Raw genomic sequence first — 144,179 nt, forward strand, 5'->3', positions numbered from 1 at the left:
AACGCCACCAATATTGTTAGAGCATTACAGCGGGGGGAAATTCCATCACATTTCCTGTTTTGCTCACACAATCAACTTGGTGGTACCAAACTTTTTAAAAAATGACAATGACATGCAGGAGATGCTGTCTGTGACCCGAAATATTTAGGGTCATTTTCGGGATTGTGCAACAGCATGTAGGAGAATGCAGCAGCTGCAAGAAGAATAGAATTTGAGGGGGAATGTACTTTATTCCAGCGAAGTAGTCACCTGTGCAGAGAGTGCAGACACTGTTAGCTTGAGTCAAGTGATTGCCCTAATTAGACTTTTTGAGAAGCAGCTAGAGAAATTGAAGGAGGAACTGAAATGAAGCAAATCCGCTAACTATATTGTAATTGTAGATTAAGTACTTAACTTGCTTCGCCAGGATCCAAGAGTTATCAACATCTTGAAATCGGATCACTACATTTTGCCATGAGCTATGTCTTTATTTCCCACTGTCCCAGGTCACAAGAGATGCAATGAGCTACTGGTCAGCAGGCTGACAGCTCAAGTGGTACATGACACAACAACGTCTCCTCCAGTTTCTCTGCCAACTGCTTCTATGAAAAAACTAAGCTTTTCCAAAACACCCAGTGGTGATGCAGATAAGTCAGCACAACATTTTGACATTTGGGGTGGTCTAAAAGAATTGCCCAAAAATCATGACGGCTCTAGCATAAAATTAACTACAAATTCCATGAGGAAGGCCATTATCGGCAATTACATCAAAGCTTCTGTGATGGTGGATTCCAGCGGGGATGAATTAGTATTGTTTGAGGAAGATGTACACAATGATGAGGGTGAATATGATGACAGCTAGATTTCGGCCCCTGCAATCTACACTAAGAGAAGGGAGCTACCTGATGCTGGTATGCTTAGTAATATTTTGGGTAGAATGGCATCTTGGCAATTTTATATTTTTCTACAGTAAACTTTAACATTTATTAGAGAGGGGTTTTGTTCTTTAAAAAGGTATAAGCTTTTTATTTACATTTTTGTTTCCCTGACTTAAAACCACTATGCACTTGAACATAGGCTTTAGCACATTAAGTAGAGGTATTGGTATCATCATGACTGAGAATGGAGAGTGACAACAACAATGTCACCCCTCCTGTTTCTGTATGAGGTATGGCACAGTAGAATGTCACTGGAGACTTTTAAGAACACTGACAGTCATATTATTACAATTTCTGTTTCAGCACTGAACCCTGCCATCTCTCCTGTTTCTGAGTGAGCTAGGACTATGGTACAGTAAAATGTAACTGCAGATTTTGACCAAGCCAGCCAGCCCTATTATTTCTATTTCAGCAATGACAATTAGCAATTTTGCAATGGAGCTCTCTTCTTTGTGTGTAACCTATATAACACCGTACAAAAGTCAGAAGAAAAGCCTGCCAGCCCTAGTGTTTGTATTTCAGCAATGACAATTAGCAATGGAGCTCTCCTCTGTGTGTTACCTATATAACAGAATGTCACTGCAGATTTACAGTTTTACACCAAGCCTGCCAGCCCAAGTATTTGTATTTCAGCAATGATAATTAGCAATGGAGCTCTCAGAAATGTCACTGTAGATTTTGTTGAACAATGCTACCCCCTCCTCTTTCAATTCTATCTAGCTTGCTGCTGAACTGCTCTACAGACTGTGCTACCCCTTCTGTGTCCCTCTGAGAAATGGCGCTAGATCGCCGTGGCACTTATAGAATTCAAAACTCCCGAGATCCAACGACATTAATCGATGACTTTTTGCCTCGTTTTCGATTCCGAAAAAGTGTGACAGTACAGAGCTGGCTCGGTACTCAGATATACTAAGTTCAGTTCTTGGGGAACCGAGACTGAGCATCTCTAATACTGAGGTATGTGCATGGGATCTCTTATTCGTAAGTCTTGCCTTGAAAAAGCATTCCACAGCGAAACACTCAATAGCTTCCTGACACTACCACATTATCCTGGAAAATATGGGGACTATAACAGATGTATAAATATCTCTTTCATATTCCTTTTACTAGAAGTTTGTTAGTAAAACAGATGAATTCTACATGTATGTGTGAGAAAGCCGAGGTGATGAATTTCAAACAGTTTACTGTGCAACTTCAATATATGTTACATTTGGACAAGTCAATAGATCCACAATATCACCTATAATTGAATTGCTCATACTTGCGAGGATAAATGATGACTAATAATTTTGTGTAGTAAAACAATATCATCTAGACAGTTCTTGGTATACAGTTCTTTTAAATCACTTACACTTTAAAAATTACTATTAGCTATCAAAAATATTAAAATTTGTAACTAGTTTATAATAAAGAAATGTTTTTAACATAAGGGATTCATAACGGAACTGAATCAGCAATAATTATATTGAATCTATTAGCTTGTGGCTCTTCAGTCTCCTGGTTAATCGATTCAAGTTAAGTAGTGGCACCTCCCTGATTAGTTTACACATTTCCAATCACCACAGGATTATATAAAATGTCACTTGGGAGTGAATAGTCGTATTTCACCTTTTTAAAGGGACCTGGTGCGGTGGCAAATCTATATCTCTGAGTACTCATAGGTTTGTAAGCACACTGGTGTTAAGTACATGGTATGCTGCTGGCAACAGTTCGCACACATTATTGCAGGATAAAGAAATTGAAAAAAAATGGAAAGGAAAAGTTTGTTTATTTGGAGACTCCATATATAGCAGATGGGTTTGTACAGGAAGGGTGTACACAGGTATTGTTATATTAAACAATAAAGGTTAGTCCTTTGCTTCGTCCGGAGGGGATTTAGCATTAAACTTGTTTTTAAGTCTCTCCCACATTCCTCTTTTCATCTCATCCATCTGTTTCAGGTTGTCTGTCAGTAGAAAGGATATTTTATTCACTTTACGATCATCAATAGATAATACAAATGAAAAGCGTATTGCTTACAAACGCAAAACACCACAAATCTACACACACATATATATATATATATATATATATATATGCCATGTTCACATTTACAGTTAAATTATATATTGCCACTATGGGGCTGGGGTGATTTAGAGAGAAACAGAGCATCACATTGCAAGCAATAATTAAAGGGGGGCTTGGGTTCTCTATACATTGGAACACTTTCCCACAATGCAGAGCAATCAATTTCCTTAAATTCACCTTGATTTCAGCCTAACGATTATGAAAAATATGCTGTTTGCAACTTAATAGGTGACAATACAATACAAGGTTGCAACAATGATATTCTAAGGATCTGATTCATCAAGGCACGCATACTGAGTGCAATGTCTGTTTCAAAACGTAATTTGGGTCTGCACACGCCCAAAGTCAACAAGAAACGTGAAGATCCGTTCGCTGATGAATTCTGGTGTAGGTCTACTCTGCTCTACTAAACAAGACACTGCAGGATTCATCCAATACCTAAGTGGTATATAAATTCTCAAAAGAACGCACAGAAAAAATCAAAATCAATGCCACCTGTTCATAATAAAGGCATTAATGATAAAAAAGCTTACATTTTAATTATCTTTATTTCCCCCCCATGAAATACATTTATTAAGATGTTGTTAATGTCTACTGAACATACAATACATTTTTACAGTTGCTCTTGATTGCAAACACACGCTATACACAGTCGTTGCTACATGACTGTCATCACTAGTAAATCAGGACTTAAGACCAGCCCTGTAACTGGAGCAAGAGATACGGCAAAAAAACAAGTAGCTGAGAGATGCCCAGAGCTTGAATTGGACACTGCTACATGTCCTCGTGATTAGCATACCCTTACTGTACATTGACTACAGCCAAATGGCCCTTCCCCGCCCTGTTCCCTCCCTGAAATCATAGGCTGTAGTAAGTGTCTTTTGCGTTTGAAGTCGAATTGAACATGGCGTATGGTCTGGTTCTGGCCATGCGTATAGTGATTTTGAGGATGATACACACAAAATCACTGTTGACGTCCCTGGATGAATCGGGTCCTAAATGTACACCTAAAAAAGAAAATTCACACTAGCAGATTTGCTATAAATAGGTAAACAAATGATAGACTTACCAGTTGCAAGCACCATTCGATACTCATCTGCAGTGATCTCTGTAAAACTTGTATTTTGAAGTCGTGGATACTTAGAGAGAAACAAAAGTGATTTATTTTTTTAATTTGTTAAAAGCCGAGCATTGCCTGCCAGATGCTGAAAACATCTTTACAGCAAATAAAAGGCTAAATTCCTTAAATATACTTTGCAAATTTACTATGTGATTGTGACCCCCCTGGTGGTCACTGCTGTGAAAATGTTTTCTGTTACTTAAAATTAGGTTAATTATCTAGTAAGTAGCGAGAGTAATATATAGTCATACTAGAAAAATGGTACTTGTATTGAGCTTCATTTATGAGCACAGAGGCTATAAAACATTCTATTTCCAGATGTATTTTCTTGGATGTACAATGCAGATATAAGTATGTGGCCTCCTATTATCTAATCCAGGGCTTGTTAATATGGGAAAATGTCAGCTCCCTACAAGAACAGATAAATAGCAGAGTTGGTCCCCACAAGCTATATGACAGAATGATCAATCCAAAGCAGGCAGAGAAATGGCAGCATGCTGCATGTGGGCTTATGATATGGAGCAATATGATACAGTGCAGTCTCAATACCTTATTCATACGCTCATATCAGGCAACAGACTAGGCACTACTAGACTACTTTAACAGCAAGTTAGAGTTGCAAGCCAGTACATAAAGTATTGGAGTCAATACTTGGTCACCACTGTAAATACTATATTGCAAGGCAGCTTTTACTGTTGGCAAACTCTGTGGGTTCATCTAGGCTTGCATTCTGAGTGCAACATGCATTTGTTTGAAAATGCACATAAATCGGCTCGGCATGCTCCAGAATTCAACAAGTAGCAGATATAAAGATATGTGCACTGATGAATTTGGATGTAGGTCTGCTCTGCTCTACTGCACAAGACATTAAGGGGGGTATTCAATTGACGGCGTGATCGCCGAAAATCGAGCGCTCGAAAAATATTACCTTTAATACGGTAATTACTCGCTGAATTTCAGCTCGCAGCTGCGAGCTGAAATCCAGCGAGTAAATTACCGTATTAACGGTTTTTACGCGCAGATTACCGGATCAACAGTAAAATTCTTCGAGCGCTCGATTTTCGGCGATCATGCCGTCAATTGAATACCCCCCTTAATGTCTAATGAACATAAAATAAATTTTACAGTGGCTCTGGATTGCAAACACGTTATAGCATGCATACGAGACGGTCATCACGAATTATCAGGACGTAGACTAGCACTGTAGCTGAAGCAAGAGATACAGCAGAAAAATAAGTAATTATGGATGCCCAAAGCTCGAATTCAGACATGACTGTGTGCACTCGAGTTTGGTATGCCCTTACTGCACATTGATTACAGGCGATTGCCCTTTCCCCGCCCCGTTCACTCCCAGAAATCGTAGGCTGTAATAAGTGTCCTTTGCATACGTAGATGCAGGGAGCACCGCTGTGCTCACGGACGTATGTCCCGGTTCCGGCCATGCGCAGAGTGATTTTGCGTATAAAACCCACAAAATTGGCAGATACGTGACTTGATGAATCAGGCCCTGTGTGTTTAGGTACCCCAGTTATTTGTATAAGGTGATTTAAAATGGATACTTAAAATTGTATTTTCTTTTTACAATTCATCAAAGTAAGTTGAAATAACTGCTTTCCACTGACATTTAACGAGAGCATAGACCGTAATACCTTTTCTCTGTAATAATTGCTGTTCATCCTGCTCAGGCTATCATACATTTGGTCACATGCATCTGGATCTTGAACCTATGGAATTTAAGAAAACAGAATAATTGCAAAACCATAAATACTGTTCAAAACATGTCAGTAGATACACTGCCTCTATTATATAAAGTGACAGGCAATTCCATTATAACCCATTCATTACAAGGATCAAAAACAAAGTACAGTGTGGCATAATTTCCCACACATGCTATATTACATATATTATTTTGAGAGAGATGTTGATGTAAACTTATTACATACACACATTATATATATATATATATACATATAAATTCAAACAAAAAGGGGCGCTTCCATGGTGTATTATCCAAGTAAAAAGGTTTATTCAGCTCAGTCGAGGTAGCATACATCAGCATAGATCCAAGCACACCTTGGATCTATGCTGATGTATGCTACCTCAACTCTGATGTCCGTGTATGGAGATTAGAAGTGAGCTGTATTGTAACATATGCCTGAAACCTTTTATCCTGTGGTACGTGCAATTTATTCCTTTGAATAAACCTTTTTACTTGGATAATACACCATGGAAGCGCCCCTTTTTGTTTGAATTTATAGGAGTTTGCTGTTTCCCCTGTGGAGATCGGGTGGTGAAAAAGGGAAGGACGCGCAGAATACAATCTGCTGGTGTTGGATTTCTGGTGGAACATTCACTTATGATGAACTGGCACGATATCTACATTTATTGTTATTAGATTTGATGCTGTGCGCAGTTTATTTTATCTGTATATATCTGTATATATCTGTATATATATATATATATATATATATATATATATATATATATATATATATATATATATATAATATTACAGGTAGAACACAAAATACACAATTCCCCCCCCCCCTCCCAGCGAAAAGGAGTGCCACTTCTGTGGCTGAAGTGCTTGGTTTGTTTGAGCCCCCACAAGACACACTACCAACAGCTGAGCTGCCTTAAGCTCAACAGTGCTGTTAATGAACTCTACAGTGGCAAAATGTTGTCATCATCCTCAGCCTCTTCCTCATCAGTGTGTACATCATCCTCACACAATATTAATTAATCCCCGCTGGAATCCACCATTGCAGAAGTGTCTGTACTTTGATGTAATCGGGGATAAAGGCCTTCCTCGTGGAATTTGTGGTTCATTTTGATGAACATCTTTTCCACATTTTTAGGAAGTAGCCTCCTACGCCGATCGCTGACAAGGTTCCCTGCTGTGCTAAAAAAACACTTAACCCCGCAGGTTAAGTGTTTAAAGACTTAAACTGTAGCCTCCAGACATTGCCGCATTAAATTAACATCCATCTAACTCGTCCTCTGACGTGAAATTGAAGTGCGGGAGACCTGTGTCTTCGGAATCACTGCACTGCATGTCAGCATGCCGCTTGCATCGGAAATATGGAACTTCAGTTTTCACGCAAGTCTCTTTTTATTGTATTAGTTTTTGTGAGAATTTGTTGTTTTTTATGTAGGAGTGAAGGCTGTCGCAATTGTCATTATCGTTTATACGTACCCAACCCGCATGCACTTGTGGAATAAATAATACAGAGCATGAGGATAGGTGGTTTGTTAAAAATGATATGTAGGAGGTTATGAGCTGTCCGTGTCACCAACAATCAGTGTAATAAGATAATCCTCCTTGGAAGTATTTAGGAGGTCTGCATACATATTTTAGCACTTCAGCACAACCCTATCATTCCCCATAATATACTTTATATCTGTCAATTAGTGCATCCAGTTATATATTTTTTATTTCACATAGTTTTTATAGAGGATATTCTAGCATATCTCGCTGCTTTTAAAATTACTAAATAAAAGTTACATTTTAATTAGGTTCTATACCACTCTTTATAGATCTGTAGTGAGAGCTTCAGTGCACCTTATTATCTCTTCTCTGCTTTTTGGTTTTGATAGATTAGCCCATTGTGTCAGCCTAGGAAAAAGGATTATTGTCCACCAGTCCTGTATGAATGTACATTACACCAGGGGGTCTCTTGTCTTTGTTTAGCTGTGGGTCTGTGTGTGCCAGCATAGGGAAAGGCCCACAGACAGAGCTCTATGTTTAATTACAGAGGACTGCATTGAGTATTTAATTGTTAATGTGTCTGGATTGTGATCTCTACTGTTTAAACAAACTCTGCGTTATAGCCACAGAACAATACCTGTCCCTGATTAAATCAGAAGTGACTCATCTGCTATCCCTTTGTCTGTATGTTTACCTGTGAAAAGGTAAACACAGAAAAGGACCAATCAGGCAGGTCCTTAAATTCCTAAGGAGGTAATGTTTGCCTTTAAAAAACCAGCTGCAGAGAGCAGCTAACTGGCATTCACTACCAAGTGATAGCTTGGGCTGGCGTTGAGATATAGATCTCTGCCTCTGACAGGAAAGGGACAATCGGTCCCTGGAGTACTGCCGTTGCCCTGATCTACCTCTCCAGATCTTAGGGAGCTGTGTGTCCGCTGAAAGTGGAGTGACAGTGACTCAAGGCCACTACCTTTACTGGTAGCCTTGACAACGATACTGGTGAGGTGTTTTCATTATACCCCCGTATGTTGACTGTAGTGTTATTTGTTGCAAGTTATTATTTAAATATGTTTATTGCTGTTTTGTACTACCATAATGTTAAATACACTTATTTGTATTATTTTGGATATTTGCCTGGGTGATTTTGAATGTTGGGTAGGTATCAGATAGGCCAGCTGTGCGGTGCAGAAGTTTACGATAAACCTGGTATCTTCACACATGGGTCTTCAAATTGCCATTTTTTGTTCTCAGTATGTAAAGGGACGGAATGCCTGACAGGTCTATTTATATGCTGTCATTAAAATAATCCTACACCATTGTTTGGATGTTGATAGTAGGATCATGTGGAGTTACGGCAGAGGTGTCATGGTTTTTGCTCAATTCTTTTAGACCAGACCAGATGTCAAAATGTTGTGCTGAGTCATCTGGATCATCCTTGGGTCTCATGGGAAAGCTAAGTATTTTCCTAGCAGCAGCTGCCTGAGAAACTGAAGGAGGAGACGCAGTTGTGTCACGTACCACTTCAGCTGTCAACTTGCTCACCAGGAGCTATTTGCAGCTCTTGAGAACTGGGTCAGTTAGAAACAAAGAGAAGACACAGCTACTAAACCTAGGAGCAAGCACAGTCGCCAAAATGTTCTGATCCGATTTCAAGATTTTGATAACTCTTGGATCCTGGCAAAGGGAAGAAAGTACTTGATCTACAAATCCAACATACTTAGCGTAATTGCTTTTTTTCATCTCCTCCTTCAGTTTCTCAAGCTGCTTTTCCAAAAGTCTAAGGGAATCACTTGGCTCAAGCTAGCAGTGTCTGAAATCACTTCACAGGTGACTACTTTGAATGGTTTCAGCACCTTGCGAAACACGGAAAGTATTCTCCACTACGCTGAACTAAAATACATTCCCCCTCCTTTTCCAATATAATGGCTTGTGCAGTAAGCATGGATGGCTTTTCGCTGTTCCTCCATCCTCAGAAGCATATAAAGGGTTGAATTCCACCTTGTCACCACCCCTTACTTCAGTTGGTGGCAGGGCAAATTAAATTGTTCTTGTAGCTGCTACAATCTCCTACATTGTGTTGCAGAATGCCAGAAATGTCCCAACATTTTGCGGCCACAGACAGCATCTCCTGCATGTCCCTGTCATTTTTAAAAAAGTTCTGCACCACCAAGTTGATTGTGTGAGCAAAACAGGTAACATGATGGAATTCACCCAGCTGTAATGCTCTCACAAAATTGCTGGCGTAATCAGAAATTACATATCCTGAGGAGAGACCAAGTGGGATAAGCCAACTTTCAATGACATCCCTTAGATTGTCAGTGGTATGCCACTTAGTGAAACCGGTGATACACAGAGTAGCTTGCCTCTGAAATATGTGACATAGGTGGGTACATGCTGCTGCTGTTCCTGCTGCTGAAGGCGATTCACCAACCCAGTGAGCTGTCACAGTCATATAATCTTTAGTTCCGCTTGTCCACATATTTGAGGTTAAGTGTACAGTGGGTAGAATGGCAATGTGTTGTCCAATAATTACATTTTTACGAACCTTCCGGTAGAGGTGGAGAATTGCTTTTATAGAAAATAGGGTCGTGATGGAATTTGGTAACGTGGACACAAGACCTCAATTAACTGTCTAAAACCAGCTGCATTAATAGTGGATATTGGACACAGATCTAATAGTAGCATAGTGACCATGGCATCTGTGATCCGCTTTGTGACTGGGTGACAGGTCTTATATTTGCTTCCTCTTGCAAAGGATTGTTTAACAGTCAGTTGTTGCAAACTACTAGTAGTCTTCCTCTTGGTCTACTTCTGGGTTGAAGATCCACCCCCAGCAGCAGCGGGACTAACGCTTAAGAATTCTTCAAAGGAATCCTGGATAGTGGAGGAGTTATCTAGCCTTAGCCCCTTGGATGCAGGACTAACTCCGATCGCTACTGAGGATATTGATGATAACGGTGTTGTGGGTTTAGATTGCAGGTGCAGGAATCTAGCTGAGAGAAGGGAGCTAGCTGATGCTGGACTGCTTGTTATTTTTGTTAGCATAAAAGTTTGATTTTCCAAAAGCTTCCCATGAGAACTCTCTTCAAATGACGTAACATGGATGAGGTTCCTAGCTGGTTTAGGTCCCTACCTCTACTGACTGTGGCTTTACAAACGCTACAAATGGCTAAACAACTGTAGTCAGGATTTGGGTAAAAATAATTCCACACATAAGAACTGGAATTTTTGGTCTTATGTCCAGGCATGACAATTGCCTTCTTCTTATCACGTGGAAGAACTGCTTTCACTCGTGCAGGACTTACACAAACAACATCATCGTCAACAACATCCTCATTAGCGCAGTTGTCAGCTTCGCAAACATCCCCCTCATCCTGTTGCAAATTCAAAGTGGCATCCTCCGTTTGTATATCACCAGCTACACTTGGGCTGCTCATTCACACATCTAAAGAAATGCTGAAAGGAGGCTTCTTTAAGAGTACAGTATCAGAAAGGTCAGGCTAACATAGCATAGTGGATAGACTCTCCTCAGTGTCATTTCTGATTTTGAACATAGTTTCTTCTACTGTCTTACTGTATTTTTCCAGCTCAGCTTTTACACTTGCACTTTTGGGCACCTCTTTTTATTCAGAATGACAAGGTCTTGCATCTTCATGACTGACCTCACAAGAAGATGCCTCAGAACTATCACTCATACAGAAAGCCGAAGGTCTGATTATTTCGTTACCACTGCGTGTGTAGAATGGCATGTTGGCAATTTTATGTTTTTCTACAGTTAACTCTCCCGTGATTAGAGGATTTTTTTTCTTTACCAAGGTAAAACCATTTTTTTTTAAATTTCTGATTCCTTGACTTAAAACCACTATGCACATGAACATAGGATTTAGCAGATGACGTAGAGGGATTAGTATCATCATGACTGTTACCAGCAGCTGCTTGGTGCTCCTGGTCTTCTGTGGACTTCTCTGAATCCATATCGATGGCACAGTGCAATGGCACGGACACTGTAGACTGCCAAGAACACTGCCAACCCTCCTGTTCCTGTGTGAGCTATGGCACAGAGCAATGTCAATGGAGACTGCCGAGAACACTGCCAACCCTCCTGTTCCTGTGTGAGCTATGGCACAGAGCAATGTCAATGGAGACTGCAGAAAACACTGCCCACCCCTCCTGTTTCTGTTTGAGCAATGACGCTGGCCAACTGCACTGGAGACCCCCAGGAACTATCCTACCGCTTCTGTGTCTGTTTGAAATGGCACACAGTGGAGGCGGGTACTTATAGAATCCAAAACTTGTGAGAGTCCATGACGCAGCAATGACGTTAGTTCAGAGGATGTGCAAAAATACCGAGCCAGCTCGGATCGGCAATGTTCGGGTGGGCTTAGTTTTCAGAAAATCAAGCCCGAGCTTTTCTAGTTAGATATTAGATGTATGATGGGTGTGGAAATATCAACAAACATCTTAACATGACCATCATCATCAACATTTATTTATATAGCACCAGCAGATCTGTAGTGTTTTACAATTGGGAACAAACAGTAATAAAACAATACTGGGTATTACCTACAGAGAGGTAAGAGGGCCTTTTTATTTTTATATATTTACATTGCTACAGACATTCTTGCAATTGCTATATATTATATATAAACAAAATGAACGCCCTTCTTAATATGAGAAATGGGGAAGATTTACTAAAATAGGGAGAGGCAACCTGATACACTTCAGGGGCCGTATGGTATGCAGGTGTACATACTATTTACATCCATAGTTAACAGTAGACAGTCCTCATGTGGAAATATAAAATCTTTAATTAAGTTAATGAATTGAGTAGTGTCATGTATTAACCTGGGTAGGTCAACTAAACATGGTTGTCAGTAATAATATACAAATTGGGCCAGGGGCTGTGTCACCGTGCCTTGAACAGAGTTTATAAGTCTGCCCAGAGGATGTGTATTTTGGGTACAATGTAAAGTACCGTTCTAATGAGAAAATGCTTTGTAAGCAAAGCTTTTATTATTGGCATCAACCAAGCCATTTTCTCGTGTCAGGTTGATCACGTCATCTAACACAACAAAAAACAGCGCTGATAACTGATGTACACAAAAATTGGAAAGATCAATCCGTGAGGGTTATACAAACACTTTATTAAAAATGTTAATACAAATAAACCATAAAATAAACAAGATAAAATCAACACTGGCCAGCGGATAAGGATAGTGCATCAAATAGAACCAATGGAATAGCTATATCATATACTGGAGGTGGAAAAAATATATATACGTAACAATAACTCTCTAATTGATTGCAAATATGGGATCCCACAATGGAGAGTTGTTACTGTCCAGTAACTCAGTCACAATGCATAAAGTGGAGCCGGATTGATGGTACGAGTGTGGCCACACTGCTGGAACAAGATTAGTTGGTATCGATGATATAAGGAGCACCACTTATAAATTTCTGGCCCGTGAATCCCGGAGATAATGATGTCATAAATTCCACAAGTTAGATGGAAACTCTGTTAAGTGGGGACGTGCCCCTAAACTGCTGTGGCAGAAATTAATGTAATATATTCCCCAAGTGAGATGTATACTCTGTTGAACGGGAGCCTGACCTTAGACTGCCGTGGCAGAAGTCGCGCTACAGACCTGATCCCGATCTCAGTCCCGTATGGAAAGCTGTACGTATGGTCTTCTCACAGCACGTAGCTCCGTAGAGTAGAGAACTGGATCTCCCCAGTGCAGAGTCCAGGCGTGAACTTGGATGGATCAGTAAGACACAGGCCAGTGTTCCGGCGTTCCAGGCTGTCAGCCTCACAATGCTGGATACTGGGCTGCAATGGGTGTTTCCTGTGTCTGCTGTAATCCAATACTAGACTTAGTGATGTCACCCATCCACTTACTCAGCCTCCTCCGTGCAGGCCGCACAAAAAAAAAAATCAAGTCATCTATTTTGGCTCTACAAAAGTCATAGTTGCATCATGGTCAAGAAGCTGGTATAATTCCTGATTACCAAATTGACCTAAAATTCCTTTCTGGAAGAATAACTCAAGGATAACTATAGTACCCGCCCTCCTTGTTAGCAGGGTGTATGACCTTCATCATTGGTCAAATCTGATATACTATGGCTTAATTAATTGTGGCATGACTCTAGGAGCTAATCTGCATCTTCACTCATGCAGGAAACTGTGAACTCAGGATGTATACTTGACAGGGTGTATACTTGGAGATGTTGCCTATAGCAACCAATCAGATTAGAGCAGTCATTTTATAGAATGTACTAAATAAATAACTAGAATCTGATTGGTTGCTATAGGCAACATCTCCACTTTTTCAAACCTACTGTTTAGTAAATATACCCCTAGGGAGTAGCTTTATCAAACCCTCTAAAAAACAAGTGTGGAGGTGTTGCACATATCAACCAAGCAGGTTCAAGCTATAATATTCTAGAACGGGGGTGGGCAATAGGGGTCTGCGGCACACTGAGCCTTCATCTACTGCCCCCATCTCATTTTCTGCTAACAGACAATGAGACAGAACGAGGGCAGCTGACTACCAAGTAAGAGTAGGCAGTGCTGTGTGCTCTCACCTCCATCCTCTGTCCCGCTGTTTGAAGGCTGGAGGGCCACACAAGGTAATCCAAATTGCCCATTACCATTCTAGAATGTACTAAATAAAGGATAGCTAGAATCTGATTGAGTGCAATGGGCAACACTTCCACCTTATTAGAAGGTTTGATAACTCTACCCACCTGATGTTGCCTATTTCGCATATGGCGATTAGGGAAGAAATGGTTGTGGTCACAGTTCCACTTTGTATGCCCTTGTTTTTTCATAACCAATATGGAGAGCACTGTCCATTTTGTTTATGTATTTCTGTTCCCATCTGAAGGAATTGAATGAGCACTGTAAATGTTGATTCTGGAAGCAGTGAGCAACAATACACACATATACATATGGATGGATGCTTACTGTAAGAGGTTACACAGGATTTCAGCACACACCTATCACACAGGTTACAGATTATGCTGAATCACTCCCAGAACAGTGTCTCACATCCATACACACTTATCTGTTACCACCTATAGAATCAAGCAATAGAACTCTAAGGGGGGTATTCAATTGATGGCGGGATCGCCGCAAAGCCTGCGCTCGAAAAATATTACCGTTAATACGGTAATATCTCGCTGGATTTCAGCTCGCAGCTCCCTGAGCTGCGAGCTGAAATACAGCGAGTAAATTGATGTACTGGTAGACATACTGGCTCCTCGTTAGTTAACAGTTCACACACCAGCATTGAAAGGGTTAACATGGTCAAGCCATATTCTTAAAAGGCTTATGGATTCATTAGGGTATCAAGGACAAAACTTGTTAAATTTTAGAATAAATATAAAAAAAAAAAAAAGTACACGGACTGTGGATATAATAAAATCAAACATCCATGGCATTCAAGAATGCAATACAATTGCAAAATAAGGGAATAAAAAGACAGAGAAAACACTTATATATACAAGGCATAATAAGATGATCAGTCCGCAAATAGATTGGGGAACAAAGACTAACAATTTGCTCTCTCATACGCAGAGTATTTTAACAGCTTTTACTGGGAGGCACTCAGAGGGGCAGTGTATATGTTATTGTGGGTGCGGAAATGTGTCTTGGGTGTAAATTATAGTTTGTCCAAAAACAGTCCAAAATCTTTTACCTGCTATATCTTTTCTGGAGCATATCACAGAGATATAACTCCCCTTTCAATAAATCATCCGTAACTTAGCACATTTGCATTTATTATGACATCATGAAGACTCATTCAGGAAGATATGCAATTTCTGTGCAGGGCCCGATTAAGGGTTCTGGCCGCCCTAGGCTAATACGGCCGCAGCTTCCCCCCCCCCCTCCTCCCCCCTCCTCCGAATATATAGGTGTATAGGAACACTCCTGAATATGAATGTTCAGGTGTATTCTCCAGCATTCAAATTTAGACAGATTGTGCCATTGTCTCTTACCTGTCCTTGCTCTTCTCTCTTGCAACTTTGTTATCCTCTCGCTGGCTTCTGGAAAGTTGGCGTCCTGTTTTGAAAATGCAAAAATGTATCAAAATGCAAAATGTTAACAAACCCTGAATGATTAGGCCCTTTAGTTAAAACAAAACACTCCATTATGGCCAGCTAAAAGTACCCCATTGGACAGGCACATATAATCAATATCTGAATATTTGTTGTCAATCAAATACAAACCTCTACCAGCCCCACCTCACTAATATTTAGTATTCTAGTGATTGCTGAGACCACCCATGTGACCACCACACAATCATGAGATTCTGCCGCCCAAAGCTGCTCTATTTTTTAAATACCCCCTGTAGCCATTTTCCTTAACCACAACCCCCCCACAGCCATTTTCCTTAACCCCTGCTGCAGCCATTTTCTTTACCTCCCACCCTGCATCCATCCCCCTTGCAGCTATTTTCCTTACCTCCACTCTGTAGCTATCCCCCCCCGTCACATTAAAACTCCCCCAGTCACATATATCAGCCCCCCTCCTCTGCTCTCCTTCATACATATCAACCTCTCTCCCTCCCTATATATTTTCATGGCAGCCCCCCCCCTCCCACCCTATAGATTTGTATAAAACAGTCCCCCTCTCCCTCCCTATACATATGCATGACAGTCCCCCCTCTCCCTCCCTATAGATATGCAGGGTAGTTCCCCCCCCTCCCTATAGATATGCAGTGTAGTTCCCCCCCTCCCTATAGATATGCAGGGTAGTTCCCCCCCTTCCTATAGATATGCAGGGTAGTTCCCCCCTCTTCCTATAGATATGCAGGGCAGTTCTCCCCCTCCCTATAGATATGCAGGGCAGTTCCCCCCCTCCTTATAGATATGCGGGGAAGTTCCCCCCCTTCCCTATAGATATGCGGGGCAGTTCCCCCCCCCTCCCTATAGATATGCAGGACAGTTCCCCCCTCCCTATAGATATGCAGGGCAGTTCCCCCCCCTCCCTATAGATATGCAGGGCAGTTCCCCCCCCTTCCTATAGATATGCAGGGCAGTTCCCCCCCCCTCCCTATAGATATGCAGGGCAATTCCCCCCCTCCCTATAGATATTCAGGGCAATTCCCCCCCTCCCTATAGATATTCAGGGCAGTTCCCCTCCCTCCCTATAGATATGCAGGGCAGTTCCCCCCCCCTCCCTATAGATATGCAGGACAGTTCCCCCCCCCTCCCTATACCTGTAGTTGTGCCAGCGTCGCTCCTCTCCTCAGATCAGCAGATAGGAAGTGAAGACGTCCTGCTTCCTGTCTGCTGCACAGCAACAGGCAGCCTGGTGATTGGCTGTGTGTTGCTAACCACTGACCACCAATGCTTTTGATCGTCGACCCCCCCCCCCCCTCCCCCACCCCGAAAAAAAAAATGAATGAAGAAAAAAAAAAAAAGAATGAAAAAAATAAATAAATACCCGCAGCGCCGCGCCCCCCGGGACCCAGCGCCCCAGGCTGCAGCCTGGTCAGCCTAGTGGTTGATCAGGCCCTGTTTCTGTGGGTTCTCCATATATCAGTTATTTGTAATTCGCACACCCTATGCTTTTTCTACCCCTTGGTATAAAGTGGCGCAACAAATTCTCAAAACATGAAATATGAAGAAAAGTGCTTTGTTGTATTAGACATCTATCTATCTATATCTATATCTATATCTATATATATATATATATATATATATATATATATCTATCTATCTATATCACATATACACACACACACACACACACACACACACACACACACACTTTGACCTGTTAGGTGACTTTATCTATGCTACTGCCATTCCCGCTGTTGTCACCACTGAGAAATTTGGAGACAAAGGTGTTATTGGCAATGTAGTATTGTCAGTTAACAGAGACACCCTGACCCTTAACATCCTGTACTTTTCACTTTAGACAGATGGCAGGGATGGAAGTGTATCATGCATACTAAGTTGGCTTCCTGGAAACATCTGTGGGCTATTTGATAAGTTTAGCCTAACTACCTCCCATTGAGCTGACGCACTTTTAAAAATACTTTTGTCTGATGGCTAATAGTTAAGGAAATGTTTGGAGATAAAGAATTATAGATTGTGAGAAAAGTCTAGAAAAAATATAATGTCACATTCATTGCATACAAGTCGAATTTATTGAGGATCAATACAAATGTCACGGGAATTTGACAGCATGGCTATTTAAGATTGGTAATGTGCATTATGTGACTTATTTAGAGTTGAAAGGAAATCCAGCTAAAGGGCAAAAGTTTGCACCTAGACAAGCCATGTTGCAATTCAAGGAATTGAAATACATTTATTTTATTATTTATAGTTTTGCATGCAGAGAAAATACTGCATGTTTTTGTATATAGCACACAAATACTGGACAGGCTATAGTTTGCATTCCTCTCACAAGTCTCTCCCCTCACCCTACATGTAACTCCCTGCAACTTCTAGCTGGATTTGCAACTACCTCTAAAAGAAGCCCTATATACACAAAAATTGCAGCACAAATAAATATTTATGGTATGTACAGTAAAGAATAAGAGGAATACGCTGGTCTATATGATAACTCTGGCAACAATCTGGATTTTATTTTTTGTGTAGCACAAAGGTAAAGAAATTTATAATCACTAAGGGCAAGTGTACATGAGTTTTATTATTACATGAAAATATGGACTTCCTCAAAGAGTATTAATGAATATTAAAAAATCATGTTCTGTGCACACTGGATTTTAGCAATATCAGATATTTGAACTTCATCTAATATAGAAATGTGTTTTACAAGGACATCTTGTTTCAGTCCTCTATGACAGTTAGCTTTGGCAAAATAAAATATAACTTGCCTATTATACATATAGACTAATAATATTTACATATATATGTAAAAAGCTTCAATAACTTTGTCAGTTTAAAAGTTAGTGGTTTTTTTATAGCACTCGAAATACACCAAGAAAAAAAAGGCTTATCTGCATACAGTGCGTGGGGAAGATCAAAAGGGTTCCATTAAGGGTACATTCTTGGAATTGTTGCCCTATTGGTGCAGACGCTCAAGTGCTGCGCTCCATTGGGACCTTGCTATATTTTACTTGAGGCGATTATAAAAGATAAGGAATCAGGGAATTATTCAGATACAGTCTGCAGCAAGACATGGTCACTCAAGTCAAAATGGCACCAAAATCTAATCTCTAACCCTTGCCTCTCCCCTCTTCTACAATGCTAACCCCTTTCTTGGACACTGATTACGTATTTACTTGCTAATAACACATTTCTGATTGAGGTTAAAGAAGTACTGTACACATTTGCCAATGCATATGCCCCAAAAACAAGTAACCTGTGGTATTCATTATCAAGATTCATATAGACCGATTCAATTCTGCCACGAATAACCCGGTGTTAACAGTATTACCGTTATTACGGTAAAACTGCACATACTTACCCTTAATGCGGTAATTTTAACGCTGGATTTGTCCAGGTTACCCTAATAATGGTAATACTGCTAACGCCGCGCTATTCCTGGCAGAATTGAATCGTTGATGGCCGAGCTGCGGGTATCCACCCATTCCATGCTGGGGAATTCAATTTCTCTTGCCGAGTTATTCCCATGGGGCGGGATTTTTGTCGGAAGCTGAAGTGGTCAACAGGAGGACGTATGCGCCCTCAATGTCGAAACGCTCTGTCCGCCAAAATCTGAACAGATTTGGCAGTTTGGGATCGATTTCTGCAAGACTTTAATGAAGTGCGTTTGTGGCCCGGTGTCCAATAGGAAGTTGGAGTTATATTCGGAAGTGGCATGGGCAGTCGGCTTTGTGGCCTATTTCGCTGGGGATTGTTGCTCTGCACCGTTAAAATTGAGTGGGTGCGGTCCGGCTGGACTGCTAACCTGGAACTTTTAGAATTTTTTCCGATTGTTGTAGCAGTAGAGTTATGGGCTTCCAGGTTTGCGGGGTAACAAATTGTTTTCTGGTGCGATAACCTGGGAGTGGTGCAAACAAATAATCAGCAGCGTGCGACATCCCCACCAGTGATTACCCTTGTTGTGTAGGCTGACATTACGATGCTTGTTCTGTGTTATTTGCTTCCGGGCACAGCATGTTCCTGATGTGAAGAATTCGCTGGTGGATCGCATGGGCAGTGGGATAGGTTTAGAGCTTTGGCACCTGGGGGTTCTCTAACGGGTTCCCCTTGTCCTACATATGCCTGGCAGATAGTCCATCCGCATTGAGAGTCTGGTCGAATCACCCCTAGCACCAGCAATGCGAGAAAATATCACCGGAACACCGGTGCTTATGGAGACGGGCATAAGCGCATGCTTGCCTTTATTTGGGCTTGGTTCAAGGCCGGTAAATCTAGAGACACAATGTCGGTGTCATTGGCCGGAATATCATTCTTCAACAGTCTGCTCCAGGGTATTAAAGGGTTTTGACGAGACAACGCTCGATCCTTCCTGATCATAACAGACCGATTAGTGATGCTATCTTGATTGGACTGCTAGATGCTGTCTCAGGGATTGCACGCAACGCCTAAGAAATTGTTCTTTCATGCTGCTTTTGTGATATTGTATTTCGGGGCATTTAAGGTGAGGGACGTAATTGCCTCTACTAGGTCCGCCCCCACTTCTGGGATGCTTGCGCAGCATGTGGTGATTTCTGCTTTCTCTGTTTGCTGTAAGGTCAAGAGGTTGCCTGGTGGAAATTGTACTCACTGCTCTTTCTCCACCACCATGTTAGAATAAAGTTCTTTAATTTGCCACACTCAGGTCTTGTGTCAATTATTATAAGTAGTTAAAGGTATAGAAGAGGTTAAGTGACGTAAAACATATCAGCTATTAATCATTTTTTAAGAACTGAAGGCTGAATAAAGCAAGAAGGATAATAAAAGCTGTAGGCTATGTCACAAGGCTTTAGTTAGTCTGCTGGGGTGAAAAGTTTAACTGAAGGGAGTACGCCCATCTGATGTAACAGGGCAGGGGAGATAGAAGGATGGGCGGATAGAAAAAAATCACTCTCTGAAGTTCGTAATGTTGCACACCCACCCTTTCTGGTTGACTGATATATAGTGCCTGCGGTCAGAGGCAGGCTGTTCAGGAACAATGTACAATACCTGGTATTCATGGACAAGCAGGTGGAAATAGTGGATGGAGAGTTGCCGGTATCGAAGTCAGCAAATTGGATAAAGTCATTTCAATTAATATCGAACAAACTTTATTGTCTTTGTCTGAAATTATGCGTAGAGCACGCTACGGCGTGGAAGGGCGTATCCAGCCGCAACACGTGGCAATAACAGTTTTTACACTTTTTTATACATTCGCACCAACACACACATTTGTAAATAGTACACATTAATCGTAGTTGCAACACATAGTTATTTATGTCGAAATATAGTAGTGTTTATGTGTAATATTATAAGCTATATGCATATTACTGATACATATGGTTCAGGTTAAAGGAAATGTGTCATGTCTGATATCATATTAATCCCCTTTACATCAGCAGCTGTCCGGTGCATCAGGCGAAGAGATCACACATTGCATACTCTAGTTATTGATGTTAGGGAATAAACCTTTAATATGATGCTGACTGTAAAATGCTAATGGACTGGTTGTAATTGGAGTTTTGGCGGGAAGAACAGAGCACATCCCCTGGAGAGATGACCACCACCTTTGGATTCCTTAGATTGAACCAGCCTATGATCTGCCACCCCCTGGACCTTCCTGAACCCTGGACCATTAGAAGCAAGCCATACCATCTGCATTGTTTCATTGTATTTCTGTTTGCATATAAGCAGCAGCTCTCATCTAGTGTTCAGTCACATTGACCACAGACTTTAGACCTGAATAACTGTTCACTGGATCCAGAGCGCCTGCGATAAGTAACGGCTGTACTTATTATTATTTCGCTTGAATTATTCTGCTACTTTTTAAGAATAAATATTTGTGCGTTGGAAACACAAATCGAGATTCGACAATCGTTATTGGATAGCGACAAAACGTGCATAACACCGGAAAAAGCAGTACAGACGACGCCCAGTCGTCAGGTGCACAGTACAGTAGTGGGCACAGTGAACCCACCTCAGAGCAGTCGGTTAGTCTCGCCCCAAGTACCGCCCCGATGAGTAGACTTTGTGGATGCTTTCCTTTAACCCAGAGGGGTTGCAGTTTCAGTAGTGTCCAGGACAGATGTCCCGGAGGTAGATATGTGCGCTTGGGGTGAGAATCCCCATTTTTTGGCGGTTGTTCCTTGGTTGATGCTGGGACTTCCTGGTTGCCTGGTGGAAGTCGTACTCACTGCTCTTTCTCCACCACCATATTAGAATAAAGTTCTTTAATTTGCCACACTCAGGTCTTGTGTCAATTATTATAAGTAGTTAAAGGTATAGAAGAGGTTAAGTGAAGTAAGAGATATCAGCCATTATGAATTGTTTCCTATAGTTCATTTCGACTGAATTGAAGTCATCAGAATTATATAAATTTATTTAAAGACTGAGACATTCTGAAATATAGAGAGAACACCACTTCTCAGTGATAGTCGGCACACTGTCAACATTGCTGAAGAAAGATCATCGAGATTATTGAGCTGCTACAACGGTAATTAACAGGGGAATGTCAGGACAACATGAAGAAAGACATGAGTAATTCATCCCCTTCGCTAATTTTAACTTTTTTATTTTGATTTAGCATAATTTAGGTTTTAAGTTGATCATGAGGACATAAGGATTGTCTCGTTTAAGTGTCACTTTTGTGTGTTTGAAGTTTTTTTTATTTATTTTGATTAGATTAAATTTCTACCGATATCCTTAATGATTTTACCAACAATTAAAAAAAAATCCCAATCAGCATGCCGATTTATGTGTACACATTAAACACAATTTACCTTCAGATCTGTGCTCTTCATCTGTCATAACCATTAGCTGAAATTATTGTGGCTCTGCACACTCCATATAGACCTATGGACACTGCCGGTCATAAGTGCATACACACTGCAGAATTGGAAAAACATTGCTCCATCGTTGAACGAGATTTTTAGCCTGGTTTAAAAATCAAATGAATTGATATGATATGCATTAGAACGATAATCCTTTATCGTTGGAGCATACACACTAAAGCGATATCGGGCTGAACAGTCCTTTATCATTTGATTAGCCCAATAATTGGCTGAAAACACTGTAATGTGTACCCAGCCTAAGCGATCTGCCCAATACAATGTAACACAACTTTTACATACTCTACCAAAATTCCTACAGACAAAAAAGCCCACTAGAAGGACCAGGTCTGCAAAAAGCCTCCCTTGAGCTGGCTGCTACGAGGGGTACTGTCAAGAGCCGTTGCAGTACTCACAGCCGCCACGACTCGCTTCCTGGGCTCCCCTGCGTCTCGGCCGGGACATCACGACCGGGACATCACTTCCGGGCATAAACCGATGTTGCCAATGCAAAGGTCGGACGCTTGTTCCTCAGTGCCGCGTCCCGGCAATGAAAGGAAGCCGGGCGCATGCGCAAAGCCTCCTCACTAGCCTGCGGGCTAAATAATATAATCTAAATAATCATATGCAGGGGCATTGGATACTTCAGAGCTAGGCTCTGATTGGCTGCCTTTAGTATTTAAGGCAGGGAGGGCTTAGACTGATTACCAGCCATATTCTGGACACATTGATAAAACATGCATGCACACAAACATACCGGGCAAGTCACAGTATTTAATGTTAATTTTAATCATAATTTCACACCTTGCAATGAGAATTGATTATTATAACCTATTTATTGTGAACAAGATAACTGATCTAACCTCACCAATGGGTCACATTAAACAAAGTGGAACTGGCTAAAACCACAGTTCCAGCCAGGGTTGTTGTCATCAATTTATAAAGCACCACTAATTCTGCAGCGCTGTACAGAGAACTCACTCACATCTGTCCATGCTCTATTGGAGCTTACGGTCTAAATTTCATAATACACACACAGACAGAGAAACTAAGGTCAATTTGATAGCAGCCAATTAACTTACTAGTATGCTTTTGGAGTGTCGGAGGAAACCCACGCAAACACGGGAAGAACATACAAACTCCACACAGGAGGCCATAGTTGGGAATCAAACTCATGACCCCAGTGCTGTGAGGCAGAAGTGCTAATCACTAAACCACCATGCTGCCCACGGAGGCAAGAGGTAATTTTGGGTAGAGTCAGAATCGGAAAAAAATGTACTAACTCCAGCTACAAAATAAAAGTGCCAGGCAGGAGGAGAAAGCTAAGCATAAACAAAGACAAGCACAGTAGCAAGGAAGATGTGACTGATGATATTCTTTTCCCAAGGACAAATTCTTCATAGATGTATGAAAAATACTAAGTGTCCACTGAGTAACAGTATTGTATATTTTCATTTCACATAATTTTTTGCTCAGGTTTTTTGCTCAAGTAAATATATTTTGTGGTCTAATAGTACTATTTATATAATGTTGATTAAAGAGATAACCTATTTTTCTGTAATTATTCAATTATTTTATTAGATTTACCATACATAGCACAGTGGAAGCTAAATTTATAGGAAAGCATTTGGTAATATAATTGTGATGATTTTGTAGTAGATCGAATGACTGATTGTTATTATCATGAATTCATGTATGACAACGTGAATATTTTATGTAACCTTGTAATGTAATCTCAACGTGTGTTTTGCTACATGACATGAGTTTGAACTTATGCAAGTGTCAATAATCTGTTGAAAGTAGGCATCTAAGGAGTTTGAAGCCCCAAAGTTGTAAACCATCTAGCCAAGCAGAATGAGCAAAGGTGGGAAATCAGGTCCTGTGAACATTCCAGAGCTCAGGACATCACTAGCTCACTTCAAAAGCCCTGTGACATTTGGGAGATCAATCTTTCCTTATTGACAGCTAAACTCTAAAGGTGGAGGATGAGAGCTATGTGGAAAAAGGGTTTAAAATCTTTTGACTTAGACAATGTGCGCATTTTCATGAGGGGGATCTATCAAGACTGAAATGTCTCATTTTCCTCAATTGTGTTCTCTCACACATCAGGTCTTAACTAGTAAGTAGTGACTTTTTTTTTTAAATCCAGTATTTTTATTGAAATTTTTTAAGATATAAACATACCAAACAACAAAAAGAAAAGAAAAACAATCGCATACATATCAGAATTAAATGACGTAATTTACAAGATTACAATAAAGCATAATAATAATAATAACTGTGCTATATTCATTCAGGATCATACATCGTAAATGCTTATACATAAGTATGTTACACATGCAGGGTTTATTACATGGACTCAGATACTTATTATAAGAACAGTGGGAGCCATACATTTAAGTAAATAGAGCATCTGTATTAGATGACACAGGAAAGAATGGAGACTCTAACCATCTGTACCATATATTCTCAAATTTCTTCAGAGCCTGTCTGCTAGTATAAACAAATCTCTCGTGCCTTATGGTGGTATTAACCAGTGCCTTTCAATTTTTAACCGTGGGACTCGTCGGGGCCAACCACAGCCTTGCTATACAGGCCAACATCAATAACTGTGAAATGTACATTTTCGTCAGTTTATTAACTTTTCCCTTCAATCAGAGCCCAAAGAGACAAGTGGCCGGTGAACTAAGAGACACTTCAATGCCAGTAACCTGAATACATCTCCTGATCCTTCGCCAGAAGATTCGTATACATGAACACTCCCACAGAAGGTGGCAAAAGTTAGCATTGATCGAATTGCATTTCGGACAGTTAGGGGTAACATCTGGGTGAAATTTTGCCAATCTAATAGGGGTAAAGTAGGCCCTGTGTAAGATAAACACCTGTATTTGTTGAAATTTTAATGATGAATTATAACCTTTAGGACTGTTTGTAACCATTCCCCACTCCTTGTCTGATAAAGGGCCAATATCTATTTCCCACTGATTCCTCAAACCATCCAAATCATCTGCAGTGGATTCATACAGAAGACATGAATACATTCGAGAGATCAGACCTCTATAACCCAAGGCCTGTAATTGTTTTCCCAGTGGATCCACCCCAAACACCAATGTCTCCCCTTTAAATTGTGTGTTTAGGGCGTGTTGTAATTGAAGGTAAGAATAAAACATTGTTCTGGCTACAGAGAATTCCCCAACCAACGGTTCGAAGGATTTAAGAACATCTGTGTCATAAAGTTGACCTACCGACACCACACCCAACCGAGACCACTCCCTGGCCCTCTTCACTGTATTCAACTTCTCAAATTTCTTTGCCCCCCAGATAGGAGTACATGGATCAATGTCAGTTTGTTTCATTATTTTATTACAGATTGTCCAAATCTTAACTGCCTGAATCAGGAGCGGAGAAGCCCGCATACCAAGCCGCCCCGCCAGCAGTAACTGTAAGGGAGTGTGATTAGAATTAAATTGGTGTACCAACACCCAATGTAGATCATGGTAATCAGGGTCTGAAACCCATGCCCAAAGGTGGACCAACTGAGAGGCAAAATAATATAGTTACAAGTTAGGAAGTGCAAATCCACCAGAAGATCTGGATCTATACAGCGAGCTGAGCTTGACCTTAGCCCTTCCCCCTCCCCAAACCAATGAAATCAAATAGCTTTCAATGCATCGGAAAATGGAGGGTGGAATATATACAGGTGACTGCTGTAGTATATACAAAAACGTTGGCTGCACCATCATCTTAATTAAATTTATCCTACCGGAGACAGAAAGTGGGAGCTTCTTCCATACATGAGTTTTTTCTTTAATGTATTTGATCTGGGGCCGCAAATTAAGTTCTACATATTCAGCAGGGGTATTAGAGATCCATATTCCCAAGTATTTGAATTTCGATGCCCATTTTAACTGCAAGCCTTCTAGCATTGTCACGGGACACTCCCATCCCAGAGGGAACACGCTAGATTTATCCCAATTAATTTTTAGGCCGAAAAAAAAACCCAAATCCATCAACCACCCGCAGCAAATGTTTTAGGGAAGTGTCGTGATCTGAAAGGAACAGCAGCATATCATCTGCATATAATGCCACCTTATCCTCTCTGTGCTCTGATCTAAGTCCCACAATTTCTCAATCATGCCGGATCTTACAGGCCAGCGGCTCTATTGCTAATGCAAACAGGGCCGGAGACAACGGGCATCCCTGTCTAGTACCCCGCTCTAATTGAAATTGTTGAGAAAGATGCCCATTGACACAGACCCGCGCCACTGGATGTGAATACAAAAGTTTAACCCATTTTATAAATTCCAGGCCCACTCCAAATCGGGACAGTACCTCCCACAGGTATGGCCACTCCACCGAGTCAAACGCCTTGGCTGCGTCCAAGGACACCACAACTTCGCTCTCAGAAGATGGTGACCGCACCTGCAGGAGAGTATACAGCCTTCGAAGATTGATAAACGTGGACTTGCCCCGCATAAATCCCGTCTGATCCGGATGAATTAATTCCAGCACCACTCTACTTAACCTCAAAGCCAGTAATTTTGCCAGAATCTTAACATCATTTGACAAAAGTGAAATCGGGCGGTAGGACTCAGGGTACAACAAATCTTTCCCTGACTTAGGCAGCACCACCACTATTGCCTCTGCCATTGAAGGGGAAAGAGCGCCAGTCTCACCCAGCTCGCTGAATGTATCCAACAACCTAGACACAAAAAAGGGCCAGTGTTTTTTATATATTTCAATTGGGATTCCACCTACTCCAGGGGCTTTACCATTAGGGAATGACATAATAGCTATATCAATCTCTTCAAGAGTAAAGGGTGAGTCCAAAAACTCCCTACTATCATCGGAGAGGACAGGAAGGGAGATACCATTCAAATACCGCTGTAACGTATCCATGTCATATCTGACCTGTGACTTATATGTATTAGTGTAATATTTATGAAATACCTCAACAATATCAGGCATCAGATACCTCTTAACCCCACTGTCATCACAGATAACCGGTACTGCCGCATCCGCCCTCTCCGCCCTTGTCAGATAAGCCAGGAAGCTACCATTTCTATCGCCCTCTGCATATCGTACATGCTTAGAAAACAGAAATTTACGTTTGGATTTCTCAAATACATACTCTACCCACTCTCTCTGGGCCAACTGTCATGTTCCCCTTGCAACCTCAGTTTTGTCCGCAATGTATTGTGCTTCTAAGGATTTACACTTTTTCTCTAATATCTGTTCTTTTTGTCTGGACGACTTTTTAACTTCAGCTATGCCAGCAATTAATGTCCCCCTTAGGAAAGCCTTAAAAGCGTCCCAAACTATAGGTGGCCTTGCTGTTACCAGATTATCTACAAAGAAGCCTTCCCACTGTGTCACCAAGGTCGCTCCTGTACCCATCAAGGAGAGCCAGAAGGGATTTAATTTCCAAAAGGACTGGCCTCTATCAATTGCAAAATCAATAGATAGGCAGAGGGGCGAGTGGTCAGAAATTCCCCTAGCCCTATATTCCACGCTCCTTACCAGCGGTACCAGAGAGTGTGACAGCAGAGCCAGATCAATTCTTGAAAATACATTATGTGATGTAGAAAAGCAGAAGAATTGGACATCTTCTGAGTGCCTCAAACGCCATACATCTACTAACCCTATTTCCTCAACCAGAGCAGAAAAAGCCGACTTACGAGTTGCCAACTACAGCATTTTTCTCTCGCCATCTGTCCACCTCTCCATTTATCACATTATTAAAATCCCCTATACAAATGGCTGGAACCTCTGGGAACAATGCCATGAATTCTCCACATTTCCTTAACACCTCACCATTATACGATGGGGGTATATATACAGCTAACAGAATCACCGGAACCCAATTAATGACAGCCTTCATCAGTACAAACCTTCCCCCTGCATCCATTTGAATTTTTTCCAAGGAGAAGCAGAGAATTTTATGTACCAATATAGAGACCCCTCGAGAATTAGTCATGTACATAGAGTGGTATGCCCTACCTACCCATGCTTTTTTAAGGGCGAGTATTCTATCACCGTGTAAGTGAGTCTCCAATAGACAAACAATATCAGGATCATTTTTTCTAATTTGTCTTAGTACAAGAGAACGTTTCACAGCATTATTTAGGCCCCGCACATTCCAGGAGAGAATTTTCAGCTCCTTATCAGATGTACCAGAATACATATAATAGTAGTCCCTCTTATCCCACTACCCCGCATCCCACACCCCTGCGGAGCATACATTGATATACTTATAAGCACATATAATCCTTGTCTATATATTTGCGATAACATTAAAACTACCCACAACTTAAAACCCTTTAATACTGAACCCACACCCGCACCCTGTATACTCCACCCAACTTAAGTATACCTTAAACCCTAACTAAAGTTACCTTAAGATATTCAGCAGGCCAGCACACTACCAAAAGAGGTCACCCGCCAACCCGCAAAATACCAGAAGATAGAGGAAGGAAAAGGAAGGAAGGAAAAGGGGCGAATTGAGACAAGAGAGGAAAAGAACGGCCTTAAAGCCATGGGCTCTCCAGCCCATTACATTTTTTTTTTATTTTTTTTACACTGGACCTTTCAACATTAGTTTGAAAATCACAGGCCCCATCTGAGCGAAATACATTTTTATTTTTTTTGTACCACAGAAGAGAAATTACATTATGTATAGCAAATACCATGTATAATATCAATGACAAATCAGCAATGTCCAAAGGACTATGAGGAGAGACATAGAAAAGTACTCATCCAGCATCAGCATCCAGCAGCAGCTAGGCAGTCCAACCAAATTGCAGCCTCTGGGGGAGTATCAAAAAAGGATGTACGGCCCTCCGAAACCACCCTCAACCGGACAGGGAAGAACATGGCATACAGGATCTGTAAATCTCTCAATCTTCTTTTCACCGGAATGCATTGAGCCCTGTTCTTTTGTACATCCAGAGCGAAGTCAGGATACATTGCTACTCGCTGACCATTATATTCCACTGAACATTTCTGCCTAGCCAAGCGTAGAATGGTATCTCGGTCACGATAGTGCAACAATTTGGCTATGAAGGTGCGTGGGGGGGCTCCAGGAGGGGGTGCTTGAGTTGGAATACGGTGGGCCCGCTCCACCGCGAATTGGGCTGCAAATTAATCTGTACCAAACAGTTGGATTAACCACTTTTCCAGGAAGGATTCTGGGGAGACACCTTCTGCCTTCTCGGGCAATCCAACCAACCGAATGTTGCTGCGACGCAAACGCCCCTCCATATCCGTAAGCTTTTGTTTAAACAGGGAGGCTTGCGACTCCAGACTCTCCAACCGGCCCGCAACTGGTGCAGAAGTGTCCTCCAATGTAGACACACGGGTCTCCACTTCACCCACTCTCTCCCTGATTTTTTGCACATCTTGCCGGAGAAGAGAGAGGTCCACCTGCACCTCTCCTATTTTATCCGTAACACGCTTTTCAGATGCCCCAATGGCCTGCAGGACCTGCTGTAATGTAACTTCAGGGTCCGCCAGTGGAGCCGACAAAGGGGGGGGGTAACAGGATGTGATGCATCTCCTGAACTAGAGGCCGCAGTGGAGGAGCGAGCAAAGTGGTCCAATTTCCCGCTGCAGTGGACTGGTTATGTTTGCCCATAATTTCACAGGAAAGATGGGATGATATTTATCCTATAAGCTTGTATGCAACCCTGTAGCCTGTACACTTTTTAATTTGCTAGCAGTGCAGTGCAGCCAGTTATCTTCACAGAGAAAGGTATATCTCTCCTCCAACAACACTGATAATGATAATCAAATAAGTCCAGAGCCCAATTCAGTTACTCCTCACTTGTACAAGGATATAAATGTACCTGTATCGGATGGCTATCACAGGCTGTGTTCACCTGTACACAGGCCAGTATGTGGCATTGCAGAGGCGCTATGTCCCAGCAGTCATCAACTGTCACAAACTGCCTGCAGTATTCCTCCACCCAGAGGCTCAGCACTTTCTCTTCCAGTCCTGGGTAAAATGGCGTCAGAGCAGATTGGCGGTAAAATGGAGACTATACCCCGCAGGAGACCATCGGGGAGAACAACAGCCACTAAAGAATCACCTCCGCACCAGCCAGACAGGAACCGAGAGCACCAGCTATTCACCTCTCCGCCGATACAGTCTCCCTCGGCTTTCACCTCCGCACCAGTCAGGCCCTGCCGATCACACGGAACTCCTCTCTCTCTCTGGAGGACAAGAGCACTATCAAAACAGGTACACTTGTACAGCAACTATTCGGATGCACAGTTTTGGGTCCAAAAGTTTCTTTATTCCACTATAACGGAGATCAACAGGATATCTGGGATGGAGATCTTGCAACGGTGCTTGCTACTCCATGCTCGTCCAGGCCACGCCCCCAGTAAGTAGTGACTTTTAGTGATTTTATTTCCCATTTTATTTTCTGAAACTTATTTGTACAAACATATTGTATGTGGTTATTAATTTTTGTAATTAAACCTTGGAAACATTTTCAGATTAAATAAATTTAATCTAGTGTGTTCTCCGTGATTCTTTGTGAACATATGAAGTCCAAGGAGGCTCAAGCTACATGTTTATATGATTTAAGTGTGAAACATTAATAAGTGGTTCTGGTGAACGTAAGGACACTGTAATAAATCCTTAGTGATGGCAGAAAAGGTGCATTCATTTCTATGTGACTAAGGTGACGGCAGTCACGGCCAGCTGTTCAGATTGCTGTATCTGGGACAGGCTGGGTGTTTGTGACAATAATTCTTAAACGTTTCTAAGCAGAGGACAGTTTATTATGATCCTGTTCTGTTAGTCTTACATTTTATATATTCTTTAGTTTTAAGGCATATCCTATTTTTCTGTTAAAAACCTTTTTAACTTATAAAATGCATAGACTGTTACATATTTACTTCCATATGAATTTAGCACAGTTTTCTTGTTCAGCAATTTTCATAATATATATTTTATGTTCATTTAATCCAAGTAGCCTGATGATTTATGGTGTGTAGTAGAATTGAAGCACAAGGAAATTGCTTATTACAGATTAATAGACATTTTCCCTTTATGAAGAAGTTGGTCAGTGGTAAAATAGAGGAGTCAGAGTCATTGGTTCGGCATACAGACTCCACGACCCTGGTTCCAACACAGCATTTTATGGATTTCCTGGATAAACAAAGGTAAGGATCTGACTAAAATGGTCCCTGGGCAATATACTGCCAGGTTTCAGTGTATGTACAGTTCACAAGTTGGTTTCATTGCTGGAGATGGGCTTTTGAGGCATCAATTAACCAGAGAATAAATCTATTTGACTTACCACTCAGCAATATAAATGTGGTGGGTGGTAAGGAACAGTTATTTAGCCCTGTGTATTCCTTTGAGCACCAGAGGTTCTAGGGAAAATTGTCACTAACATGGCCCTATCACTTTTGGATGCACATTAGTTATATATTGTTCCTCATAACATTACTCTTGATCGTTATACATGACGACAGAACAAATTCTACTTCCATTCTTATCTTGCATAAAGCGAGACTAATAAATTGGCAAACATATTTGCTTACCACTTTAAAATGGCTGCAGAATAAGGGGTGTGAGCAAGAGGACCAATCATGAGCAGCATTATCCATGACTAAGGATCTTTAGCGGTCCTCCAAAACCCCTCCTGTTTCGCCCCCCCCTTAACAGCATCACACAGTCCATGTTTTAAGACTAACCATGGAGCACTGGGAAAATCAGATGCATATAGCAATTAATCCAATGGGACAGGGACTGATGTGAATGAGTTCTCTGTACAGCACTGCGGAATTAGTGGTGCTATATAAATAAATGATGATGATGATGATGAATGATGCAAAAACAGCCTCTATCCACTTCATTAGAGGAAGCACGGGGCATATATTATTCAAACTTTCCTCTTGTTCCTGATACCCTCCCACATTTTTCTATTTCTCAATACAATAATTGTTCAAACAGCTCAACATTCTCTTCTATGTATAAATTTTCCAGTGGTTCACCCAGTGCTGGTACTTCACTATCTGCCATGAGAACTGATAGCAAAAACAAAGAGCACATTATTTTTAAGGACCAAATTGTCTCCTCTGTTTTTGCATAAACAGCACTCACTCTTTAACTAAGGCTGGGAACACACTGGGGCATTTTCGTCCAATAATCGGGCAAATCAGCCGACATACGGTCAGAGACCTGGTTAGTGTGTATAGTGACACAATGGTTGAAAGTCGTTCCAAAGTATTGATTGTCAGCTCATTTGGTTGGTCGTACCGTTTATATTTTTCGACCAATCCATCTAACGATCACATATTGTGTACAAGTTTCCCATCGATCAACGAGCAACTGCCGATAGTTCCTTGAGCTGCGACTCCTTTGGGGGCGTGTGTATTTTAATTTCTGATGCCTGTACCATCATCCAGAACGGGTGTCCTCCTTCTGGATGATGGGGGTGACTAATTGGAGCAGTTTCTTGAATGTGGGTTCATTCATTCTCAGGAAATTCCTGAAGTCATCGGGGTTGTTGTCCTGTATCTCCTGCAGCAGGGAGATATGAGAGAATGAGTCTCTAGTCTCTGGTCCAACTAGATCTATTCTTTCTCCTTCTTTCCCTTAGGGTCTGTACTTGCAGTCTTCTTGCCACAGTAAGCAGAAAAAGAGCAGTTGCTTGTTGCTCTTCAACAGTATCCATATTCTATGTGCAGTTGCGAACGAACGTACACTGTAGACGTGCTAACGAATGTATGAAGAAACCATGTTACCTTTTAGGTTTGGGGTGGGTACTATTGAACATGCTCTGTCCTTTATTTACATTCCTTGGGGATATGGTTACATGCACCTCATAAGTCTTTATCAGTGTGTACAAAATTCTAATCTTTGCTCACGACAATATGGCTGTGAAAAGTCGCTGTCTGGACAGTCAGTCTTTCGTTAAACGCCTAAAACGTGACTAGTGTGTACGCATTAATTGTCCGAGTGATCGGACCCTTCAGTGAAAGGTAAAGTAGCTGCAGATAACATGTCGGTCAAAAAATTCTTCAGTATGTACCTAACCTAAGAGCACTACTACTTCTAATTCAGACCCTATTAATCGGCTTTTGCTTTTTTAAAACATTTAAAACAGGCTGCAGGAGAGGTAAGCATTTCTCTGTCAAAAAGAGATGGCTTAATTATCAGTTAATGGGTATGGGCATTTTAATCTGCCAACTTTAACTCAAAACAAGTCTCATTTCAATTCTCTCTAAAGGATTAACAATGTGCCCTCACTAAAAGTTGTGATAAATTTGAAAGCTTTATTAATTTGAATCTATTCATCTGTAAGTAGATAACGTTTGCTAGGAGTTCATAGACTTTTTATAAAGCTAACTTGCAGGATCTAACTAAATTGAAAAAAATCAAATCAATAAAGAAAGGCATAATTTAAACCCCCTACAATGAATGTACCTTTAAACATTAAAATGAATCACAATGAATGGACAATTAAGGGTTCTTTTATAAAAGGGCCTCAAATGAAGGCATAATCACCCAAACTGGGTTTGATTTGTTATATATTAAAAGACTAAAAATGTCAGCCTTTTACAAACTCTCTAAAATTCAGAAATGGTCAATGGAATCCACAGGGAAAAAGATTATTTCAGGAGTCTAATCCTTTACATCCATTATACTAAATATTTAGAATAAATTTAAATCCTTCTTACAAACGGGAATATATTTTCAGTCATTGGGCTCGAGTCATTAAGTAGAGCAAAGCAAAAAAAAAATGGAGCAAATTGAAAACATGTTACAATGTAAGGGATGCAAATCAGTTTAATAGTTTGCACGTAAGGAAAACACTGGCTGCTTTTTCATATAGCAAACAATACTTGATAGCTTTATTTTTACACTGAAATTTAAAGTTGATCTAGTACATGCCCTATCCAAACTATAAATCTGTCCCCATATTTTAAAATTTACCTCCCCCTCCAATTACATAGTTTTGCTGAGGTGCAAATTTACTCCTTTCTTACTCTCCTTAATGACTCAGAACCATTGTTTCCAAAAGGATTCTATATCAATTATCAGATACCGTAATTTGAATGTGTTTCATGGAAATCACAATACATTTTGGTAACATGCAATATTAAATCTCTATATTCAGTCATGTATAGTTTTATAGTTCCTATCTTCCAGAGCAAAATACCTCCTTGTTAATGGGCATCAGTGTATGCCTCTGCAGTGGGACTTGTAGTAACTAACGTGCACAGATTCCTAATTGGGTAGTGTTTCAGCGTTATTTAAAACATGAGAGAGCGTAAGGATAAGAGAAAGAAAATATAAGTGCTACATATTAGAAGATATTCCATAAATTGAATTAAGCTTAAAGCTACATTACCATCTAGGAAAACGTTTTCCTAAAGGTGGCCCCTTCCCCTGCTCCATTTCTTGTGATGTTGGCGGTCACAACAGAGAGCTCTTAAAACTCTCTGCAGTGACAGGGACAGCCATTCTTCCCAAGCACTGTCACAACAAGCGGGGAAAAGGGAGCAAACATCAGTTCTGCACATACAGTTAATACAGTAATTTGTAGCTGGATTTCAGCTCGCGGCTCAGGGAGCTGCGAGCTGAAATCCAGCGAGTAAATTACCGTATATTAACTGTTTTTCCGCGCACGATTACCGTAATAACGGTAATTGTGCATGGACGCGGAACTTTTGGCATTTCCGCCAACAATTGAATATGCCCCTATAGGTTTCCAACAAGTTAAAAAATATAAAATAAAATGGCAGCAAACCAAATACTCACAGTATTTCACAATTGTGAGATCAGAATCTGTGGAAGCACTGGTGAGGTCAAAAGGTTTGCAAGGTCAATAACAAGTAATGAGATAGACATTAAGTACTAGCGCACTACTCTCAGGAAACCAGTTTGCTTTGACACCAAGTATATGAACAATTAGGTTTCAATAAGGCAAACTTTTAAAGTCACCAGACAAGTACCTAAATGCAAGCACTACAACTACAAAATGCTTCTTTAATAGACTCACTAGACTAGGCACAAGTCATGCATGTGTACAGAGAAGGGCAAGCGGTAGCAACTGAGACACCATGTCCTGAGAGAAAGAGTAAGGTATTTTACAAATAAACAGCAAGTCCCTCCACACAAATCTCACTTTACTTTTTGTGAAGCGCATACATGCACAATTGATTTTAAAGATAAATCAGTCTAGTCAATGGCCATAAATGCCCTTATTCCAATCTTAGACTGACAAGTGGCTCCACATCGCCCCTGGTTTCCTTGCTAAACGTTCTTCTATTGCTGCTCAACATTGTCAACCCAAACATCTGTTGCCTGTATTTTACCAAATCAGATCTAAAATACTTCCATTAAACACACAAAACCATTAACAAAACTGCAAATTAAGTTCATAAAATTACAGAGCCATCTTCTTAAACTACTCAGGCTATTCTATCGGATTACCACTTCTGTCTACCCAGCCTTGTTTTATTATCGTTTGTATTCAATTGTAATGTATGCTAACATTGTAACAACAACAACAACATCTCTTTGTTAACGGACAATGCCACAAGTTTGAGTTGCTGCCCTCCCTTCCACACAGGGGTAGTGTTTATATTTTTGTCTACTAATGTAATATTGTAAAATTCCCACAGTTGGTGAGATATAATTATATCATATCAGGTTTACTTTAGAGAGTTACAAAAGAAGCGTATAGATGGTGATTACCACATTTTTAGAGTAATGTTTTATTTCATGCACAGTAATAATGGCTCTGGATTCTTTACCCAGGTATAAATATGGTAGTATATAGATATACCATACTTGCCTACTCTCCCGGAATTTCCAGGAGGCTCCCGAATTTCGGAGAGTCCTCCCTGACTCCCAGAACTGTAGACAAACCATAGTTCCGCCCCCACTATAAAATGCACACCATTGACTATCGGGGGTGGGGCTTAATCACATCATTAAGCCCCGTCCCCACTATACAATTTTGTGAATTTTGGCATTTTATAGTGGAGGTGGAGCTATGGGGACGCAAAGACGTTACCACACCCCCTTCTACCCCTGTCACATGACCTGTCCTCTAGGATCTCCGGCAGGACAGAGTCACAATGTTGGCAAGTATGAGATATACAACTCATGTACATATCACGCTACTTACAGAAAATGCACCAATAACAAGCAGGGAAGCGCAAACATATACAATGCCTAATCAAAGCACACATATATGGTGCCCAATCAAACACTGCTCAGCCACCAAGTGCTCAATTGTAGTGAATCTGTCAAAAGCTTAGAAGAAGAATTGAGTAGCTGGGTATATCAGATAAAGAAGGAGTTGCGTGTTTATAAAAAAAAAAATAGTAGGAAAAGGAGAATATAAAGAAGTATTCCATATTACATACTGTATTTTAACAATGCAATCATATATTCTGATTTGGAGATTATTAGCAGTGAGGAAAAACCCCTAGTGACTAAGCAACTGCTGAAAGTACAGCTAAGCCTAGTGTAGGCTTCAAGTGAATTGTGTTTACAAGTAAAATATTGCTTAACAAGCACAAAAAAACACCCACAATGAATAATAAATGGAGAAGCTATGTTTTATATAATATATCCATATAAATGCAGATATGTAATTCACCTCTGCAGATGTGTTTTACCTTCATTCACTATAAAATAATGCACTTGCAGTGTACTTTATTTTGCTATAAATTATACCAACATATGCACCTTTTAGAGTAGACTGTTAATGTATGATAATGGAGATCATCATAATAAGAAAAGGGTAAAACCCCCAAACTGCCCATTTAACAAATAAACCAAAACAAAAAAGTGAGTAACAATGGAGTAAATCAACACAAAATTGCACTTTAAATAGTGTTGTTTTTTTTTCCATAAAAGCACTTTTGTGGACATCAAAATACAATAGATCTGTCATCAGAGACAATCAGTGTATTTAAGCAGTATGGTTCCAAACCACTTGCTGTGTACTAGCTGTAAGAAAATGCAGTCAGCAATTGTGTGTACTACCAAATGCTATTGACTACGAGGACTGGTCTGACAAATAAGATCACTGCATTGAGAGGTTTGCCGTCAAACTACCTTGGGAGATTGCATACACAATATTTTGCTTGCATATATTTAGGGTTCTGTGTTTTTATTGGCTAATGCAAGGCTTTAAAATGTGCAATATTAGCATATATTCATGACATATATACACCATACTTGCCAACATTTGGCAAGTCGTATCCGGGAGAGGGGTGTGTCTAGAGGGTGGGAGGGGGCGCAGCGCGGGCAATTGCGTCATTTTGGCCCCGCCTCTCGCACCAAATATGGCATTTTGACGCTTGGGCCGGGGCCAAAATGACGTGATTCGCCACAAATCACATTTTAGCCCCGCAATTACGGGATGCGAGAGATTTGCCAGCTGTCCCGGGAGTCCGTGAGACCGACCCGAATTTCGGGAGTCTTCTGGACATTCCAGGAGAGTTGGCAAGTATGATATACACTGATGAACAGTGTTCTTGCGTCCTATTCTATCCATTATTATCATAGATTTGTAATGTGTCACAGTGCTCTGCAGTGTAGTACAGTAGGGAAAACAGGGACATAAATACAGACATGAAAGCAAAGGGTAAATCGGGGCACGCTTACTAGACAGTCTACATTCTAAGTGGAAAAGGGCACAGCTGAAACAAGAGAAGCGAGTGTGGCTCAAATTGGGACAGTTGTAAGGCAGCATTAGTGCAAGTAAGATCATACCTCTTAATTTTTTATAAAAAAAGATTTTGTTTAATTTATTTTACAAAATGTCTACTGAAGGATGAAGAGAGCATTACAGTGAAATCAGATAGAAAAGGGAACTGGTGCAATCATAGAGTATAGTTATACATTATACATTGTAAGCAGTAACATGCAAAGACTATATAACCAAGCTGTACATTGCCAAACTCTTCAGATCCTAATTTGGTAATAAAAAAAAAAAAAAAAGGGAGGTACGTACATCGGATGGAATTCATGACCAGCATACTTAACTCCTCTAAATCCATCAACAAGGTATGGAACCTATGGTTGTCCTTTTTTTCAATTTTGCTCTCCTTTCACTTAAATGTTCCCTCTATGATCCCTTTCACTTCCCCCCTTCCTATTACTCTCTCCCAGTATTGCCCTTCCTCTTAATCTGTTTCTCCTCTTTGACAGTCCTAGCCACGCCATTTCTTTCAATTTCTCCCCTCTCCTGTCCTCTTCCCATTACATTCCCTAAAAAACCTAGTTGATCAGTACTAATATTGCAATTAAAACTTGCTACAGACTATTTTTTGTTCTCTGTATTGATATTCACGTGGTTTTCAAGCTGTTTTGCATTGTGATTCAATAACCCATTGTACTGCACCGACCTTTCAAAAAAACATTTAAAAAAAAAAAAAAGAATATGGCTTATTAGGGATTGGAAGAAAGTATAATCTAACATTATTGAACACAGTGCAAAGATTTATTAAAGGAGTAATTTTGATGTGAAAATAAAGGTGGAGGGGAGGAGAGGAGAGTAAAGTGAGAAAGGGTAGCAGCGTATAACACATATTGAACTGCAGATTGCATTGTCCCTTATCGTTGCCCATGCCTCATCGTCCAGTGTCTCTGCCAGGTTCTCCTCCCATTTCAATTCATGGGGGTCTTTTGTTGCGGAGCTCGGCACAGACAATTCTTTGTGTAACATTGAGATTAAGTGCGTGGAGGAGGCCCGTTAAAGACAGAGAGACTCCAGCATGGTGAAGGACCTGTTGTCTAAAACGGTTTTAGCTATTTGAGGAAAGTGCTTAATCTGAAGGTATTGATAAAAATTCCTAGTGGGAAAGTTAACTATAATCCTGTATCTTGGAAAGGGGAGATAAAGTGAACAAAGATCAAAGGTCATTAAGAAATCTGATGCCACCTGCCATCCCGAAGGGAAGTCGTGATGTGGATTATGGTATTATCACACGCCGAGCCTTCAGTTTCTATAACCAAGGCCAAGCACACTTACCTGCTCCTCACTGACCGCCGCACTCCGTCCGGCATCTTCTTCTCGGGTCTACGCATGTGCAGACTCAATCCTCTCATTCCTTCTGCCTCTCTCCCATTGGGTACTCAATTTTGGCTCCAAAGTTTACAAGGCACTTCCTCCTGCAGCTCAGTGCCTGCTTATCAAGTTACCTGCTAGGTACTAGACGTGGCTCCATTTCTCCTGCTGTATTCCAGTTGTCCGCAGAGCTGACGCTTCATCGTGTACTTCGCCACTATCCCTGTGGTAAACCTGTGGTCCGCAGAGCTGACACTTCACTACTCCTGTTGTAACCTTTCATCTGCAGAGTTTCTCCTATCTACATTCCCCTATAGGTCTCGCCTGACACTTCCAGTAAGGGCCACGACCTGCGGTGCAGACGCAGCTAAGACCAAACCACCTTGCAGTGGTCCCTGGTGAATACTGCCCGCCAGTTAGACTCCACGTCTTGCTGGAAGCATCCAGCATCCTCAGACTCCGCCAGGGTTCTCAATCAGTGGCTCAGTATGTTATCAATTTTACCATCAGAGTTGCGTTGGAACAATGATGCCTTAGTGGCTACATTCTGGAAAGGACTTTCTGATAAAATCAAAGATTCTTTAGCCTCTCGGGAACTGCCCACTACCTTGGATGCCCTTATCTCTTTATGCAATCGTGTGGACCTTCATTTCCGTGAAAGGGCTGCTGAGAGGGACAACTCCCGTCGTCCTATGATTAAGATAGCACCACGTTTTCATCCCCCTGCTCCTGAGGGTGAGCCTATGCAAATTGGACGGTCTCGCTTGACTTCAGAGGAGCGCAACCGGAGATTTAAACACAAGCTGTACATCTACTGTGCCAATCCTGGCCATATGCTCAACACCTGCCCCAAGAGGTCAGGAAACGCCAGGTCCTAACTTGCTACGGAGAGGTCAGACTGGGTAACTTCAAAGCCTCTTCTCCTCTCAAAATTCTCCAAGTTTGTTCCTTCGGGTCCCATCCATTCTTTGGCCTTATTAGACTCAGGGGCAGCCAGGAATTTAATCTCTTTCTCTTTAATGTCACAGGGATCTCTGCCCGTCCTACCTTTGCAATCCCCTGTCTCCATCACCGCTATTGATGGGTCCCGCATTTCTAACAGAGTTATCAAATTCTGTACCAAACCTATTACCCTCCAGGTTGGAGCGTTACATCGGGAGAAGATTTCTTTTCATGTTCTACCTTCTTCTACTAGCCCAGTAATCCTAGGGTTACTGTGGCTCCAACAACATTCTCCTCAAATGGATTGGATCACTTGCCAAATTATGTCTTGGAGTCCAACTTGCTTCCAGAATGGTCTCACTCAGGTTCGGCCCCTGGCCTCTACTATCATCTCTCCCGAGTCCAAGTCCAAGCTGCCGCCTGAACAGTACTCTTCCTTTCTAGATGTCCTTGATAAAACTAGATCGGAACATCTCCCCCTCACCAACCCTGGGACTGCCCCATCGACCTCCAGCATGGCAAGATTCCTCCTCAAGGACTCGTATATCCTCTATCCTTGCCAGAGACTTTAGCCATGTCTGAATATGTACAAAACAATCTCCAACGTGGGATCATCAGACCCTCCCTCTTCTCCTACTGGAGCAGACTTTTTTTGTCAAAAACAAAAAAAAACGGGTCCTTACGACAATGTATTGATTATCGTGGTCTTGATGCGATAACTATCAAGAACCGATACCCCATTCTGCTCATCACTGAACTCTTCGACCGCATTAAAGGTGCCAAGGTCTTTTCTAAACTAGACCTTCGGGGAGCCTACAACCTTATTAGAATCAGATCTGGAGACAAATAGAAAATGGCCTTTAACACCAGAGATGGCCACTATAAATATGTGGTGATGCCCTTCGGTCTGAGCAACGCTCCTGCAGTGTTTCAGAGCTTCGTCAATGAAATATTCAGAGACCTCCTCTATGACTGTGTTGTAGTCTACCTGGATGATATTTAATCTTTTCTCAAGATACTCATTCTCATCGCATCCTCAAGGCAGAGGTCCTCAAGATTACGCAAAAACAACTCTTTTGTAAGGTTGAAAAATGCTTCTTTGAAGGGGGGAGGTACGGTCACACGCCAGACCTTCGGTATCTATAACGAAGGCCCGTCACACTTACCTGCTCCTCGCTGACCGCCGCGCTCCATCTGGCCGCCCGGCATCTTCTTCTCGGGTCTGTGCATGCACAGACTCAATCCTCTTATGTCTTCTGCCTCTCTCCCATTGGCTACTCAAGTTTTAAAGGCACTTCCCCCTGCAGCTCAGTGCCTGCTTATCAAGTTACCTGCTAGGTACTAGATGCGATTCCATTTCTCCTGCTGTATTCCAGTTGTCCGCAGAACTGACACTTCACTACTCCTGTTGTAACCTTTCATCTGCAGAGTTTCTCCTATCTACATTCCCCTATAGGTCACGCCTGACACTTCCAGTAAGGGCCGCGACCTGCGGTGCGGACGCAGCTAAGATCAAACCACCTTGCGACAGTCCCTGGTGAATACCGCCCACCCGTTAGACTCCGTGTCTTGCTGGAAGTAGTGCTAAATTATGCAGATCTAGGATCCGATCCTTCTGAACCGTGACAGTTATTTGTAAATTTGGTATAAACCACAGCCTGGGACAAAGCAGACTTGATCTGGGTGAACTCATTAGGGAAGGATGTGGTTAAGGCTGGTAGCTAGTTTTTTGCAAAGATGTCTAAATTTACATTTAGTAGTAAAATGGGCCAACAGTCACTGCACAAGTATTGCAACCAGGTTTTGGGATTACCACTATTTTGACCTGTGTAGTGGCCAAGTTAAAGGGTGCCCTTCCAGAGCATTCATCAACAGCTCCATTAGCTTTAGAGGTGAGAGGTCGTTGGGGCCTGGTTTCAGTGATTTGATGGCTGCGCAGCTTCTTCTATCAAGATCTCCTCATAAAGTATTGCTATACATTCTACAGAGATTTTTGGTAGGAGTTTTTGGGAGAGAGATGCCTCTATGATGCAGTCCATAACTGGAGGGGTCATAGGAGTTGGGGAGATTATATAATAGCAATTTTATTGGGGTCATAGTTAACAGAACCACTTTATTTTCTGATTGTGTTTGAGACACCAATATATTTTTTGCAGGAGCTTATTGGCCAACATAGAATTATATTTGTATGCTTTGTCAAAAACGTATTGGTGCAGCTTCTTAAAAAGTAGAGGCTGCTTTTCGCCCCACTACACATATTGTAACAGACATTCTGTTTGTTTCCTCCACTCTCACACGAAAACTCTTGAATAAGGTAAAAAACCTGGACAGACCATACCAGATATCTATCTGCTCTCTGATCTCTTTAAGCTTGCAACACAGGTCCCCCATGGCTCCCTTTTTTTGAAGAAGCTTTGTGGCAGGTCTAACAAAATAACTGCTGAAACCCCATTTTGACATCTGTACTTTCATGTGTGTATTACTTTATATGTTTATATAACAAACTGATTTCGCAATGCTTATATAATCAAGGACACATACCACATATCTAACCAGGGTGGTGTCTCTGTGCCTACTGCTGCTGCAAACTTCTTATCAGTATTATATCAATAGAATGTCTTAAAAATCATGTTTTTACCTTATATGCAAATGATTCCAGGGACCCTTGTTTCCTAGTCAACAAAAGTTAGGCTATCTCTACATAACCCAGCTTCAGTTTGGACCACAGCAGGGATGGCAAGTATTCTGTTTGTTTGTTTCCAGTTTGGTCATTCCTAACTTTCGGACATGGAGGGAAAGGGCCTTAGGCTCAGTGATCGAACATACGTTTACTAGAAAATGAATTGGCTAAGAGTCATCTTTTTATTTACTATTTGTTATGTATTGATGTCAAAATGTCTTTTGCATAGTATTGGTGCTTACAAATCAACCACAAGGTAGTCTACATCACCATATGGAGAGAAATAAGATAGATACAATAAATTAAGTGAAAACAAAGGGTAGGAAGGGTCATAGGAGGAAAACGGTGTCTGTATTTTCCTAATGGCAGTACCTGCTACTTGGTGAAGATTTTGATGTAGTCTTTTTCAGATTCTCCAACCTCATTGTGAGAGATTGAGCCCACCCACACGCCAACTTTGTCATTTTTTTATTGAAAAAAGAGAAGAAACTGCTGAAAGGCAGAGGACACTTTCGAAAGAACAACTTCAACAACTCCTATCATTAGTGAAAGACTTTCAATTGCCAATACAGGCCGTAGACAAAAATAGAAACACCTAGTTACATGAGAGACAACAAGCATATTAAAAGTAATTATTTCCAAAAAGCTGTGACTCATGTGTTAATTAAGGAAATAACATCCCAGCAAGCTCAGTATCATGTCTAAAAATGTTGGATTGCCCTGGCTGCCTATAATTATAATTAATGTTGCTACAAGAGGTCATTTTGAAAGAGGGGGGGGGGGTTGTTGCTGCACATTTGGCACTGGGGAGCCTTGTGCCAAAGACAGCTCAACGAATGTTTTATAAAGAATGGTTTCTAAGATGTCGTCAGTATTAAACTCCAAAAGGGACAAACATCACCAGAAAAGGGTAATAGTGAAGAGAAGTGCATACTCCTGGTACAGGATATCCATGTAATAATTTTAAAAGGCAAGACAGGGGAACAATTGCAAATCAATTGACTGCAAATTTAATCTTGTGGTGTGACCATCCAGTTTTATCGAAAACAAGTTACAGTGAATAAACCACTCAACACACTTGGCAATGCACATTTGTGAATTCAGTGATGCAAACTGAGCAGGCAATGGACTACCGAGTGGAAGGTGATTGATTAATCATTCTTCCATGTTCTCAACAAATGAAATACTGCACATGTGAGACCAACTTAATAAATGCGACAGCACCGATTGCTTGTTTTTAATATAGAATGGTTCAGGTGATTACGTAATTCTGTGAGGTGCATTGTCCTAGCATGTTTGGATACAGGAATTTCTTTAGAAGATCAGATCATTTCTAATTGCTCCTTAATGGGTGTCTTCCAGGAAGACATTGCTGCTATCCACATAGCATCTGTAGTCATCTAATGATGAGCATGATACTGGTTTTATACATTTAAGAGTCTTTATAGATACCAGATCTCAACCCAATCAAGCATCTATGAAAAATTCTGGAAGGTTTCTAGTGAAGCTTATTGTACAGAAGAACAACTCACGCATGTCATCGGTACTCCTGAAGAGGGGATCCAGCTGTTAAAAGAATGGGATATCATCTATACCTCTAGTTTCACCCAACCGCAGCCTCGGATCCAGCTGGATCGGTCGACAGTGGATCATGCCTGAACTAGAACTGGAGCAGATTTGTCTTTGTATTCTTCTGTTTTCTTACAGGTATAGACTGTCCATTTTGGAGAGATCCCCTCCTGTGAATCCCAGTTGACCCACATCCTGCATCACTGCCTATCTGGGTATTGTGAACATTGGAACCTATACTTACAGTGCGAGAATAGCAGATGCATCAGCCAGACTGTTTATTTCATTTAGGTATAAGCTGGTTATGCTAGTCTCTCTTTACGCCCCTAATTTTAGGCAGATACCCTTCCTGAAAACCCTCTTTAAAGAACTACAGTAAATTCGATTTGGTAGTCTAGTGTAATTGGGAGACTTCAACTTAGTCTTAGATCCCAGATTAGATAGAAGCAACTCTCCTTGCAATTCTATACCTCCAAACTCGGGTGGTCCCTCCCTTTCATTTCGTAAGTTGTTGGCACAAGCAGGATTTGTATGATGTATGGCAGGCGTTGTCTACTGGGAGAAAGATTTTACTTACCATTCACATGTACATAATACATATTCCAGAATCGATCTCATACTTTCTGACAAATGGGCCCTTCAACACTCTAAAGTCATTTTGATTCTCCCAATTACGTGGTCAGACCACACTCCATTATTATGGTCTTGGTTCCCCACTGATCAGTCTTGCCCCCCTAGACCTTGGAGACTACTGGCCTACCTCCTCACTTCTGTTGAGGGTCGGGTAGCCTTCCAAGAATCACTAGACAATTATCTTACCACCATTTCTATAGAGGATACATCAGTCTTTACACATTGGTGTGCCCTTAAGGCAGTCCTCAGAGGTGCTGCGATCCAAATGGGGACTAGACTTGAGAGCTAATGGCTTTCATGCAAAAGGACTTAGAATCTAAAATTGTGGTTCTAGAGACCAGAAATAAAAACAATCCCTCTCCTTCGTTAAAGAATCAGTTGACTCAGCTTTGACATCAACTTTAACAGCTCCTCATGGCCCACACACAGGCAACTCTCTCACGCCTTAGGCATAAGTTCTACTCAGCAGAAAATAAAGCAGGGTGTATGTTGGCGCGGAAACTCCGAGGCCAACATTCTTGAAACCGTATACGTCACCTTTCTGGCCCCAGTGGATTAAAATTCTCAAAACCGCGAGATATTGCCAACTTGTTCGGGAAATATTATGCTGGCCTTTATAATCTTAAAGATGATTCTAATACCCTGCAACCTTCCCCGACTGACATACAGGACTTACTCCAACATTTCATCTTCCATCCTTAAAAATAGCCACACTTCACACTCTATATAGCCCCTGGACCCCTTGAGAGGTGACCGATGTTATTAAAACTCTTCCAAAAGGTAAAGCCCCTGGTCCTGATGGCTACATTAATGATTTTTACATCACTTTTCATAAAGATCTTGTCCCCATACTAGTCTCTTTATTCAATACGGGCATGGGCTGTGGCGTATTCCCCGAGGAGATGCTAGAGGCTCAGATTGTAACTATCCCGAAACCGGGGAAGAATGCGCCAGAATGCCGTAATTATAGACCTATTGCTCTCCTAAATACTGATCTAAAGATCTACGCAAAATTGGTTGCCAATAGGATCAGCCCCATGCTTCCATCCCTCATACATCCTGATCAAGTTGGGCTTGTATTGGGATGCCAAGCGTCAGACAACACAAGAAGAGTGCTAAATCTTGTGGACTATGCCTCGAAGAACCATGCTGAGCTGTTAATGCTGTCTCTGGATGCAGAGAAAGCATTTGACAGATTGCACTGGGACTATATGTTTCAGGTGCTACTCAAATTTGGCTTTCAGGGGGCCATCCTACAGGCGATCATGGCACTCTACCGTGGTCCATCTGCCAAGGTCTTGTAACTGGTTTCTTTCTGATTTGTTTCCCATTACCAATGGGACAAGACAGGGATGCCCTCTCTCACCCCTTATTTATGTTATGGCAATTGAGCCCCTGGCTGAACACTTGCATAGATCAAATTCTTGTAAGGGCTTTAGTCTCGGGGGCACTTGTCACAGTCTGTGCCTTTTTGCAGATGACATCCTACTATTTATCTCGGAGCCAGAGTCCTCCCTAAATCAATTACATCTTATTCTGAATAAATATACCCAGGCTTTGTATTATAAACTGAATAATACAAAGACCGAAACTTAACCGATTCATGTACCCTTGGACGTGGTAGCCAGACTATAATCTATATGTAAATATGTATGGAAGGAAAAAACTATTTCATACTTAGGAATCCATGTCTCCGCTAATCTTTCAGAGATATTTGAAGTTAATTACCCTCCATTATTAAACCAACTCCAAAAGCTTTCTACTTCATGGATGACATCTGAGGGTTCATGGTTGGGCCGGATAGTGGCCTTTAAAATAATGCTCCTACCCAAACTTATGTATTTATTCAGAACTATCCCATACATTCTTCCAAAGAAATTCATGTCTCCATTCCACTTACTAATGTTTCACTATATCTGTAAAGGCCATCCATCTAGACGGTCATATACCCATATAACTCTGTCCAAAAAATGTGGGGTATTAGCCTTACCCGATCTGAATAGATACCAAGAGGTCTGCATCCTATCTCAAATTAGAGATTGGTCTCTCCCGACCTCCCAAAAGCCCTGGGTGGACTTGGAACAGGCTCTATATACTTTGTGTCCAATTGCAGATTTGATTAGGCTTCCCAAACACCTGAGACCTCTCTCTTCTGACTCCCTAATGTCTATGGTGGATAGACATTAGGGAATCAGGCGAATTTGGGACAGAACCATAGGGTCTTCTACAGACCACACCCTTCCAACTAACAATATCTCCCTCCTCACAGTACCTTCGATGCTTCTTGATTTTGAAATTTCCGGTTGGGTACATGCAGGACTCTCCTCGCTTGCCAATCTGTTTGGCCCTGGGGGCCTCTGCTCTTTTGCACAGTTGCAGGATACATATGTTCTTTCTTCTAAGGATTTTTATAATTACCTGTGGCTGCGGCATTGGATCGGGGACCTTCACCGTCAAAACGGACCACTTCGTCCTCTTTCCCCTCTTCTCTACACTAAACTGTCTAAGAGTAACAACAAGAGTGAAATCACTTTTTGGTATCAATATCTATCTTCCGTGTCCACCATCCCTAAGCACACCTCCCAACTTAAATGGGAATCAGAGCTCAAGATCTCCCTCTCACCAGCTCAGTGGGAAATCATATATGGCAATCTGTCTACTGTTTCTAAGTGTACCAACCATATAGAGATGCTATATAAATTGTTCTATCGTACTTACCTAACCCCGACTCGCCTCCAGAAGATTTGGTCTAATCACTCAAATCTGTGTTGGCGCAATTGTGGAGCTGTGGAAGACCTTATCCAAGTTTTTTGGTAGTGTTCTGTCATTCAGTCCCTTTGGCAAGAGATCTTTGACCTCGCCCGGAGTGTAAGATCAGTATCTTTAGAGCCATCACCACTTGTAGCCCTTCTTCATTTATATCCTAAGCAACTGTCAAAAAAACACCGTTATCTATCGGGTCATATCATGGTAGCCACTAGGACGGCAATTGTACAACTCTGGAAACAGCGATCTCCTCCTATTCTACATAAGGTCATTGCGAACTAACATTTTAGTTTTCATATGGAAACACTAGATGTCCCTACTCCATATCACAATCTTCTCCAATTGTTAAGTGGATGTCATGGCACAAATACACAACTGATGACGAGGGCTCCAAATTAAACTATCCTATAGAAACGTATACCCCTCTAACTCCTGATTCAGCCGATCTCTCTCAAGCTCCTGATTGAATATTCAATATTGTGACTATTTCTCCCCCTTATGGGGACAATGCTGATATATGTATACACATATGCTGTGTGGTTTGATTGCAATGTTATGTCTGCTCCCCACTTTGTACCTCCCTCTTCTTTTTTGTACCCCCCTATCCTATACTTTTAAACACCTTAATAAAAACTATTAATGTTAAAAAAAAAATCTGAACATCTAACACAGTTATTTCAACTACCATAACCAGGTATCAGTTGAGTGACTTTACTGTTGAACAATGGCACTGGTTGCATCACTCTTGCACAATTCCAGGCACTGGTAGTTTCAATGAACCAGACATACTGGCTGCAAGTGGTGATCCAACACCCTATTAAGTGACTTTATATTGGTGTTTACAAATTTTTGGCCACTATCTGCACATAGGTTAGAGAAAAAGGGGGGCTGGGGTATCTGTCTGACCCTGTGGGTTCGGGGTTATTTGAGAAGTATTGAGAGAAAAGTTGTACATATTGTAGAGGGAAGTGACAAATTCACCAGTAAAGCTGACATGACTGTGGACTCCAACAATTAACAGCTATTGAATCAAGTGCAAAGCAGTCCAAACAAAGAAATGACATTAAAATATGATACCGCAAACCATATGCAATTAAGTTTTGGTTGAACAGTGAGTGGGGAGTAAGTGAACAAATCTGTTAGCAAAGGACTTAGCTGGAATCCAGAGTTGTATGACAATTTCCAGATTATTCAGGGTTGATGTTTGAATTAGGTATAGTTCTGATAGTAAACTCCAAGAAATTCTTGGAAGGAGGGAAAGTTTTGAATGCAAGGAGTAATAGAGAATTCAAGGGGATGTTTTGGTAGGTCTTGAAGCAAAGTTATCACAAGTCCACAAACCAAATAGAGAAGAGCTAACTGCTCCACTTGCATCTGCTTGAAAACCTGGGGATTTTTTCTACATTGTTTCTATACGTTAAATGACTATCAGTTATCTGTTAAGACCACCATAAATTTATAGTAGATGGTAGGCTGGTGGAGGACAAAATGGAATATGTTATACAAGGATGGTTCACCCACTGGACTTCAAAACAAATGCTTGTTAAGCTTTCTATGTTCAATAATTTCTCCAACCTGCGCAACATAAATTTGTGCTTAATGAGTAGACCATGTGGTAAAGCCTGATCACACATCACGTCTTATTCTTACTGATAAGCGAGTAAGAGAAATAACAAGTTATCAATCTGTACTCATTACATCATGCACCAACTACCACAGAGACATCATTCACATTCATTCTTCACACATCACATACTTGCTTGATTCTAGCAAATGACGATGTCCAGTCTAATTCTGTTGTTTATCTACTATAAATGTAATATGGATACTAAAACAGTAATCTATGTTTGAAAAATAAAGTGAAATAGGTTTGTAGTGATAATGTTTTCTGGGATGGTTGAAAGAGATGAACTTTGGAAAAAAAGTGATCTGCCAAAGTATATGACAGCTTAGCAGTATGGGTCATAGAAGTGTGCACGATGAATAAAAGAAAACAGAAGAAGTGACATCCTGCAGATTTGGAAGTGAGTGAGAATACTAAAACGATCATAAACAAGATTAAGGGGACAAGAGTCAGCATGGAACGTACTACTGCATTCCCGTTCTCCCGACATTTCCAGGCAGTGGTAATTGTACTGTATGAGTGGGATACAGAGTAGAGGTATGAGGAACAGAGGAAATCAGATGGTGCCAATGTATAATAATTGGCAGATGGAATAGGTTACAATGTCAACACACATATTTCCAGTTTTAGAATATATTTCTAAAATGAAAATTATATAATTAAAGTTAGGGATGCAGGTGCATTGTAAGTGATCCTTTTAGGATCATGGCAGCAAAATGAGCAGCACAGCATACATAATAAAACAACTAATTTAGATTGAAGTCACAGGGTATAAGCACCACAGAAGGATGAGGTAAATCATCAAGGGGAATTATCTTTATGAACAATGTTAATTTGAGGTTCATTTGTTGGGAGTATTCAATATAACAATTGCATTGTAAATGCAATTCTAAATACATTTACAAAAAAATACTGATCACTCTTACCTACAGCAAAATAGGTAAATGGGATGGGGCAAATAAATGTTCAAACAGAAAACGGATGGAGGCAACCACAGTGTTCTAGGCAGCCACAATACCATTACAGAGAGGAAAGGTATGGGAGTAAGAATACATGGCAATAGAGGAGTGTACAAAAGGCTTCCGTACCATCAAGATTATGAGAAGGAAAGCAAGAGTGGAATTAACAGGGATTAAGCTTGAGTTTTTCCCAGCACCTATTTCCTGAGTGCTGCACCCAGCTGTGTTTACTTGCCATCCGGCTCTTGGAGGCAAACAGAGTCCTATTATAATAAAATACACCATTGTTTTTCCTATTAGAACAGGCACTATGTGAGCACTGCAGACAGCAGTGTGTGTTAGAGCACTGACCACCAGTCTGACAAGCTCTGGCATGCATGGTCAATGACCTACAACATTTTTCAATATTATTGCAAAGTATTACAAATGCCCCCACCTGGTAACTTCTTAATACCACCCAGCTAGCAAAATGTTCTGGTGAGAACACTGAAGCACCTACACTTGTTAGGGCAAACATAATACCTAGGTTAGTGCTTTGCAACAATTTTTCTGTAAATATATATTTATGAGGTTGAACAGAAATAAATATATATTTGTATTATTGCTTTTCCGGTGTGCTTTTACATTACTAAGATGAATATGAGTGTTTTTGTTATGAATCATTTATAGCATAGTTTCTATACCAATGTTAATATGGTTTATAGAATGCTTCATTCTATATTATAATCTATAATAAGGAGTATATTAATGTTAAAATCATATGGTAAGACCAGCATATTATCGTAATTATTCAATGCAGAAGTATCAAGACATGTACATTGAAAGTGACCAAGGACTTTAGATGGTAAGGGAGGGGGAAGAAAGGCAAGAAAGAGAAATAAAAGAAAGAGAGGAGGGATGGAAAGATAAATTCCATATCAGAACAGGCAGAGGAGGGAAAAGGGGAAAAGGAGAAATGAAAAGTAGAAGGGACAGACTAAAAGTAGTGTAGCGTCAGGAGAAGGGAGAGCGAGCCTGAAAGAACGAAAACCATGGGTCCCAGACCATGGTGAAAGATTTAGAAGATTTGTTAAGAATGCTAGTTATGTATTCCATTCGCTGTACTTGCCATACTCTATTCATAATAGCCTGAAGGGATGGGGAGACTGCTGCCGCCAGTCCACTGCGATATGGAAGGTGGCTGCCGAAATGAGGTGTCTAGCCAAATTGTTCTTATGTCTAGTTGTCGAGCACGCCCCCGGAGGGAGGAGGAAAAATTTAGGATCTAAAGGCACATCTATCTGAAGTACCGATTGAGACAACTGTTTAACCTCAGCCCAGAAATGTATCAGTTTGAAGCAGGTCCACCACATGTGAAGGAAGGTACCATCATGAGAGCACCCCCGCCAACAGCGGTCAGAAGAGTCAGGGAGTACCTTGTGGAGCCGTGAGGCGACGTAGTACCATCGGCATAGCATATTGAAAGCATTATCTTTTATTTTAACACAGATCGAGCTGGAGGCAGCGTTCTCGTGGACCTCTGACCATCCTTCATTCAGTAGGGTTTCACCAAGGTCACGCTCCCAAGCCAGTTCATGAGGGTCTCTGAGGTCTGAAGTAGGTGGGGCGAGTGAATAGTATAGAGTGGAAATGAGACCTTTCGTGGAGGAGTGACGGAGACTGAGCTTTTCAAATGTAGTAAGGGGACGTGAGAAAAGGCGAGTTTTAGTTGTGTGATGAAGTGACAGAGCTGTAGGTATTGATAAAAGATTTTTGAGGAAATGTGCAGTCGAGATTGAATGTCAAAGAATGGAGGGAACACTGCCGTAGAGATGAGGTCATTTAAATATCAAACTCCCCGTGAGAGCCATAGAGAGAACACCTTGGGAGAGAGGCCTAGGGAACATTCTGGGGAGTTAAAAATTGGTATCAGTGGTAAGGGGTAGGGGGAGAGTCCAAATTTTTGAGAAGATGAGCCCCAGACCACCAGGGAGTGTGAAATGACCTGGTGAAGCAAGGAATGTTTTGGACGACGAGCCCTTGAGAGCCAGAGAAGAGTAGATGGAGAGAGCATTCCCAGACTTTTTTTGTGGTAGATTCCCCATTTTCTTGTCCCTTAATGTCATATGGTTTGTGTATTAGTTTGTTATATAGGCTTCAATTTGTATTCCAGTACGCTATGCATTTCTGGTTTTGTCTATTTAGGTTTATCCATATTTTATATTTGTATCTTTATATTACTATTCTGCGATTGAGGATTAATTGGTTTTGTTAATTTGTTTTTTTCCCATTGTCGTTTTTGCTTTTGTCAGGCTGGAATGGGGTTGATCCCTTAGTTTATATGAGATGTTCAATTTGTGTTCCAGTGTGGAAGTCACTTACGGTTCAGGTTATTTAGGTGTAAGTTTATTTTTTTAAATTGTATAATTTGCTGCTCTTTCTGTATTTTCTCCTAGGTTGTTTTATTAGTTATAATTATGTGGCGGGTGTATGACTAATTAATTTTGGCTTATTATAGTGTTTGGGTTTTTTTTTTTTGCTTTCTCTTCATTTACCCTGAAAAGAACATTAAAGCAAACTTGTCTTGAAAGAGCTAGTCTACTTACTGTAAAAGCATTGGGTACAAAAACCTATAAAAAATATATATTGTAACTAAAGCGATAGTTAAGTAAAAATAAAGATCAGCAGCATAATAAACAATGATTGGCAGCAGATAAATATCCTGTAAATGTGATTAGAAATTGTCCCAGACAGCTCACTTTAAGAAAAACTTCTACCAAAAGAATGTTTTTTACTTTAAAATAAAAAAATACATGATGTTTCATCAATGATTCACTGAACTAGGGAACTCCCAATTGGAAGACATTTTTGTAAAAGGCTTTGCGAACAGAGTTCTGACATCCTTGATCAAAAAGGGTTCATCCCAACCTGACCAGCTTTATGTAACACAAGACAGACCATCAACCTAATTCATCATATTGATAACACTAAGCTTCCATTAGTTATTTTAGCACTGGACGCTTAAAATGTGTTCGACCGCATCTTATGGTCCTTTTTTTTCACCACTAAAAACTTTTGTATTTTCAAGGAAATTTTATTAACGCAATTCAAGCAAACTATTGTAAGCTCTCATCCACAGTCATGACAAATGGACTACAATCAAATTTGTTCACATTGGAGAACAGGACTAGACAGGGGTGCGAACTTTCACAACTAATTTAGGCCCTCTGTATCGAACCTCTAGTGGCTAAGATTTGTGAGGTATACAAGTAGGAAATCAGCAACAAAATATCCCTATTTGCAGATGATTTACCTCATGCTTTCAAATCCTCTTATCTCACTTCCAAATTTTCAATTAGAACTTAACAAATATGGTACATTGTCAGGTTACAGAATTACTCAAAATCTGAGGCCTTAGCTCTTCATATATCCCAGCACATACTTTCTAATTTGGAATCCAAATTAGATTTTCAATGGCTCCCAGCGGCAATTAAATACTTAGAGGTGGGATTCATTTCTAGTTATAGATATTTCTATCAAGCCAACTAGACTTAATAAAATGGAAACCTCCATTTCCTTCTTGGTTTGGTTGAACAAACACTTTAAATAAAGGTCTTAACTAGACTTTTATATTTATTGCAGACCCTCCCAGTATCAGTCCCGCTGCCTGCATTAGCCTCACTGCAAAAATAATGCAACAACTTTATTTGGGGAGGGAAAAGCTACATTACGAAAAAACCCTATTGGCTAAACCAATAATTAAGGGCAGTCAAGGTCTTCCGATTTTGCAAAACAATTATTACTCTACACAACTGAACAACATAATATCATGGGCAAATACTGAGAGTTCTTATCATCAGGAGGATAATGGTTACCGAAGATTAAAAGACCAGCCTTGGCAGATTCAATAGACATCATCCAAATCACACTTGCCTATGGGACAAGATTAGTAGTAAATTTAGATAAGCAACATACCCTTCGCTAAAGTTGAAGGGTATGATCATCTGGAGACATGATCATATCCCATTGGGAAAAATGGATAACATGCTTAACCCTTGGAAAAATAAAAAGTATAACTGCTGCATTCACATTATGGGAGTACTTTCACCTGGATCATTCAAATAAATACCGAAAAATGTTAGCTTCCTTCCGTTCCTATGGATACTAGTACCTGCAGATCAGAAGCTTTGTTCAATATCAAATTATATCAAATTATCACGTAAAACCACTAGATTTGAAAATATTATATATACACATTTGGTTGGGCATATGGGCAATATATCCGTGATATACCAGTCTATTAGCCCCTGACCCTTCTTTGTATGCATTGGGAGAGGGAGATTTCTTGGACAATGAGGGATGGCCTGCAATCAGGAGGCACATGGCCAAAGAATCCATCATCATAACCATAAGAGAAACCCTTTATAAAATGAATTGAAGATGGAACCTAATACAAGCAGATATACATCTCATTTACCCCCAGTCCACCAATATGTGTTGGAGGCAAATGTGGAGAAATAAGCAAATTCTTCCTTGTATGATAGACGTCTATTAATAAAACAATTCTGGCGAAACTTTATAAACCCGATAGAACAAGTTCCTGACGTAAGAGTTTCATACAACCTGGCAATCTTTTTACTAAATAGCTCAATAAAAATCTGAACAAGGCCTCAGATACTCTGATAATGTATATATGCAACGCAACCTTATAGCAAAATATTGGAAAAAAACATTTGCAACCTCTTAGAGATACTCTTCTAAACAGAATAGGCTTTATAGCATCCATGGAATACATAACCAGAATCCAGAACAATTCCATATCTAAATTTCACTCAATCTGGAGCCCTTGGTTTCAGGTCACTGGTACTATAATCCCTCGGACTACCTAACCCCCTAGTTTCTCACCCCATGTTTAGTTCTCATGGGTGAACCCTACCCAATCCCACACCTTTCCCCTATTCCTTCTATTCCTTCTTTACCCATCCACCCATTTAATAAAATGCAAAAGCAGTATCATAATTGTGGATACTTTTTAAGGATGTTCCTTCTGCTTTTATTAAGATTGTTAATATATAATGAAATGGAAGTAAATGTTAATACAAACTGACATTAGCTAACTCTAATCTTATGTTATACACCGACTAGCCACAAAATTAAAAACCACTGACAAGTGAAGCGATTATCTAGTTACAATGGTACCTGTCAATGGGTGGGATATATTAGGCAGCAAGTGAACAGTCAGTTCTTGAGGTTGATGTGTTGGAAGCAGGAGAAATGGGCAAGTGTAAAGATCTAAGCAACTTTGACAATGGCCAAAAGATAGGGTCAGAGCATCTCCAAAACAGAACATATTGTGGGGTGCTCCCTGTATGCATTGGTTAGTACCTACCAAAAGTGGTCCAAGGAAAGATCATGAGCGCCCAAGACTCATTGATGTGTGTGGAGAGCGAAGGCTAGACCTTCTGATCCAATCCCATAGAAGAGCTACTGCAGCACAAATTGCTGAAAAAGTTAATGTTGGCTATGTAAGAAATGTGTCAGCGCACACAGTGCATCTCAGCTTGCTGTGTAGTTGCAGACTGGTCAGAGCACTCATGCTGACCCCTGTCCACCGCCCAAAGCATCTACAATGGGCACGAGTACCAGAACTGGATCATGGCGCAATGGAAGAAGGTTCCCTAGTCTGATGAATCACATTCTCTGTGACATCATGTGGACGGCCGGTTGCATGTGCATCATGTACCTGGGGAAGTAATAACACCAGGATGCACTATGGAAAGAAAGCAATCTGGCAGAGGCAGTGTGATGCTCTGGGCAATGTTCTGCTGGAAAACCTTGGGTCCTGGCATTCATGTGGATGTTACTTTGACACGTATCACCTACCTAAACATTGTTGCAGACCAAGTGTACCGAGTCATGGAATGGTATTCCCCAATGGTAGTGGCCTCTTTCAGCAGGACAATGCAAAAATTTTCAGGAATGGTTTGATGAACGTGACCAAGAATTAAAGGTGTTGACTTGGCCTCCAAATTCCCCAGATCTTAATCCAATCGAGCATCTGTGGGGTGTGCTGGAAAAACAAGTTCAAGCCATGGAGGCCCAACCTTGCAACCTACAGGACTAAAAGGATCTGTTGCGAACGTCTTGGTGCACGATACCAAAGGACAGCTTCAGAGTTCTTGTGGAGTCCATGCCTTCGATGGGTCAGAGCAATTTTAAAAGACATAATTGAGAAGATATGAAACAATCGTGAATTTGCCTAGAACAGGCCATTCTCCTAAAATGAAAGTCTGGGCAAGTTGTAGTAAGGGAGACCAACAAGAGGCCAATGTCAAAGGAGTTACAGTATTCCATAACAGAGCTGGGAGTCTATGTGCATGGGACAACAATAGTAAACATGCTTCTTAAATCTGGGTTGTATGGAAGGGTGGCAAGAAGAAAGTCCTTGCTGAAACAAACTCACATTAAAGTTGGACTACAGTTTGCCCAAGGCCATGTGGGAGACATTTCCATGCGGAGGAAGATTCTATAGTTTGATGAGAACTACACTGAACTTTTCAGTCTCAATGCCCAGCACTATGTTTGGCGCCAACCTAACACTGCACATCAAATGAAAAACACCTACAGTGAAGCATGGTAATAGCAGCATCAGGTTATGGGGGTGCTTCTCTCCATCAAGGCCAGGAAAAGTACATACAGAGAAATCCTAATGCAGTCTACAAGAGAGTTTGCACTTGGAAAAAGATTTTTCTTCCAACATGACAGTGATACAAAGGATACAGCAAAAGCCTCAGTGGGGTGGCCTACCATCAAAACAGTTAATGTCCTGAAGTGGCCTAGTCAAAGCCCAGGGGGTAAATGTATTAAGTTCTGATTTCAGCAAGTCGACGGAAATCGGCAACTTTGCAGAAGAAATTTGAAGCGGCGATGGCTTGTAAAGGCAAGTTTGCCTTTACAAGCCATCGCCGCTTTAAATTTCCCCTGCATTGATTAGGAAAGAATGGGCGGCCGTATGTATGTGGCCCAGGAGTTGATTGACAGCATGCCAGGGCAAATTGTAGAGGTCTTCAAAAAGAAGGTTCAACACTGCAAATATTCTGCCCAGACACTATTTTGCATTAAAGCCTTTCACGTGGCGATTATAAAGATTGTTTTTGAACTTCATTCACCTGTCCTCTCAGGGTTCCATACTTTGGGTATGTGATAGTGTCCCAAAAGTTATTTATTTAAATATATACACACACACACACACACAAGTTAACCCGTGCATGATACTCATGCATTCTAGTCAAATCAAGCTACTTAAGGTGTTAAAAAGGTTCTTGTCATGCATTTGGGCCTAGCCCAGGCCTCCTCAGGGGAAGAGCGTTACTTCCCGACACAAGCGCCCTTTTTTAATGTGCTTTTGTCCACATGTCACCACCTCATCATTTTTCTCCATCACCTCATCCTTCATCTTCATCGCCACATTCTTCATCAAGCTACTTAAGGTGTTAAAAACTCCCCACTGTCACCCCCGGCAACCACCAACCACTCCTAACAGTCACTTCTCCTTCAAGAAATATATAGGTCAGTGTATAACTCTGCCCAGCAGGTGGCGCTGCAGCTTGGTTTTTTTTTTTTCACACACGCCACTAGGCATTTATATAGTAGATACACACACACACATATAATTTTCTTTTATTATTATTATTTTTCCTTTTCTCCCATATTCACATTTGTGAACAACATTGGAGATGTTTTTGCAAGATCCAAAGGACGCAAGAAATTCAAAAGACATTTTATTTTGTCATATTGGATTCATGACTTGATATTTTTGGATTATTCAACATTTTAGAGTTTGTGATATGTTGAATATTGTGTAAACGGAGATTTATTCTATTTGCGGCTGGAATATACACATTGTTAGGACTGCAAATATTGCCTGTTTGCATAAACTTAATGTAATGGTCAATAAAAGCCTTTGACACTTATGAAATGCTTGTAATTTTACTTCAGTATACCATAGCAACATCTGACAAAAAGGTCTAATAACACTGAAGCAGCAAACTTTTTCATTCTCAAAACCTTTGGCCATGACTGTACACTATATGGACAAAAGTATTTGGCTATACCTGTTAATTATTGAATTGAGGTGTTTCAATCAGACCCGTTGCCAGAGGTGCATAAAATCAAGCACCTAGTAACACAGTCTCCATTTGCAAACATTTTTGATACAAAATGGGCCGTTCTGAAGAGCTCAGTGACTTCAAGTATGGTACTGTGATAGGATGCCACCTTTGTAATAAGACGGTTTGTGAGATGTCATCCCTGCTGGAAATTCCACGGTCAACTGTAAGTGATATTATTAGAAAGCGGAAGTGTTTAGGAACAACAGAAACTCAGTTTTCCATAGCCGGGCAGCTACATGCAAGCCTAACATCACCAAGAAGACCAATGTCAAGCGTTGAATGGACTAATGTAAAGCACACCGACACTGGACTGTGGAGCAGTGGAAACGTGTTCTGTGGAGTGATGAATCACGCTTCTCTGTGTGGCAGTCAGATGGGCGTGTCTGGGTTTGACAGATGCTGGGAGAACGTTACCTGCCTGACTGCATTATGCCAACTGTAAAGCTTGGTGGAGGAGGGATAATGGTATGAGGCTGTTTCTCAGAGTTTGGGCTAGGGCTCTTATATCCAGTGAAGGGCAATCTTAATGCTTCAGCATACAAAGTCATTTTGGACAATGCCATGCCAATCTTTGTGGCAACAGTTTGGGAAAGGCCTTTTTCTATTCTAACATGACTGTGCCCCAGTGCACAAAGCAATGACTACAAAGACATGGTTTGATGAGTTTGGTGTGGAAGAACTTGACTGGCCCACACAGAGCCCTGACACCAACCCTATCGAACACCTTTGGGATGAAGATGGGATGGGGAGGAGAGAGAGAGAGATGATAACAGGAAACCTAGAGTACTGCGCATGCAGTAGTGGAGAGCAGGACCAGGCAGTTTCCCACTTCTGCCACAAAGGCGGACCAGACAGCCTCCAGTGCCCAGCAAAGGGGAGACTGCTTGGAGCGTGGTTCTCTACCAACAGAAAATGCTAACAAGTTTACAAAATGTTACTGCTTTTTGTGGTCTATTTATGAAAATGCGATGAGACAAATATCCAGAGAAAACTGCTGTTTTCCCCCCGGAGAATGGCCATTGCAGTTCTCCAAGACTCCTACCAACACATCAAGGGAAATTTCCCCTGGCTTAACCTATGTTACCGTGCTTATTGCAGTCCCCTTGGACTGACACATGCACAATGGCCACAGAGGGTCATTTCCTTCCTCCTTCTGCCGGTAACAGGATGCTACTGAAGGATTTTTTCTTAATGAGCCCTGGCATGGTAACGAACAGCGGTAGTACATTTTGCCAGAGCCATAACTTAGAATTCTAGCACCCTAGACCTCAATTTTAACCAAATGAACCTAAAAAACATTCCTAAAATGTGCCCCTCATCAGCGTTGCACCCTGGGCGGTCACACCTATCGCACAGCCCTAGTTACGACCCTGCATTTTGCATCACTGCAATATATAATGATAGTTACTGTCATCTACTATCCACCAATGGTATATATTATTTTTACTGGCATTATTCCGCTATACAATTTGTCCAGAACTGAAAGCAGTAAAAGCATCTATACCAAAATATATATTACAAATAGTAAAAAAGAGGGTTACAAACCTGCACAACCTCACAATCATTGATGCAATACTTCTGAGCATATTATTGTAGTGGAAAAATAATGTTTTTTCTACCGCACAGATAATTGGAAATTGTCCCTCTTTAATATTTTATTAACAGAATGTTCTGTAAACTAATTGTCTTCAGAGAGGGGTGCTACCATTAACTATTACTAAATGCAAAGAAAAGACTAGGGGGTAAATGTATCAATCTCCGGTTTTGTCAATTCGCGGGAGTTCGCGAGATGACAGCTTAAATTTAAAGTGGGGCTGCCTTGTAAAGGGAAGTTTCCCCTAGGAGTTAATTGCAAGGTGCACAAGGTTTCCCAATGCAGTAAAGAGATGTCAATCACCGATATCCACACCCACCTTTACTTGTCTCGTCAGAGAATAGGAGTGGCCTGGAGAGTATAAAACACTTGTCTGATCTAACAATCGGTTAGTCCTTGACAAAGTTTAGCAAAACGCGTGTCGGCGGTTATAGGATGCTCACCCTGACTCAATTAACAATTATCAATATAAGACCTAGATCAGGGGTGTCCAACCTTTTACACATAAGATACACTAACAATAACGATAGCTGATCATCCAAAAAACCATAGAAAACATAGTTAACATATATATATATATATGAAAAAAAAAGTGATATATATATATATATATATATATATATATATATATATATATATATATATATATATATATATATATATATATAAAATCACTTTTTTTTCAAATCCCCCTATATTTACCTTTCAATCGCCCTGTTCAAAAAAATCCTCTCTAGTTATTATACTATAATCACTTTTTGTATTGTTTCGATGCAATATCAATAAAGTGCATTTAAGCCAGGCATTGTATATCAGGATGCCCTGACTAGGCCTGCAGTACCTGACATATACACCACTGTGACCCCAAATTGTGACCTGTTTTGATAATTACACCACTATGTTAGTTAAGGGATAACAACTTATAATGGGCCAAAGAGAATAATATATAATGCCCCATTAGTATTACAAGTAGAAGTATGTAGCAGGGAGATAAGGTCCATGATGCTCCAGGACCAGGTGACTTTTATTCACTGGTCAGCGTCCCTTGAAATAATAAAAAAACATCCCCTTTAACTTACCTTTTAATCGGCTTGTTCTCCTGTCCTCTTCTCTTCTTTTCTCCAATTCTGTGCTGCTGATTGTTCTTCTCGCGTGGGTGTCTCCTCTGTGCTGCGCTCCGCAATGGATGTTGGGCGTGATGACATCATGCCCGACATTCATGCGAGCACCGCACGGAGAAAGAGACAAGGGAGGGAGCCGGAGTACCAGCTGACGTGACCGCAAGGTAAGTAGTTTCTTTTCTTTGCAGGATTTTTTTTTTCCATTAACAGCGCTGCCCCCTTGCCACAACCAAAACTCCTTCTGGGCCACATTTACAGGTGTGCTGGGCCGCATGCGGCCCGCGGGTTGGACAACCCTGACCTAGATCTTTAAAAGTTTTTATTTAGCGATCATGCTACTAAGCTACTAATACTCCTAAAAATCATTGCAGACTAAGGCATTATAAGTGCTGAGACCTCCATATAATATGAGCCTAGTAATAGATATGCAGTTATTTTACACTGAGGTTTTAATCATTGTATAACATATCAGAGATTCCTGTGGGTTGAGGAGCGCTATTATAGAGTTACTAGCGCACAGGATCCCGCTCAACTTCTATATTAGAATTTTTCATCAAAATCTGATATTTTCCTTAATTTTACCTGTTATTGGCAACACTTTATTCAGACAATTGTATCCCATTGGTGTGAACAACATGATCTATACTTATCTACTTCTGAGCAGACATTTCTATAGATAGCGCTCACTGAATAATTATCAGTCCTTTAGAGGTGAGTGAATTGAGGATCCCATTAATCACTACTTAACAAACTGTAGATTCCTGTGGGTTCAGGAGCGCTATTATAGAATCACTAGCGCTCAGGATTATGCTCAACCTCTATATTAGAATTATTCATTAAAACCGGATACTCTCCTCAATTTAACCTGTTATTGGCAATATTTCATTGAGACAATTGTATCTCATTGGCATTAATAACATGAGCTATATATACTAATCTACTTTAGCGCAGATATTTCTATAGATAGTGCTTACTGAATAATTATCAGTCCTTTAGAGGTGATTGAATTGAGGATCCCATTACGAGTCTAACAGCAGCTATTAGACGGATGTTAGACAGTACATCAGAGCAGATTTATTCACATTGCTTACTACTATATGACCCCAACACAGGGTTTATTGTTAGATTATAACCTCATATTATACTACAGAAGTATAGTGGTAGAGCATCCCATTTTTAATTTCACTAATTCATCACAATATTTCGCTAATTTTATTATTTTAATCCTTTCTGAATAAGTTATATTTTATTTATTTTGCCTATATTTACATTAGGAAACCTTGTGCACCTTGCAATTAACTCCTCTTCTCTTTGCATATTATTGTAGTGCCTGCTTTGTTTTGCTTTTGTTTTTTTACCAAGCATGATTTTTTCCTTACTGACAAATGGATAGGGACAGATGGTTGGTAGATTAAATTACTTTTTTTTATCAACTGTCAGTACGTTTTCGTACAGTTATCAACCTGATGAACATTGGAAGTGTCCAGTTAAACTAGTACATGTCCTGAGTCTGCCCCCTAGCTGCCAATTAAAGTTAGGTCTTACCGATGACCACGGGCTACATTATCAGCTACTGACCTGGGTGATCTCTCCTTCTCTAAAGAACTGAGCCACTCGCTCTCTCAGGAATGCGCCTAGGTCCCGGCCCCGTCTGGTCTCGTCCACCGGCCACTCTTCGCATATTTTTAGAAAACGTCGGTATCTTAAAGCCGCCATTTGCTCCCCAGTGTCACATTGACTGACTAGCAAATCACAGTAAAAGGGTAAGGTCACTAACAGCCAATCACGCTGTAGAAGCGGTGGGTGGGTCTTTGTTGCCGAGCGCTAGTGGGCGTGCCTGTGATGCCTGGGAGTGATCTAATATACACTGTATAATATACAGTATCTCTGCAGTCTCGTTACATGAAGCTATACATTGACCTGCACTGTTGTAATAGGAATCAATGAGCGATGTCTGGGAATCGATTGCTGACTACTAGATTCTCATATACATTGTGATTGCAAATAGATGTCTCAAATGAGATGCACAGCTTTCTCATATCATCATGTTTTGCTTGTCTATTAAAATACCGCTGCACAGGTCGTTATGGTACTTTCTTATTGTGAATATTTTTTGAAATCTACATTTTATTTTTCTAATGCAAAAGCAATAAACTGTTATATGAGTTTTTAAATTCCATTTTTAACATTTTCTTTTTTTATATACAGTATATGTCTACTTTTTTCAATCTGCTGTATATAAATACTAAAGATGGGCGGGCTTGTAGCGCCTGTGGGGAACAGGACAGACGCAACACAAAAGAACTTACCTTGTAAACGATGGTCAGTTCCAGTCTGCCTCCGATATCCCAGCTGCGACCCGATCCCAGCAGATCCGCAGCCGCAACCCTTGTCACCTCCAACCACGTCCCTCTAAGAAAGAGACAGAGATTACGGCAGTGCCTACCAGGTAAGGGCTGTCCGAGAATACGGCAATGAACAAGGACACTCTCAGTCCAAGCCCCCTTGCCGCCTCCTCACTTTGCTCTTGCCAAGGCACGGGGGACTACAGGCACTTGAGACCAGGACTAGTCTCGCCTCAAGAACCTCGCACACCACCCGGTGAGGGCCTAACCGAAAGGGGGAATCGAGCGTGATACTCACCGGGACACTCCCACTTCTGATCCGGTTCTCCTGCACCTCCCCGACACCTGCGGATGACAAGGAACACACAGCCTCCCTCTGCACTCTCAGTGAGACTAAGATGGCCACCCACAAAACTAAACTGACTACAACAGCGACCCGACCCTAACAACGCTCTAATGGTCGGCAACGCAACTAAGTCAAACAACTATGACTAACTAGGTGTGGTGCACTAACGGAACTGCTCACTAACCACTACGGGGAAACACCAGCCGGTGTTCACGAACTAAACCGGAGGGTGGTTCCTAACCCCCTCACCCAGGCCGTACCAAGAAGCTGCCTTCTTGCTATGGGGTCACCCACGGATCCTAAGGACCGGCTGCACCAGGCCAGGCTCACTGAAACAGCACACTAACCTGCGTACAGACTGCCGCCCGGAACAGCCGATCGAAACTGAACCGCCCGACTGCCTGCACCCAGATATCGAACACGTATCCCACTCCGGAACCGCCAGGGAACCTGTACGGAACTGAGAACTGGGACACTCAACCTGAAACACGGGACGCCCCCTGGAACTGCGTTAAGCTGTGCTGCACTGCCACTGACTCACTCAGTCACCCCCTCTGGAAACCAGTGTGACCCCAGGGACCTAAGGGACGGGAAAACTATGTATGTTCTTCCCTTGACTATGTGTAAGCTGGTAACTACACTTGTCCCCACAGCATGGGTTAGTACAGGAAAACACAGGGAACAAGAGCCTACCTTTAATGGGGGCCTGACGTCTTGCCCCTGGACACAATTATGTAGCACACCCAAAGTTATAGTAATACAGACAATACTCACCGCACAGACAGAATACAGTAATACAGTACTTTGTATGCTACTCACCAGAGCGCACCGCTGCTAGACAACCAGCCTGTTGCTACTGCACCCACAGGAGCCTCCGCTCTACTGTACCTCCTAACTCCGTGTGCTCACCTCACACAGGACCGCGCCTATACTCACAAGGCTCTCACGCCTCTACCACACCACCAGGGCCACTTGCCCTTCACACCATGTGCCTCGTGCACAGCGGCCTACAGAGCCTTGTGCTCTGACTATGGGCCTTAGCCCCCTCTCTAACTCAGGGCTCTGAGCCCACTAACTAGGGCCTTGTGCCCTGCTACCTAGGGGCTCTAGCCCCTGCCTACTCAGGCCTTGTGGCTTCCCTAACTCTCTACTCGGGCCTTGTGCCCTTCTAAGTCTATGGGCTCTCAGCCCCCTAACCAGGCCCTGTGGCCTTTCCTATGGCCTCTAGGCCACTACCTACCTAAGGGCCTTGTGCCCTTGCACCTGGGGCCCTCACGCCCCCTACCTAGCTAATAGGGCCTTGTGCCCTTTATCAATATAGCCTACTGGCCCACTACTGTTCGGGGCCTAGTGCCCAGCTCCCTGGGCCTTGTGCCCCTAATTAATTGCTCCCACGGGCCTTATGCCCGACTGTGGCCGCGGGCCTAGTGCCCGAATTAACGCTGAGTCGACTTACCTGCTCTGCGCAGGAATCTCAGCTTGCCACGCCGTCTTCCTCTTCTTTCTCCAGGTCTTCCAGACCCTCCAGCCGGTGGCGCCTCTTCTCCTGTTCGGCGCGGGTCTTCTGGCTGCTCCGGAGGCGGGGTCGCTCCTAGCCCTTACAAGGGCTCCCTGCCACTTCCGGAGTCCTGTTGCTAGATGTCTTCTGTTCTTGACTCGCCGCTCCGGACGTCCCCCGACGTCCTTCTCTCTGCTCCGCCGGACTCCTTCTGCCAAAATGGCGCCACCCGGAGTCTTATATAGTCGCCGGCGCGATGTCATCAGCGGGCGCCGCCGCCGCGAGCGCTGATTGGCTCGCCGCAGCGCCAATCTTTCAAACGGCATGGCGCGAGCCGCGATTGGCTCGCGTATCCGGCCGCTGATTGGCCAGTGGGGAAAGATGAGCCCTGATTGGCTCATCCTTCCTCCGCTGCCAGAACCTGCAAGAAAGAATGAATACTTACCGCCGCTGGATCGCCAGATGGGTAAATAAGTTCTTTCTTCTTTCTTCACCCTCTTGCTGGGCACCGCCACCAGAGGACTCTTCAGGGGCACAGCGATGGGGGGGGTCGTCTCCGGGGACATCTCCACAGGCTTGGTTTCCTGAGATCCGAATTCAGCCTATCCCAGTGGCGGATCCAGGGAAGGGGGGGCGTTCGGGGCAATCGTGCTACCGGCGGCTGCACACTATGTGCAGGTACGCTCGGCCCTGGCCTATCCGACTCTCCCGCCCGTTCGAAATCGAGGCAAAACGTCATTGTGACGTTTTCGTATTTCTGAGCTTGGTTCTCGCGAGATTTGAAAAGCATAAATACCAGCCTCCACAGTAATCCATCGCCATTTGACAGAGGGAGAAAGCAGGGTTAGGTCACACTGGCTATATCAGCGCAGGGACAGAGCAGTAATTGGACACATTATTGTTTCTATTCAATACCATTCTAATCTTAATACCAGTTGTTACAGCAGTAAGAGGAGGATAGAGGAGGGGTTTTGTTCAATTTCTGGCACTCCAAGTGCTTTTGGGGTGTTCCCCATTCTTTTGCATTAATTTTTCTGTCTGTTAAAAGTCTTACTTGTCAGCAGTGTAAAAAAAATATATTTAGCACTCCAAGTTCTTTTGGGGTGTTCCCCATTCTTTTGCATTAATTTTTCTGGCTGTCAAAAGTCCTATTTATCAGCAGTGTCAAAAAATATATATTTAGCACTCCCAAGTGCTTTTGGGGTGTTCCCCATTCTTTTGCATTAATTTTTCTGGCTGTCAAAAGTCCTATTTGTCAGCAGTCTAAAAAAATAATATTTAGCACTCCAAGGGGGGTATTCAATTGTTAGCGTTAACGGAAAAAAACGAGCGCTCAAAAAATCTTAGCGTTAATACGGTAATTACTCACGGAATTTCATCTCACCGCTCCCTGAGCGGCGAGCTGAAATTCCGCGAGTGAACTACCGTATTAACGCTTTTCTCGCACAATATTACCGTATAAACAGTAATATTTTTGGAGCGCTCGTTTTTTTCCGTTAACGCTAACAATTGAATACCCCCCCAAGTGCTTTTGGGGTGTTCCCCATTCTTTTGCATTAATTTTTCTGGCTGTCATAAGTCCTATTTGTCAGCAGTCTAAAAAAAATAATATTTAGCACTCCAAGTGCTTTTGGGGTGTTCCCCATTCTTTTGCATTAATTTTTCTGGCTGTCAAAAGTACTATTTGTCAGCAGTCTAAAAAAATAATATTTAGAACTCCAAGTGCTTTTGGGATGTTCCCCATTCTTTTGCATTCATTTTTCTGGCTGTCAAAAGTCTTATTTGTCAGCAGTCTAATAAAATAATATTTAGCACACCAAGGTGTAAATGTATTGAGCTCCGGGTTCTTCAACACCCGTGAGTTCGGCGTCTTTGGCGTTTAAATTTAAAGCGGCGCTGCCTTGTAAAGGGAAACTTCCCTTTACAAGGCAGCGCCGTTTTAAATTTAAACACCGAAGACGCCGAACTCGCGGGTGTTGAAGAACCCGGAGCTTAATACATTTATCCCTAAGTGCTTTTGGGGTGTTCCCCATTCTTTTGCATTAATTTTTCTGGCTGTCAAAAGTCCTATTTGTCAGCAGTCTAAAAAAATAGTATTTAGCACTCCAAGTGCTTTTGGGGTGTTCCCCATTCTTTTGCATTAATTTTTCTGGCTGTCAAAAGTCCTATTTGTCAGCAGTCTAAAAAAATAATATTTAGCACTCCAAGTGCTTTTGGGGTGTCACATATTCCCCAGTGTTTTACTATAATTGTTCTGGCTGGTAAAAGTCATATTTGTCAGCAGTATCTAAAACAATTTGTAGCACTACAAGTGCTTTGGCCTCATAATGGATTCAAAGCAGTCCACATATGAGCAGAATCAGCAACCAGGTTCTGTCACCAGTCCTGATGGTAGTGTTCCCAGTATGTCATCTGGGAAAGGTGATGTCAAACTACAGTCTTTTGAAATCAGGCAAAAAAACACACACCAAAAAATAATTTACCGTGTTGAAGCGAAAAAGAAGTGTAACTGAAGAAAAGTTAACTGCCGATAAAAAAAAAAAATCCCAACATGCCATTCTACACATGCAGTGGCGAAGTGAGAATAAGACCTTCACCTTTGTCTATTAGTGGCAGATCTAAAAATGTTACCGAGCCTACAAGTGGTGCACAACTACTGTTACGCGTCAAAGCCAAGCTGCAAAATAACAGTAAGGCATTAGAGGATAATGTTTGCTCTGAATCAGAAATGACACCAATCCCTGTGGAGAGTCCATCCAACAGTGGTATGTCTAATCGTGAGCATTCTGTTAGTGTACCCATAAAGAAGTGGCCTTTCAGCAGTTGATGTGTGCCTGAACAGCCCGAGTGTAGCCGGTGATACACCAAGTGAGGATGACACTTTGGAATTAGAAGAGGATGAGGGGGAGATTTGGGTAGCCGACAAGGGTGCTGATGAGGATGCGGTTGATTGTGTAAGTCCTGCACCAGTGGCAGCAGGGTGGCACCAGTGGCAGCAGTTCTGGCACGTGAGGTTCTGGCACCAATTTGTACTTTCCAAACACAAGCAGAGATGACGCAGGTGGCAGACCACAACAGTTTGACATCTGGGCTGGTTTGAAGGATTTGACAAAAAAATGTGTGACCTTGCCCATAACTGCAACCAATCCTACTATTACCATGCAAAGGATGGTGGAGGGCCTAGCAGAGATTAAACTGTATTTTTCCTAATTTGCACTAATACGGTTTGGGTGTAATATACACCCAAAGTCGAGTGCTCAATTGCTAAGAGTAAATGATGAAGAGGAAGACAAGTAGGCTTGTCTGTAGAATTTGCAGGCAAATTCTACTGCGTTATATAGGTAACACCCAAAGAGAAGAGCTCCATTACTCCATTGCTAATTGTAATTGCTGAAATAGAAATAATAGGGCTGACACTCTTGGTGTAAATTTGCAGTTACATTTTATTGTACCATAGCTCACTCAGAAACAGGAGAGGTGGCAGGGTTCAGTGCTAATCTTCCTCAAGCAATACTAATTCATCCCACCATCATAGAAGTCTGTGTACTTTGATGTAATTGCCGATAATGTCCTTAAAAATGGAATTAGTAGTTCATTTTAGGGCAGAGCTGTCACGATTTTTGGACAATTCTTTTACAGCAGAGCAAATATCTAAATGTTGTGCGGAATCATCTGCATCACCACTGGGTGTCTTGGGAAAGCAATTTTCTGCACAACAAGCAGTTGCCTGAGAAACTGAAGGAGAAGACGTCTAAACAAGATGTCGAAAGGTCTTGGATCCTTGCGAAGCAAATTAAGTATTTCGTCCACAATTAAAATATAGTTAGCACATTTACTTTGTTTTATGTCACACGTTAAATTTCTGTAGCTCCTTGTGAAAATGTATTATTAAGGCAATCACTTGACTCAAGCTAACCGTGTCTGCACTCTCTTCACAGGTGACTACTTTGCTGGACTAAAGTACATTCCCCTCAAATACTAGTCTTCTTGCAGCTGCTGCATTCTCCTACATGCTGTTGCAGAAAACTGAAATTGCCCCTAAATGTTTCCGGACACAAACAGCATCCCATGCATGTCATTTTTGAAAAGTTCTGTAACACCAAGTTGATTGTGTGTGCAAAACAGGAAATGTGATGGAATTCAACTTCACTGTAATGCTTGAACAATATTGGGGTCGTCATCAGAAATGACATATCCTCAGGAGAGTCCAAGCATGATTAGCTATCTTTCAATGACATCCCTTAGTTTTTGGAACAGATTGTCAGCTGTATGCCTCTTAGTGAAGCTGCTGATACACAAAGTAGCCTACTTCTGAAAAATGTGACGTACTTGGGTACATGCTGCTGCTGTCCCTGCTGGTGAAGGCGAATGACCAACCCAGTGGCCTGTCACAGTTATATAATCTATACTTTGCCCAGTTCCGCTTGCCCACATATCTGTGGTTAAGTGCACAGTGGGTAGAATGTCATTTTGTAGCCCAATGATTACATTTTTAAGAACTTTCTGGTAGAGGTGAGGAATAGCTTTTCGAGTAAAATGGGGTCGTCATGAAATTCGGTAATAGGGACAGAACACCTCAAGTAACTGTCTAAAACCAGCTGCATTAATAATGGACATTGGACGCAGATCTAACACTAGCATAGTCCTTATGGCGTCTGTCATCCGCTTTGCGACTGGGTGACAGATTTCATACTTGCTTCCTTTACAAAGGATTAGTTAACTGTAAATTATTGGTTCTGTTGGATATTGATGATGAAGGTGTTGGGAGGGCGTAGATTGCAGGTGCTGGGATGTAGATGAGAGAAGGGGGGCAGATGATACTGGACTGCTTGTTGTTATTTTTTTTAACCTAAGTTTCTGATTTTCCCAACAGCTTTCCAAGAACTCGCTGAAAAATGATGAAACATGGATGAGGATCCCAGATGGTTAAGGTCCCTACCTCTACTGAGTGTGGCTTTAAAAACGCTACAAATGGCTAAACAACTGTTGTCAGGATTTCTGTTTAAATAATTCCACACTTAAGAGGTGGATTTTTGGTCTTATGCCCAGGCATGACAATGGCCTTTCTCTTATCACTGTCAAGAACTGCAGCAATTTTTCTTTGAAAGTGTATGAAAATCATATTGTGACCTTGGAGGTGGGCAAAATTGAATGGAAATGACTGGAAATTAGTGTTAGTGAGGTTAATAATAATGTAGGTACAAAATAATACCTAAATTAGGTTATTTTAGGCCAAAAAAATTAAATTTTTTTAACAAATAGTAAAACAAAACCAAACAAAACCAAAACACGACGGTAATCCAGATTCAAAACCAAAACCAAAACACGTGGGTCAGTGAGCATCTCTAATAAATACATCATAATAGTAGAGACTTTTGCTGTTCACATATATAATGTACAGGACAGGGCTGGCAAATTTCAGCCCAGGGGCAAGACTTGACTCAGCAGCCTATTTTAAAGGAAAAAGAATTAGGTAGCCCAGTGACCCAGCCCAAGGTAGTCCACTATGGGACTGGGCTAGGGCACAGATGCTCCCCAGCTAAGCCAGTCCCTGACATATTGTGTATACATGTTATACCCCTTTCATACTGCAGCCTCCGGCAACCCGGCTGCAGTGTGAATGACTCCAGGGGGTAAATGTATCAAGGTCTGATTTTGCAAATACAGCGATTTTCTCGGGAGAGTTGAAACTCGCAGATGTTATTGTGGGTTTATTATCTTTAATAAATGGATGTGGTTTGAATGAGGGTCTTGTGATTTTGTAAACATTTTCTTTTGTGGAACTACAGGTCCCAGCCATCCCTGGGTGTCAGGGCATGTTGGCACTTGTGGTTCACCAAGTGCCAACATGCCCTGGCTGCTGTGGGTATGCTGGTGCTTGTAGTTATACAAGTAGCAGCATGCCCACACTATTTATGGCACCCTGGCTGACTGGGACTTGTAGTTCCACAAAACAAAATGGCGTCTGTTGTGGGTTTTTTTTACACTTTATTCGCCGTTATTACCCTACACCCACCACCCAGGGGTATAGAAGGAGCCCTAGGGCTTTCAGCACTGGGCTGGGTGTCCCTAGAGGGGGGGGGGGGCCGCTGTTTTTTTTTTGGCGGACCCCACTCCCTAGGGAATCCAGCCCAGCGCTGATCAGCCTGGGGTTGGTTTGTCATTATGGCAGGAGGACCCCTGCCGCGTGTCCCCCTGCTATAGTGCCACCAACCCCAGCTGGTTTGCCTAGTGCTGATTCCGTGAAAATCAGGGAGACCCCATGCATATTTTTTCCTAGATTTTCACGGAACCAGCTGTAGTCTGGAAGCACTAGGGTTAATACTGAATAGAGGGGGGGACCACTCTTTTTTTTTTTTTTTTTTTAACTATTCTTTACAGATTTGACAGCTGCCGGAGCTCCGCAGTATGACAGGCAGTGTAACAGTGATGGGTTTCTAGAACACGCTGCTACAACACAGGAGAGTTGGCTAAAGGAGTGTTTTACATCACAGCAAAGCGCCAGAGATGACCAGTGATTTTGAAGATCAGGGTAAAAATCGCAGCTCTATACATTTTAGAAATTTTGGACTAAAATCGCGGGTTATCACGATTTGCAGCGATTTTAATACGCTGAAAAAATCGGACCTTGATACCTCCAGGTCTAATTAGACCCGGGTCTTTTGGTGGGGTAATTCCCGGGCCTGACCCGGGAAGGCTGTACTATGAACGGTGAGACACAGGTTTTTGAACCCGTGTGAAAAAGTAAAAAAGTGTATTAAAGTGGAATTTAAAAAAAAAAAAAGAATAAAAAAGTCCTTTTACCTTAGTATTTCTTCATCGTTGCCTGTACGGCAGCTTACATGTAGAGATGACATCATTCCTATTGGCCAGGGATAAGAATTATGCATTTAAAGTGGCAATAGAGGACCCTACGCCTGTATAATGTAATCCAGGCGTAGGGTCCGCTATTGCCGCTTTAAATGCATAATTTTATCCCTGGCCAATAGGAATGACGTCATCTCTTCATGCAACCTGCCAGACAGGCAGCGATGAAGAAACACTAAGGTAAAAGAACTTTTTTATTCTTTTTTTTTAATTTATCTTTTTTTTTTCTCTCAGACCCAGGTCTGCCCGGGTTCAGTGTGAACCCGGTCGACCAGGGATTTTTCCTGTCTGGGAGCCTGTCTCCCGGCAATATTCCCGGGTTCACATACCCGGGATATTGCCGGGCGGCAGTATGAAATCAGCATGTTATTTAAAAGTTAGGGGGACATGTCTTTTATGTCTCAAAAAGTTAATAAAGTTATTGAAAACTATTCTCAATTAGTCCGTTAACTTGGGTGCAGCAGAGAGTTCGGATTAGGGGGAAAGCATTGTAAATTAAACATTGGAGGTGGAGAAAAAAGATGACTGTCTTTTGAATACATTATAAATATGAGATGATAATAATAAGGGGACACATTGGAGCCCTGACCAAAAAGTAGTAATATCCAGCGATTTGCATTCCCAGGAGATGAGTTGAAATGTAGGAATAGGAGTGTGAGAATACTTCTTGTCCTTTTCTTTCATACTCTTATGTTTGGTCAGTCCTGACTGACATCTGATAGATCCCATTCAGGTGTTGATTGGTGACTTACAGTGGAACAGGAGAAGGAGAGGAAGTATTTGTCTTCTATCCTTGTTCCACTCAACAGTCAACTTATGAATACCTTTCAACCTTTGATAACCAAGCATCGGGAAAGGGGGCATAGTTACATTAGTATTGGAGCATGACCACTCCTCCAGAGGGCTGCCTAGTGCTGTAAACCTCCCTTGCCCTCCAAACACGATAGCAAGCTCCATTAGCAGGTGTGTAGCACACGTTCACTGCTGCTCTGCTATGTAGAACTGCAGCGAACGAACGTTACCTCCCAACAATCTTATCCACGTGACATACATGGGTGTGATAGCGGTACAAGGTCCTAAAATCAGGACTGTCTGTCACGAAGTTCACGGGTGATCTTGGGATCCCTTGTATTTGCCTAGTTAGCACAATTCAAGGGCGCGGTGTCTAACGGAACAGATGGTCTTCTCCAGGAACCCCCGCAAAGAGGTATGGTCTTTGTGGCCTTTGTCCCGCGGCCCCTTGGGAGAGTATCAGACAGAACGCTTAGAAGAGTAGTAAACAGAGAGATGGTAGCTAATGGCAACAGGAACCGTAGGAGAGACTGGAACTGTGTGAAGACAAATACAGAAAGTCTGCAAATGGGTAGTACTGAAGAGTAGGTTATACATGAGAAGTAGACACAGAGTAGCGTGTAAAAGTGTCACTGGACAGCGTGGAAGTCCAATACAATCGTCTACGAACAGGTAGCACCGAACTGAAGCTGTACACGATGGGGTGACATAGAGAAACAAATACTGGAGTCACTGGAACTGCGTGGAAGTCCAATACAATGGTCTGCGGATAGGTAGCACCTGAACTATAGCTGAACACGAGGAGGTGACACAGAGATGTAAATAATGGAGTCACTGGAACAGCGTGGAAGTCCAATACAATGGTCTTCGGACAGGTATCCAAAAGCAGAGAGAGAGAGAGAGACAGGTCCTAACACTTCAGAGAAGTGAGCACAAAGAACAGGTACCTGACAGCTAAGTCAGGTGCTTTAAATATACTACCAATTGAGTGGGACCAATGGGTGGCGAGTGGGGAGGTATTAAATAGGTTTGCGCATGAAGCGAGATGGCACCCACCATCAGAGGATGCGGCAATTGCTGCCAAAGTTTCTGCCCACCTGGAGCAGGTAAGACCGCCGGTACCCACTTGCGGCTCCGACGTGTGACAAGTGGGATACAATAGGAACAATTGGGAGGTATGTTATGATTGGGATCAGATGTCGGTCAGGACTGTCCACATCTTAACATGTATTCGGTGTTCTTTGAGCTTCCCTTGCCAAAACCAGAATAGAGAAAAGAAGAAAATAACTGTTGTCTATGGGTTGATTGAGAGTGGAACACAAGTGTAAGTGTAATTTGAGACTGAAAAAGCTGCTTGCAAGTGTATGTGTAGGTACGCCATATTCAGATTTGAAGATGTGTCCAAGCTTTAATGAGTTGTAGATGTGTCTGCTTGACAACAGACACACTCCAGATACTTCCAATATGTGAACATGTACAAAAGCCTTTTATTTTATCTGTTACTAATGCAATTGCTATGAAGCATCATTTAAACTTGAATAACCTAGGTAATTGTTAGTTTATTGGGATTTGCCTAACTCTGGTGAGCGTGGGTCATTGACTGTGTATGTTGACATTACCTCTTCAGCTGTGGTGAGCATGAGTCATTGCACACCTGTCTCATTAAATTACAGTATGCTTCACTCCTGACCTGATTGGGCATTTGGAATTTAAAACCCCTTCCTTTTCAATGCTACTTTGTCAGTGTTAGAGTTTACTCTGGACTCCTGCACAGTCTGCTTTCTGGGATTCTTCAGAGTTCTTTGTGTTTCAACTCTGGTTTTAAAACATTGGCAAACAGCATTCAAAGACTTAAGACTCTGTATTTTGGCAAAAGAATTCGGACTCTGCATCATCATCATCATCATCATCAACATTTATTTATATAGCACCAGCACATTCCGTAGCGCTTTACAATTGGGAGCAAACATTAATAAGACAATACTGGGTAATACATACACACAGAGAGGTAAGAGAACCCTACTCGCAAGCTTGCAATCTATGGGACAATGGGAGTTTGAAACACAAGGGCATGTGCTATATCGTATTGCACACTGGACTAGCTAGCATGCAAAGGTAAAAGTATTGAGTGGGCTGTGGGATCAATCACACAGCAATGTTGGTCAGAGGGTTGTTGTCTTGTTTAAGCTGTGTAGAGGGTGATAATAGGGTAGCCTAGAAAGATTAAGATGGTGGTTGAGGAATATCATAAGATTGCCCAAAGAGGTAGGTTTTTATCCTGGAAAACAACATTACTACTGTAACTCAGCATTTTGGCATGTAGCCTACTGTGAATTCTCTCTGAGTACAACAGCTTGAACATAGAACTGCATATATATTGAACATTTGGCTGTTGGCTTGGAAGGAATATTTTTATATCACTCTGCCTGCTGATACTGAACTGAGGGGCTCTGGGTGTGTCTTATTTGCGCTTGGAGTTTCGCTGCCTTCATGTGATCTGGAATATTGTATATTCTCCATTATCAAGAATTCATGTTGTGAGTGCTGTGTCTGCTTCTACAAATCTAAGCTTGAATTATTCTTTGTGAAATACTGCACACTGCCAGTGTTTCATTCACTATAGCTGTCAGAGACTGTCGTTACTAGAGATTTTGTTCTTTGCTTATTAATCAGTAGCAAGCTGTGTTTACTGTATTTGATCATCGGTTACTCTGGATGTTTTCAACATATTAAAATAAACTAACAGTTGTTTGAACTTCTCTCCTGCCTCTATCTAACATTACCTAACACTAATACAGCAGGAACAACTTCCTGACTTGTAGAAAAATAAAACTTTTTTTTAATCTTTTCTGCAACATTCTCTGCAAACCCTAATTTATGGGCAAGCAACTAATAAAGTCTTAATAAGCGTCTGCAAATCATTCACAAACGGTTTGCTAATTGAAGTGTTCATCATCATCATCCGCTACTTACACCTGTCACATAACCACTAGGGTCTACTCCTGCTCCCTGCATGTACTGGGCTCTATTTAAACTCGCTCTGTGCACCATTAGGATGCTAAAACATTGATCTCTTTATGTGTTTTAAAATGATTTCTGACTCCCCCGTGCATTATCCTGCTTCTGCATATCTCTGGTGCTGCATACCCCAGTTGATATATATTTAAATATATATAAATGCTCTTTAGTATCTGCATTCCGATTGGACAATCTGATTAACTTTTTACCATCTGTTACTGTATTATCATATGCTATTCAGTCTACTATACTGAACTCTCCCCACACAGCTCAAGACCTGCCTTAGGGGCCGCGACCTGCATGGCGCATGCAGCCAAGTCCACTCTTCCTTGGGAGGGTACCTAGTCAGGGGCACACCAAGGGGGGTTCCTAGTCACCAGAAACCCCTGTTCTCCCTGGGGTGCCAATGCTTGCAGTGACTGGCCCCATGATTGCTTCTCCTGCTGTGTGTATACAGCACTCTCTGATCTGCAGTCTGGCCCCATCCCTTCCTCCCACTCGGCCGGCAAGTGTGTGATGCAGGAGGCAGAAGAAGAAGGTAAAAGAGTCTGTGTGTGTGTGACAGTTTGTCTGTTACTGTCTGTGTGTTTGTGTATGTATGACTCTGTGCATATCTGTGTATGTGACAGTTTACATGTCTGTGTGTATTTGAGACTTTGTGCTTGTCTGTGTATGTGACAGTTTACATGTCTGTTTGTTTGTGTATGTATGACTCTGTGCATGTCTGTGTATGTGACAGTTTACATGTCTGTGTGTATTTGTGACTCTGTGCTTGTCTGTGTATGTGACAGTTTACATGTCTGTGTGTTTGTGTATGTGTGACTCTGTGCTTGCCTGTGTATGTGACAGTTTACATGTCTGTGTGTTTTTGTGACTCTGTGCTTATCTGTGTATGTGACAGTTTACATGTCTGTGTGTTTGACCCTGTGTGTGTTTGAGTATGTGTGAGTCTGTGCTTGTCTGTGTGTTTGACAGTTTACTTGTGTGTGTGTTTGACCCTGTGTGTGTTTGTGTATGTGTGAGTCTATGCTTGTCTGTGTATGTGACAGTTTACATGTCTGTGTGTTTGACCCTGTGTGTGTTTGCGAGTGTGACCCTATCCTGCCTACATTGGGACAGATAGGAGATATGCATTTGTGATATAGTTTGACTATTCTAGTTAAATAATTACCAACTGAAACAAACCACAAAACTCTGTAAATTGCTAATCAGCTTGTGCCAAAAACCCATTTCATCATTATTTTCCATGAGGCAGCAAACATTGAATATCATTAACATTAGCATACAAAACAGTATATCACCTAAAAGTACAATACATACAGACCACCTATTCTGAGTAGCAATACAGTAAGTTTAATGTCTGTACAGTATAACATTTGCCCATGTCTGAAGAATTCAGCTTGTGTGATACAGCAATGATAAACAAACAAGCATCTTATATATGATTTTACATAAGAATACTCAGTAAGCAGGGTTTGTTACTATTGGAACATATACAGCACATGACATTTACAGGGCCGGTGCTAGGGTTCTCGGCACCCTAGGCAAAACTTCCTGTCCAGACTCCATTGCAGACACAGGATTTCTAGAGGGGAGGTATCCAAGTGGTAGATTTCGGAGCAAACAACTTGACACAATAAGTCTATGAATTATGCACTTGTTAAAGTAATCCGAATAGATGGCCCTAACATGTCCCTTCATCGAACCACTGCCTCCTCCTCTGCATCACACCACTGCCCCTCCTCTGCATCACACCACTGCCCCTCCTCTGCATCACACCACTGTCCCCCCTCTGCATCACACCACTGCCCCCCCTCTGCATCACACCACTGCCCCCCCTCTGCATCAGACCTCTGCCCCCCCTCTGCATCACACCGCTGTCCCCCCTCTGCAGCACACCACTGCCCCTCCTCTGCATCACACCACTGTCCCCCTCTCTGCATCACACCACTGTCCCTCCTCTGCATCACACCACTGTCCCTCCTCTGCATCACACCACTGTCCCCCCTCTGCATCAGACCACTGCACCCCCTCTGCATCACACCACTGTCCCCCTCTGCATCACAGCACTGCCCCCCCCTCTGCATCACACCACTGTCCCCCCCCTCTGCATCACACCACTGTTCCTCCTCTGCATCACACCACTGTCCCTCCTCTGCATCACACCACTGCCCCCCCTCTGCATCACACCACTGCCCACCCTCTGCATCACACCACTGTCCCCCCTCTGCATCACACCACTGCTCCCCCTCTGCATCACACCACTGTCCCTCCTCTGCATCAGACCACTGCCCCCCCTCTGCATCACACCACTGTCCCCCCTCTGCATCACACCACTGCCCCTTCTGCATCACACCACTGTCCCCCCCTCTGCATCACACCACTGTCCCTCCTCTGCATCACACCACTGTCCCTCCTCTGCATCACACCACTGCCCCCCCTCTGCATCACACCACTGCCCCCCCTCTGCATCACACCACTCCCCCCCCTCTGCCTCACACCACTGCCCCGCCTCTGCAAATTGACTGAGCGGAACTTGCGGAAGCCACAATAATTTTGGTTAATTAGTTAGGCATGTAGCAGACTTATTGTATTTGATAAAATACGTATATGTTGATATTCAGCACATCATATAAGGCATATATCTGGGACTCGTTAATGAATATTCAAGTGTATTCTCCGGGATTTAAATTATCTTACTTACTCTTACTTGGACATTTATGTTAAAGAGCAATGTTGTAAAGCGTGCAGGAGTGCGTTGGGATGTGTTTGTTTCAAGGATGATTCTCTGTATGCAGCATTAATGCTTAACAGCATAGAAGCATTTTGTTGTATGTATAACCAGAATAATCTACAATAATCTTTCAGGACGTATGATGTTTGGCCACATTCACTATGACTGCAGTGTGTCACTTTGCTTATCATTTATTGTAATTATAACTGTTTTTTTATTCAGTTCTTAGTGTCACACTTGACATAGCAATGCATACGCATTTTGATGTACCAATGGAATGTTGTAAATGTTGTAAAATTATAGCCACACCCCCACACATGCTGGCCACACCCACTGGTGGTGTGGCGTGGAAACCCCCCCCCCCCCTCATATCCTTTGTTTGTCCTGCTAGTTAAGACTGGCTTCACGTTATACTCCGTTCCATGCGTAAAGCAAACTTGTACTGTTTCAGGATTTCTATCTCTGTGATTCCTGATAGTATGCAGTACTGTATATTTAAATGCATAATGTTTTATTAAGTTCAGTATCATAAATTAAATGAACTACTGCAATGAAGTCTTGTAGTACTAAACAAAAGACTGTTGTACAGTACTATGCCAGGTAAAAATACGGTACTATGTCTGGGTAAGTAATGTGGAGCAAAATGTAGTCTAAAATAACATATTGAAATGTATTAAAGATGAAGTGTAAATTCCGCAGAACCAGGAACTATACAGTAAAATTGAGATTTGACTATAGAACTGAAGCGTGCAATTATAACACATGGAGCATTAAAATACAATTAGTATGAAGTGAGACAATATGTGCAAATTACATTATCTGTAAAATAGCCATACTCTCTGTTTGTCTCAAATACAATAATTGCTTAGGTTAGGGCATATTATTTTTAAAACCTATAAAAAAAAAGAAAAAAAAAAGGTATGCAGTTAGTAGAAATCAGAATTCACAGCTGGACTTTGGACTATTTTGTCAAATTAACCAGATCAGCTATCCCACAAATCATAATAGCTGCCATCACAGAGGTTTCCGTAAGCTGGTTCATCTCATTCCAGACTGAATGCCAAACAACCTTGTTAAAAAAAATGCAACATTTTCTCCATCAATCACTTTTCAGCAGCAGGGAATCAATATCCCAAGAGGCAGACCAGACGCCCTAAGCGCTGCATGGATAGGATTTAATTTATATATATATATATATATATATATATATATATATATACAATTTAATGGGATGGGAATAGCAGACGGTAGGTAGCCCACTACTCCTCTCTGGGCTTGATTTGGGAGGGAAATACATAATATTACGGTAAACACCTGTGAAAGAAAAATGTGAATTATAAAGCTATGAAGAAAAAAAACAGCTGGAGAGTAAAGAACTAACAGAAAGGCATGTACTCTGAGTGCATATGTATAGACCTTCATCTTTCATCATCTGCTGTTGCGTGAAGTGAGATCTTGTAAAACAATCCTAGCTACTTATTGATCTTATGAAATGTGCTGATCTCAAATGGCATTATTGTAACAACATTTTAAGGTAACTTGGGTCTTAAAATAAGATTCATGCTTCTACTGCTACTCTGCAAGATATCATTATATGAGGTGTAAGAAACAGAAATGGTCACTTTAAAAACATTTTTCTTTTAATTGGGCAATCTCACCAAAATGGTAATGCAAATATCCATAGTAAAGGTTAACAAATAAATTTGTAAATATTTGTATGCTTTGCTATTTTGGCATTGCATAAGTGTTTAAATAATATATTAAACTTTGTTTAAATAATATATTAAAACATATTAAAAGACAGCCAATATATATTTTTTTGTATATCACAGAGCAGAGAGATAAACAACAGGTCACACACAAGGCCCAGGAGGAGGCTGTAGAGGAGGAGGAGGCTGAGGAGGTCAGCCCTAGGGAGTCACAGACCTTGGAGGAGGCTGACCCATCCAAGTTTAAGATACATAAATGTACCATATTACCATGTTTGTTTTTTACACTGTAGGCCTTAGATGACTCAATGTTGGTCCAACTAAATGAGTGTGTATGTGTAACTTCAGACAGTGTATAGGTGTTTGAATTATCTGAGCTGTATTATCTTCGGATTTTTACCTTTTTGAGTAAAAAAAAATGACGAAAAAGAAACAACTAAAAGCTGTATATGCTTACAGAAGCAAGTCCGCTAAGAGACACATATACCAAACGTATCAAAGTAGTATAAGCCATTGAGTTCTTATTATTACCATAATAGATTTGTAAGGCACCACAGTGCTCTGCAGAAATGAGATGGGGTTTCAGAGAGCATCTAAACATGGAGACTGGGGGAGAGCCTGATTGGGCGTGGTAGGGAATTCCATAAGTGGGTTGCAGCATGGGAGAAGTCCTGTAGATGGAAATGAGAGGTGGTTACCAAACACAAGGCATAGGTTAGAGGTAGATCTAAGAGGGCGTTAGGGAGAGTGTTTTGATATGAGATTTGAGATATATGAGGGGTGGCAGGGCAATCTTTTCCATTGGGCATGATGGGCATGTGCCCGGGGGCCCCATGGGCAAGGGGGCCCCATAGGCAGGGCTCTTAATTAGAATATTGGAATAATGTATCTCTATCTCTCTCTCTCTCTCTCTCTCTCTCTATATATATATATATATATGGGCCCCGGTGCACTGCTTTGCCCGGGGGCCCATAATGTTGTTAAGATGGCCCTGAGGGTTGGTGATGTTTAGAACTTTGTATGTAAGGGTGAGTCATTTTATTCGGATTCTGATGAACACAGGGAGCCAGTGTATGGATTTACAAAGTGGTGCTGCAGATGTGGAGCGTTGAGAGTGGAAGTCTTGCAGCAGCATTAAGGATGAATAGAAGTGGGAATTCATGGGTGCCAGATAGCAGTAGTTTGCAGTAGTCAAAACGGGAGGTGGTGAGAGAATGGATAAGAGTTTTTGTAGCATGTTGTGTAAGAAAAGGGTGTATTCTGCCAATGTTTCTGTCACACATCGGAGTCTGCTGTTACTTTTCGAACCCACTGTACAGCTCAATCCCTCTGCTCTTCCCTGGTCGCGGACTTGGGAGTCTGAGGAAATTGTGGTGTTATTGACAAAGGGAGATTTGAGGGCAGGTGGTGACTCTGCGAGGAGGGAAAATAATTTCAGTTTTGTATATGTTGAGCTTGAGGTAGCATTGTGACATCCATGTGGCAATAACAGAAAGACAGAAGAGTTTTGCACATATATTGGATAAATGGAAAGTCTTATGGCTATATTTACTAACGGGTGGTTTGCTTAAACCACCAGATTTTGGCAGTTTTAAAAACGCTCATTTACTAATGGCCAAACCGGCAGTAAACTGTCCTAAAACAAAAGTTTTACAAACCAACAATTTACAGATCACCATCCTGATTTTTACGATGGTCAAAATACAAACAGTCAGATTTACTGTTAAGAGCAGAATAGCGTAAGATTCTCATCTGCTATAACTGCTTTGCGAGATGTTTACCTTTAGCAGCCCCTTTTTCCGAGGAACTTGTTATGTTCCACAGTACTCGGTTGCCGCAGGACTTAGGCTTGGATAGTAGCAGTAGGGGGTATCTAGCACCTGCCCAGTGGAGAGGACAGAACACAGTCGGAGGTAATGAGCAAGGAAGATATATCATCATCATCAATTTAGTAGTAGCAGTAATTGCACAGACGATAGTTCAAACAGGAGAGCTTCTATTTATTAACATTTACTAAACTGGGGTTTGTCAAATCGTGGAACACCGCCATCCAAACAGCCAAAACAAAAGAGGTGGTTGTTTGAGGTGAGATCGAAGAAATCAGATTCAGTTGACATACAGTTTATCATGATGATAATAGCAATTTCAGGGAATCTGGTGCATTTGTGCTACTGCATGTATACTGATCTACATGTGATGCAGACAGAAAGGAGGGAGGAGGACCAGCCACTGGTTCCGCAGAGTCCAAGCAGACCACGCACACCACGTATATTTTTTGCTCGTTTAAACCTGGGCTCCATGTCTGATCAGGAAGTAGTGAAGACGTTTGGCCTCAACCGCACTAATTTCCTGATGTTTTATGAACAGTTGAGACTTGAATTGGAGCCAGTAACATCACTCTCCCTTTCAGTGTCTGGGATGCACAAATTAATGTGTGCTGTCCATTTTATGACCACAGGCTCTTTTCACTCTGTGACCTCAAGAGCAGTATAGATAACACTGGTGACAGGAGATATCTTGGGTCATTCCATGATGCTTATATCCTGAGGCAGTCAGTCCTCCATGACAACTTTGACAGTGGAGACATTGCAGAGGGATGGCTTTTGGGTATGTCAAAGGCATATTTTAATGCAACCTGTTCTATATGTTTCACGTGTGCTAACTTCTGGAGATGAGCATTCAATTTAAACATTTGTGTCTCATTTAAGGTGATTTAGGATATGGGTGTCGCTCCTGGCTCATGACACCTCTGCTGCATCTGCAGATTCCTGCCCAGCTGTTACGAGCTGCGGCGGTGCCCGGCCGCCGCGACTCTCTTACTTGCGTCCCGGCCGTCGCTATGGCGACCGGGACGTCACTTCCGCCCATGTCCCGGCCGTTGCCGGGGCAACGCATAGACGCTTCAGCGCTGCGTCCCGGCGGTGAGAAGCCGGGCACATGCGCTCAACTATAGGACAAACACCTATTGCCTAAGTAATCTAGGGGCAAAGCTGAGGATAATCAGAGCCAGGCTCTGATTGGCTGGGCTTACTACTTAAGGCAATGAGGTCTGCTACCTCATTGCCGGTTATAGTTTCTGTTCCAGTCTGCTGACCTGCTCTGTGTCTTGTTCCTGTCTCTTGGATATCCTATTTGACTACCCGTGTATGACCCCTTGCCTGGATTTGGACCCTGCCTGTGTATCTCGTGACCTTGACCACTGACTTGTATACCGACCATCCTGTCTGCTCGTGACCCCTGACCCCGGCTTGTTATCGGATCTGCTATCTGCTGCCGGCCCTTGACCTCTGCTTGGATTCCACTCCGCTTGCCTGGGTTCTCCCCAGCCGATACACACTTCACGACCCTCTGTCAGTCTGCGGCCCAGTCTGTCCCGACCATCAGGGGCTCCAGTGAACACCTGATTGGCAGAGTAGATTCCGGGTTGTGTTGTGCCGGCTGGAGGGGTTCCTAACACCAGCACAAATATAATGAGGCACACATAGCCATTAGAGGTGTGATAGAACGTACCTTTGGACTATTGAAGACCAGGTTCAGATTCCTTAAGGAATCTGGTGGTGTGCGTCTCTACAACTGCAAAGATGGTCGAAATTGTGCTGGTTTGCTGCCTACTGCATAGTCTGGTTGAATAACAGCATAGCTCATTGACTATTGCAGTAGAGAGTGAATAAATGTATATATGTCTTATGTGCAGACTACAGAGAGGGAAGGTAGATTAGAGAATGGTTATTTGCAATCTACTTTACATGTAAATAGTTAAAAATAATAATAGAAATCATTTGTCACATGTGTTAGCAATGTCTTCTAATATGAGTTTATTTTTTAGAGTGGGGATTGTTTGAGCAGAGGGTAATTTGTCCTCTTCATGTGCACCCTTGCAGATGGTTGGTAAATGACATAAAAATATGAAATGTAATTTTTAAATATGTAGAAAATTTGTCCACAGTTCAACTGATTCTTATGTAACATAATCAAATATTTGGTATTGTTAAAATGTTTTTATTTATTTTTCTGTAATGTCCAGTAGAAATTAATATAGAATTCACAAACACAAAAATGTGCACACTATATTGGTGATGGTATAAAGGTTAGACTAATATAAAGAAATAGGTCAACACATTGCATAAACATAATAATGACCCAATAGCATTATAACGCTGCCGTTTGGCACATAAATATTTGACAAATTTATAAATGTTGGAAGATTATATGTATTTTTTTCTTTTGGCAGGTAGATGCTGGCTTCTTTCTAAACACTGTCCTCTTCTTCTGCCACCCCTGGTGCAAGGACCTTGCCTTGACAGAGTAGCTGCTGCCAAACTAACAGGCGTACTTGCCATACTTGTGTCATCAGAGGAACATGCAGCAGGTAACCTGGTATTTATGTCCTCATGAATTTGTGCACTCATCCTTAGTAAGTTTGCATTCACCTCCATCCCCGAGGTGTGTAATGTTTCTCCTGCGCTAGTCATCTGTGTATGGATCAGTGGTTTGTTGCCTGATACCTGGACATTGTACCTCATATAGGTTTAGGGTCACTAACGTGTTGTCTTCTTGTATCCAGGAGATGAAATCTGTGCTGGTTCAAGCTGAACATCATGTTGGTGTTGTGACGTTTCTGTAGAAAACTAAAAAACGTAAGTATTTTGAAAGTTAAACAATAAGTGCTTTCATATTTGACACTGTAAAAACGTAACTATTTTTCATATGGTCATATAAAATTTACAAATGTCTTAAATCATTAATAGTAATAAAATAGTACAGTAATTTAAATTATATTGATGGTTATGTACTACACATCCACATTTGCCTCATATAAGACGAGTTAAAAGTAACACAACAACAAAAAAAAGGATGTCATACAACAACCAGAAGCATGAGCTAGTTTTTAATGTGACAAAACCATATTGGGAAGAAGGTGAAGGGGTTTGAAATACAATATTATATGAGTTTCTCTGGAGGCCAGACATATACACCAAAAATTTACATTTGTATAGTAAAACTTTCCATTTATTTATGTGTAAATAAAGATGTCAAAAATAATGGCCTACTTGCAGAAATTCTAAGCAATTTATTTTGTACCACCAGGTTACACTCACCAGCTTGCTCTTCCTGGACAGCATGACTGATTGAAGGAGGAGGACTTGTCCTTTGTGGTGACTCTGTTAAATGACACATGTTTGGAAAAAAAAAATCATGAATTTGTGCAACATGCAAACTGTGTCAGCAGTAAATTGCTTCACGTCTCAAGGTGTACATAGCAACATTTAAACATGCTGGAGAAATAAAAATGATTTTGTTTTCATGGTACATTTATGAAATTGTATATATTTTTTTAAACACCAGATTGATGTTGTAATTAGAGATGGGCGGGTCTGGTTCCCCGAGAACCGAACCCACCCGAACTTTGCCTATGCGAGTACCGAGCTGAGTAGCTCGGTACTCTCCTGCCCGCTCCGAATCCAAATCGAGGCCGAACATCATTGTGACATCGTCGGATCTCGGGGCTTCAACATTATAAATACACGCCTCCACAGCAATCCATCGCCATTTGACAGAGGGAGAGAGCAGGGTGTAGTCACAGGCTGATTAGAGCAGGGACAGAGAATCCAATATTCTTCTTGCAATTGCTCTAACAAAAATCGCTAGAGAAGAGAGGAGGATAGAGGTTTTTGTTTTTTGTTTTTTTAATATTTGGCACTCCCCAGTGCTTTTGGGGTGTCCCCCATAATTGTGCATAAATATTTCTGTCTGTCAAAAGTCATATTTGTCAGCAGTATCTTACCAAATAATTTTTACCACTACAAGTGCTTTGCGCTCATAATGGATTCAAAGCAGTCCACATATAAGCAGAATCAGCAACCAGGTTCTGTCACCAGTCCTGATGTTAGTGTACCCAGTACGTCATCTGGGCAAGGCGATGTCAAACTACACAGTGTTTCGAAATCAGTCAAAAAAACCAAAACCCCAAAAAAATTTACTGTGTTGAAGCGAAAAAGCAGTGTTACTGAGCAAAAGTTAAATGCCGATAAAAAAAAAATTGCCAACATGCCATTCTACACACGCAGTGGCAAAGAGAGAATGAGGCCTTCACCTTTGGCTATTAGTGGCAGATCCAAAAATGTTACAGAGCCTACAAGTGGTGCACAACTACTGTTACGCGTCAAAGCCGAGCTGCAAGATAACAGTAAGGCATTAGAGGATAATGTTTGCTCTGAATCAGAAATGACACCAATCCCTGTGGAGAGTCCATCCAACAGTGAGATGTCTAATCGTGAGCATTCTGTTAGTGTACCCATAAAGAAGGGCCCTTTCAGCAGTTCTGCTGATGTGTGCCTGAACAGCCCGAGTGTAGCCAGTGATACACCAAGTGAGGTTTGGGTATCCGACGATGAGGATGCGGTTGATTGTGTAAGTCCTGCAGCAGTGTGGCACCAGTGGGAGCAGTTCTGGCACGTGAGGTTCTGGCACCAATATGCACTTTCCAAACACAAGCAGAGATGACGCAGGTGGCAGACCACAACAGTTTGACATCTGGGCTGGTTTGAAAGATTTGTCAAAAAAATGTGTGACCTTGACCATAACTCCAACCAATCCTACTATTAACATGCAAAGGATGGTGGAGGGCCTATCAGCGATTAAACTGTATTTTTCCTAATTTTCACTAATAATGTTTCGGTGTAATATACACCCAAAGACGAGTGCTCAATTGCTAAGAGTCATTGATGAAGAGGAAGACAAGCAGGCTTGTCTGTAGAATTTGCAGGCAAATTGTGCTGCGTTATATAGGTAACACCCAAAGAGAAGAGCTCCATTGCTCCATTGCTAATTGTAATTGCTGAAATAGAAATAATAGGGCTGACAGTCTTGGTCTTAATCTGCAGTTACATTTTATTGTACCATAGCTCACTGCGAGACAGGAGAGGTAGCAGGGTTTAGTGATAATCTTCCTCAAACAATACTAATTCATCCCACCATCATAGAAGTCTGTGTAGTATGATGTAATTGCCGATAATGGCCTTCCAAAGGGAATGACTAGTTGATTTTAGGGCAGAGCTGTCACGATTTTTGGACAATTCTTTTACAGCACAGCAAATATCAAAATGTTGAGCGGATTCATCTGCATCACCACTGGGTGTCTTGGGAAAGCAATTTCTTTTACAACAAACAGTTGCCAGAGAAACTGAAGGAGAAGACGTCCCAACAAGATGTTGATAAGTCTGGGATCCTTGCAAAGAAAATTAAGTATTTAATCTACAATTAAAATATAGTTAGCACATTTACTTTGCTTCATTGCACACTATAATTTTCTGTAGCACCTTTTCAAAATGTATTATTAAGGCAATCACTTGACTCAAGCTAACCATGTCTGCACTTTCTTCACAGGTAACTACTTCGCTGGACTAAAGTATATTCCCCTCAAATGCTAGTCTTCTTGCAGCTGCTGCATTCTCCTACATGCTGTTGCAGAAACCAGAAATTGACCCTAAATATTTCTGGACACAAACAGCATTTCCTGCATGTCATTTTTAAAAAGTTCTGTAACACCAAGTTGATAGTGTGTGCAAAACAGGAAATGTGATGGAATTCAACCCCGCTGTAATGCTTGACCAATATTGGGGTCGTAATCAGAAATGACATATCCTCAGGAGAGTCCAAGCAGGATTAGCCATCTTTCAATGACATCCCTTAGTTTTTGGAACAGTTTGCCAGCTGTATGCCTCTTACTGAAGCCGCTGATACACAGAGTAGCCTAATTCTCAAAAATGTGACGTACCTGGGTACATGCTGCTGCTGTCCATGCTGGGGAAGGCGAATGACCAACCCAGTGGGCTTTCACAGTCATATAATCTTTAGTTTGCCCAGTTCCACTTGTACACATATCTGTGGTTAAGTGTACAGTGGGTAGAATGCCATTTTGTCGCCCAATAATTAAATTTTTAGGAACTTTCTGGTACAGGAGAGAATTAGCTTTTCTAGTAAAATGGTATAGTGATGACATTTGCTAACAGGGACAGAACACCTCAATTAAATATCTTAAACCAACTGTATTAATAGTGGACATTGGACGCAGATCTAACACTAGCATAGTACCCAGGGAGTCTGTGATCCGCTTTGCGACTGGGTGACAGGTTTCATTCTTGCTTCCTCTCACAGAGGATTGTTTAACTGCCAATTGTTGGTTCAGGGGATATTGATTATGAAGGTGTTGGGGGGGGGAAAGATTACAGGTGTTGGGATGTAGATGAGAGAAGGGAGGTAGATTATGCTGGAATGCTTGTTGTTATTTTTTTTAACCGAAGTTTCTGATTTTCCCAACAGTTTTCCAAGAACTCGCTGAAAAATGACGAAACATGGATGAGGATCCCAGATGGTTAAAGTCCCTACCTCTACTGAGTGTGGCTTTAAAAACGCTACAAATGGATAGACAACTCTTGTCAGGATTTGTGTAAAAATAATTCCACACTTAAGAGGTGGATTTTTGGTCTTATGCCCAGGCATGACAATGGCCTTTTTGTTATAACTGGCAAGAACTGCAGCAATTTTTCTTTTCAAGTGTATGAAAATCATATTGTGACATAGGAGGTGTTCAAAATTGAATAAAAAATGACTGGAAATTAGTGTTACTGAGGTTAATAAAAATGTAGCTACAAAATAATACCTAGATTATGTTATTTTAGCACCAATAAATGTAATTTTTTTAACAAATTGCAAAACAAAACCAAACAAAACCAAAACCAAAACCAAAACACGCAAGGGCGGTTTTGCAAAACCCAAACCAAAACCAAAACACAACGGTAATCCAGATCCAAAACCGAATCCAAATCCAAAACACGGGGGTCAGTGACCATCTCTAGTTGTAATGGAGGGGCATCAGTGTCCTCAATAATGCTGGGGGAAGGATTTGACGCAGCACCTCCTTGTAGGATGTATAATTTATATGAACTGGTGGACCACCACCTGTGTCTGCTGCAGCCCTCCTCTCCTTACACATCTTTTCTTTCAGTCTCCCCCTGATGTCCGAGAAGCACTTCCTACAGTGGGCGACAGACCTCTTTACGGGCCCCACTGCTTTCATGGCATCACATATTTGTGCCCATAATTTGCATTTCTTCCTTAGAGGTGTCCAAGTTGCCTGACTTTCTAAAATGAGCTCCTAGCAGGCAGGGCCCAATTAAGGGTTCAGGCCACCCTAGTCTAGTACGCCTGTATCGCTCCTTTGCCTTCCACACCAGGCTAATTAGCGGTAGGTTTCCTTAACCCCCCAACCCCACCACCACTAATTATGTTCTTACATTTTCGAAACTCAATTCAAATTTTTAAAAGGCTCAATCTTTGTCATTCATTTTCATTGTCATTCAGAACTGTATAGCACAATGAAGAGTAAAGATGTGAAGGTGGAGGGGGCTGTCACGCCTGCGCCTATTGTCATCCTTGTGCCTCCTACTCACTTATTTTCCAGTGCCTGCCAAAGGTTGACTCCTTGTCTTCAGCCTTTACCATGGAAATACGTCACGATTAAAACCTGGAGAACAGCTATTCTCTTTTATATTTCAAAATTAATTTCAGTTTATATTTCTCATCACAAATTTGCACCCCCCAAAATTTTGGTGAAAGCACTAAACCGACAGAAAATTGTGTCGATGTGCGGTGGTTACAAACCGCTGCCAAACACGATTTTTAGTAAATCTACCCCTCTATCTCTTTTGCTAAAGCAGACCTATGTAGAATTGTTGCTTTGGCAGACAAGAATATAAATTAAGATTGCATAATTGCAAAGCATAAAATCAATATAATGGGCAAAGTAATGACAAAGTAAAATAAAATAGCAAAACCCAATTATCAACACTGGTGGATAAACTCTGTATTTAGGACATGTTAACTTTGTATACAAATGTAATATTGCCACACTGAATATTTGCCTTTTTTTCTCCCCACAGGATATGTCTATGATAGAATTCATGGAGAGGGCCCAGGCATACCCGGATGGCATTCATTGCCAAATGTGTGCAATCTGGTTTACCCAGGGGCGGGCTGTGTCAGACAGAAAATTACTATTTTGGGTCGGTGCATGAACCTGCCCAAGTCTCTATTAATTGGTGGCTGGCCCCTCCTCCGGAACCGGCCACCTTTCATCATTTGCTGCTGCCCTTTCTTCCCTCCCTCCCCTCTCTATGTGTGGCTTGCAGTGTCGGACTGGGGCATAAAAGGCCCACTGGGCGACTGCAATGCTAGGGGCCAACCAGAGGGAGTGTGGCCAGCAATCAAAGAGGCAAGACCAGATACTAGACGGGGAGTGGTCAGCCCACGAAAGACAGCTAGCACCATAGTGTAGTATATAATGAATGCAGTGTGTATATAAAGAATACACAGTCTTGACCTGCCCCTTAGATTGGGCAGAACAGTCACTAAAAATCGGCATTGTCCCACTAGACTCAGAACATTTGACAGATTGTCCTACCTGTTCTTGTCACTTTCACCACCTGTGGCTGCTAGTTTCTTTAGTTGTGGCTTGATCCTGGAATGTTGGGGGCCCTATTTAAAAAAAAAAAAATGGGTACATTTATAAAATTCCAACCAGCCCTGTTGTTAAATCAATAGAAACCACAATTAATACTTAGGCCTTCCTCCAAGCCCAACATTAAAGTAATAGTATCTCTATTTAATAAATAAACCTATTTCCCTCCCTCCAGACTGTCACAAATCAGGATCTTAGCCACACTTCTCTCCAGAGGATGTTCTTGGCTCCAGTGTTCCTGTCTGCATTCCTAAGTGCAATGTTCCTGACTGCATTACAAGTGCAGTGTTCCTGACTGCATTACAAGTGCACTAATCCTGTCTGCACTCCTAAGTGCAGTGTTCCTGACTGCATTACAAGTGCAGTAATCCTGTCTGAACTCCTAAGTGCAGTGTTCCTGACTGCATTACAAGTGCAGTGTTCCTGACTGCATTACAAGTGCAGTGTTCCTGACTGCATTACAAGTGCAGTGTTCCTGTCTGCATTACTAGTGCACTGTTCCTGTCTACATTTCCAGACTGCTCATTCCCCTGCTATATTCTACAATGAGCAAGAAGATCATCCAGGCTGCTAAATTATGCTTCACTCCTGCTCCAGCTAGTCCCAAGGGTCCCGAATCGGATCAAGAAATTCAGACGACCGTGACAGTTTGTTCTGGCCACATGGATCCACTAGGGGAACATACCCCGAGGGAGGACTCTGTCCAAATATTAGCTGAACGCATTGAGAGACAAGAAACTAACCAGGGGCAAATTTTGAGATTGCTGCAGGATGTTTCTACACGTATGGATACCTTGCAGTTATTCCGCAGTCAACCATCCCATACTCCGCCTGAGCCAGTAATACCTGCTTCACTACCTACTTCATCCGGACTCCATCTTCCCACGCCAGCTAAATACAATGGCGATCCGAAGAATTGCCGCGGGTTTCTCATCCAATGTAGTATACACTTTAAATTACAACCCGGGAATTTCCCTACTGCAGGTACCAAAACTGCTTCTATTGTTTCGCTACTATCAGGGCAAGCTCTGGCATGGGCATCACCGCTCTGGGAAAAATCTGACCCAATTTTATCTGATATTAATAGCTTCCTGTCTACCTTCCGCAGAATATTCGACGAGCCTGGAAGAACAGCGTCAGCCGCTTTAGATATTCTGCGGCTTCGGCAAGGGCAGCAGACTGTGGGCCAGTATGCCGTTCAATTTCCAACACTTTCCTCTGAACTGTCTTGGAATAACGATGCTCTTGTTGCGGTCTTCTGGCAGGGCCTGTCTGACCACATTAAAGATGTATTAGCGTCTCGGGATTTACCTGCAACGCTAGACCAATTGATTACCATCTGCAATCGGGTTGATCTTCGGTTCAGAGAGAGAGCTCTAGAAAAGTGGAGGCTGAAACACCACAAGTTCCTCCCTATTCAACAGGTCCGTGCATTGTCTCCTTTCCCTGAAGGACCCATGCAACTAGGCAAAGCACGTCTTTCACCCACCAAGCGACAACGGCGAGTTAGAGAGAAACTTTGCTTATACTGTGCCAGTTCCGGACATCTGCTACATTATTGTCCTCGCAAACCGGGTAAACATACCCTCCTAGCTGACTATGAGGAGGTGAGCCTAGGAGTGGCCCTTCGCTCCCCACAAGGCAAGGACTGTATTATCCCAGTCACCCTGAAACACGCTCAAGACTCCCAATACATTTAAGCCCTGCTGGATTCAGGAGCAGCTGGAAATTTCATGTCTGCCAAATTAGCTGCTGAACTAGCCATTCCACTAGTGAAGATTCCAGTGACCATCTTCTCTCTGCGGTTGATGGTAGCCGTATTCCAGGGGGTACCATTACGCATCAGACTTCTCCAGTGACGCTCCAAATAGGAGTTCTGCATTCTGAATCTCTTACCTTTTTGGTCATCCCAGAAGCCACTAGTCTTGTGGTTCTCAGGTTTCCATGGCTTCAATTGCATAACCCCCATATCGACTGGTCGACTCCACAAATCTTGGCGTGGGCTCAAACTTGTTTTGGGTCCTGTTTACAACGTGTTCTTCCACATTGCTCCGCATCTGATAAAGAAGTTTTGACAGTTCCTTCTGCCTACCAAGAGTTCACAGACATTTTCAGTAAGCAGGCTGCTGAAACTCTACCACCTCATCGGAATTGGGACTGTCCCATTGATCTTGTTCCAGGTAAAACCCCACCGCGTGGCAGAGTCTACCCTCTTTCTATCCCTGAGACAAAATCTATGTCTGAATATATAAAAGAGAACTTGGAAAGGGGCTTCATTTGTCCATCCTCTTCACCAGCAGGAGCCGGGTTCTTTTTTGTAAAGAAAAAGGATGGTGGATTACGTCCCTGCATCGATTACCGAGGTCTCAATGACATTACCATCAAGAACCGGTATCCTCTGCCCCTAATCACAGAGTTATTTGACAGAGTTAAAGGTGCCCAAATATTCACAAAGTTGGATCTCCGTGGGGCCTACAATTTGATTCGCATTAGGTATGGCGACGAATGGAAAACCGCCTTTAACACCAGGGATGGGCACTACGAATATCTAGTCATGCCATTCGGTCTGAGCAATGCCCCAGCAGTTTTTCAGAATTTCATAAATGAAATCTTTTGGGACTTACTGTACCATACTATTGTGGTATATTTGGACGATATCCTCGTTTTCTCCTCTGATATCCAGTCTCATCGCAGACATGTTAAAGAGGTCTTCAGCCGTCTCAGAAGGAATAAACTGTATTGCAAGCTTGAAAAATGAACCTTCGAAGTTGAATCCATTCCATTCTTGGGGTATATCATCTCAGGTACTGGTCTCCGTATGGACCCAGAGAAGGTGCAAGCTATTCTTAACTGGCCTCAACCATCTGCTCTAAAGGCAGTACAGCAATTTCTGGGATTCGCGAACTATTATCGAAAATTTATTCGTCGCTACTCTACTGTGGTAGCACCACTCACCGCCCTCACCAGAAAAGGAGCTAATCCTGCCAAGTGGTCTGAAGAAGCCCAAACAGCTTTTCAACTTCTGAAACAAGCATTTATTTCTGCTCCCATACTCAGACAACCAGATTTAACTTGTCCATTCTACTTGGAAGTTGATGCCTCATCTGTTGGAGTAGGGGCAGTTCTTTCCCAAAAACCAGCTGATGAGCAATGGCATCCCTGCGGGTTCTTCTCCAGGAAATTTTTACCAGCTGAACGAAATTATGCCATAGAGGACAAAGAACTGCTTGCCATCAAATTGGCGCTTGAAGAGTGGAGGCATTTACTTGAGGGAGCTCGTTATCCTGTCACAATATACACGGATCACAAGAATCTGCTCTACCTTAAAACTGCACAGTGCATGAATCCACGACAGGCCCGATGGGCACTATTCTTTTCTCGATTTGATATCCATGTCACCTGCCGTCCCGGTTCCAAAAATCGCAAGGCCGATGCTCTGTCACGTTCTATTGTGAAAGAGGAAGATTCCATCACTGTGGATCCACGGCCTATTATCAGCCCACTCAGCATCGCAGTCAGTAGACCCGACAATACACCTCCCCAGGGAAAAACTTTTGTTCCTGAGAATCTGCGTAAAAAATTGCTCCAATGGGCACATTGTTCCAGATTTGCCTGTCATGCGGGCATCCGCAAAACTCAATCTTTCATATCGAGAAGCTACTGGTGGCCTACTCTTCATCAGGATGTTCAGCAATTTGTTTCCGCATATGGCAGCTGTGCCCAACATAAAAGTTCAAGACAATCTTCAGCTGGTCAACTTTTGCCTCTGCCTATTCCCACCAAACCCTGGACCCATATTTCTATGGACTTTGTTTCTGATTTGCCAAATTCTAATAATTTCAATACCATCTGGGTCATCGTTGACCGATTCTCTAAAATGGCGCATTTTGTTCCTCTCCGTAGCCTCCCATCAGCACCTATACTGGCTCAGCAATTTATAAAGGAGATCTTCCGTTTGCATGGGTGTCCTGAAGAAATCGTCTCAGATAGAGGAGTTCAGTTTGTGGCGAAATTCTGGAGATCCTTATGCCAAGCACTACAGATCAAACTAAACTTCTCTTCGGCCTATCATCCACAAACCAATGGGCAAACGGAAAGAGTCAATCAGGACCTAGAAACATTTCTCAGTTTGTACATATCTTCTTCTCAAGACGACTGGGTAGATCTGCTTCCTTGGGCAGAATTTGCTCATAATAATCATTATCACGAATCTTCTGCTTCCACTCCATTTCATACGGTCTATGGCCTACACCCCAGGGTACCCTTGTTTACTCCACTTCCTACAGCCTCAGTACCTGCCTCTGAAGTTTTCCTAAAGAATTTTGCAGGCCACTGGCGCCAGGTACGGGAATTTCTACTTAAAGCGTCCAAACGCTACAAATTCAGGCCGACAAAAAGCGACGAGCCATTCCAAGCTTGAAACCGGGAGACAGAGTATGGCTGTCTACTCGCAATCTACGCCTCAGAGTTCCATCTATAAAATTCGCTCCCCGCTTTATTGGACCGTTTAACATCTCCCGGGTCATCAATCCAGTGTCCTACAAATTACATTTACCATCTTACCTCTAAGGCAGCCCACCTTTTCAGAGTAGAAGGGGTTCACCTGTCAAATGATGGGGTTTGGATATTCCTAGATCAGATATTCTGGAACCTTAGGTCGGATGTTAGGAAGCTTGATGGCGGGCCGTGAACCCCTATGGTTCGCAGCATGTTTATTTGGTAGGAGAGCAGCAGGATTTTGCCTTTTTCCTCTCTGCCATCTTTTCATCCTCCTTGACCTCTCTGCAGCCTTTGACACCGTTGACCAGCCCCTCCTCCTTCACACCCTCCAGTCTTTCGGCCTCTCCGGCCCAGTCCTGTCCTGGTTCACCTCTTACCTTACTCACCGTTCCTTCTCTGTCACCACCTCTGGGTCTCTCTCCCCCCCATCCACCCTTCCAGTCGGGGTCCCTCAGGACTCTGTTCTGGGACCCTTACTCTTTTCTCTATACACCTCCTCCCTGGATGAACTCATCAGCTCCTTCGGCTTTAGCTACCACCTTTACGCTGACGACACTCAACTATACCTCTCGTCTCCTGATCTCTCTCCCTCCCTCCTCTCTAGGGTGTCCGCCTGCCTCTCTGCCATCTCCTCCTGGATGTCCTCTCGATTCCTTAAACTTAACCTTGCCAAAACTGAGCTCATAGTTTTTCCTCCCTCTCATACCCCATCCCCTTCTGACCTCTTCATCACTGTCGACAACACCTCTATCTCCCCTGTCCCCCAACTTCGCTGCCTTGGTGTCATCCTCGACTCCTCTCTCTCCTTTGGCCCCCACATCCTCTCTCTTGCTAAATCCTGCCGCTTCCAGCTCCGCAACATCGCTCGCATCCGGCCCTTCCTCTCCCAAGATGCCACCAAATGCCTTATCCACTCTCTGATCATCTCCCGCCTGGACTACTGCAACCTCCTCCTCACTGGCCTCCCCCACTCTCATCTCGATCCCCTTCGATCCGTCCTTAACGCTGCAGCTAGTCTTATTTTCCTCTCTCGCCGCTCCTCTTTTGTCTCCCCCCTCTACCTAGCCCTTCACTGGCTCCCATTCCCCTTCAGAATCCTCTTTAAGCTCCTCACACTCACCTACAAGGCCCTCGCCAACTCCACTGCGCCCTACATCTCCACCCTCCTCTCTATTCATGCTCCATCCCGCCCTCTCCGTTCTGCCTCTGACCATCGCCTCTTTTCCCCCCTTATAACCTCCTCCCACGTGCGTATCCAAGACTTCGCCCGCGCTGCCCCCCTCCACTGGAACAAGCTCCCTCCCTCCATCAGAACTTCCCCTAATCTGTCCAGTTGCAAACGGGCCCTAAAAACCCACCTTTTTCTTAAAGCCTTTCTGTCTCCCACGTAACTTCCTACCTTATCTTCTGCCTCTGTCCCCCTACTCTCCCTCTCTCCCCTGCGTCTCTCTGTCTGTCCACCCCTCCCCTTAGATTGTACGCTCCTCTGAGCAGGGCCATCTCTCCTCCTGTTTCCACCACTTCTAACTCTGCTCTCCAGCTACTTAGCCCTCCTCCTCGAGGGTCCTCCACCCCACGTCCACTCTCGCTCCCTCCTCCCCCCTGGGGGTCTCCCTGTCTTCCGCGCCCTCCTTCTTGGGCCCCGTCGTTTGCGGATCCTCCCTCCCCCTTCCCCGCCCTCTCTAGCTGTGCATTGAGCTTACTGAGTTGCTGTGCTTACTGTACTGTGCTGTCTCCCATTGTATTGTAATTTTGTTTGTCTCTGTACGGCGCTGCGGATGCCTTGTGGCGCCTTATAAATAAATATTAATAATAATAATAATACCCAACTCCATCCATATTTCTCTCTTAAAACCACTGGTGCTAAATCGGTTTTATACACCCAAACTGGTTTCTCCTGAAGTGTAGACTGAACATGTTGATGAATATGAAATTAAAGAGATCTTGGACTCTCGGTTTCGACATAAGACCTTACAATATCTAGTCGACTGGAAGGGCTATGGTCCAGAAGAGAGAGCCTGGATCAAAGCTTCTGATGTCCATGTTCCATCTCTCATCAAAAAATTTCACCGCAAGTTTCCAACTAAACCCCAATCTAAGTGTCCAGTGGCCACTCGTAAGGGAGGGGGTACTGTCACAAATCGGGATCTTAGCCACACTTCTCTCCAGAGGATAGTTCTTGGCTCCAGTGTTCCTGTCTGCATTCCTAAGTGCAGTGTTCCTGACTGCATTACAAGTGCAGTGTTCCTGACTGCATTACAAGTGCAGTAATCCTGTCTGCACTCCTAAGTGCAGTGTTCCTGACTGCATTACAAGTGCAGTGTTCCTGACTGTATTACAAGTGCAGTGTTCCTGACTGCATTACAAGTGCAGTGTTCCTGTCTGCATTACTAGTGCACTGTTCCTGTCTACATTTCCAGACTGCTCATTCCCCTGCTATATTCTACAATGAGCAAGAAGATCATCCAGGCTGCTAAGTTCTGTTTCACTCCTGCTCCAGCTAGTCCCAAGGGTCCCGAATCGGATCAAGAAATTCAGACGACCGTGACACAGACAGCCCCAGCAATAAATTAATAGCATTTGCGTATAATGAATATACTTATTTCCCACAACCGTCACTGCCATTTAATAATTCATATTCGCATTTAATAAATAGACCTCATGCTCCTCAAACTCAGCTCCGCATTCAATTAATAGCGCCCAAACCACCCCATTTTAAAATGAATAGTCCCCACTATAAAATTAAATTGTCCCACCATCACCCCACAAGCAAAATAGCACCCATTAGTTAGCCACCACCTACCACACACACATTACATTTCCACAAGCTCGCTGTGCCATCACACACACATTACTGTGCCCCTTCATCACCATGCTGTGTCTTCTTATGATCACACTGCATCCTCCATGCTGCTTTTACTCCCTCCTTCTCCTGGCCCACCTTTATCACACTCTGCCATGCTGCTTTGGCCCCCCTTCACTCTCTGCCATATTGCTTTGGCCCCTTTTTCCTCTCTGCCATGCTGCCTTTGCCCCTTCTCACTCTCTGCCATGCTGCTTTGGCCCCTTTTCCCTCTCTGCCATGCTGCCTTTGCCCCTTCTCACTCTCTGCATTGCTGCCCTTGCCCCTTCTCACCCTCTGCCATGCTGCCTTTACTCCCCCATCACTCTCTGCCATGCTGTCTTTACCCCTTCCCACTCGCTGCCATGCTGTCTGTGCTCCCCCTTCATTCTCTGTCATGCTGCCTTTACTCCCTCTTGCTTCCGTTCTTGCACTTACCTTTTCTATCAGTTTCTTTCCTCTCTTCTTCTGTCTTCTGTCTTCTTGCCAACTCCTCTCTGCGCCGCTCCTCACTGAACGTCGTGTGTGATGACGCCACGCCCAACATTCAGTGCGAACGGAGCTGAGAGAGTCGGGGAGCACCGCGGTCACGTGAGTATTTCAATTTTTTTTTTCCTTTTAAAGTTACCCGCTCCTCCCCCCCAACCAACAAAGTGGGAAGCGATCAGGGTCAGGGCCTACCAGGGATAGCCCGGCCTCCTGGTGGACCAGACTGACCCTGGTGGCTTGTCACATGGGACGCGCACCACGTGACGGGTGCTGTCCCATGTGTGAACTGTGAGGTGCCACAGATGCGTGGGTGGAATAAGGAAAGTGGGGGTGTTGATTTTTGTGTGTGTATGTGTGCAGTATATAACTATAGTGTGCGTGTGTGCCGTATATAACTATAGTGTGCAGTATATAACTATCGTGTGTGTGTGCTGTATATAACTATCATGTGTGTGTGCTATATTTAACTATTATGTGTGTGTGTGTGTGTGCAGTATATAACTCTCATGTGTGTGGGTTGGCAGTTTATAACTATAATGTGTGTGTGCCATATATAACTATAGTGTGTGTGTGTGTGTGTGTGTGTGTGCCATATATAACTATAGTGTGTGTGTGTGTGTGTGTCTGCGTGTGCCATATATAAATATAGTGTGTGTGTGTGGGTGTGCAGTATATAACTATCATGTGTGTGTGTGTGCAGTATATAACTATTATGTATGTGTGTAGGTGGGGCAGTATATAACTATCGTGTGTGTGTGTGTGTGCAGTATATAACTATCATGTATGTGTGTGTACAGTATATATCTATCATGTGTGTGGGGGGGGGGCAATATGTAACTATAGTGTGTGTGGGGGGCCAGTATATAACTATAGTGTGTGTGTGTGTGTGTGTGTGTGTGTGTGTGTGTGTGTGTGTAGTATATAACTCTATAGTGTGTGTGGGGCCAGTATATAAATATTGTGTGTGTGGGGCCAGTATGCCAATGTTGTGTGTGTGCAGTATATAACTATATTGTGTGTGTGGGGCCAGTATCAGAGCCGGATTTAGACCTCATAGGGCCCTAGGCAAGATACTGGTTTGGAACATGAGTTAAAGATCATACATGCAGGGCCACCTTAACTACTTTATGGGCCCCCAGGCAATGCAGTGCACCGGGCCCCTAATTTTTTTTTAATATATATATATATATATATATATATATATATATATATATATATATATATATAAATATAATAGTGTGTGTGTGTGTGTGTATAAAAAAAAATATATGTATGTAAAAAAAAAAGTGATTTTATATATATAATCACTTTTTTTTACATATATATATATATATTCTCCTTCTCCTTTTTTCCGCGCCGCTGAGTCTCTTCTGCGAGCACAGCACAGAAGAGGGGACCAGGGAGGGAGCCAGATCGCCGCTGACGTGACCGCAAGGTAAGTATTTTCATTTTTTTTTTTTTTTTTCAGGATTTTGTTTTTACAGCGCTGCCTCGGACGGGCCCCCTTGCCCGCAGGGGCCCCGGGCACCTGCCCATTGTGCCCAATGGAAGAGACGGCCCAGCATACATGCACACAAGGCTTCAAAAGATACAGCTGGATTTATGCTTAATCAATGATATAAATATAAAATATAAGTAGTGAAAGGGGAAGAATGAAGGAGAAGATAGAGAAATACAGGGAAGAAAGGAGGATAGGAGGAGAAGTCACTGGTCACTATGAAGTGTATTGATTGGAGAGAGTGGTACAAACGTTGTACCGGCTATGTGTAGAGGCAGAAGATCAGGGGGTAAATGTATCAATCTGCGGGTTCTTCAACGCCCGCGTGTTCAGCCTCTTCCACGATTAAATTTCAAGCGCGCTGCATTGTAAAGGGTTAACTCCCCTTTACAATGCAGCGCCGCTTGAAATTTAATCGCGGAAGAGGCTGAACACGCGGGTGTTGAAGAACCCGCAGATTGATACACTTACCCCCAGAACTCCAAAGGTCGGGGAGAACCGTGACACACAGTCCAGGGAGTCCAGACCCGAGTGAAGGGGAGAGGGGTATGACGTAGGATTCTTGCGATGTATTCCATATCATAAACTTGCCAAATGCAGTTGATAATAGAAGGGATAGGAGGAGGTTAAGGGTTTTTCCAAAAAAAGAGCAAGCTGACATCTCACAGCACTGAGAATGTGCAAGATAAGCTTTTGCGTCTTTTTAGGAACATCGGGCAGGGGGCGAGGTAGTAGAGAGTAGGACAGAGTGGTAGGAAGCAAAATCTGAGTGACATTGAAAATGAAGCGATGCATAGAGGCCCAAAAGGGGATTCATTTTGGGCAGAACCACCAAACATGAGACAGAATACCCACCTGACGACACCAGCGCCAACACAGTGGGGAGGCGCTCAGGTAAATAATATGGAGCCTGTGAGGGACTAGATACCAAAGATGGTAGATTTTCAGAGCATTCTCGCTAATTTTGACACAAATCGAGGTTTTAGCTATATTCAGACGAATTTTGTCCCAGTCCTCTGGGGCGAGTGTCTCCTCCATGTCCTCCTCCCATTTGAGTTCATGTGGCTCCTTGGGAGGGTGTTTATGTTGTAAAATGAGGTGATAAAAGGTGGAAATGAAGCCTCTAGAGGAGGAGCGGAGAGAGTAAAAGGACACTAGAGGAGAAGTCCGGTGGATGTCGTCATTGTACGTCTAATGGAGTCATAAAAATGGCATAGCTTTAAATATTGAAAAAAACAAGAGGAGGGAAGGCAATATTGGGTTTGCAGGTCAGCAAATGTGGGGAACAGTACAAATTGGGTAATGTCTTTGTCTGTGAGAAATTTAATGTCCTGTCGTATCCAAGATGTGAATTGAGTAGGGTGAATGCCTGGAGGGAAGGGAAGGTTACTCCATTGGGTAGTCATTCGCCAGGCGATAGGACTCATTTGATGTCAAAGTGTGGGACCAGGTGGTGAGCGAGAACGCCAGGGAGGGGGAAGTTGCGAGGAGGGGGGCTTCAACCACAGGAGTGAGGCTGGGGAGTAGGTGTTGGAGAGCGCAGCTTCAACGCCAGCCAAACTCTAAGGCCAGGGGGCGAATGAAGGAGGACACACTGGGTGAGATGAGTGGCTCAATAGTATTTAAGAAAATGGGGTACTCTGAGGCCTCCATCCTGTGAAGGTTTATGAAGGATGTTCATACAAATCCTTGGTTTTGTCGCCGACGAGATAAATTTAGCGGCTAGCTGTTGAAGAAGTTTAAAGGAGCTTGCAGGGACTTTAAGAGGAAGGGTTTGGAATAGTTACAGAAGACATGGAAGTACGTTCATTTTAAGGGAGTTTATGCGACCTGTCCAAGAGATTGTGAGTTTGTCCCATTTGAGGAGGTCTGTTTTGATTGCTGCAAACAGAGGTGAAAAGTTTGCAATCTATAATTGTTCATAAGTACGAGTCAAGTAGACTCCAAGGTATTTCAATTTAGAGGATTGCCATGGAAAGTCAAAACTAGACTTAAGGCCTTGCAATTGTGTCGGAGGAACATTAAGGTTTAAGACTTCAGATTTAGAGGGGTTGATTTTATAGTTAGAAAGGTCACCAAAGAGGGAAAAGTCATTAAGTAGGTTAGGGATGGATATGAGAGGATTAGTGAGGGTTTGAAGAATGTCGTCTGCCGAGAGTTTATATTCAGAGGAGTTAAGACATAAACCTGATATATCAGGGGTTAAGCCGAATTTTGTGAGCAAGGGGTTCCATCATAAGGGAGAATATTATAAGGGAGAGAGGGCATTCCTGGCGGGTGCTGTTGCGGATCGTGAAGGAGGAGGATTGAAAGCCGTTGGCCAGAACAGATGCAGTGAGATTGAAATACAGAGATGAAGGAGCACGCAAAAAGGGAATTTCCATGCCCATAGCCACCAGAGACCATTGCATATAGGGCCACCACACCCTGTCTAATGCCTTTTCTGCATCCAAAGGGTGTGCTGCGTAGGTTGGAAACATGTCAGGTCAATCACACAGCGTGTGTTGTCCGATGCCTGGCGGACGTGGACAAACCCTACTTGGTCTTGGTGGACAAGTGAGGTGATTACAGAGTTTAGGCGGTTGGCAAGGATTTTTGCGTACAATTTGAGGTCTACATTTAAAAGTGATATGGGTCTATAATTGCTACAAAAGTGGGTGTCTTGGCCGGGTTTAGGTATTACCACAATGTCTGCTCGTGTAGTGGCCAGGTCAAATTTGGACCCTAAGAGTATGGAATTGAAGAGCTCTAAGGAGCATGGGCATGAGAAGTGCAGCAAAGGTTTTATAGTAAATTGCCATATATTCGTCAGGACCAGGAGCATTTTTTTGCCATTTCAATTCTTAATAAGGACTGATATGTGGAAAAAAGAGATGAGTACTGAATTATAGGAGGGTATTTAAAGCACCATGTATCAATTAATCCCATCTCCTCAATAAGTCAGGCAAATTCTCAACCTGTAATATCCAACAGGGGTAAATAAAAATCACAGTGTAATCACCTGCACATTGATAAATTTATTGGCATAAATAGATCACACTTAAAAGCAATACACATCTATTGATTGTTGGTGACTAGACGCCCACCTGTATTAAACACAAAAGCCTCAAACATATATTGACACCACATTTGACATTGATCATATAGACTGTGGTCCGGACCATATATAGAAACTGAAAAGTATAGTCTGTGATGTTGTGTATCACGAGGTTTTTGTATGCGGGCAAATGTTTATACAAACTCCCGGACTTGTAATAATGCAGCTCCTTATGATTGTGAGAGTTCCTTACTCATATAAGGACGTACACAGGCTCATAAATCATTTGATTGAGATACTGAGAAATACGATACCTTGACTGGCTAGAGTCCCAAATCAAAAAGCACGCTCAGGTATATAACATCCGGTTGTTAGTGCAATGAGACAAACAGGTTTGGACACCTTAATGATCAAATGTCTCCATAGGAATTATCCAAATTCATTTAGATGTTATTAACTAATGAGCCACGTTAGATGAATCCTGATACAACGGTGCTCAAGTGCCTACAGTCCTTAGCTTTGCCGTAAAGCCGTTAGTAATAGTTAGTATGTAACTAGCGGAACATAGACAAAAGTTTGCCTAGCAGAAAAATGAAATACGTATCACTATATAAGTGTACGGAACTTAGCTTTGTAGATTTTCATGCACCAAAGTGAGCCGTTGTGCGTTATTACTCGAGGAGATAATGTAGACAGTTCTCATACTTTACCCCGGGGTATGGCAGGCGGAGTCAGCTAGTCAGCTGATGTGAAAGTAACCAATCCTGACGCATTTCTCCGTGAGTGACACGGTTTCATCAGTAAGCATTTTTTGATCTCTTTTGTACCAATCAAAACCCTGAATACATTTATATAAACAAGTGATTTTGCAATGTTTATATAATTGTCACTCACCGGACCGTGAGTGCCTCTTCCCGGACATTTAGGAACCGTGGTCGTCCTCCATCCTGAGGGTCTGCGCATGCGCAGCCCTTTCCTATACTTCAGTGTATGTCCCTTTAACTCAATTGGCAGATCAGGCAACACTCCCTATATTAAGCACCTGTGGTCAACACCACGTTGCCTGATCTTGGAGTCTCATTACCTATGAGTCTCTGAAGGTGTTCCTGTATTCCTCGTGTTCAGCGCTGCTGATTCCTGTGGTTTCCAAACCACTTCTACCTCTGTGGTTTCCAAACCACTTCTGCTACTGTGGTTCCCATACCACTTCTACCATCAACTGTATCATCGTGACTGTTTGCTGATTCCTATCCGCTGCCTCCGTGCACTACAGTCTTCCAAACCACTTCAACGCTATTACATATCATTGTGACTGTTTGCTGATTCCTATCTGCTGCCTCCGTGCACTACAGTCCTCTAATCCACATCACGCTATTATATTTCACTGTGACTGTTTGCTGGTTCCTACCCGCTGCCTCCGTGCACTCCAACCTTTACTTTACATCCACTCACCTGTTCCTCATCAAGTCCGTGAGCTGATTCCTATCCGCTGCCTCCGTGCACTACAGCCTCCAGCCTACAACTCGCCTGTGTTCATTATCGTGACTGTTAGCTGATGCCTATCCGCTGCTTCCGTGCACTACAGCCTCCAGCCTACAACTCGCCTGTGTTCATCATCGTGACTGTTAGCTGATGCCTATCCGCTGCTTCCGTGCACTACAGCCTCCAGCCTACAACTCGCCTGTGTTCATCATCGTGACAAGTTAGCTGTTTCCTATCCGCTGCCCCTGTGCACTGCAGTCTCTTCTCAGCTCTCCTGTGTTTCCTCGAGACTGCTGCTCTCATTGCCATTCACTACTCTCCGTGATCAACAGCTCCTGGTCTACTCTGCTCTCCCGTGTTCCATCGCTACTGACACCTATTGGTTGCTACTGGTTACCTCCGTGTACCGCAGAGTCCTGCTGCTGCTGACCGCGCTATCACCCATCTCCTGCTGATCCGCTCTCCACGCCTTCACGTGTTCCGCTGGTCTACCCTCCTGTCAGCATTGGATTTATATCTCATCAACTACTCCTCTGCTGGATCATCTCCACTCTCCTGGGTCCTCCTTGAGTCCAGTTCCACGTGTCACTGATTCCTGTGGATTCGTGTCCCTGTTGGTCTACTTATCTGTGCGCTGCACCTACTAGACCGCTGCCTCAGCTATCCTGGGACTTCTCATCCAGCCGGCCTCCTGCCGCTCAGGTATCGCTGCACTCCTATCTGACTGCCTGCTTCTGAACCACGGTATGCATACTTCTCATTGACTGTGCTGGTGTATTGCATATCTTGCTGGACTGTGTTGGTTCTCCTCTGGAGTCTGCTATCCGCTGAGTCTATTGCCATCATTGACTGTGTTAACTTGTGCTGGACTACTTCAAGAGACTTTCTATATTTGCAGACCTGTTCAGTCATTTATATATATTGTGCATGTTACTGTGGATCGTGTATAAGGTGCCTGTGTATATCCTGTGTTGCAGTCTCTCCCCGTGCACCTCCTCACATATATATTCAGTGGTACAACTTGCCAGTAGCAGACCACTGATCCCTGTTTCCAGTATCACCTGTTCCAGTATCCTCTCACATAGCAGTGGTACAACTTGCTATCGCAGACCACTGACTCCCCGGATACCTCCACTTGGATTCCATTCCTTCACTCAGACAGCGGTACCACTTGCTATCCGCAGACCGCTGACTCTCATCACCTCCTCGTTTCTGTTGGACATTCCTCCTCACGATTGCAGTGGTACAACTTGCTATCGCAGACCACTGACTACCTTCACGTGTCCTTGTCCTACAGTTCCTCGTGTACTATTACCTCCATATTACCAGTGCTGCTAGTCATAGACTTTCCTGAGCATCTCATCATCTGCTGTTTCCTGTTCCGTGATCACCCAGCTACCAGAGTACCCTATTACCATCTACATTGCTCTGGTAAGCCTACCACCTGGTGATCCCTGGGTAAAGACTCCTAGTGCCCGTGACAATAATCAAGGCTTTTCTAGAATCTTCTGCACATTTCTAGTTAGGGCGGTGGCTTTGGACCTACTGCACATGCTCAAGCTTTTATCAGTATTAGACCAATAGAAGTCCAAGATCATGTTTATAAATTATATGCAAATGATGTTAGGGTCCTTGTCAAGAAAAGCAAGGTATCTGTGACATAATATCACCTCAGTTTGGAATGCTACAGAATTGCCAAGCACTTGTTGTTACAGCCAAACAACTGTTTGTTACCAGTAGATTTCCTAACTTTCGAGTTTACATGCCAGGATGACATAGAGTAAGTCGGGGCTCTAAGAATATCTATGATTACATATATACTGGATATTCTGTTGGTAACAGCTAAGTATTTTCTTATATTTATTTTTTGTATTATACTAACTTTGTATCACATTTACTCTTTTATATTAATTCTTTACATCAAATAAAAAATATGCCTGTTAGATAATCTGTTATTTAATCCACTGCACCCTGAACCCACAGTTCCAACTGGGAACAGTATGGGTTACAGGAATTCTGTCACAAGCAGGTCTAACTCTCTGTCTGTTACACCTGTACACTCCTGTCATGGACGCCATTTTGGGTTCCATCAGGAACACTTCGCAACCTCCCCCTCAGCCACAGCCAAACCGTGGGGTACTTCAAATACTGTAGTGTGAACACTGTAGATCAAAGCTTGTGTGTCACAAATCGGGATCTTAGCCACACTTCTCTCAGAGGATAGTTCTTGCAGTAATCCTGTCTGCACTCCTAAATGCAGTGTTCCTGACTGCATTCCTAAGTGCAGTGTTCCTGACTGCATTACAAGTGCAGTAATCCTGTCTGCATTCATAAGTGCACTGTTCCTGACTGCATTACAAGTGCAGTGTTCCTGACTGCATCAGAAGTGCAGTAATCCTGTCTGCACTCCTAAGTGCAGTGTTCCTGACTGCATTACAAGTGCAGTGTTCCTGTCTGCATTACTAGTGCACTGTTACTGTCTACATTTCCAGACTGCTCATTCCCCTGTTATATTCTACAATCAGCAAGAACATGAGCAAGAAGATCAACCAGGCTGCTAAGTTCTGTTTCACTCCTGCTCCAGCTAGTCCCAAGGGTCCCAATCGGATCAAGAAATTCAGACGACCGTGACATTGTGGAGATCGGAGAAGTAACAGGTAGGTAACTGAAGGGTTCCCACATCAGTGATGAGTACAGAGGGACAAATTAAGGTTCAAAAGTAGGATTTTACCAGGATGGTTGGCAGCGAAGAGAGAAAGTTACGTCCTACTCCAAGCACTTGCAGGCCATGCCCCCTATTTGACTAGCCTTTTTAATGCTTATACAATGTAAACAGATCTGACCATAAAATATTTTGTTTCTAATGTCACCCTGTCCATTGTGTTTTTTCTAGCTTTCCATGGGGTATATTTACTAAAATGTCTACATCTTCTATAAAGAAAAGTTAAGTTGTTGCCCATAGCAACTAATAAGATCCTAGATATCTTTTTCTAGAACACACAAAATAATTGTTAACTAGAATCTGATTGGTTGTTAAGGGCAACATCTCCACATTTCCTTTATAGAAGTTTTAGTAAATCTACCTCCATGTGTTGTATTTGCGCTGTATTTTTCTCAAAGCATCTTGCACCATTCATATGCCTTTACCAATGGGAAACGCATCGGGGACACTAACTATGACCTCAGAACGCTATAAAAATGTTACCAACAAATACATTTTCACTCACATTTTGTATTATTTTGAATATATGTACTAATAACACCAAGTAGAAATCATTACATTGTAAGAAATCACACATTTTAAATCACATATTTTATTAACATTTTAAAACCATTCATAATAAAACATTTCTTTAGTCTTTTTTCATATATAATATTACAATATTTGTTCATAAAGGACATCTGGTAACATGTCTGATTTATACATGGAAAATGAAGATGAAGAAGAAATCAAGGGAAACACAGAAGTCAATTTGGTACAAACACATCTATGTCTTTGAGCGTTGTTGTTGTTAGTGCTTCATTGCAGAGAAATGCTGAATACAGACAGATTTCTGCCAGTGCTGCTGACAGTAGCAAAATGAAAAGAAAGAAACATCTACAATCCAAACATTTACTGCAAGTAAACTCATTTGAGAGCTCATTGTTATCACTTGGAGAAGTGAAATCAAAATAATTTTCATGTTAAAAAAATCAAATCAAAAACATCTACTTGCCCGAAACAACACCCAAACAGAACTGTTGATTTGTCTTTTTTTAAAATCTAGTACATTTCCTAAAACTAATATTAAATGTTTCAAAGAATATCAATAGAAACAATAAAGGGGGCTATAACAGAAAATATAGCTTGAAATTATAATAGCTTTCCTTTGTATAGCTGAATAATTGTGCCCTCCTTTAATGTTTACACACTCTAGCAACTACAGACATGGTTATCTAGATAGCCATAATGTGTCAATGCACCAATCCTACTATGGCGCATCCTGAGAAAGCTCCCAAACCTAACTTTGAGTGAAATAACACACCACACATGGAATAAGAACGCACAGCCAGCTACAGGAAATAAACTAGTTCTCCACCTATTTATAGAACTATGTGTATCATACTAATTGTGTGTGTGATCTATTTGTTGCACAGGTTAGTTAAGGTAGAATATTAAAGCTCTATATGCTAACGCTTCAACACAAATAAAGACAAATGAAACATTATCAGACTTGTTTCTTGTATTAAAGGCACTAAGCAAGGATGCCCACTATCTCCTTTTATTGCTATATTAGTAATAAAGTTGCTGCTCAATGCAATCTTTAACAACTAACACGTACATATTTTAAAAGTAGGTCAACAGGAACACAGACTATGCTTACTTGTAGATGGCACCCTAATAATATTAACACAACCAGATAACTTTTTAAAAGGGCTCATTAGAGAACTAAATGCTTTTAGTCTGGTATATTTATTTTAAATTATCGGATCCAAAACTGAGCCATGAATATATCAGTCAGCCCAGACATGGTGAACCGTATTGTGGCTTGCCTCGCTATATCCTATTCCTTCTTGACTGTTCCAAGCCAGTTGTAGTGCCCTATAAATAAATAACAATGACAATAATAATATGTGGTTGCTTCCATTTCTATTGCGGGAAGAACATTTTCATGCGACGATGACCTTTCCCAACATAAATGTACTCAATGTTGCTTGAATGAGCCAAACACTGTAAAAATGGTATTACCTCTATCTTTTGAGTGTAGAAAATATCAACCTAACTAAAATGTCTAGCGTTCTAAAATTTCTTTACCTCTCCCAAACCATACTGATTTATATTCCAAAATAATTTTTCAACACATTCAAACAGCATTAAGTACATTTATGGTGTTTATGCATTTATGGCGTTTATGCCGTTGGAGAGGCTGATCCACAGTGTCAAAGGCCATAGAGAGGATAAGCAGCTGGAAATGGTCTCTGGATATGGCTGCAAGAAGATCGTTGGTGACTTTGGTCAAGACAGTTTCAGTGGAGTGGAGGGGGCGGAAGCCAGTTTGGAGAAGATCAAGAAGGGAGTTGTCAGAGAGGTAGCTGCTGAGACGGTTGTAGACAATACTTGTAGACTCAAGTATTTTGTAGGCAAAAAGGAGAAATGAAATGGGGCGATAGTTAGAGAGTGAGGTGGTTTCAAGATTGGGTTTTTTAAGAATGGTGAAACAAAAGCATATTTACAGGATGAGGGGAAGATTCCAAAGGAGATGGCCAGATTGAAGAGGTATGCAAGGTGGGAGCAGGCAGTGGGTGAGAGGGAGAGAAGGAGGTGAGAGGGGTTGGATCAATGGGGCAGGTTGCGGGTGGAGGGGATAAGAGAATGCACTTTGCTGTGTGGTTGTAGAGGGAGGGAAGATTATGTCTAGAAAGGGTAGATTTGGAAATGGGGAGGGATGCAGGAGATGAGGAAAGTTTGAAAGAGAGGAGATGGTGGTCAGAAAGTGAGATGGGAGAAGACAAGTCCAAAGGAGGAAGAAAAGGCAAGATGTTTGATGGACACTGGGTCTGCGTGGTTGTCAATGGGGATGTTAATGTCACCAAGGGTGATGGAGGGGAGGTCTGAGGAGAGGTAGTGGGTAAGGCAGTCAGCAACATTTTCAATAAATTGTGAAGATGGACCAGGGATGCAGTAGATGACTGAGACACAGAGATGGATGTGGTAGATGAGATGGATAGAGTGGATGTCAAAGGAGAATAATGAAAGGGAGGGCCCAAGGGAGATGACATGAAAGGTACAATTGGGTGATAGGGGGATGCCCACCCCACCACCTGGGTAGTCATCAGGTCTGATGAAGTGGGTAAAAGAGAGGCCCCCATAGGAGAGAGCAGTGGTGTAAGCAGTATCAGTAGAAGAATGTCAGGCTTCTGTGATGGCAAGAAGGTTAAGAGAGTTGGAGAATAAGAGGTCATGGATAGAGGGCAGTTTGTTACGGATGGATTTGGAATTCCAGAAAGCACAGGAGAAAGGGAAAGATGGAAGTGGGGAGATATGGATGACATTGGCTGGTGTGTAAGGCTGGGCTTTTTCTGGAATGGAGATGAGGGCAGGGGATGAGGTTGGGTATTGGACGGGAGCAATGAGACAAGATGAAAGACTAAGGGAGTAAGTAGAGATAGGATAGAAGGGGAGAGAATGGACTAGTGGGCGAAGGGTGCAAGTGTACTAGAAAGAGGATTGGGGAAGAGAAGAAACATAGCAATGTGTATGTAACAGACTGACTGATGTGATTGTAACTGACTGACATGTATGTGACTGACATGCGTGAGACTGATTGACTGACGTGTGTTAAATGACTGACATGTGTGTAACTGACTGACATACTTTAAAAGACCCCCCAGCATAGCCCCAGTATATAGCCCCAGTGGCGCTATATAAATAGCTGATGGTGATGATGATGATTTGCTATGGTCATCACACACAAAGAAACAAACAATTATTAAAACTGGCATCAAAAAAAGAAATTTTTTATACCTGCTTATGAGGCAAATTGTATTTTTTGCTACATTAAGGGGACAATATTATTGTATTATTATATCAAGAAATAAATAATTATTGTCCCATTAGCAATTAAATAGCATTAGTTAATATAATTATATTTCCATATTTCCCCATAATAAAATGCAATAATATTGTCTCCATAATATAATCAAGCCACCTTTTAGTAAATCTAGGCCTTGTCCTCTTTTACTATCCTTATTGTATGTACAGTTATATTATGCACGGCTTCATTTCATTTCCAGGTTATATTCAGCTGGAAGACTTATCACTGGACAAATGGAATGGCTTTCTTTAAAATTTCAAGAAGTTCTTTAGAAACACTTTGAATTTAGATACTAACAGCTTAGTAAGCCATACATGTTGGAGTTGTGGTGCCCCCAAGGTGCAAATGATATATCTTTGGATAGATTGTCCTTTACTGGAACATTTCTGGTCTGAGACTGTAAAAACTGCCACTTGGGTATTAGGGATCACATTTTTCTTTGGTTTAGTGCAACTGGTGAAAAAATTGAAAGCCTACTACTAATTTATATGTTGAATTTTGCCAAGGGCCTAATACCTTTAAAAGGAAACAACCTACCTTGCCTGCAGTATATATCTTGTATACTAAGCTTACAAATATTATGTACATCAAACATCTTACCTACATCTCACACAAAAGCTCCCATACATTTATAGGTACAACAGGAACACTTTCACAAGTAAATATGGTTGCCACTTTTAGGCAAATAGGTTACTGCCTACATCTCCTACTTGTCTTGTTTTATTTGCTACAGGACTGAAGGTGTATGTTTTCCATGCATAACAAAATGGGAATAAGGCAAAATAATACAATAGCTAAGTTAAAAAAAATGATAAGTTGGCACAATATCAAATTGATAAGGGGGGAAATGACACAAAGACAGGGCTATTTGGTATAAAGACAAGAAAATAGAAGCTAAAGGTGATCTGCTTGTAACAAATGTAAGAATTACCTCCCTTTCTCCATATATATGTGTTCTTTGTGTTTACCCCAGTTATGATTTTCCCAGTTGATTGAAACCTACTGTGACTGGATCACTATTAAATAACTTTGGGTAAAAATGTATTTAAAGCGAATAGCGCAGGGCACTTATTTATGTAATTGCATTTGCACTTATTCTTGTTTAGTGTAAGATAGGAAGTCTGTATTTCTGAGACCAGAGAAGAAATTTGCCTCTGTTTAACCTTGCTATAGGATATGCCTATTTCTGATGTATATAGCTGATACAATGAGTCTGAGTTTATCAAGCCTTGTGGTTTGGGGAAGTGGCTTGTTGTGTCCTTTTGTTGTTCTGTGGAAATGTGTATTCGGTGACTGTCTGAAGTATTCATGCCAGTTAGACCTTTTGACTTGCTAGTGAGTCTCCTGTCTCTGACATAAGATTCAGGAAATCACAGCAAGGTTTTTTAAGAATTTCATAGCTAAGTGTAAATTTTGTTAGCCTTGAAATGCATGTAAATTTCTGTTGGTGTGAATAGAGTATATCCTGTTTCTAAAAATAGACTATTTCTGAACTGTATAAAAGATGAGCTCTGTGAGCATGTTAGTGTTCTTCTGAATTGTCATCTGACCTGATCACACTGGAATCTTCCACCAGTGTGTGTGAGCAAATAAACCATCTTGCTTCAAAGACCTGCTTGGAATCATCTTCAATATTGCTGTTTTACTGTGATCTACAGATTAGACCCTAAAATCTAATCCGTTCTCTGGCTGTCTCTGCGGTTTGGACCCAAGCTATTCCAGTACCAATGCTCTGCCGCTACACAGCAGCCATGGTTAGGGTGATAGGCCAGGGGGAATCCATTCACAGCAACCCGGATCCATAGTAAGAGGTCCAGAGTTACCAGCCAGGTACACCAGCAAGGAGAAACGCTAGCAGTGTCAGTGACCCATAAGAAACCCGGTACTGGATGCCGGTAAGGAGTCCAGTGGTGGCAGCCTTTGAAAGCCCCTCCTACTGCGGCAAGAGGGCGCTTTTTGGATAACGAAAGGGAACGGTGGCAAAGTAAGCCCAGCCGGTTCCTCGCAACAACAGACAGGGTGGCATAGGCGGTCTATCCTGTCACACCTACCCTATCTTAGCTAATTACACTATTACCACTGATGGCCCTTAAACAATTATGTGACCAGCTAGTGCTCTAGTTAAGCTAGCTGGGGCTGGAAACAGCCTTTATCCTTTCTTCCCTTTTCTACTAAGGGAAGGAGCAGGAGACCAGCTATCCTGACTCCCAAATGCCTGAGGAATCAAAGGTGGACAATTTGAATTAAAGGTGCGGGATATTGAATCAAATGTGGGCACTGACATAATAGTGAAATCACTACATTTCTCAGGATTTCTTCAGATTACAGTAAGGCATAATGTCCTTTTCTGACAAAAGTTGGCAACAAGATATCAGTTAATGTCTTTAGTGTCTTGCTGCCAACATTCTCCTTCTCTCTAGAAGCAAAATTATGACCACTCTCACTGTCATTTATGTATAGAACAACTTCGAAGACAAGCTTGAAAAAATGTCTCCTTAATTGCAAAAGACAGTGAGCTAAGCCAAAAATGCACCAAAAGGATGCAAACAAAGGCAGAAATGTGCATGGAAAAATAGTACTTTTTAACATAACATGTATAACAGATTAATACACATATATGTTTTAACATGCATTTTTAATACTAAAAAGACATCTATTTGCTTATAACCTAGCTTTAATCTCTGACAAAATCATGTGTGAGTTTAATGGAGACATGAAAGGTCTTGAATGTTAAAGTCTCATTATCCAAATTCATTAAAAGATTGTATTGTACTGTACAACCTCTTAATGCAGAATGATAAAACCGCTAATCCCAGAAGTTAGTAATACCACTGGGGGATCACATCACAGATTCACAGATCATAAATGAGCTCTAAACTTAATTCCACTTATTTGTTCATCTGGATTTATTAATGGTTAAATCTCTGTTTAAATCTCTGTTACTACACTAACAAAACAAATTTTGGATCAGGGTGTATATGGGAATTTGTCTTAAATGTGTTTTCTTAGCAATAGAAAAAAAGAGATGGGTATACAAATCTCAATTTTAATTCATTTCTTACTAGAGAGAGAAACTCTGTGTAGAAGCAGAACTCTATTCTAGATTGGTGTTATATTTCGGGATAGTTAACATGTTGGACCTGATTCGTCAAAGCATGTAACTAGCGATTTTGTGCGTATCACCCGCAAAAGCACTCTGCGCATGCACAGACCCAGGAGATACGTCCGTGAACGCAGCCCTGTCCGCTGCGTGTTCATAAGCAAATTACACTTGCTAGAGCCTACAATTTCCATGCCTTGATGAATTCAGGAGAACGCAAAACCTAAATACTGAACATAGGTTGCGCTCAGAGTACGTGCCTTGATGAATCAGGCCCGATATGCTTATACAGTATATACTACATAATCTGTCATAAGACTGCGAGAGGGGTGCTTGGCTATTACAATTTATGTACTACATTTTCCATTTTAAATCAAATGTATTGTATTTTAGTTCCTTTTCTTGCTCAATTTTTCTGTTTTTTTCCCCTGACTCCCTAGAGCATGGGACACTTTGCATGTAGTTGTTTCATTCATTGCACTCTAAAATACATTTAGATTATTTTTTATGTAAAAGAAAGTGAAATATTTAAATTAAGTAAACTCTATAATTAATAACTACTGTGTTTTGGTAAGTGAATTTACACTTTATTTCAGATACACTTTGTCTGTGAGGATTTGTCTGTACCTGGACTGGGTTGTGTCTCTGGAGCTGAACTGTGGCTACGTGCACAAAACTGGGTGGTTTGATTATGTCCTTTCGCATGAGAGGGAAAGAACAAGTGCAGGTTGTTGTTACTTAGAGTTCAGGAGATCACTAAGTATGAATGACACAGGAGACTGGCAAAAAATGTCAAGAGTAGCAAGATGGTTATCAGATTAGCAAAGAAGACCAGACTGGAACTGGAATGCTGGCTGTGCTGTCTGGGAAGAAGGAACTGAGTAGACTGCAAACTGCTAGAAACCAGGTGTCACTCACCGGACCGTGAGTGCCTCTGCGCTGGTGCGTGGCTCACTAGCCTTCCTGCCGGCACCTATCCTGAACCGCGGCCGTCCGCCGTCCTGATGGTCTGCGCATGCGCAGCTCCCAAGAACTCTTGTGACTGTTGCTTTTAATCCAAATTGGTTGATCAGGCAACTCCCTATTTAAGGCACCTGTGTGCATTACCTCATTGCCTGATCTTGGAGTCTCATTCACTGTGAGAGGGATCAGGTGATTCGATCCAAGATGGTGGCACCCAGGCACTGGATTTGGAGGGAATTCTGAGACTGTTATCCAATGATCGGAGGCTGTGGTCAGCTGACCTGGAGCAGCACTCTGACTGTCTGAGAGAGAGCAGATGACTGAATTCAAAATGGCAGCGCCCATGCACTGGTTTTGGAGGGATCTCTGGAGTGGAGACAGACTTGGCAGCATCCTGTAGACAGAGTCGGCGGACCACATGGACAGCTTAGAAAGACAGCGGAGGGGTAAGTAACAGGACCTGAGAGCCTGGTACGTTACACACTTGTTTCAGATTCATGAGTAAGATGGGTGAGAAGTGGGTCTGAATATATGCATACTTGCCTAATCTCCCAAAATGTATTTCTCTCAGATCCTGCATACTTTTAGTGAAGTGGGCACAGCAGAGGCCTCAATAGCTCACTTTGCAGCTTGACCCACCTCCCGACTGGGATCTCCCAGAGGGGAGTTCTTTTAAGCTTAGCAAGTATGTGTATATGGAAAAAAAGAAGTTGTAAGGGCACCTACATGATCAAAATATTGTCCAGGTGCTGGTGTGAGGGGGTCAAACACTAATATATATATATATATATATATATATATTGTAACAAAGAGAGGCATTTATCTGACAAGATGCAAAGAAAACATACAAGCAGAGTAAGACATTGGCGCAGTTATGCACCTAGATTCAGGTTAAACCAAGTAAAGACTTATGTGTAGTTTAAAGTTGGTTAACTTACATGATTTGAAAGCTGCTTCCTCTCAGCAAACAGACAGGGTGTGTCTGTTATTTCAAACAGAGCCAGTGATGGGCGTTTTCTCTTAAAGAGAAGGTGGGTGTGTCACCTGTCCATCAAGCTAAGGCTGGGGGAGGAGTATCATGTATAAAAGCTTGTTTGTGTCATTTGTTCACTGAGACCAACGCTGGGGAAGCTGGCTGGTCCTGAGAGAGAGCTGGTCTATGTATAGCTAGCGTTTAGGGTCTCCATAATTGCTGTGAAAGTATACGGTGTCAAAACATTTACCATCCTGACAATAAAGCTACATAAAAAGGAAGAAGTTGTTTGCGTGTGCTTCTGCAGTAGCGGGCTCTTGCCACAATATATATATATATATATATATATATATATATATATATATATATATATATATATATATATATATATATATATAGAGCAACCATCTGATCCACTGACTTCTGGAGGGTAAGCCTAACTTCTTCTACACAAATTAGTTAAGATAACTCTGTGGAAGTTTTCATTGTGATATAGTTATTCAATGCGATTGTGGTACACAATATGTCGGATGTCCAATTAGAAATTTACAAGAATGTATCTATGAGCAGCAATGATTCATTAAGCTCTAAAACTTGACTTGTGATATGCTGACATTTTGCTGAAGCCCACAGAGGTGATGCATCATTGAACAGATTGCCATAGTTAATAGAGGTGGATATCATCTGGCTGCATTAAGAAATAAAGAACCGGTTTGAATATATAAGACTAATACTCTGATTTAATGATGTGTTTGATTTTAATGTATATTTAGGAAACTTAATTTGTATGTATATGTTTTGGTGTATATGACTTTAATATCCAAGGATCATAGTGATGCTAATTATTCTGATTGGGGCACCTGTGCTTTCTCTATTTATATGTTCCCTAAATGGCCTGAGGAAAGAGCTATCTGAAACTCAGAGCAGGAGAACTTCAAGGGTTAATCCACTATATGCTTTAACTTGATCTGTGATCCTGTAAATGCATTTTTATCTTGTGATCAAAAGTCTGTAAACACATGTGATCTATGGAAGCTTTTCTTCTTTTGTAAAGCTCTGTTTTATGTACACCACTCACCTCCTAAAAACAAAGACTGGGTAGAAATGTAAATGGTTAAAATTATATTCGAAATTGACAACATCCTCTGGATACAGAAATCTCTAAGTACTAACAAGTTCTTATGGCCATTGAATCGAGTTAGAAACAATCTATATTACCTGAAATTCCAGAATTAATCAATAAAATATGGTTCAGTTTCCTATCCCATGTCCTGTTGCATTACAAATTATTCCATAAGGATACCTTAAACACTCTTAGCTGCTTGCTTCATGCTGAAAGTGGACAGTACAATCAGATACAAGAAATTCATATGAAATTACTGTTGTGTGAGGCAACCAGACAAAATGAAGCATGCATGTGCTTTCTCACACATCATGGAAATATTTTCATTATGACTCATTATTTGTTATAATTTAATTCCGACTTTGCATGATGTATTGTTGTAGATATTATCTTAGTATTCATTAGAGATGCTCAGGCTCGGTTTTCTGAAAACCAAACCCATCCGAACTCAGGGGATCTGAGTAAGCTCGCGAGCCGGCTCGTTACTTTCGCGCTGAATCGAGGCAAAACATCATCGTCTATTTTTCTCCTCTTCTGTTCTGTCTTCTGTTCTTTTCCGTCAGTCGCGGGTCCTCTCTGCTATAAAACAGGAAGCTCATCTAAAAGTCTCTATTTAATAGCATATTACAGGGTCGTTCGGTGATCTTAAGCAGAAATCAACAAACTAGGGTCATTACCTAAAAGCAAATTAGCCTTATTAATTTACAGATCTACAAAAGAATAAAACAGAACAACATGAATATGCACTTACTATATCTGAAAAACACGTCAAGATTATAGCAATGACATTTTACAGTTGCCACTAAACATTTACACATGGAACTAGTTAAATGGTTTTGTTATATTCAACATTCCCTTTTTAATTAATAAGAAACAGAACATGTAGTTAACATGTTGTTATATAGCCAATTGTAGATCACACCAGCCTTTTCTATAATAGAAAAAGGATTGTCAGTAGGGTGAAGTGAGGTGAAAGGTGACTTGAATGCAATCATGTTATACCTACTCATCCGGTAAAGGTAAGAGCAAGGCAGAATTAAGTACAAGGCATTTAGAAAGGGAGGCTTGAGGATAACAGGTGAGTAAACATGAGTACAGAGGAGTAAAAAGCTCAGAGAAAAAACTTGTGATATAGGATTCCCTTTTCATAATCATGCAAAAGGATTAGTGTCTTTGGAGTGTGAACATAATCAAGCGGAGTTCCAGAAGATGAACCAGGGAGATGATGCAGAAAAAAAAAATCAGTGTATACTTATCAGAGCTACAAACCTTTTCTCTCACAACAGAAAAACCGACAGCCCAGCTTCTCTAATGCAGTGTCTCACTACAGTATGAGACAAAAGTGTGCATGGATTACAGAGTACATGCATGTGAAGAATTATGCTGAAGACTTGTAATATGTGATGATACTTGTAAACTCTGTTATTGTTACTAAAAACATGCAGTTCTCTCCATCAGGGAAACAAAAATTACCTCTAATGTGCACTATAAAGCTATTATTCTGAAGCTAGTTAGAGCAATAGGGCTGAGAAGGAAAACATGTTTATTAGAAATACAACCAGTAACAGATACAGACTGAATTTCCCAAAAAACTGTCCACAGCTATATGACACATCTTACTTTGTTCAAATTGCTAGTTTTGTCCATAATCAGGTTTTCCCCTGGAAATGAGGGAGCTAGTATAGAGTTAAAGTTGGGTGTTCTGGTGTAAATAACCTAGGTTTTACTCCACTACTCCCTCCAAATATGGATCTAACCTCAATATATGCCAATTTCTCCTAATGATTTTATCCATTTTTTTTAATCTTTATTGAAACCTGAAAAAAAATTCAGGGAAAAACAGGAGTTTTCTTTTTTCACTAGTGACTTTAAAAGCCTGCCCCTGTATACAGCATCCACTTCCTTATTCAACCTAGTCAGAAGGGACAAATCATACCACTTTTGTAGAAATCTGACTAAGGGCCTCCGTTTCATATTCAGTTTCCAATGTACAATTGATCCTAATCCTCATGAGCTGACTCTTGGGGACATATCTGAACCATGTATCTTTCTGCCCACCCCTTGCATCAAAGTAAGCTTTTCCATGCAATGGGTATGTCACTCGTGATCCATAGAATTTTAAACTACGAAATCTATACTGGTATCACTCACCATTATTATTATTATTATTATCATCATTATTATTATTATCATCGTAACAGGGATACATGGCCTCAATTAACTGTCTAAAACCAGCAGCATTAATTGTGGATATTGGACACAGATCTAATACTAGCATAGTCGCCAAGGCGTCTGTGATCCGCTATGCAACTGGGTGACAGCTTTCATACTTGCTACCTCTGACAAAGGATTGTTTGACAGTCAATTGTTGTAAACTACTAGTAGTCTTCTTCTTGGTCTGCTTCTGGGATGAAGATCGACCCACAGCTGCAGCAGCATGCCTAATGGTCAAGAATTCTTCAGAGGAATCCTGATAGGTGAGGAGTCATCTAGCCTTAGCAACTTGGATGCAGGGTTAACTCCGATCACTAGTGAGGATATTGATGATGAAGGTGTTGTTGGTGTAGATTGCAGTTGCTGGGATCTAGCTGAGAAAAAGGAGCTAGCTGATGATGGACTTCTTGTTGTTTTTGACCAAATTCTTGACCAATTGCACTGGACACTGCCAAGAACGATTCTAGCCCTTCTGTGTCTGTCTATGACATGGTGCCTGATCTCCATTGAGGGCGGTACTTATGCAACCCAAAACTCGCGAGATCTGATGACGCACCAATGACGTTTTGCCTCGATTTCAGTTACTCGGATGTGCAAAAGTACTGAGCCGAGCCAGCTCGGTACTCGGATTGGCTAATTTCAGGGGGGCTTGGTTTTCAAAAAACCGAGCCTAAGCATCCCTATTAATAAGGTGTTATATACTTAAGAGAGAATATTGTCTAGTGAGTAGATTATGCTGTTGCTCATCATCATCAGCATCATTATCGGTACGTATATATTTGCACTACCTTCAAGACATATGCAACTGCGTCCAGGTGGTGATGCATTACATCATTTAACCACAAAGCAGCACAAGATGACCTTATTAAAAAGACTTAAGAGAATGGCATTGCTTGCTTTGTATATTAAAATGCTGAAAGGTGCCCTCTAGTGTAGTTATATTTAAATCTCAAATAAGTGACTAATGTCGTTCCATACATGTAGAAGTTTAGAAGAAAGTATCAAGTGCTTTAGTGATCCCTTGTTTCAGGAGAATGTCAGGAGAATTAAGTGTGGAGCCAGAGCAGGTTTAAATAAAGCTTCCAATTTTGAAAATCCTGCCAATACAGCTGTGATCATGACCGTGCGCATACTAACTTGGAAGAGCCGTGCGTCCGCTGTTTACAACAGATACGATCAAGGTAGGTATCTCTGGACACCGCAGAATCAAGGACCTGGCACCAGAGACAGTTTGATCACCGGGTGGAGACGGTAAGTCCTGTGGACTATGACAGTTCTTACAAGAATCATGACAGTTGGTGTTCTGGCAATGTTTTCTAGTGTATGTCTACTAAAGAACATAATATAAATTGTTTTTACTTTTAAGCTTCCTTGTTATTACTATTCTCCTTGGTTATAAGTAACAACCCTTTACTCCAGCTAAGGGTTGTATCTTTAAATGCTGTGCAGCTCTGTGTATGTATCACTTACTTCTATTTGTGCACTGCCTCCACCAAATCTTCTTCAATGGGTCTGTAGAGATGTGGATGAAATGACCACCACAGGCAACTTGGGGACACCCTCTAACCACACAAACATCGCACAACACTAACACACAATAGGTTTTTGTAGACAAATGTTTACTTTGAAAATATATTTAAATATTATTGAAGTTTTATGTTCTAGTAATTAGGCAGATCATCGATTTCTTAAATCTAAACACTCAGTAATAGACAGGATTTATATTCTAATTTATATTTTTACTGATAATAAATATTAACTTGCTACTGCAATAACCCACTTAATCATTAACAGTTCACCAGTAATGACTCAGGCAGTCCCACACAATAATACTGGAATTAAGGTACTTGATTTATATATATTTATAAATGTGATTTTGTTTATTAGCCAGAGTTTATCTGATTATTTATATCAGTAATTTAATACAACAATGGAGACAAAATTATTATTTATTTCTTCTTTTTCTTTTTCTTATTTATATGAATGATTTTATGCATTATACTAGCATTCAGATTTTTATACCCATAAACGGATTTATTATGTCTATTTGTCTTTTCTTGCCAATGATTGACAAGCTAATAATTGACAGATTGACCGCTATCCATCAGTATGTAATATATAAATATTTTGATAGGAGATTGATTATTATTCTAAGATATGTTACAGGACTATTATTTGGTTATAATGATCCATGTTCAATATTTTTTTATTTTTTCTGCAAACTCATTCTCCTATGATCAACTAATAGGAGACTAGGGGCTAGATTTACTAAGCTGCGGGTTTGAAAAAGTGGGGATGTTGCCTATAGCAACCAATCAGATTCTAGCTTTCATTTACTTAGTACCTTCTACAAATTGATAGCTAGAATCTGATTGGTTGCTATAGGCAACATCCCCACTTTTTCAAACCCGCAGCTTGGTAAATCTAACCCTAGAGGTCCGTTATCGGATTATATTTACTTAGTTTGCTACAATGGAAAACTGATGATGTCTCAAATTCTAGATAAACAACACTTCAAACTGGCGTATCTAAATCATGTGATCAGGATACCAGGCTCTGTTTCCTGGCTACTATGACAACGTATTATAACAGCATTGGATCGAGCTAATGAATAGCTACCAAACACTAAATCCTTATTGGACATCATAAGTCATATGATCAGGACCTAGCTACACCTAGATGTTTGCTTTGACTCTATACTCACGATTGTGCTTAACGAACATCTGATATGCACTTAATTTCTATTGGACATTACAAGTCATGTGATCAGGCCTTAGTTTCATTCAGGTGTTTTCCTTAATCGTGCTTATAGTTCTATTACTGATTGAATAGTTGATGTCAGGTGACCACTTGTTTCATTTTTAAATAGCACGCACTATGAGCTAAGTCTTTATGGCCTCTGATGAAACAGCATGTAACGCTGAGAAACGCGTCAGCCCACAAATGCAAGTTGCTCATATCATCTGTATTGCTTTCTTGGAGATCTACAACCCTGGGGTTTGGAACTTATTATTTGAACTTTTGAATCTGCATATCTATCTATTTCTCAGTGTGCACTCCAGTTTCCTATGAAGAAGGACATTTAAACTTCATTGGATAAGTATTACAAGTTTACGCTATTATATCTGCCTTACCTGGTGCTGTAACAATTTTAGAGATACAGCATGCATCCAAACTCATTCTAGGTTTCAAGTGTGACGCTAGAAACCTAATAGGGTAAATACTATAACTGTATGTAACACAAATATTGCTGTCAACATTAGTCATAGGAGATCCCAAGGTTTACATTAAAATCACTGAGCTCTACGCATAGACATTGGCACAAAGCAGACAGTACTCTTAAAAAAGATGGCAGAGCAAAGGCAGGGGCAAGTAGACCACCCTACAAACAAAATAAAGAAATACACATTCTAAGGAAAAATTGTTCAATATTAGCTCTGTGTGAGTGTAAGGGATGGATTAGAGAAACTTGTGTATTCTTGAGAGTTCTCCACCTCTACAGCTCATTATACCATCCGGCTGAAATAACAGCCTTGTTTTAAATAACAACCTTGTTACCAATAAGGAGTACTCTAGTACATTTCCCTACTGCAATGACTATATGGAAACACTTTCCTGGAGGTCCATTGAGTTTATGAACATTGTGCTATCCTGCGATACTAGGTGCCGTTTATATCAATTCCGCTTATTAATTTTAACATTATCAAGTATTTAATATTCTATATGAATCCACTGTTATGGATATAATTCATCATTGACATATGTCCTAACCCCAGATTGTATTTTTCTATATGAATATTAATTTATTTGATCCATTATGTTTTATTATGTTAATCTGTATGCTGATTATATGATATTTTATTAAGTTTACTCATTATCTTGTATCAACACTTTCCCAGCCCTCCATTTTTCTCCCACAAAATAACTGGCCAGGCTGTCATTGGTGCACACATATTATAGTTGGTAGCTACTTCTCGCTGTGTATCCAATTTACTAGGAATAACCAAGTCGATGTAATAACCTCAAGTAAACGTTGTCGTAAATATTATATGTCCTTCAGATAGGGTAGCTGTGGCTGTATCACTTATTATTATTATTATTAATATTTATTTATAAGGTGCCACAAGGAGTCTGCAACGCCGTACAGAGACAAACAAAATTACAATACAATGGGAGACAGCACAGTACAGTAAACACAGCAACTCAGTAAACTCAATGCACAGCTAGAGAGGGCGGGGAAGGGGGAGGGAGGATCCGCAAACGACAGGGCCCAAGAAGGAGGGAGCGGAAGACAGGGAGACCCCCAGGGGGGAGGAGGGAGCAAGAGTGGACGTGGGGTGGAGGACCCTCGAGGAGGAGGGCTAAGTAGCTGGAGAGCAGAGTTAGAAGTGGTGGAAACAGGAGGAGAGATGGCCCTGCTCAGAGGAGCGTACAAACTAAGGGGAGGGATGGACAGACAGAGAGACACAGGGGAGAGAGGGAGAGTAGGGGGACAGAGGCAGAAGATAAGGTAGGAAGTTAAGTGGGAGACAGAAAGGCTTTAAGAAAAAGGTGGGTTTTTAGGGCCCGTTTGAAACTGGACAGATTAGGGGAAGTTCTGATGGAGGGAGGGAGCTTGTTCCAGTGGAGGGGGGCAGCGCGGGCGAAGTCTTGGATACGCGCATGGGAGGAGGTTATAAGGGGGGAAGACAGGCGACGGTCAGAGGCAGAACGGAGAGGGCGGGATGGAGCATGAATAGAGAGGAGGGTGGAGATGTAGGGCGCAGTGGAGTTGGCGAGAGCCTTGTAGGTGAGTGTGAGGAGCTTAAAGAGGATTCTGAAGGGTAATGGGAGCCAGTGAAGGGCTAGGTAGAGGGGGGAGACAAAAGAGGAGCGGCGAGAGAGGGAAATAAGCCTAGCTGCAGCGTTAAGGATGGATCGAAGGGGATCGAGATGAGAGTGGGGGAGGCCAGTGAGGAGGAGGTTGCAGTAGTCCAGTCAGGAGATGAACAGAGAGTGGATAAGGCATTTGGTGGCATCTTGGGAGAGGAAGGGCCGGATGCGAGCGATGTTGCGGAGCTGGAAGCGGCAGGATTTAGCAAGAGAGAGGATGTGGGGGCCAAAGGAGAGAGAGGAGTCGAGGATGACACCAAGGCAGCGAAGTAGTAACAACTTATAAATAATTCATTGTAAAAATGTACTTAAAGGAAACAGCGCAGGGTGCTTATTTATATCATTGCAACTGTACTGATTTTATATATATTATATCATGTGGCACTTTGTACAGAATATGCATTAATTACTGAGGTATTGATTTGTAACTTCTGAGACAGGGTGTCATGATTGGATTTGTATAACTTTTCTTAAGAAAGTCCCTTATATTAATTAGACCTTTTCATCCCAGTGGCCAACACGTCTGTTCAGCCTGTATACACAGCAGTGGGGCACACTGCCGCTCTGTCTGTGTGGCTTGTATCCTGCATCTCAGATCCTGTCCGAATAATGCACACAGAAGGTTTTGGGATAGAGCAGATTAGTGTAAATTTTGTTGACTTTACATTACATTTAAATCCATGTTTTGGGAAACATATTGCATCCTGATACTAAAAATAACTCAGACTTCTTGGGGCCAGCAAAGAGTTCAGGGGGCTGGCTTATCCACTGCAAGGCTGTGTCGAGAACTGTATAAAACAGCACTGTTTTGTACTGAAATGTATCATTATAATTCCATCTGACTTTCTGACCACTGGTACCTTCAACCAGACATCAGTACATTTGCAACTATATAAATTGTCACACTGTGCTAATAATTTAAATATATTATTACAATAAGCTATTTATAGGTCATCCGGCCACACTGTCCTTGTCAGGACACTTGAGCTAAATAAACATCACTTGCTTCAAGACCTGCTTGGCAACTAGTTCCCTGATGTAATTTCCTGTGACCTACAGATTAGACCCAACTCTAATCTGTTTCCGGCTGTTCTGAAGTTTGGACCCAGCTACTAGCACCACTACTCTGCCAGCTACCTAGGATCTCTGGCCAGTGTGATAGGCCAGGGGGGAATCTATCCACAGCAACCCTGATCTATAGGAAGAGGTCAGGGGTATCAGACCAGGTGCACTAGCAAGGGGGTACACTAGCAGCGACAGTTACCCAAAAGGAATGCGGTTCTGGATGCCATTAAGGAGTCCAGTGGTGGCAGCATTGTAAGCCCCTTCTACCTCGTTGAGGGCGCAATTGGGATAAAGAAAGGGAACGGTGGTAAAGTAAGCCTAGCCGGTTTCCAGCAACAACAGATAGGGTGGCATAGGTGGTCCATCCTGTCACAGATTTCTGGTGGCAAGCGTTGGGATAACCCTAGGCAGCTTTTCGTGCACCAATCCGGAGAGTCGAGTTATTCAGGAGAGGAATAAGTGCAGCCAGGAGAACACACAGGATGTCTAAGAACAGTGCAATGTCCAAGGCGGACCTCGAGATACTGTGCCAAGCAAATAAGATAGAAATTCCTTACACAGCGACAAGGAGAGAAATGAAAAAGGCGCTGACGGCCTGGAATGAGCAACACGGGTCAGCAGATGAGGAAGCTGACTGCGACAGTGACCAGGAGGAGACGGTAACGCCACACCTAGAAGCACCTGTAGTAACATCCCAGAGCACAGCACCTGTTCCCAGTGACACAATCCACTCCACAGAGTGAACCAGTGGCGCAAGTTCAACATCATGATGGGGGTAACTTTTTTGTACTAATGCAGCAGCTGGGATCCCTGGGAGACAAAACAACTGAGGTGGAGCTGGTTGCTTATTATCAAGTTGTGGGGCAATCGGTGGGCTCCACTTCCTGCAGCGGCCCGTGAACAGTCATCTGCTGCGCCAAATTAGGCGCTTTCCACTTTACCAAATTTGATGACAATGTTGGAGATATTGATGGACATTTGCAGGTGTTCAAAATGTCCTATAGTCTTCATGACTTGCCAAAACAGGAGTGGGTAAAGCATTTGGTTCCCACGCAACAAGGACGTGCAGTGGAAGCCTATAGCGGATTGGCCCTAGAGGACTGTGCAGACTACGACATGGTAAAACGAGCCCTTCCTAAGTGCTGTGTTATTACCCCGGAGACCTACCAGCAGAAGTTTCGGGACTTGGCTAAAAACACCCACATCAGCCGTAAGGAATTTGCCAAACAGTTGCGGCAGGTGGCAATAACATGGATTAATAGATCTGATGCTAAGTCCTGGGAAGAATTGGTGGACTTTGTAGAGAGCAGTTTCACCACCGATGTGCATTGGAGGTGAAGGAGTGGGTATTGGACCCTAGCCCAGCAACCCTGGAAAAAGCGGCCCAGTTGGCGGATCAGTATGTGGCTGTCAGGGCACAGTGGCAGAAGCGCCAGGTTAACCGCCAGCCCCAAAGGACTGTAAAATGAGGGGGACACCCCTCTTCTCACCCCCAAAAAAGAAGTGCCTAACACTTCAGGTACCACTCACCAGCCACCACCCCCCCTTGTTCCTAGGAGTTATCAGAGCCCAGGCTGGAGAGGAAGTGCTACAACTGTGGGAAAACCAGTCACCTAAGGATGGACTGTACCACTGCCCCAGCACCACAGGCTTGTGCCCCTATTCCAATCCTGGGGCCTGGAAGACATGCTTAACTGGCGAAGGTGATAGTAGGTGATAGTAGTAGAGACTGTTTCCACCCTTGCTAGCCAAACAGGCTATGACGTGATTAAAAGTAACTTGGAGGAAAGGGTCACCTGTGTGTCCAAAAGACCCCCCAAAAACATGTGGAGGAACCTGCATCCGGTCCGTCGAAGTCGTATAATTGGATAAACGAAAGTATATTGGTTAATATTGTTTTGCCGTGCGATTGTGATCAGTATGCCACGTAACACGTGGCATAGCGCGATCGCATGGTAAAATATGCACGCACACACTCGCACTATAACATTTAGTTATTTATATATTTCATATTCATATTGGTTCCGTTCAACAGTGATTTATGAGCAGATAGTATTTAGTTTATTATTAGTTTATATATTATGATTATATGTACACTTTAGTGTTATTTAAGGTTACAGGAAACATGTCATGTTTAGTATCATTTTAATCCCCTATTCATCAGCAGTTGTCCGGTTCATTCGCTGAAGAGATCGTACATTGCATACTCTAGTTAGCGTTGTTAGGGAAATAAATGTCTAAAGTGATACTGACTGTAATATGTAAATAGACTAGCTTAAACTGGTTTCTGGGCAGGAGAATCATCTGGAACATTGACCCTCACCCTTGGAGGGGGTTGTTTGAACTAGCCTATGACCTGTTTACACTGGACCCTCCTGAAGCCTGGACCTATAGAAGCAAGCCACGTCATCTGCATTGTTCTCTCTGTAACACTGAGTGTATATAATACAGCTCTAGCTGGTATTAGCCCAGTCTTCTCTGACCACAGTATTCTGGAGTGAAGTACTGTATGCTGGTACCAGTGGAGCGCAGTGTAGCGAGCGCATGCAGGCGCGGTATGTATGAATCTTTTGATATCGGCTGTACTGTATTATAATTATGTATTGAACTGCTAAATTTTGCATCTGCTAAAATAAATTACTTTGTGCTTTGGAAACACAACATAATCGCTTAGACAATGCTTATTTGAAAATGATGAAATTATTTTATTAATTTTGGGGCTTTTAGCGGTGAGGTTACGTTACCGGAAGGTACTCAACGCATACAGATTTCGGTTCCTCAACAAATGGTGGAAGATGCGTCACATACGGGAAAGAACGCAATGTGTTCAAAACCTGTTGTTCATTCTGTGCTGCGAAACCGAATGTCCGTTGTTGCATAATCAAAAGGAACGCTAACTTGAATCTAGGGACAAGAAAGAAAACTGTTTCTTTTTATTGTCGTTTTGAGTTTTAAAATGTTTTGCATTGCATAGCGTATGTGTGCTTCCTGCATTGAGTATGCGCACTTCCGGTGATGTTGCCACGTGTTTAAACAGTCGTTTGTATAGTTTGTTATATGTATAGTATAATGACTTGGTAAAGCCTCTGAAACGATATTACTATTGTTGAGAAGTTTATTTTCTGCGCAGAAAAGGTGTATATTGTGTGATTTTGTGACGTAGATACACTGTTTTATTGTTGATTGGTCTCAGTTGCTGTTTGATGAGGCAGGTTGCCCAAATGACCGACGGTATACGGGGCAGGTATACCGGGAGCGAAAACAAGGGAGCTTTTCGCACGCGAGCCCAATAGTAATCACAACGTTTACTGATAGTTAGTATCTTTAAGCGGTGCGATTGGACCGCACGGCAAGGCCATGATTGTGACTTGGGAGAGCAGCGGGGAAGAATTATATTGGAAAGGCTGGTTGATTGTTTCGACTTTGTGCTACCAGTGATAATAAACTCAGCAGATTTGTGAAAGAGACAGGGTACTGCGGTATTCCTGTGGTTCACGGTGATATTTTTATGTTAGGAGGTCCTTGTTTAGTACGAGAGGAAGCGAGTGGACGCGGCTTGAGCAAATACATCCACGGCCATTAAAGGTCTCTAGCGGTAGATTGCGGGTGGCAAAGAATTTAAGTTAGAGGCTGGATAGATAGGGTACTGAGGTCATCCTGGGGCCTGTTGAATTAAAGTTAGAGGTTGGATAGATAGGCTACTGCGGTATTCTTGGGGCCTGTTCAATATGAGTGCTACGCATATGCTAGAGATGGTCAATGTACTGCGTAAGCAAGGGCCTAGTGGTTCAGCGAGATTTCTTATGTGTAAGAAATATGGAGCATACGCAACGGCGTATTGCGACACATGGGTCAAGATGACCAAGGATTGTGTTAGGCCTTTCCCAATAATAGGTCATTTCGATTCAGAGGTGGTGAATAATGTTAGTGATAAAGTATGGTTGATTGAATCAACAAAATCAAGAATTGAATCTGGTCACTGTTTAAAACTGTGGCAATGGAAAGGTAACAACACGTGGCAGGGTACATGAGTACCGGAAATAAGCGTACTGGAAATAAGCATTCCGGCAGTGTGCATTGCAAAGTGTGGAGAACTGAGCGCAAGTGCCCCCTACAAATTTGTTCGGGGTGGTAAGTACAGCCGATACCAAAAATGTAAACAATGTAACCAGTAACTTGTATGTTGTATTAAGCCATGTTAAGAGAAATGTTTCAGAAGAAGGAAATATACCTACCGTCAGTTTGGCCATTGCCCATGCTGGTAATGTGAAAACGGCACCACACAGACAAGGAAAAAGAATGATCCCACCAGTAGGGGCAGCGGAAGAAAGTGTTATAGAGATAGACCCCTTTGCCCTTCTCACTTAGTCAAGTAGCTGATTGTGGGGTACTGAAAATGGCATGTGAGATGGCAGAGGGAAAATCGATTGATATACATTGGTCTTCAGCATTTTTCTAGTCTAGGGGGCGACGTTGAGGTGACTGAAAAACCTTTTTATACCAGCACACGAGTAGGACATTACATAGAGGACTTGATACAGTGACACAGTTAACAACTGAAGTAGCTGATAGTAAATTCCACACTTACACATGACTTACATGGCTGTCACACCACGGCGAACATAGCTGTCAAATAGACAGTGGGCTTTAATGTGACAGCTTTCAAATCTATGTTTTGTTTTTTGTTTTTTCGTTGTATTGTTTTAAAATGTGAACACACACACATATCATGCATACAAATATTGGTTAATATATGAAGATTTGTGTTGCCTGAAGAATAAACTGTCTGGAAGGTGAAGAGATGTGGTTAGGAGTCTGGCGCACCCTGGAAAGATGGACAAGGTAGACCAGTAGCTCCCTGGGTGTATCTTCCAGACCTAGCAGAGGCAGCACATGGTCTGGCTCAGCTGGGTACAGAAGGTATGTGCAAGCTGGTAAGAGTATATTGGGGTGCACAAGATGTTTCTTCTCAAGCTAGTAGGACGGCAACGTCCTGTCTTGATTGAGAGAATGTCAGGAAGATGATATCAATAGAGCCATCCCATATCTCTCCTGCAGATGGGTTTTTCTCCAGGTAAAACAAATGCACGTCATCCAATTACCACCTTGCAGGATCCTTAAGTATTCACTGGTGTACCGATGAAATATATCTGGGTAAAGGTTTATTGAAATGTGTCTAATGTATTACTGTGTCATACTTAAAGCTTTTGTTATTCAATGTGATAGCCCTAGAGTTATAATAGGTGATAGGGGCATTCATGTTATTGATAATAAATGTATAATGTATGAGTATTGGTAACAAATTACATACTTTTGATTAGCCACAAACCAGTGTGAACATAAAGTAATGGTACTAGTTAGAACGAATAGAATAGAATAAGGGTTGAAACTTGATTGAAGTGGCTGGTAGCTTTGGCCACTAGTCCTCCCCACTATCAAGATCACTCCTGAGCTGCCTACTAACCTGTTGACTTTTGAAATGTTTTTGACTTTTCTTGTGATGAGTTTGCAACTGAGAGACTTTTCTAGACCTTGAGAGGAGAGGTAAATAGTGAGACAGCAACCGAGAACATTCAAAACACTGTCTCCTGAAAAGTTACACTAACTGTCAGGACGTTGGACCGGAAGAGTAAGTTGCGGAACAGTAATTTCCTAGGCTCAGGTTATTTGACAGACAGGTACCAAGTGTAGGCTACCAGAATCACGACCTCAAGGTTAGCAGAGACACACTGGTACCCATTCCACTCACTGCAGAGGAGCCAACACACAGAGAAGGGTCCAAGTGCACTCATGAATCTGTTCTGGGAGGCCTCGAATGCAGTTAGTAGCACCTGAGCCAAAGACTAAGACAGTTGTCCAGCATGAAGTTGTAGTTTTTCCTGTTTTGTGTTTCTCTCATTTCATTCTCTTTTCAGAACAGTCAATTCTTTTAATTGTAGACAGGTGACAGAGGCTGGTTCAGGTAATGATATTGAAGAGTCGGGGATGAAGGAGAAGTTGGTAGCACAATAGGTCAAGCCAATTACTCTATTCAATTCAGGGGTAAAGGAAAATGTGGAAACCTTGGAGCTTGGAGAAAGTGCGAGGGGCTATTGTCTGAGTAGTATTGCATCCGTAAGTATGTTGACCCCATAGTTGAAGAAAGGTACATCCAGCGATGCCAGTCCATTAATATTCAGACTTGAGCAGGCATTCTTGAGAATGATTATCATTCTTGGGTGGGTAAGGTTGTAGACCAAAAAGTGCTAGGCGTGCTCTCACGTGCCTCAGTGATTATATCGAGTAGGACTAGTTCTGTTTACAATAAATATTCCTGAGGTACCCGAATTATGGGTGGGAGGTCACTAGGGGAAATGTACGACACCTAGGTCCCTTAGTCTGGAGTCTCCCAATATTTGGCAAGCCGACCACTGTTTCATGTACAAAGAAAGTTGAGTATTGGGAGACTGGGAAGAATGAACAAGTAATAGCTCGCCCACAAGTGTTGATGAAAAGAACTGGTGACATTATTAGAGTGTATATACTAATGCAAGCTGAAGGAGATTGTATATGACATTATTGATAGACATAGGATGATGTTATTAATGAACATGTACTATCTAAATGTTGTCTGAGCTAAAAGACATGCTTTGGAGAAATGAACCTGTTGGACCTGAAGAACTGTAGTAGAATATTCTGTATGAATGATACATGTTCTATTGTATTCTGTACTCTTCCAAATAATGTATTACATGTTTTATTGTGCCATTGAAGGACATAAAAAAAGTTATCTCCAAGCTCCAGAGTTATACGGTCTATAGTAAAAGAAAAAAATTGTCTTGAGGATTAAGACTCTTTCTTATGATAACTTGTTTAGATCTACAGACAGCGTGGTCATACACCAAGGGGGACTTACATTACAGAGCAATGAAATGTGGTACTGAGATCCTGCATATAAAATCTTTAGGGTGATAGTTTATTATACTATCAAAGGGTGGAACTGTTGAAGTCGAAGTCGTATAGTTGGATGAACGAAAGTATATTGGTAAATATTGTTTTGCCGTGCGATTGCAATCAGTAGCGCGATTGCACGGTAAAATACGCACGCACACACTCGCACTATAACATTTAGTTATTTATATATTTCATATTCATATTGGTTCCGTTCAACAGTGATTTATGAGCAGATAGTATTTAGTTTATTATTAGTTTATATATTATGATTATATGTACACTTTAGTGTTATTTAAGGTTCAGCTTACAGGAAACATGTCATCATTTTAATCCCCTATTCATCAGCAGTTGTCCGGTTCATTCGTCGAAGAGATCGTACATTGCATACTCTAGTTAGCGATATTAGGGAAATAAATGTCTAAAGTGATACTAACTGTAATCTGTAAATAGACTAGCTTAAACTGGTTTTTGGGCAGGAGAATCATCTGGAACATTGACCCTTCACTTGGAGGGGGTTGTTTGAACTAGCCTATGACCTGTTTACACTGGACCCTCCTGAAGCCTGGACCTATAGAAGCAAGCCACGTCATCTGCATTGTTCTCTCTGTAACACTGAGTGTATATAATACAGCTCTAGCTGGTATTAGCCCAGTCTTCTCTGACCACAGTATTCTGGAGTGAAGTACTGTACGCTGGTGCCAGTGGAGCACAGCGTAGCGAGCGCATGCGGGCGCAGTATGTATGAATCTTTTGATATCGGCTGTACTGTATTATAATTATGTATTGAACTGCTAAATTTTGCATCTGCTAAAATAAATTACTCTGTGCTTTGGAAACACAACACATTCGCTTAGAAAATGCTTATTTGAAAACGATGAAATTACTTTAATAGGTCCAAGTGGGACCCCTGCAGGGTGAAGGACTGAGAGATTCAGAGACCTCAATTACTGTTGTGAGTCCCCATCTTATTGATCCTGCTGCAGTATTGCAAGATCACACTGCCAAGGTTACAGTGGCAGATGGACTGGAGAAGGAAACGCCTGTAGCAAGGGCGTATCTGGACTGGGGAGATGGCTGGGAGTTGTGAGATGTTGCCGTTATGAATGGCCTCCCAACTGATGGGATCTTAGGCAATAATGTTGAGGGTGGAATTGTGACTATATTTCTAACTCTATTACCAAGAGCCAAGCTGCAAGACTACAGTCTTCTGGATCTACACATGCACAACCCAGCCCAGAGTAAAAGACCACAGCTGCTAGACAACATCCATCGCCAGCAACCACAGCTTCAGCCAGCCCAGCCTGCTATTTCTTCAGGAAACAGCCAGCCCTTCGCCTCTGGAAAGACTATGTACCCTAGCAGCACAAAGGATGTTGCCTCTTGCCAACTTGATCTTGTGGGGGTGCCTGTTGATGCTCCTGTCCCTAGCAGTATGCCAGCTCCAACTTGACTGACCCTATTAACCCCAACATAAACCCGCCTGCAGAGTGACCTCACGTAGACAATAGTGAGGGGCACAAGGAAGTGTTCAGGGCAGCTCATCTCTCTGATTCCTCACTGAATGGCATGAGGCGCCAGGCTGGCAGCAGCATTCCAGTGATGGAGATGGAGAGTGTGACCTAGCATAAAGGGTTGTTGCACCGAGTAGCTAGGAAGGTAGATGGGGATAGACCAGTCCAGGAGCAAGTTCAACTGATGGTACCATGGGGCTTTCGCACGCAACTGATGTCAGTTGCAAATGAAATCCCTATGGACACCAGGGCAAAGACCGAACACTGAAGTGCCTGACACAGAACTTTATCTGTCTGACGTCTGGGCCTACTGTAAGTCCTGAGATGTGTGTCAGCGTCTTGGGCGACCCAGTGCTCGTGCTACCATCAGGTCCTTGCCATTAGTTGGGGAGTAGCTGTGGATATAGTAGGTCCCCTGCCTGTTCCCAGTAGATCAGGGAAGAGGTACATCCTCACCGTGGTAGACTATACTACCAGGTATCCAGAGGCTGTAGCTCTGTCCTCCATAACTACTGAAAAGTTAGCGGATGTGCTGTTATGAGTATTTAGCAGAGTAGGGTTCCTTAGTGTGGTCCTAACCAATCAAGGGACACAGTTCATGAGTGAACTGGTTCAGTGTCTCTGGGCAAAGTGTGGAGTGCGGCAACACCGTACTGACCCCTACCATCCCCAAACTAAGCAGCTGTGCGAGCAGTTCAATGGCAGTCTGAAGCACATGCTACGGGCATTTGTAACTTCAAAGGTGGAGACTGGGAATGCTACCTGCCACACCTCCTGTTTGCTTATTGGGAGGTGCCGCAGGAGTCTACCAGTTTCTCCCCCTTTGAACTACTATATGGCCGCAGAGCCCGTGGACCTCTTGACCTGGTCCGGGAGTCTTGGGAAGGGGAGCTATCCACCCAGAATGTCTCTGTGGTAGAGTATGTGTTAAAACTCAGAGATCGGTTAGAGAATCGCATGGGGCTCGCGCAAGCTAACCTAGCGGAATTGCAGGCAAAACAGAGTACGGTTGCAGGTGGTCCCCCCCTCAAACTTGGTATGATCAGGGCGCTCGTGCCAGAGGTAGGGCAGAAGGTCCTTGTTTTGATGCCCACACGCCAGAACAAGCTCCAGGCTGCCCGGGCTGGACCGTACACGGTTGGTCTCAAAACACCTGAGCGACATCACTTACGTGGTGTCATTTGATAGCGACGGTAGGCGGCAGCGGAACTATCACGTGAATATGATGAAGGCATTCCACGAGCGTGTGCAGTCTGTAGCAGCGGTTTGCTGCTTACCAACTGAGGAACCAGGAAGTGATCCACTATCTGACCTTCCCGCAGATGCCAGAGGTGAAGGTGGTGTAGAGGAAGTGGGCTGGGAAGAGCAGTTGAGTGCCCGAAAGAGGGAGCAGCGTCCGGCAGTGCTGTGGCCCATTGCAACTCAGTTCAGTTGGAAGACCAGTCGGATTTCCTTGCTGATGCACCATGTGGACACTAGTGAGCATACGCCAGTTAGGCAACCCACTTATTGGGTCTCACCAGAGGCCAAGGAAACTTTATAGAAGGAGGTACAGGAAATGCTTTAGCTAGGGGTCATCCAACCTCATTCTGGTTTCAGTAGCAACAGTGGGTGGAGATGTGTTGTGAGCTGTCTGATTATCCAGAACAGTCCCTGGGAGTATGACCGGGGAGCATTAAGAAGCCTGGGGAGAGCTCATGAAGCCTGACAACAATTGGGCCGTGTGTATGGAGGTCACTGATACCAGGAACAGTACCCAGAAGCCGGAATCATGTCTGGGTATGGTTGCAGGTGCCCCCCCCCTCGAACAACATCATTTCAGCAGCAAGGGACTCATGCTCCTCTCAGGCACAGGGTAAATAAATAGCAAACATTAAGGACAGTTTAAGTTTCGAAGTGTCTTTCAGCCAAGTCTGCACAATGGAATCAGAGATTTCTAATCCCTCTCCAGTGATGAAGCAACTAGGAGAAAAGGGATGTACAGCCCAGCTTGACTTACCTGAACAAAAGGGAGTTGATGGTGGTGTAATTGATAAAGTCAGACCTGTTTCCGTGCAGCAGCCCGGGGTCCCAACGGCAGTGGATCATGAGAATAATGTATCCACTGGGAATGTTGATCCGTCTAATGTGGGGTTCCCAGATTCGGATGGAACTGATACAGATAAGCCTGCCATGTTAGTTCAAAATCTCGAAATTGAAGAAGCAGATCCGGCAAAAAAAAGAAAAAGTGTAACCAGGCTTAAAGTGGTGACAGAGCTGCCATTTCCATGGAAATCAATGAATTGGAGGCTGTTCTCAATGAGAGAGTTGTGTCTGCTCAATTTATTAAACAAGTTGAACAAAGAAAGATCAAAGAGAGAGGTTTATTACCTCCCTCCATGAGGGTTTCTGTCCTTATTTGTTACCCAAAGGAAATGATCAGTCGCGCATTGAAAACTGGCGCCCCATAACCCTTCTCAATACTGACAGAAAGATTTTGGCAAAGGTGCCTTTTAATACACTGATGCAGGTTTCCGGTCAGATACTTTCCCCCTCACAGCATTGCACTGTGAAGGGCAGAGGTACCTTCAGTGATCTCCTGGGGGTCCGGGAGGCCACTGAGCGGTGTCGGGCTGAGAAGTGGGAAAAGTATCTTTTAGCTGTTAATCAATCGAAGGCCTTTGACAGGGTGGATCACAAGTACCTATGGGCTTTACTTCTGAGGTATGGTCTTCCAGAGTGGGTGGTAAACGGGCTGCGTACTATTTACAAACAGGCCGAGAACTTGCCTCTTGTGAATGGTTGGGTAGGTCTTTCCTTTGTGGACAATTCTGGAGTAAGGCAAGGTTGCCCCCCGCGTCCCCTCTTGTATGTGTTTGCAAAAGATCCTTTCATTCGAAGGGTTGCAGGCGGCTCGATAGGAGGGGTGCTGTTGGGTCCGGAGTGTTCTTTAATGGTGGTGGCCTACGTCGACGATGTCACTGTCGTCTTATCGAGTCCTGCGGAAGCAATAGAGGTTGCAACTCTGGTCTGCAGGTACTCCGAGGCCAGTGGCTCTAAAGTAAACCAGGAAAAGAGTGAAGTTTTCTGGATGGGGGAGGAAAGTTGTCAGTTCGACCTTCTGCACAGTCTTCCCCAGGCCAGTAATTAGATCAAAATTTTAGGAATTTGGACCCGGTGATTATGCCAAGCAAAATTGGGAGATAAGACTGGAGGAAGCTTCTTGGAAAGTGGAGAGCTGGAGGAAGTGGAAGCTTTCTCTTAGGGAAAGAGTAGACCTTGTGAAGACCTACCTGATCCCGGAGTTTCTGTATATCAGCTATGTGTGCCTAGTGCCACAGTCTTTATGGTCTAGGGTTTATGCAGTTTTCTTCCTTTTGCTTTGGGGGAATAGGTGGAACCTGATCAAGTGAACTGCGACCTACAGATCAAGGAGGGATGGTGGCCTAGGTATGTTTAACCCAGTGCTGTTCTTTCTAACAACTTTTTTAAAGTTGCACCTTAGTAGTCTCTTTCTTGAAACTCCTCCTCAATGGGTAAATTTATGTTGTTTTAATTTGGGTGCTTCACTAAGTTTAGTATTGTCTGTATAAGGTTGCACTACATATAAATAAAAATATTTCCAGCCATCGCATAGTCCATGAGCATCCTCCATTGTATTGGTTCCCAAGAAGGACAAGACAACGTGGTTTTGCATCGACTACCACCGGCTGAATGAGGTGACCGTGTCTAATGCCTATCCCCTGCCCCGAATTGACACTCTGTTAGACGAGTTAGCTGGAGCAAAGTATATTTTCACCTTTGACTTGAGCAAGGGGTATTGGCAGATACCACTGGCCCCAGAGACTCAAGAATGGTCGGCATTCATGGCCCTATTTGGCCTGTTCAAGTTTAAGTCCATGCCATTTGGGATGAAGAATGTGCCAGCTACCTTCCAGTGGGTGGTTGATTACCTTTTGGAAGTATGTAAAGGGTTTGCGCAGGCTTACTTGGATGACATTGCCATTTTCAGTAAATGGGAGGACCATCTGAAACATGTAGGGCAAGTGTTGGAGAAAATTCAGTGGGCAGATCTGACCATCAGAGCAGACAAGTGTCAAACGGGTATGTCAGAAATACAGTACCTGGATCAACATGTTGGGGGAGATAGGGTTAAGCCAGCTAAGGTAAAGGCAATCCGAGACTGGCCCCGACCTATAATGTAAAGACAAGTACTGGCCTTTTTAGGGACCGCAAGGTACTATAACCATTTAATCCCAGACTTTAGTACTGTAGCAAAGCCCCTGACTGATCTCAATAACAAAAAACTCCCTAAGGTAGTTGACTGGACACCTGCTTGTGAGCTGGCATTTCATTCATTAAAGGAAGACCTAGTTTATGCTCCAGTGCTGTTAGTGCTCCAATTATGACAAGAACTTTAGTGCACAGACTGATGCATCACAGTATGGACTGGAAGCAGTACTTAGTGTCGAAGTCGTATAATTGGATGAACGAAAGTATATTGGCTAATATTGTTTTGCCGTGCGATTGCGATCCGTACGCCATGTAATGCGTGGTATGGTGCGATCGCACGGTAAAATGCGCACGCACTATAATATTTAGTTTCACATATATATTTATAGATTACATTCCAAAGCGATTTATGAGCAGACAGTATTTGGTTTATTATTAGTTTATATATTATGATTATGATTTAGTGTTATTTAAGGTTCAGGTTATAGGAAATGTGACATGCCTGATATCATACTAATCCCCTATTCATCAGCAGCTGTCCGGTTCCATCGCCGAAGAGATCGCATATTGCATACTCTAGTTATTGATGTTAGGGAATAAATAGCCAGATTGATATCAGAATGTGAAATGCTAATGAACTCAGTATAACTGGAGCACATCCCCTTGAGAGACGACCCCCACCTTTGGATTCCTTAGTCTGAACTAGCCTATGACCTAATTACCCTGGACCCGCCTGAGGTCTGGACCTATGGAAGCAAGCCACGTCATTTGCATTGTTCTCTGTAACACTGAATGTGCATATATAATCATAGCTGCACCCCCATTAGCCTCAGTCATGTTCTGACCACAGTATTCTAAGCAGATATACTGTCCACTGGGACCCGTGGAAGCGCAGCAAAGCTCATGCAAAGCACAGCGGTATGTATGTATCATTTGCTATTGGCTGTACTGTACTGTATCTTAATATAATAATGTATTGAACTGTTAAACTATTTACATCTGCTAAAATAAATCACTTTGTGCGTTAGAAACAATACAATCGCTTGGGCAATGCTTATTTGAAAACGATAGAATTACTTTAATATTAGCCAGGTGGGGCCAGATGGGCAGGAGCACCCTGTAACCTATTGGAGAAGAAAACTGCTGAACCGGGAGTTAGGGTATGCCACAATTGAAAAGGAGTGTTTGGCCATTGTCTGGGCACTAAAAAAACTCCAGTCTTATTTATATGGACGACATTTTACTGTAGTGACTGATCATAATCCTTTAAGTGGGTGCAACACACCTCAGGGGAGAATTGCAGACTATTGAGATGGAACCTTGCACTTCAAACCGCGGGACCAGGGACCAAATTGTGGGGGCATGGCCCACTGGTGGCCCACATGGACAAGGGGAGGAGTGTGGCTAGATCCCTTATAAATAGCTCATTGTATAAATGTATTTAAAGGAAACAGCGCAAGGCGTTTATTTATATCATTGCAGCTGTACTGATTTTATTATATTGTGTGGCACTTTGTATAGGAAATCCATTCATTTCTGAGATATTGATTTGTGACTTCTGAGACAGAATGTCATGATTGGATTTGTGTAACTTTTCCATAAAATGTCCCTGATGTTTATTAGACCTTTTCACCTCAGTGGCCAACACGTTTGTTCGGCCTGTATACACAGCAGGGGGCCCACTCTCTGTGTGTGTGGTTTGTATCCTGCATCTCAGATCCTGTCCGAATAATGCACACAGAAGATATTCGGGTGGAGCAGATTAGTGTAAATTTTGTTAACTTTGCATTGCATTTTTTGCATGTTTTGGGAAGCATATTGCATCATGATACTAAAAATAACTCAGACTTCATGTAGCCAGCTTACTGCCTGCTAGGCTGTGTCTAAAAATGTATAAAACAGCACTGGTTTGTACTGAAATGTATCATTATTGATTGATCTGACTTTCTGATCACTGGTACCAGTTCCAGTGTGAACTGTCCTTGTCAGGACCCTTGGGCTAAATAAACATCATTTGCTTCAAGACCTGCTTGATAACTTGTTCCCTGCTGTAATTTCCTGTGACCTACAGATTAGACCCAACTCTAATCTGTTTTTGGCTGTTCTGAAGTTTGGACACAGTTCCTAGGACCACCGCTCTGCCCGCTACCCAGCATCTCTGGCCAGTGTGATAGGCCAGGGTGATCCATCCACAGCAACCCTGATCTATAGGAAGAGGGCAGGGGTACTTTTTCAGGTACACTTGCTTGGGGGTTCACTAGCAGCGACAGTTTCCTAGAAGGAACGCGGTTCTGGATGCCATTAAGGAGTCCAGTGGTAGCAGCATTGTTACTCCACCTACTACGGTGAGGGTGCAATTGGGGTAAAGAAAGGGAATGATGGCAAAGTAAGCCCAACCAGTTCCCAGCAACAACAGACAGGATGGCATAGGCGGTCCATCCCGTCACAGTAGCAAGTAGCAAGTATGTACGGTAGTATTATATACAACAAATACATACATACATATATACTTATATATATATATATATACATATAAATATACACACATAAAAAGAAGAGATAGGTAAAGGCGCCTAGTAGTGTAGTTTATCAGAGAGATGGTTGTCTCAAATCATTCTTATATACGTACCAGATATAAATAGGAACATGCGCACATCAGCAGCCAGTGAGTTAAGTGTAGAAGGATACCAATGAAGATCAAAAATAAGAGATACAGATAAGCCTTTCTTTTCATATCTTTGGTACGCTTAATCACATGAGGAGTGTGCTGTGTGGTGGTGGGATCCACATTGGTTGTAATATATCATACTATTACACAATATGCAATTTTTTCCTGTTTTCTTTGTATTTGAGATGACTCCATACGTCTAAGAAATATATCGGATTGGACCTGCATAATAGACCTGCTGATGTGCGTATGTTCCTATTTATATATGGTACGCATATAAGAATGATTTGGGACAACCATCTCTCTGATAAACTACACTATTAGGCACCTATCCCTATCTCTTCGTTTTTGTATAGATGTTTCTGGACTTACCATCTGGTATTGGGAATAAGGCAGCCACCTGTACAAGTGGAGTGATCTTAATTTTATTTTATTTTGCTGTATTATCTTTGTATATTAATCGGATTATTAAGTAGAATGCCGAGTGTATTTGGACGTATATATATATATATATATATATATATATATATATATACATACAAACTGTTGGTGGCTTCTAAAGGAAGTAAATCAAATTCTTATTTGTACATATTGGAAGGATCACTGGCTAACTTTAAATATGTAGTAACATCATTAAGTTGGTGATATAATTCTGATTTATATTTGATGGTATCCTGTATGACAATAGCGCCATTATGGCATATATCGGGTCCACCACCATATACCATAAAACCCCAGGTAGAAACACTATATTGTTGGCTAATAGTCACCATCCTATAGCCCTTAAACAGGGTTTACCCTATTCACAGATGTTACGAGTACATCGCATCACAAGCTCAATGGAGGATAATCTAATATAGATGGATTTGATGATTCAACAATTTCCCAAATGGGGATATTCTAAACAGCTACTAGAAAATATTAAAGCGAAAGTTTTGAAGATTCCAAAACCTGATAAACTTATGAATAAGAAGTTGGCAAAATCGGTTAATAAATTACCATGGGTACAGTGTTATAACACAAAAAGCCCAAGTACAGCTAAAACAGTCAAGTCTTTGTGGGCAATAATCCAAACGGATCCAGAACTGTCGTCGCTAAGAGAAGTCTCTATTATGCCCTGTTATAAACAGGGGCGAAACATTAAATCCCTAGTGATGCCCACAGATGTTACAAACATCAAATCATCTGAAATTATTGATAGATTAACAAAAGTACGCATAGGTTGCTTTAAGTGTGCAAATTGCATAACATGTCAATATATGGAGACAGGAAATACCTTTAAACATCCTCACTCAGGCAAAGAATACAATATTAATTTTATGCCACCCTGCACCAGTACATATGTAGTGTATCTCATCATGTGCCCATGTGGTGTTTACTACATGGACAAAACATCTCGGCAATTCAAGGAAAGGACGGCTCTTCACAGATCAGTTATAAGAATGTCCATAGAAAAGCACAACAGCTAGACATTTTTTGAATGCTAGACATAATATGGCTATGCTCCGGTATAAAATTACTGACCATGTTCCACCATTGCTTAGAGGTGCAGATAGAGATAATAAATTAATGCAATTGGAATCTACTTGGATATATCGTTTGAATACAGTGACACCATATGGGCTTAATGAGAATCTCCCTCTAAATTGTTTCCTGTAGATCTGGATGCATGCTCCCTGTGAAACTTCCCAGGCTCTTTTATTCGAGCCTTGGTGGCCTGCCATGGGCATGCATTCTTGAACATTCATTAGAACATACAATGTATTGTTAGTGGTCTATAGCTGCTTTATTTAGATATAATCATGCAAATAATAGATGATGTATTTATGTAGTATCATGATATACAGAAATCCAGGTTGCAACAGCTTTTGATAGTATTAATGGTTAATATATGTATTAATAACAGTAAGAGTTCTCTTCATTCGCTAAATATAGCTTACACATATATGCAGATATTGGTAAGTCACACTGACAAATTGTATTATGAGTGTGGCCTTGCCATTTGTATATCAACATATATGCATTTTCCTTTTCTTTTTAAATGTCTTTATTTAGTGTACTTTTAAATTGTTATGGCACTCTAGGTGGTTATCCAGTGATTAATGGGTAAACAGATGCTGGTTTAATACTTTTGCATTAGAATATTTGTGTTTTTTGCATGTTTACAATTCAGATTGCCATGGTGATGTTTGTTAGCCACGCCCCATATGATGATGTTGCTCTGCATTGCTCATTCATTGGCAGTTTTGATCTAGTGGGAGTACTATTCCCTTGCAATGCATGCTGGGATGGCAGTGCTAACATAGACAGCTTATTTCACATTGCAGCAGGTGTAAGATAGGTTAATTATGCTGTGCACTATATGTATTGAGTATGTTTGTCAGACTCTCACATGATGTCCCTGAGGAAAGTACTATACTGATACGTTGGAATGGATTAAATACACCATTTTGATACTAACTACAATGTGTCTTAAATCCTTGAGTGCCTCCTCACCTGGAATATATATATATATATATATATATATATATATATATATATATATATATATATATATATATATATATAATATCTCACTGGATCAGTTTCTTTATTCAGCATTAATAACAATGCTGACAGTATATTAAAATATACAATCTCAGTCTCTGAAATTTCTGACACAGGTGTTAACCCTCTAGTTTCCTTACACTTCAGGTCCTAGTTATGTATGGATATCATAGTTTTTCACAAGAGAGGTTTATGACAGTGCATATGAGAGATGCTTACTTCCTCTCTTAATCTTAGATATTTCTGCAACAAAAGTCTCTATAATGGTAGTTGGTAACTACTAATAACACTGGGCCACCTTTTGATGAGGTGTTTTGACGGTACAATATCATTCTGGGGGCAAATATCCTCTTTAGCTCTTAATATTGAAAAGTCCCCAAGATTTACTCACAATTTCCCAGGTTTTCATTTACAAATGC

At 42.0% G+C, this 144,179-nt stretch overlaps 1 protein-coding gene across 1 annotated transcript; it reads right to left on the bottom strand.

Annotated features, from left to right (window-relative positions):
• Nucleotides 1-2,666: 2,666 nt before the first annotated feature.
• On the bottom strand, nucleotides 2,667-63,089 carry UQCC2 (ubiquinol-cytochrome c reductase complex assembly factor 2). Its single transcript, XM_075195728.1, has 4 exons — nucleotides 62,907-63,089; nucleotides 5,754-5,828; nucleotides 4,054-4,123; nucleotides 2,667-2,862 (listed from the first exon to the last, which is right to left on the bottom strand). The coding sequence occupies exons 1-4, from the start codon at nucleotides 63,042-63,044 to the stop codon at nucleotides 2,765-2,767; spliced, it is 381 nt and encodes a 126-aa protein (XP_075051829.1). The 5' UTR covers nucleotides 63,045-63,089; the 3' UTR covers nucleotides 2,667-2,764.
• Between the last annotated feature and the right edge of the window lie 81,090 nt (nucleotides 63,090-144,179).

The sequence above is a fragment of the Mixophyes fleayi genome, chromosome 2, assembly GCF_038048845.1.
Source record: "Mixophyes fleayi isolate aMixFle1 chromosome 2, aMixFle1.hap1, whole genome shotgun sequence".
NCBI classification, from domain to species: Eukaryota; Metazoa; Chordata; class Amphibia; order Anura; family Limnodynastidae; genus Mixophyes; species Mixophyes fleayi.

What these genes read in the sequence shown, in the direction of transcription:
- UQCC2 (XM_075195728.1), bottom strand. Translation starts at nt 63,044, where the DNA reads ATGGCGGCTTTAAGATACCGACGTTTTCTAAAAATATGCGAAGAGTGG. An exon ending in GAGAAGGAGAGATCACCCAG is followed by an intron (nt 5,829 to 62,906) that starts GTCAGTAGCTGA and finishes TAAATTCCATAG; the next exon opens with GTTCAAGATCCAGATGCATG. An exon ending in GCAATTATTACAGAGAAAAG is followed by an intron (nt 4,124 to 5,753) that starts GTATTACGGTCT and finishes TTTCTCTCTAAG; the next exon opens with TATCCACGACTTCAAAATAC.